Source organism: Mixophyes fleayi, chromosome 7 (genome assembly GCF_038048845.1).
Source record: "Mixophyes fleayi isolate aMixFle1 chromosome 7, aMixFle1.hap1, whole genome shotgun sequence".
NCBI classification, from domain to species: Eukaryota; Metazoa; Chordata; class Amphibia; order Anura; family Limnodynastidae; genus Mixophyes; species Mixophyes fleayi.
The window spans coordinates 72,509,923-72,654,101 of record NC_134408.1 but is presented as its reverse complement, the minus strand read 5'-3'; the positions used below and the strand labels follow the sequence as shown (position 1 = coordinate 72,654,101).

The window sequence follows — 144,179 nt, the reverse complement described above, 5'->3', positions numbered from 1 at the left end:
TGCTTGTCTCATTGTTCAGGGAGACCAATGCTGGGGAAGCTGGCTGATCTTTAGAGAGCTGGTCTTTGTCTAGCTAGCATTTAGGGTCTCCAGAATTGGTGTGAAAATCGTATGTGTCAAATACATTTACCATCCTGACAATAAAACTGCATAACAAGGAAGAAGTTGTTCGCGTGTGCTTCAGTAGTAGCGGGCTCTTGCCACAAGTGGTGTCAGGAGTGGGATGCTCCGGGAAGCAAGTTTCCATTACCCAACCCACGCAGACTTAACATGGAGGAAGTACTGAGAACCCTCGTGAATGTGGCTGCCGCGCAGCAAGAGCAGCAAGCCCAGATGCCACTAGTCGCCGAGGCACAGGTGGAAAACACCAGGCTCTTAAGGGAGGAGTTAGGCCAGATGAGGTATGACAGAAATGAACCACCTGGTCCAGCTCTGCAGAAAATGTTGCCAGCTGATGACGTAGAGGCATATCTGGTGTCCTTTGAGAGACTTGCAAAAAGGACAAAATGGCCTTCTAAAGATTGGGCTGAGAGGCTGGCGCCATATCTGACTGGTGAAGCTCAGTGAGCTTTTATGGATCTAGATGAGAACCAGGCCTCTGATTATTTGCATCTAAAGTCTGAGATATTGGCTCAAATTGGGGTTTCAGGGCCAGGTCAAGCCCAGCACTATCACCAATGGCGCTATGATAAAGAAAAGCCGGTCAGAGCACAATTGGCTGAGCTTTCTAAAATTTTAAAGAAATGTCTGCAGCCTGAGGAGAATTCGCCTTCTCGAATTATTGAAGTACTGGCGATAGATCACTGCATCTGGGGGCTGAACCGCAATTTGCAAAGGTGGGTGCTACAATCAGACCCACAAACTTATGGAGAGCTTGCCACAGTGGTATAGAGGTTTTGTGCGCTACAGTAAATGATTAAATAACCTGCATTTGTGCCGAAGCCGATGCCACGCCAAAAGCCAGATTTGACAATCCTTACTACAGGGCCCAATGGCAAAACTGCTACGGACAGAGCGCCGGGTACAAAGGTGTTTAATCTGAAGTGTTTCAAATGTGGTGAGCCAGGCCACTTTGAGACAGAGTGTCCTAAACTACCGGATCCCATGGACTGTTCCGTGGCACATATTGGGCTTGCTTTCCCAAGCTGTTTTACCATGAGTCCCTCATCAGGAAGTCCTTTTTTGTTTTGGGTGACGGTGATAATCAACCAAAACCTTGTTCTGGCCTTGGTTGACTCAGGGAGTGAACTTTCATTGGTTTCCAGCTCTGCCCTACCCGAAACCATAACTTCTAAGTTGCCCAGGGTGAAAGTTCTTTGCGTACATGGGATGACAGAGGAGTATGAAAGAACACTACTACCAGTCACACTCAAAGACAAAACAGTTATGGTGGTAGCTGCCATAGCACCTAAACTCCAATATCCACTTATTTTGGGGTGAGACTTCCCACTGTTTAATGAGGTCCTAGGTGAGCGGACCCGGACGGACATCCCGGCAACTGATGCAATGGTCGGAAGCCCGGTCTTAAAGGAGCCGCCTAAGAATCCACAACATCTGGACCTCGATCTTTGGGAACCGCCGAAACGGAATGCCATCCTGGGAGTCACAGCAGGAGTTTCACAAAAGCATCCACCTGCGGGGAAACATGAACAGTCCAAACTAGCAATGGCTGGTGATGTCAGGGATGAGCCCACCCCACCTGTCAGTGAGGATACGGACTAGCCCGCAATACCAATTTTGTTTCCTCTGCAGGACTTTGCTCGGGACCAACTTAATGATGCCACTTTGGAACATGCCTTTAAAAGTGTGACTGAGGTGAATGGGGTAGCAAAAGCCGCCCAACCCGCAGAAGGTATACCATATTTTATTGTCAAAAATAATTTTCTGTTCTGTATAGAGTTGCTATTGTACAGGGTGAAAAAGTAGAACAACTAATGGTTCCTCAGGTCCATGTACCCCTAGTGTTAAAAGCAGCACACACACACGTCTGTGGGGGACATCTGGGGGAGGATAAAACACGGGAACGAGTTCTGCTTAGGTTTTACTGGCCCGGTGTACACATGGCAGTGAAAAAGTACTGCCGGTGCTGTCCCATTTGTCAGAGAACCTGTCCCAAACCCATGTATAGGGCACCTCTCATTCCTATACCAATAGTACAAGTTCCCATTGAACGGATAGCCATGGACCTTGTGGGGCCACTGGAAAAATTTGCATGTGGGCACCAATATATATTAGTAGTGCTTGACTATGCAACCAGGTATCCATTGGCAATTCCCCTACGGAACACATAGTCCAGCACCAAAGCAGGAGAACTTGTATTGATGTTTACACGCTTTGGAATACCAAAGGAAATTCTCACAGACCATAGCACCCCGTTCATGTCCAAACTGATGAAGAACATGTGCCAGTTGTTAGGGGTGATGTCGCTTCACACCTCCTTGTACCATCCACAAACAGACAGATTGGGGGAACGCTTTAACCGCACATTAAAGCACATGCTCAGGAAAGTCGTGGCTCAAAAGAAAAAAGACTGGGACACTCTTATTCCCTATTTGATGTTTGCCATCCATGAGGTACCTCAAGCTTCAACAGGGTTTAGTCCCTTTGAGTTATTGTTTGGGAGACAGCCCAGGGGTATCTTGGATATGTTAAAAGAAGGGTGGGAGCAGCATGGTTCCGGGGAGCCAAATCTGGTCCAATTTGTGTCCCAAATGTATGAGTGGCTAGGAAAGATAGGGCCCATTGTGCAACAACATGTAAAAGAAGCTCAGGAACGACAGAAGAAAAGTTATGACACAAGTGCTGTTGTTCGATCTTTCAAGCCTAGGGACAAGGTTCTAGTCCTGGTTCCTACCCAGGATAGCAAACTTTTCGCCCATTGGCAGGGTCCATATGAAGTTCTAGAGGCTGTCGGTCCTGTTAATTACAGGGTCCGCTAGTTAGGTAGGAAAAGGGAGGAGCAAATATACCATGTTAACCTTCTTAAACCTTGGCATGATGAGGAAACCTCTCCTCAGGTAGTGAGTACTGCCATTGAAAAGTCTGAAGTGCCCATAGAGCCAGCTTTGTCTATTAAGCAGAGACAACAGACTGAAGAAATGATTCACCGGAACAGGGATATCTTCTCTTCCATTCCTGGGTGCACTACCTTAATCGAACACGACATTGTCACTCCACCAGGAGTCATTGTAAAACAGAAGCCATATTGTATTCCCGATGCCAGACGGGTGGACGTGACAAAGGAGATTGAGAAAATGCTCCAGTTAGACGTGATTGAAGAGTCCACTATTGAGTGGAATAGTCCCATTGTGCTTGCCCCAAAACCCAATGGGAGAATTAGGTTTTGCAATGACTTTAGGCGCCTAAACAGTGTGTCCCGCTTCGATGCCTATCCGATGCCATGCGTGGATGATCTGGTAGAAAATTTTGCTGGTTGTAACTATTTGATCTAACAAAGGGTTATTGGCAAGTTCCCCTGACTTCAACGGCCAAGCCAAAGACTGCATTTTTCACCATTGATGGTCTCTTTCAATATAAAGTTCTACCCTTTGGGTTGCATGGGGCCCCTGCCACCTTCCAAAGGGCCATGAATAAATTGCTATGACCTCACACAGCTTATGCAGCCGCTTATTTGTACGATATAGTGATTTATACCCCAGACTGGGGATCACATCTAGCCAAAGTTGAGGCGGTCCTAGCTTCATTAAGGTCTGCAGCTAACCCAGAGAAATGTGCCATAGCCATGAGAGAAGCCAAATATTTGGGGTACGTTGTTGGGCGAGGGCGTGTAAAACACCAGCTAGACAAAGTTGAGGCAGTCAAAAATTGTTCAAGACCAGAAAAAAAATTGCAGTTAAGAACATTTCTAGGCTTAGTAGGTTACTACAGGCAGTTTGTAAGCCACTTCGCCACTAGAGCTGCTCCACTTACGGACATGTTAAAAAAAAGTTGTCCGGATAGATTAACCTGGTCTGACTCTGCAGAAGCCGCCTGGTCTGATCTTCGGTTAGCACTTTGTTGCTCTCCAGTTCTACAAGTACCTGACTTTACCCGAAAGGTTCTTCCTTGAAACCGATGCTTCTGGTATTGGCTTAGGTGCAGTCTTGTCACAGAAGTAGAATGGAGTAGAAAATACTGTCCTGTACCTAAGTCGTAAGTTACTTCCGAGGGAACAAAAATATGCCATCGTGGAGAAAGAATGTCTCACCATAAAATGGGCTACAGAACCTCTGCGCTATTATCTCCTAGGCAGAGAGTTCACCTTAATAACAGATCATACACCATTGCGATGGATGCAGAACAACCGGGAGGTAAATGCCAAGGTAACCCGCTGGTTCTTGGCACTGCAACCTTTCAAGTTCTCAGTAGAACATTGACCTATATTCACGAAAATATGCGTTCCTCGCGAAGTCCGCACCCCCCTACTTGGAGATGCTAGGGGGAGGGATATGTAACAATAAGAGGCATTTAGCTGACAATAGGCAGAGAAAGCATGCAAGCAGAGTAAAGCATTTGTGCAGTAATGCACCTAAATTGTCGATAAAACATTGTCACGGTCTCTAGCGATAGCGAATCCTAGGGTCTGCACAGTTTAGCGCTACACCAACAGGGTGCGGAGTCTAACGAGCAGACGGTTTTCACCAGGAACTGCCGCAAAGCAGTATGGTCTGAGCTGCATCTTGCTCGCAGGTCGCGACCCCTGCCAGAGTACTGAGCGAGACCCTCTTGGAAAGTCAGGAGACCAGCAGGTATTTGAATAGAGTGTCAGCTTTGCAGACGAGTAGAGTCAGAGTAGCCACGTCTTAGGCACCCAAAGCCAACTGAGGAACAGGCACTGAGTGAATGGAGGAAGTGCCTTTTGTATTTGGAGCCAAAATTGCCTGGCCAATGAAGAGACAGCCATAGGATTTATAAATCGCATGCGCAGACCCGAATGCAAGATGGCGGCGCCCGGGACCGAGCGGAGCGCCGGAGAAAGGTAAGATTGCCGGGGGTCGGGTGGGCTGGCCGATACCACGAGTGACAGTACCCCGCCCCTTTAAAGACGGGCACTGCACGTCTACTGCGGGGTTTTGTAGGAAACTTTTTATGAAATTTCTCCAACAGGCGAGGGGCGTGAGCATCGGAAGCACGAACCCAGGAGCGTTCCTCAGGGCCAAAGTCCTTGCAGTCTACCAGGTATTTCAGGCCGCCTTTACAATACTTGGAATCTAGAATTTGTTTAAGTTCAAACTCCTCCTCTTGATGTCCTGTAGGGACGATAGAAGAGGACTTTGAAGAGAATCGATTGATCTTCAGTGGTTTCAACAGAGAGACGTAGAAAGAAATGACAATACGGAGAGAAGTTGGTAAACGTAACCTGAAGCAAACTGTATTGATGATTTGAGAGATGGTATATGGACCAATAAACCGCGGAGCCAGCTTCATACAAGGGACTTTGAGGCGTATATTTTTGGTGGAGAGTCACACCCGATCTCCAACTTTAAAGATGGGAAGTAGCCGACGTCTCATATCAGCAGCCAATTTATATCGTCTAGAGGACTTTTCGAGACAAGATCTTACTTGAGTCCATATAGAGAGAAATTTGCGGTATAGTAGGTTTGCAGCAGGCACCTGGGTGGGTGGGAGAGGTGTGAATTTAGGGAGAGAAGGGTGGTGCCCATAGACCACCAGAAAATGAGACTTAGAGGTGGATTCATGGAAGGCATTGTTGTGAGAGAATTCCGCCCACGGTAGGTGATCTACCCAATATTCTGAGATAAGTCTCTAGATCCTGGTTCACCCGTTCAGTCTGCCCGTTGGATTGTGGGTGATAGGCCGAAGATGGGAATCAAGTTGAACCTAATAGTTTGCAGAGGGACCTCCAGAATCTGGAAACAAATTGAACGCCCCGGTCCGAAACTATTTTGAGAGGGCAGCCGTGCAGACGGAATATCTCCTTAACAAAGTGAGATGCTAAGATGGGAGAGGAGGGAAGACCAGGAAGTGGGATAAAGTGCGCCATTTTAGAAAAGCGATCGACCACGACCCATATGACTGTACAATTCTTGCTAGGTGGAAGATCGGTTATGAAGTCCATACTGATATGGGTCCAGGGTTCCTGAGGAAGCGGCAGATTGAGCAGTTGGCTGGCAGGAAGTTGATGTGAAGACTTGCTTTGTGTACAGGTACTACAGGAAGAGAAGAAGTCCTTGATATCAGAGTGTAGGCTGGGCCACCAATAATTTCTGGACACTAATTCTGTGGTTTTGCGGATGCCTGAGTGACCAGAGAAAATTGTGGAATGGAAGTGTTTCAAGAGCTTATGGCGGAGTTTAGGAGATACAAAGGTTTTACCAGCAGGAGGAACAGGAGACTTGAGCTGCGTAGCAGACAGAAAACATTTAGGGTCCAGGATAGGATAAGACGGTTCGTCCTCAGAAAGCACGTGCGCAGGAAACGCACGGAAGAGAGTGTCAGCCCTTTTATTCCTATTCCCAGGCTTGAAGGTAATCCGGAGCTCAAATCGGGAAAAGAACAAGGACCAGCGTGCCTGTCTGGGGTTTAAGCATTGTGCGGTTTGGAGGTATAGAAGATTTTTATGGTCGGTGAAGATTGTAACCGGGTCTCTTGCCCCTTCAAGAAGATACCGCCATTCTGGCAGGGCCACTTTGATTGCCAGCAACTCCTTGTCCCCTATGGCGTAATTCTTCTCCGCTGGAAGGAACTTCCTTGAATAGAAGGCACAAGGGTGGAATTTACCTTGGGGAGATTTTTGCGAGAGCACTGCTCCAATGCCCACGTTAGAAGCATTAACCTCTAGAAAGAATGGGGAGGAGGAGTCAGGTTGCCTGAGAATAGGTGCTAAGGCAAAGGCTTTTTTGAGGAAGTCGAAGGCCTCTACAGTAGTTGATGGCCAGGATTTAGGGTTGGAACCCTTCCGTGTAAGAGCCACAATGGATGCTACAATGGTGGAATAGCCCAGGATGAAGCGCCTATAATAATTAGCGAAGCCAAGGAATCGCTGGGTAGGTTTCAAGCCCAATGGAAGGGGCCATTCCAAGATTACCTTCACCTTGTCTGGGTCCATTTGTAGTTTAGATCCGGATTTGATGTAACCTAAGAATGGTATTTGGTCGAGTTCGAAGGAGCACTTCTCCAGTTTACAGAACAAGTGGTTTTGGTGTAGCCTGGAGAGGACTTCTGCCACGTGGAGACGATGGGATGTGAGGTTAGGAGAGATTAGAATATCGCCTAAGTACACAACGACACACACATAGAGCAGATCTCTGAATATTTCATTAACAAAACTTTGGAATACAGCAGGTGCGTTGCATAGACCAAATGGCATTCCTAAATATTCGTAATGACCATCACGTGTATTAAATGCCGTCTTCCACTCGTCTCCAGCTCCGATCCGAATAAGATTATAGGCGCCTCATAGGTCTAGTTTGGTGAAGGCACTAGCCCCCTTGATCTGATCGAAGAACTCAGTGATGAGTGGGATGGGATAACATTTTTTTATTGTTATAGCATTCAATCCACGATAGTCAATGCATGGCCTCAAAGATCCATTTTTTTTTTCACAAAGAAAAAGCCTGCTCTGGCAGGGGATGAAGAAGGTCTGATAAAACCACGTAGAAGGAATGATAGTGCTCGGGAAGAGTTGTGGATTGAGGTGAAGCAGAAATGGCTCGGAGAGGTCGCACTCGAGTAAGACACTTCTGGAAGCACACAGGATCCCAAGAGAGAAGTTGAGAAGTGGACCAATTTATCTGGGGGGAGTGCTGCTGGAGCCAGGGTACGCCCAAGATGATGGGAGTCGTGGTAGAGGGAAGTACATGGAAAGTTATTTCTTCACGATGAAGTGCTCCAACTTGCAAGATGATTGGTTTGGTACGAAGTTCCACAGTACCATTAGCAATTCGGGAGCCGTCTATGGCTGTGATGGAAACAGGAATCTCCAAAGGCACGGTTGGTATGGAAGCCTGTAAAACCAAAGAAAAGGAAATAAAATTCACAGTTGCTCCTGAGTCCAGGAGGGCAGAGGTAAGAATGGGACCCGAGGGCCCATAGAGGGTAACAAGAAAGGAACAGATATTGGGGGTTTTACTTTATCTGACCTCTCTCCGGAGCAGGTTAGGGTCTGCAATTTCCTGGCCCCTTGGAGCAGGAGTTCAAGAGATGTCCTGGATCAGCGCAGTATAGGCACAGCTTGTTCTTGAGCCTCCTGTCACGTTCCTCTGGGGTCAGGCGGGAGTGCCCAATTTGCATGGGCTCATCCACCGGCACCGGATGGGAAAAGTGAGGTGCAAGTCTAGTCGCAGTACGCCGGGAAGCATCCTTCTCAGAGGACCTCTCGCAGAAATGAAGATCCACCCTGTTGCAAAGCGAAATCATAGCCTCAAGTGTGGAGGGTAATTCTTGTGAAGCTAAGACATCTTTGATTTTATTGGATAGACCCTGCCAGAAGGTAGCCACTAAAGCATCATTGTTCCAGCGCAGTTCAGACGACAGTGTTTGAAATTGGATGACGTATTGAGCCACCGAGCGGGAACCTTGACGAAGGCGGAGGATGCTAGCTGCTGCTGAGGTGACTCTCCCTGGTTCGTCGAATATTCTACGAAACGCTGTTATGAAAGCAGCACTATCTGCCAGGAGAGGATCATCCCGTTCCCAAAGAGGTGAAGCCCAGGCTCAAGCTTGGCCTGATAGGAGTGATATGAGATATCTGTGGCTGGAGTTCAAACTGTATTGAACATTGATTCAGGAAACCCCGGCATAATCTGGGGTCCCCATCAAACTTAGAGGGAGTTGGAAGACGCAAAGTAGAATTGAAGGGAAGAGGAGCGACAGGTTCCGGAGGACTTGCCGCCTGGACAACTGGAGATACTTGGAAAGAATCAAGGCGAGCAGCAAGCCTTTGGAATCCTTGTAGAAGCTGCCGCTGAATCGAATCCTGTTGCTCCACTCGGCTAAGCAAACGCTGTAACATGTCTTTCGCCGAGGGTACCACGTTGGGATCTGTCATGGTAAAGAAAAGTTTGGCCTGTTCCTACTGTCATGGTCTCAAGCGATAGCAGGTCTTTACGATGCGAATCCTAGGGTCTGCACAGTTTAGTGCTACACCAACAGGGCGCGGAGTCTAACGAGCAGACGGTGTTCACCAGGAACTGCCGCAAAGCAGTATGGTCTTAGCTGCGTCTTGCTCGCAGGTCGCGGCTCCTGCCAGAGTAGTGAGCGAGACCCTCTTAGGAAGTAAGGAGACCAGCAGGTATTTGAATAGAGTGTCAGCTTTGCAGACGAGTATAGTAGCAGGTACTTGAATAGAGTGTCAGCTTTGCAGACGAGTAGAGTAGATAGTCGGTACCTGAGTGGAGTGTCAGCTTTGCAGACGAGTATAGTAGCAGGTACTTGACTAGAGTGTCAGCTTTGCAGACGAGTAGAGTCAGAGTGTCACACTTCTGGTATCACAAACGGAACCCAATAGCCAGGTATTTCTGAATTCAACAGGATTTATTTTGGTATACAAATAAATACTCCAGTGTCCAACAAATAAAGTCTAAAGTCACAAGAGTATAAAGGTCTGGTGGAAGTATCAAGTACTTGTAGTCCAAATCACAAGGAGGCAAGGTTCTGTGGAAGCATCTGGTTCAGATACAAACACAATACTCGTGCAAAGGCTTCATAACAGGAAGTGCCTTTTCTAGGCCCAAACAGGAAATGGGATCCAAGATGGAATCTTCATGAGACAGTCCCGGCCAACTTGGATAAGGGCAAGTTCATAACAGAGATCCAAGATGGAAACTTCATGAGGCAGGATGCCCCCTTCTCAACGACGTCCTCTGGACGACTTAGGACCAGGCTTCCCAGGATGCTGTCGATGAAATGCTTTTACCAAAAGTGGGGCATGAACATCCTTTGCAGATTGCCAAGAGTCATCTTCTGGCCCATATCCCTGCCAACGTAGCAGATACTGTAATTGGTTTCGAAACATACGAGAGTCCAGGATCTTTTCGACTATAAATTCCTCATGCTCATCAACTTGAATTGGCTCAGGAGGAGGCAAAGAGCGACCAGGAAATGGATTCTTAACTGAAGGTTTTAGTAATGATACATGAAAAACAGGATGTACCTTCATGGAATCAGGAAGATCCAATCGAAAAGCCACTGAACTAATCGGTGCAATGATCTTATATGGACCAATAAACTTACTTCCCAACTTAGCAGATGGTACCTTCATTCTTAAATGTCTAGTTGAAAACCATACTTCATCACCAATACTAAAAGTTGGAGCAGCCCTTCGTGATCTGTCAGCATCACGTTTATATCTTTCTTGAGCAGTTTTCAAAGTCTCTTTTAATAATTCAAGATTATTTTGCATAAGAATCAGTCTATCTTCCACAGCAGGAATTGGAGAGTCACAAGGTAGATTGGGACAAATATTTGGATAATATCCTAGATTAGCATAGAAAGGGCTAAATCTTGTAGATGAATGTTGAGAATTATTGTATGCAAACTCAGCCATGGGGAGGATATCAACCCAATCATCCTGTAGGTGACAAATATAACATCTGAGGTATTGCTCAAGTGTTTGGTTTGTTCGCTCCGTTTGTCCATTTGACTGTGGATGAAATGCAGTGGACAAGTTCACCACAATGCCAAGGGATTTGCAAAACTGTTTCCAAAATCGTGATGTGAATTGAACGCCTCGGTCTGACACCACATCATTAGGAACGCCATGCAAACTAAAAACTTCTTTTATAAGAAAGTCGGCTGTTTCTTTTGCTATAGGAATACCCTGGCAGGGTATAAAGTGAGCCATCTTTGTCAGTCTGTCAATTACCACGAAGATAGTGGTCATATTCTTAGATCTCGGAAGTTCTACAATAAAGTCCATGGAAATGGAATCCCATGGACGTGTAGGTATTGGCAAAGGTTGTAGTAGTCCAAAAGGAGAAGCACAAGGAGTCTTAAATCTGGCACACGTTGTACAAGAGAATACATATTTTGCTACATCTTCCTTATAGTTGGGCCACCAAAATGAACGTCTTAACAGTTCTTGAGTTTTCTGAAGTCCTTTATGGCCTGCTAATTTAGAGTCATGGAATAGCTGCATGACCTTTAACCGTGCTTTTTCTGGAACGTATAGTTGATGTGCCATATGCCAGACTCTGTTGTCATAAGATAATTTAACATTTTTTGGAGGATTTATAAGGGTAGAATCCATATCATATCCATTCTTGATCTCTGTTAATAACTCCGTTGTACAAATAACCCCCAAAAAATTTGAATCAGGAATTATTGTTTGAACAGGCTTTACCGCATAGGCTCTTGAGAGGGCATCAGCTTTTCCATTCTTCGATCCAGGTCTATAGGAAATTAGGTAATCAAAACGGCTTAATAAGAGAGCCCATCGAGCTTGTCGGGTAGATAATCTTTTTACTGATTTAAGGAATTCCAAATTCCGATGATCGGTGAGGACTATCACTTGATGCTTTGCACCTTCTAAAATATGTCTCCATTCTGAAAAAGCAGCTATAATGTCAAGAAGTTTTTTATTTCCCACATCATAGTTTCTTTCAGGAGCAGTCATTTGCCTTGAATAAAAAGCACAGGGGTGAAGTAACATTTTTTCTCCTACTCTTTGTGAAATTACTGCTCCTATAGCTGAATCCGATGCATCAGTTTCCAAAACAAATGGGAGTGTAGGATCAGGATGAATTAATATAGGAGCTGACGTGAACTTCGTTTTCGAAATGGAAAAAGCTTTATCAGCTGCTGGTGACCACTGAAAGGAGGAAACCTTTTTTGTGAGCTGAGTAATGGGGGCAGCAATTCCAGAAAAGTTCTTTATAAAACGTTGATAGAAATTAGCAAATCCCATAAATCGTTGCACATCTTTGACGTTTTTAGGTATGGGCCAATCTACCACAGCATGCACTTTACAGGGATCCATACACAGTCCTTGAGGGGATATAATGTAACCCAAAAATTTTATTTGAGTACGATGGAATTCGCATTTCTCCAACTTGATGTATAATTGGTTTATACGTAGCCGTTGTAAAATAATTTGAACATGTTCTTGATGTTCTGGTAAAGAATTAGAAAAGATAAGGATATCATCAAGATATACAATAATGAACAGATCAAGCAAATCTCGAAAGACATCATTTATAAAATGTTGGAAAGTAGCAGGGGCATTACATAACCCGAACGGCATCACGAGGTACTCATAATGTCCATATTTTGTTCGAAAAGCCGTTTTCCATTCCTCACCTGGTCGAATGCGTATTAGGTTGTACGCTCCTCTTAAATCGAGCTTTGTGAAAATACTTGCCGTCTGCAGTCTTTCCAATAATTCTGGGATGAGAGGAAGTTGATGTCTGTTCTTTATAGTAACTTTATTTAATTCTCTATAATCAATGCATGGCTGCAAAGATCTATCTTTATTTTTTACTAAAAAAATAGGAGCCCCTGCTGGAGATTTTGAAGGACGTATAAAACCTTAAGTTTCATTTTCCTCCAGGTAAGTCTTTAGTATCTTTAATTCAGGATCAGCTAATGAATAAATCCGACCAAAAGGAATAGCAGCCCCAGGTAATAGATCAATGGGACAATCATATGGTCGATGGGGTGGTAATTTGTCAGCATTTTGTTTGTTACAGATATCTGCAAAATCCTGATATTGAACAGGCAATTGTTCCTCCACAGAAGAGGGGGACACTGAGATCTGATTCTCTTCTTGTGCAAGCGGGACCACACTGATAGGATCTTGAAACGTTAGGGTTTGAGACTCCTAGTTAATGGCTGGGTTATTGTTAGTGAAAAAACACAGACAAATTCCCCCAACACACTGCTATAGCCAGCAACAGATCTGCTATTTCTACTGTAGATAAAAATGCAAAAGTCTCAGTTGCACACATTTGCAAATGTATGTTGAAGCCACCTACCACTACAAGGTGCTTTTGCTAATAGGGTGGTCCTACTCTAAACAATGAGAGTCCCATATATTTGGGCCATACATATGTGTTTTTAAATTGAGAGCTAACTTACAAAAGAGGTACCCCAGAGACCTCCAAATAGCAATCCAATGTCAGTACTCCCCCTCAGCTACTGACACCAACATGCCTCTCAGACAAATAAAGAACTGGAAGTTGCTCAAATCAATTTATAGGCTATAACAGGTGCATGAAAGGGTGGGGTTATCCTGAAAGGAAAAAACACAGACAAATTCCCCCAGCACACTGCTATAGCCAGCAACAGATCTGCTATTTCTACTGTAGATAAAAATGCAAAAGTCTCAGTTGCACACATTTGCAAATGTATGTTGAAGCCACCCACCACTCCAAGGTGCTTTTGCTAATAGGGTGGTCCTACTCTAAACAATGAGAGTCCCATATATTTGGGCCATACATTTTTTTCCTTTCAGGATAACCCCACCCTTTCATGCACCTGTTATAGCCTATAAATTGATTTGAGCAACTACCAGTTCTTTTTTTATTGTTAGTGAACCAAGGGAGACCCAAAATTATGGTAAAATTTGGAGAAGAGATGAGAAAAAAAGTGAGTTCCTCCTTATGATTGGGTTCTATCATCAGGGACATAAGTTCTGTCTCATGTGTGATGGGACCAGAATTCAGAGGGGACCCATCAACTGCCTCCATCAATACAGGGGTCTTTCTTTCTTGAAATACTATATGGTTTTGTTTAGCAAAATCTATATCCATGAAATTACCATTGGCTCCTGAATCCAGCATTGCCATGGTTGAAATAAGTTGAGAGTTTATCCCAAGTTGTATTGGTATTGAAAAATGATTCTTTATTCTTCTGTTCTCTGTCTCAAATGTAGACAGTGAAGAGATTTGAGGAATAATAGCATTCAATTGATGTGAGCAGCATGAAATAATAGATTCCTGGTCAGAGTCTTTAGGTTCCATCAATGTAGCAACTGTCTTGCGAGGTCGTTGAGAACAATTAGAAACATAATGTCCAGATTTACCACAATACAGAGATTTTCTTGTCGTCGTTGATCTCTTCTTTCAATAGAAATCTGTTTGCGAATGGTATCTATTTGCATTGGCTCAGACTCCTCAATTTGTTGTGTTGCAGGAGTTCCAGAGTAATTTGATATTGCTGGTTCTGGATAATTAGGACGAGTCCACATGGAACCCCATCTATCTTGTTTCCTCTCCATTTGACGAGCATCAATACGAATACAATGTTTAGCAAAGGCTTCAAATTCAGTGGGTGCATCAGCTCTAGATAATTCATCTTTAATGAACTCAGATAACCCCTTTCGATAAACAGACAGCTTAGCTGCCGAATTCCAATCAGTGTCCAAAATCCATCTTCAGAAATCAGAGGTGTATTCAGCCACTGAACATCTTCCCTGACGCATTTTTAACAAAACTGACTCAGCAGTAGCACTTCGATTTGGATCATCAAATATCTGGTTCATTGCATCCATAAAATTAGAAAGATGTTGTAATATGGGACTTTTTGCTTCTATCAAAGGAGAAGCCCATGCCAAGGCATCATCTTTCAACAATAAAAGAATACAACGTACTTTCTTTACATCAGTCAAAAAATAAGTAGGGTGTAAATCAAAATGCATATTACATTTATTAATAAAACCTCTGTATTTTTTACGATCACCTGAGAATCGAGCCGGAGGTAGTGGGACTGTGGGCTGATGTACTACAGCTGAAGGTGCTACAGCATTAACTTCTTGAAGCTGCACCTGTAGTTCTGTAATAACTCCATTTTGTAGCGCTATTTGATCTTTGAGTTCATGAACATTTATTTGCAACTCAGTTACGTGTTGATTTTGCAGTTAAAAATTATTTGTACACTGGGTCTCCAGTTCTTGAAATTTTGCATGAAATTCCTGTAGTTGTCTTGAAGCAGAATGCATGTGGAAATTCAGATCTGAAAGTCGCTGTAAAGCAGATGGTTCTGACCCGGCGGGCTCCGTCATTTTGGGCACGAGTATCCTGTCACACTTCTGGTATCACAAACGGAACCCAATAGTCAGGTATTTCTGAATTCAACAGGATTTATTTTGGTATACAAATAAATCTCCAGTGTCCAACAAATAAAGTCCAAAGTCACAAGAGTATAAAGGTCTGGTGGAAGTATCAAGTACTTGTAGTCCAAATCACAAGGAGGCAAGGTTCTGTGGAAGCATCTGGTTCAGATACAAACACAATACTCATGCAAAGGCTTCATAACAGGAAGTGCCTTTTCTAGGCCCAAACAGGAAATGGGATCCAAGATGGAATCTTCATGAGACAGTCCCGGCCATCTTGGATAAGGGCTATTGTAAGGGCAAGTTCATAACAGAGATCCAAGATGGAAACTTCATGAGGCAATCACGGCCATCTTGAATGAGGGCAAAACTAAGGGCAAGTACATAACACAGAGTAGCCACGTCTTAGGCACCCAAAGGCAACTGAGGAACAGGCACTGAGTGAATGGAGGAAGTGCCTTTTGTATTTGGAGGCAAAATTACCTGGCCAATGAGGAGACAGCCATAGGTTTTATAAATCGCGGGTCCGAATCCAAGATGGCGGCGCCAGGGACCGAGCTGGCTGGTCTTTAGAGTGCTGGGGGTAAATGTATAGTCCGGTTTTTTCATCTCGCGGGAGTCTTTGCAGCTAAAATTTAAAAGGGGCGATGGCTTGTAAAGGCAAACTACTCAACCACTCTTGCCCACTTCTGCCCCCCACTGCTGCCTTCACCTCAGCGCTATTTGCCCTTACCATCTTCTTGCCCCTTCTCTCATTCCCAGTTCACCCGTCTCTCACCATGCCGCCTCGCTCCTTTCCTATACCCATCCTCTCCCCTAGCCCCTTTCTCTCACCCAACTCTCACTGCCCCACCCCTCACCATCCATCTCGCACCATCAACCCTGATAATCTCATCCGCATCTCCCCTCTTCCCTCCCTCCCTTTCTCTTGTGCCCTCTGGAACTCCAGGTCCATTTGCAACAAACTTTCCTCCATCCATGACCTCTTCATCTCCAACTCTCTTAATCTTCTTGCCATCACTGAAACCTGGCTTACTTCTTCTGATACCGTTTCTCCCGCCGCACTCTCCTACGGGGGCCTCTCCTTCACCCACTCCACCAGACCAGACGAGCATCCAGGAGGCGGAGTGGGCCTCCTCCTATCCCCTAACTGCACTTTTCGTGTCATTCCTACTTTACCTTCCCTCTCCTTCTCCTCCTTTGAAGTACACTCCATCCGTCTCTTCTCCCCCATCCACCTCCGTGTCTCCGTCATCTACCGTCCCACAGGCCCCTCCTCCCTTTTCCTTGACAACTTCGCTGCCTGGCTCCCCCACTACCTTTTCTCTGAAATTCCCTCCATCATACTTGGTGACTTTAATATCCCTATTGACAACTGTTCTGACCCCGCCACCATTAAACTTCTCGCCCTTTCCTCCTCCCTAGGCCTTACTCAGTGGACCTCTTCTCCCACCCACTGTCTTGGTCACTCCCTTGACCTTGTCTTCTCTCATCTCTGTGATCTCTCTCACTTCTCCAACTCTCCCTTCCCACTATCTAACCACCACCTCCTCTCCTTCACTCTGTCTTCCTCCCCTGCTCCTGCCTCGCCCAAAGCCACCCTCACTAGACGTAACCTGGATGCTATTGACCCCACCTCCTTCTCCTCCTCTCTCGAAACTCTCCTTTCACCCCTTCCCTCCCTGGCCTGTCCCAACCAGGCCTCCTCTCTCTACAATCACTCCCTCACCACTGCCCTGGACGCTGTTGCCCCGGCCTCTTCTATCCGCCGACGCCGCATTATTCCCCAACCCTGGCACTCAAAACTCACCCGCTTCCTCCAAAGATGCTCTTGCACTGCTGAAGGCCTCTGGAGAAAATCTCGCTCCCTGGCTGACTACCTTCACTTTAAATTCATACTCTCTTCTTTCTCCTCTGCCCTCTCCCTCGCTAAACAATCCTTCTTTAAGTCCCTCATTTCTTCTCAGTCCTCCAATCCCCGCCGCCTCTTTGCCACCTTCAGCTCCCTCCTCTCCCCACCTCCCCCGCCTTCCTTCTCCGCTTCTGCCTTCGCCACCTTCTTCTCCTCCAAAATTGAGGCCATCAGACTGAACATCTCCTCCTTCCCTTCTCCCGCCACCCTCATCGCTTCACCTGCCCCCATCAACCAACTCTGGTGCTCCTTCAGCCCTACAACCGGAGAAGTTCGCTCCCTTATTCTTTCCTCTCCACCCTCTACCTGCCCTCTCGATCCCATCCCCTCTCACCTCGTTCGCTCTCTTTCTCCTACTGCCTGCTCTTACCTAGCACACCTTTTCAACCTATCACTCTCCTCTGGTGTAGTACCCTCCTCTTTTAAACACACTCTTATCTCTCCTATCTTCAAAAAACCCAATCTTGACCCCACCTCTCTTAATTATCGCCCTATCTCTCTTCTCCCGTATGCCTCCAAATTACTTGAGCGAATTGTCTGCAGCTACCTAACCAGGCACCTCACGGACAATTCCCTCCTTGACCCTCTCCAATCTGGCTACCGCCCCCTCCATTCTACCGAAACTGCCTTGGCCAAGGTTACTAATGATCTCCTATTAGCCAAATCCAAGGGTCACTTCTCCGTTCTCATCCTTCTTGACCTCTCTGCAGCCTTTGACACCATGGACCACCCCCTCCTGCTGCAAACTCTTCTCTCTCTCGGCCACTCTGGTTCTGTCCATGCCTGGTTCGCCTCATACCTCGCTAATCGCTCCTTCTCTGTATCCACGTCTGGTTCTTCCTCCCCCCCCTACCCTCTTCCCGTCGGAGTCCTGCAGGGCTCTGTTCTTGGCCCTCTACTCTTTTCGCTCTACACTTCCTCCCTTGGTGCTCTCATCTCCTCCTTCGGTCTTCAGTATCACCTTTATGCTGATGACATTCAACTCTATATCTCCTCTCCTGATCTTTCCTCCACCCTCCTCGCTCGGGTTTCCGACTGCCTCTCCGCCATCTCCTCCTGGATGTCCGAGCGCTTTCTCAAAATAAATATCTCTAAAACTGAACTCATTGTCTTTCCTCCGCCCAGACTCCCATCCCACCATGACCTCTCTATTGTCGTCAATAACACCACCATCTCCTCTGTCACCCAACTTCGCTGCCTGGGTGTCACCCTCAACTCCTCTCTCTCTTTCGCCCCCCACATTCATTCCCTTGCCCAAGCCTGTCGCTTCCAACTACGCAACATCGCCCGCATCCGTCCTTTTCTCTCTCAGGATGCCGCCAAAACTATCATCCATGCACTCATCATCTCCCGCCTCGATTATTGTAACCTCCTCCTCACTGGCCTCCCCCACTCTAGTCTCTCCCCCTCTGTCCATACTCATCTTTCTCTCACGCCACTCCTCCTCTGCCTCCCCTCTCTGCCTTGCCTTACACTGGCTCCCCTTCCCCTACAGAATTCTTTTCAAACTCCTCATCACCACTTACAAGGCTCTCTCCAACTCTAATGCTCCTTATATCTCTAACCTCCTCTCCATTCACACTCCTGCCCGCTCCCTGCGCTCGGCCAATGACCGCCACCTCTCCTCCACTCTTATCACCTCTTCCCACTCCAGAATCCAAGACTTTTCCCGCGCAGCCCCCCTTCTTTGGAACGACCTCCCTCGTTCCATCGGTCTCTCTCCTACTCTGTGCTCCTTCAAACGTACACTCAAAACTCACCTCTTCCTCAAAGCCTACCAACCATCTACTTAACCCCTATCTCCTCAACTGGCTCCTCTTGTGCCTGGTCTGTTTACTCTCCCTTAGGATGTAAGCTCGTATGAGCAGGGCCCCCTTCCCTCCTGTCTCCATACCAGTTCTTCCGCTCCGTCTTTACTGCATATGACTGGCCGGAGTTTCTGAAGTATTGGTACTTTTTGTTCATTGTTCTGTATGGTTTCACCCTGTATAGTCTACTGTTAGTACTGTGTGCGGCGCTGCGGATACCTTGTGGTGCCTAATAAATAAATGATAATAATAATAATAATAATATATATTAATAAAACTGATGATGTGGCTTATTAACAAGTGTACTAAAGCTAAGTGTTTCTCTTCCAGAAAAATAACGTTACCACACTTGCCTTAACTGCTGTACTGTACACCCCATCTGATGAGTGTGACCTTTGTGGAACTATCTGTACTACTGCTATCTGTGCAGAAACCAAGAACCTTTTTCTTGGAATCCACATGCTCGTTACTGACGCCTATCCTTATGAAGATATACAGCAAAATGGACAATCCCTCCTATTGTGAAATAGGTGACATATAACACTTGCTGAGCGCACTGTGTATTTTCTCCCTCCCATTCCTTTTTCCTTCCCCATGAAATCCATAGTTAGGGTGAGATTCCATTTGGTACGGCCAATAGGCATGAATGAATCTATCAGATTTCATTGTATAAAACCTTTAAGGAATTATATTGTGAAGTAAGGTCTATACAGGAGACAAATAGGACTATAGGCAGGGTTTAGTTCAGAGGTTGTAGATTAAAATTTGAATAAAAAGAGGGGACTGAGAAATTAGAATATAGTAGTCATCTAAAGTGTTTTGTGCATTTATGATTGCTTCAAATATAATAATCATCTGATAATGTGTATTATACCTTTGAAAGTGCTTCACATTTTTATTGTAGTTTAATTCAAAGAAATACTGTATGTGTTGAAAAACAGTAGGCTTTAGTTTTATTAGCAGGTTTCAAGGACATACAAGAACTGTAACTATGATTTGTAACCGTTATGCCCAGTTTCCCAGGACATGTATATCTTTCTTTGTTCTTTGCAATAACTGTTGATGCTATATTTTGTAATTCACACTTGTGCAGTGCTAAAATGTCTACATGACTGAAACATTATATGTAGAGGATGATTTGTCTTGATAAACTCAGAGCATATACTACACCCCACCTGTGTGTGTATTTATGATCTCTCCAGCCGTAAATGAAGTAAAGAAAGTTTACTCTGTTTGTGTTCCGCTGGTAATATATTTTGGATTTAACAGGTGCAATCTTACTAGCAGCAATATCCTTGCCTGTGAAACCCTTTTTTGTGCAAAGCAATGATGACTGCACGTGTTTTGGGGTTCTTAACATCGCTCTGTCCTCGTGGAAAACCAGATATGGTTCCCGGCAAGACAGAGCTCCAAATTCAGAAACCCTACGTGCAGATGTAATAGCCAAAAGAAAGACGACCTTCCAGGTCAACCACTTAAAATCTGCCACAAGTAATGGCTCAAAAGGAGGCCCTTTAAGCATATCCAGTACCAGGTTAAGATCCCATGGTGCTGTAGGCGGAACATAGGGAGGCTGAATATGCAAGACTCCCTGAAGGAAAGTCCTAATATCTGGCAAATCCGCTAATTTCAGGTGAAAAAAGACTGAAAGTGCCGATACCTGAACTTTTAGGGAACCTAACCAAAGCCCTGCTTCCAGGCCATCCTGAAGGAAAGCCAATAAGCGAGGGAGACGAAAGGAGGACGTGTGACATGTCCTATTTTCGCACCATCTGATATAGGCTCGCCAATTCCGGTGATAGATGCGAGCTGAAACTGGCTTTCTGGCTCGCATCATTGTGTTCAGTACACTGAAGGAAAAACCCCTAGCCCTCCAGAGGCTGGCTTCAACAGCCATGCCATTAAACTGAGCTGAGGTAAACTCAGATGACGGAAGGGACCTTGCAGAAGAAGGTCGTCTCATGACAGAAGACGAAATCCTTGTCCTTCCGCCATAGAGATTATGTCCGCGTACCAGACTCGGCGCGGCCATGAGAAAGCTATTAGAATTACTGGCAGATCGCCTTGCCTTACTCGTCTGAGCACGCGAGGAGGCTTGGGAATCGGAGGAAACAGGTATCCCAACCTGAACTCCCATGACATCGTCATTACGTCCACTGCCACCGCTAAGGGGTCTCTTGCCCTTGTGCAAAACTTGTGAACCTTTCTGTTGTGTCTGGAGGCCATGAGATCTATGTCCGGAAGACCCCACCTCTGAACCAGAGACTGAAAAACTTCTGGATGGAGTGACCATTCCCCCGGCATCATCTGATTTCAACTTAGGTAGTCGGCCTCCCAATTCTTTATTCCTGGAATGAATACTGCCGATATAGCTGGAACATATTGTTCTGGCCAAACCAAAATCTGAGCTGCAATTTTCATTGCAGCTGCACTCCTGGTTCCTCCCTGCCTGTTGACGTATGCCACAGCCGTGGCATTGTCGGACTGAACTCTGACAGGGTGGCCCTGGAGGAGGGACTGGGCCCCCCGGAGGGCTAAAAGAATAGCCTTCAACTCCAGCACGTTTATTGATAAGGCTGATTCCTGAACCGACCAAAGTCCCTGGAGCCGGAGGTGCAGGATTACCGCCCCCCAACCTTTCAGGCTGGCGTCTGTCGTGGCTATGATCCATGACCATGGAGCGAAGGACCTGCCCACCGACAGGTGATCCTGATTCAACCACCACTGGAGCGACTCTCTCGCCACCGGAGACAGCAAAATCTTCTGGAGATCCAACTGTATGTGGGATCCTGACCATTTCCGTAATAGATTCCACTGGAAGCATCGAGAATGAGCCTGGCCGAAGGGGATTGTCTCAAAGGAGGCCACCATCTTCCAAAGCAGCCGCATGCACAAATGAATTGAGGGATTGGGAGAGGACAAGACCTGAGTTGTTATAGTCCGGATTGAATTGATTTTCTCCGTAGGCAGGAACACCTTCTGCCGACTGGTATCCATGATAAGCCCCAGCACCATGCGTTGACATGGAACCATCTGGGATTTCTTTAAGTTTATCAGCCATCCATGGCTCTCGAGAACTGCCAAGGTGAGGGATAAGTGCTGACGTAAGCAAATCTCTGAGGAGGATTTGATTTGATGAGCAGATCGTCCAAATAAGGCACGACCTGAACTCCCTTTAAGTGAAGACACGCCACCATGACCGACATGATCTTCGTGAAGACCCTCGGAGCTGTGGAGAGGCCGAAAGGAAGGGCCCAAAACTGATAGTGGGAGGACCCCACTGTGAATCTTAGGAGGGACTGATGGTTGCTCCAAATGGGAACGTGGAGGTATGCGTCCTTTATGTCTATAGAGGCCATAAACTGATCCTTCACTAAGCCGTTTATTACCGACCTCAGGGATTCCATCCGAAATCTGTCCACTCGTAAAGTACACATTGAGGCTCTTTAGGTTTAAAATGGGCCGAAATGACCCGTCCGGCTTCTTGACCAGAAACAGATTTGAATAAAACCCCAGACCCTTCTGGTTGTCTGGGACCTTGCAGATGACTCTTTGCGAAAGAAGAGAGGCGATACAAGCCTGTATTGCCTATCTTCTTGTTGGATCTCGGGGTAGAGGGGTTACAAAGAAACGATGTGGTACAGGGCCCAGCAGGTCTATCATGTACCCCTTTGATATAATTCCCCGAATCCAAGGGTCTTGGGAAGACACTGCCCATTGTTCCCGAAACAGAGACAGACGTCCCCCCACTGGCGCTACCTCCGGCAGAGTAGAGTGGTCGTCAGGACCCAGGCTTCTCCTGGGTCTTGGAGGCCTGGCGCCTAGCTGCAAACGAGGATCTGCCCCTGACAGAGGAGCCTTGAGCATTTGGTTGTCTACCTCTAAAGGACTGTCCTCTAGGCAAGGAGGTCCCACTAAAGGGCTTACGAAAGGAACTGACACGAGAAGTCCGGCCCCTACTTGAAAATACCGGCAAAGAAGTGCTTTTGCCCCCTGTTGCCTAGGAAATCATAGTATCCAGTTCCGGGCCAAACAAACCTGCTGCTGAAAAGGGAATGGTTTCAACTGACTTTTTTGATTCCGCATCTCCTTCCCAGGATTTCAGCCATAACGTTCTTCTTGCTGAAATAGATGCAGCCTGAATAGAGGAGGACTCAGACGCTGTGTTCTTGGCCGCCTCATGAAGGTTCCCTGAAGCTTCTTTCAAATGCAAAGCCAGGGGAAGTAAATCAGAGTCCTGTAAGGCCTCTGCCAGTTGGTCTGCCCATGCTTCCATGGCTCTAGCAACCCAAGCTGAAGCAAATGTGGGTCTAAAAGAAGAACCCGCAGCCACAAATATAGATTTCAGCTGGGATTCTACTCTGCGATCATTGGCATCTTGCAGAGTTGCTGAACCTGGGACTGGTAGTAAAGTGTGCCTGGCCAAACGGGCTACTGGAATATCCACCTTAGGGATACTCTCCCAGCGAGCCACGTCTTCCTCCTGCAATGGATACAGGGAAAAGAACCTTTTGGGAACAGAAAACCTTTTATCAGGCTGTTTCCAGGCTCCCTCTGCAATATCTCTGAGTTCTACCGAAGGGGGAAAACGGGAAGACTTTCTTTTGGCCTTCTTAAAGAGACTTCTGTCTCTGGGAGTAGGATCCTCCGGTTCTGGGAGGTCCAACGCTTGTCTCACCGCTAAAACTAAATCATTAATAAATTGGCTTTTAGAGTTTTCTTCCTGTTCCAAAGGTTGAACCTGGTCAGGATCAGAATTAATTTCCCCCATCTCCTCTGAAAACCCCTCAGAGTCTGAATGGACCATAAGGGTATTATCAGCTCTAGGCCGCTTTCTTTTAGCAGGCGGGATGTTTGGGGATTCAAGTAACTGGTTCAGTTTATCCAAACGCTTTATAAATGCTGCGGACCATGCCGGTTCTGTGGGAACAGGGGCTTGGTCCGTATGTAATGAGGAAGGTCCTGGTATAGACGTTCCAATAGAACCTGTGGTAGCAGGGAGGCCCAAAGGTGTACTAGTATTATTAGCCACCGAGGTTGCCACAGTAGATAGCAATTGATTGGATTGAAAAACCATCTGTGCTAAAGAGGAAACCGACTATGTCAGGGAGGCCACCCAGACCGGTTCCTCCGTCAGTGGGGCTGAAATATGCTGGGTTTGCGCAGGGGTGACCCTTGCTTCGCAGACAGAACAGAGCGCCAACGGGTCCTTCTGCCCACATGGTAATTTTTCATCACATTTTGAACATGTGAAATATAGGGCCCTTTCCCTTATCTGTCATTTTTTATAAATGAAGGCACACCAAACACACAGACTTAAATTGTTAAATTTAGCTGAGTAGAGAGAGAGAGAGAGAGAGAGAGAGTGGAGAGAATAGTGGGAAAAAACAAGTAATCAACTAATCTTGTCATAAAAGTTGTACTTGTAATTATTTTAAACACAATATAATACTTAGGCAAGTAGGAGAACTACAATATAACCCCTACTAGCCCACTTTGTACACAGCAATACAGAATATGGGCTAGATTTACTAAGCTGCGGGTTTGAAAAAGTGGGGATGTTGCCTATAGCAACCAATCAGATTCTAGCTTTCATTTATTTAGTACCTTCTAGAAAATGAAAGCTAGAATATGATTGGTTGCTATAGGCAACATCCCCACTTTTTCAAACCCGCAGCTTAGTAAATCTAGCCCTATGTGTTTAAATAAGTCAGATACTTAGCCCATAGGCCAAACGGGGGAGAAGTCCAACAGCAGTGTCCTGATGCCTGCTCCCTCAGATCTGTGTTCTCTTCCCGGGTTTCTCCTTGGCGCCAGAAGACCGGGTTAAACCATTTCTCTCTGGAAGGTGGAGGAGCTCTATGTCTTAGCTCCCCCCCTTCTGATAATGCTGTCTCTGCAGCTGTTTCTTTTCCTGTATAAAAAATAAAATAGGTATGTGGCAGAGTAATGGAGACCTCAAGGGTTGAGGTCTCCGCAGCGGTTAGCACCCGATGCCCCCTCCTATGTATGAGGGGGGATCCTGGTATGGCCCCCTGCAGTTCTCCTCGCTCCTCCGTGGATCCAAGATGGCCACCGTCATTTGAAATCTCTCTGATAACTGGCGCTCTATGCCTGCAGTGGCAGCGCCGGTTATCGGGGAGGCTCCAGGAGTGACAGCGGTCCGTGAGACCGCTTGTCACTCACAATTCAGGCACCCCATTCTTCTGTCCCTGTCAGTGAGAGCCTGTGGCTCTCATCTGACAGGGTAGTGCCTGCGCTGCTCTGCTGTGAGTGTGTTCTCTATAGTAGAACACACTCCCAGGTCTGCCACCTATAAAAAGTTAAAAGAATAAATAAAATGACAGAAAATATAAAGAATACATGCAGTAAGCTAAAACTCAGCCCAACTCCATGGGCACCTAAAAAAAACTGAACAGGAAGAGGCAGGGGGATTGTAGAGGGCAGGGGTCTGTCAGCAGTGCTAAAGTTAACTAGCTAGGTGCCAACTCCCGAGCTCCCCTCCACAACCCATGGTAAGCAGTGTACCCCAGACTGGATGAAAGAGAAATGTTGTTTTTGGATAAAGTTCATTGTCATGGAAAAGAGGGACTTTGAAATTAATTGCAATTCATCTGATCATTCTTCATGACATTCTGAAGTATATGCAAATTGCCATCATAAAAACTGAGGCAGCAGACTTTGTGAAAAATAACATTTGTGTGATTCTCAAAACTTTTGGCTATGACTGTAGGTTAAGCTAGGTGACCTGTGGCAGGTCAGGTTGCCGATACGGTCGGGTCCCTGGGAGCTGTGAGGCAGTAAAGTTAGGTGCAGTGAATAAATCATCATGCCATCTCTCTCTCTCATTTATTTATATAGCGCCATTAATTCCGCAGCGCTGTACAGAGAACTCACTCACATCAGTCCCTGCCCCATTGGGGCTTACAATCTAAACTCCCTAACACACACACACAGACAGACAGACTAGGATTTATTTGTTAGAAGCCAATTAACCTACCAGTATGTTTTTGGAGTGTGGGAGGAAACCGGAGCACCCGGAGGAAACCCACGCAAACACGGGGAGTACATAGAAACTCCTCACAGATAATGCCATGGTCAGGAATCAAATTCATGACCCCAGTGCTGTAAGGCAAAAGTGCTAACCACCGTGCTGCCCACACCGTTCTCACCAGGGGATGCCTGGCAGAAGGGAGTAGCAATGCATAGGTGGGGCTAGTGAAAGCATAGGGTGACTGTCAGAGACAAGGGGGAGTGTGGCAGAGAGGGCGTTTAGTAGCAGAAACGGGGAGTGTGTCAGTTGGGGTGACTTGCAGCAAGGAAAGAGAGTATGGCAGATGGGATGTATGGAAGCAGGGAGGAGTGCGACAGTTGAGGTTGTCTGAAAGCAGGGATGGTGGCGGGAGTGGCAGATAGAGGGGTTCCATACACTTAACAAGTTGTTAGATTTGTACCAAAATGCCTTTTCAGTATCTATTCACATTCTATGTGCTCAGTTATAAAACATTTATTGAAAAATAGCATGTAAAATATTCTAATCATGTTTACTCAACACATGATGCTGCAGTTTGTACCTTACCAACAAACAGTAATGCGTCTCTATGCATAGTCAAAGAATGCTCAAATAAATAATCTGTTGTAATCATTCACCATGCAAGAAGCAACATATTTGCATCCCTCCCACTTCTGCTCTTGATTACTGTACCCATTGATCCGTGTCCCAACAGCCCTGCTATAGAATCACGTCACAGGGTAGGCGGGAAAATAACTACCCACAAGGCAGGACGGAGCATGCGCAGTTTGGCTGATATTGTGTAGCGGAAGCAGCGGGATACTCTGTTTCCGTCGCAGAGCTCTCCAACAACATGGCGAAGATCGCTAAAACCCACGAAGGTAAGAATAATAAACACGTGTACAATGCTGTATTACGGATTAAATGAAGTTGGTTAATTGTTGGTGGACCTATGTAAGGCAGATTGGTGCAGACGGGTCGGTTTTAGTTATAATGGCGCCCAGGCTATGTCGTTTATCTGGAAGAGGGTGGAGGACATTTTGGAGCAAGGTGGCAGAGAATGGTAGTTGGTAGATACACTACTGTTGTCCATAGTGCAGGCTTGTAGCTGCTGTATGTATGCAAATAATGTAAGTTTGTAATCGGTGGATGCTAGTTTGTTGAAAATCGTAGTTGAGTGACGCTTTTGTGTTTTGTTACTGGCCTGACAAAATGGATATCCCGTATATTGCTCTGTTAGGAGTTTATAGTGGACTGTAGTTGTTCGTCCATATTTATAACTTCTTTGTATCTGGAAAATGCTTAATAACCTGCATTGTGAAATACTTTAATAGAAGCTACAAATTTATTAAAAAAATCGTTTTTTTTTTTTTTTTTTAATTCAATTAAGTTTGTAATTGTGTAAATTTGTGAACATAGCTAACAACATTTATCGCAGATTTAGCCAGCGAGGATCACTTTAACTGTTGACCCACAACTACCTTCTATCAGAATGTGCTTAAAATATGATTTTCCTAGGATTTTATTTTATTATTCTGAAATTGGGAACAATGACCAAGTTATGGGCATCATTGCACATACCTAACAAAATGCTCCTTGGTAACTGGACCTAAAGTTTGCTTTCATTTAGACCAGTGATGGGCAACCTGAAACAATTAAGGGCCTGCCCTCTAACTCTAGCAAAGGCAACACATTGTCCTTTATCTTGGTAGTAATTTAAAACCATGCATTAAATCAAAGAAAGATGCCTATATCATACTTTCCAACATTTAAAATTACAAATTAAGCCCATACTTTACTCTGCCTGCAAATATGTAAATGTTGGTTAAGCCTCTCCACTTTTGCTTGGTTGGTATGTGCTCAGCAAATTTGGTAGATACTTCTGGTATATGCAGGCCCTGTTGGTGTATGTGTTGGGCACATCTTTATTAACACATCTTTTGGCTCCAAATTTTCAAATTTTTGGTCTGAGCACTGCCTTTAGAGAGATTTTTGCTTAATTGTAAGATGAATTAGCTTTGGGTCGTATTAGGAACTTTTAAATAGAACAATCCACTTCCACTGATTTGCAACAAACAGTGTTGTTGTCTGGAAGGAGTAGTTATAACAATCCTGCTGTTATTTTGACAAAAATGTGCCTGAGCAAGAGAGGGGATCTTTATCCATATTTTTTTATGTAATAACCTAAAACAAGCTCTTAAGATCTATATTTTTTTTATAGAGCTTGCTTAACTTTGATTTTGAGTGGTACAGTGGTTAGCATTGCTGTCTCATAGTCTTTATTCCAACTCATGGTCTTTATTCCAACCAGCATGCTATGTGGTTTTTGCATGTTCTATCCACATTTGTATGTGTTTGTTTCTAAGTTACAAGCATACCAGTTGGATGATGTTTGTGTGGTAGAGAATTTAGACTGCAATCTCCACTGGGATAGGGACAGCTGTGACTATTTTGCAGTCCATTTTGGATTGAACTCACCCATCAATATAGTTCAGCAAAAACATACTTTGTAATTTATTGCTGTAAGATGTTCATAAATACAGCAGAGATCTAATTTCTTGGAAATTCAATTGCATATAATTTTTTTTGCTATAAAGTGTACCTCAAAATTGGTACACTTTGAAAGCTTTTCAGTTTTTATATCCAGAGCACATTTATAAATAGAACCTGTTATCTGTAATGGTTTTCAAGTTGATGTCTCTTCCCCCCAGCATCTGGATAGCTGCTAGATTATAGCATCTAAGGGCGTTTGTATCATATTCGAGTCCTGATGGGCAGTATAGTCTTCAGTAGCTATTATTTTTAAAGCTGGCTTGACTGGCCATATAGCTAAACATATTAAACTTCATGTTACCATTGTACATGTCTTAGAGCCATCTTGTGGGCAGGTGTAAATGAAAATGTCAAATATCCACATCCCAATAGTGATAGTACAGAAGCTTTATATTGTATAAAATATCCATTAGATACTGTATTTCAAAAACATTGAAATTTCATAAATGTAATATTAACATTGAGCTAGATATACTGGTTATAGTGACAAAAAATGAAATACTGGTTATGTATGTTAAAACTTGCTTACTATTCTATGTTTAGCTACACTATTGGAGTGAACTGCGTGGTGGTGATTATGTTGGATCCGCTGAAATCCATGTAATTGTAACACCCGTGACTTATGCAGAATGAGTGCCCAGTGTGGTTCACCTTTCATTCAGTCCATGGCCCTGAATCTGTTCTTTCTACCAGCTAGTAATCTGCATGTGAAGTAGGATATATTTGAAATTGGCTTAGCAGTTAAAAAAATAAAATACTGTATATATGTGTGTGTGTGTGTGTGTCAATCAACAGCTGGCTTTCATTGACACGGTGTTGCATCTCCACTGATGGATGCAGACCATAAGACATGCTGTTGGTGAACGGAAGAGAAGTGTAGGGAGTCAATCCAGTAACGGTATTGGTCCCAACAGAAAATCCTCTAGCAAAGCTGAGTAGCTAAAAATATATTTAAAAATGGAAATCTTTAAGGTGTGTATGTATGTGTGTATATGTGTATATATATATATATATATATATATATATATATATATATATATATATATAATTATATTTTGTGTAAATCATTAAATTTATTAATTACTTTAGCTGCTGCAAAAACAGCAGTCCAGCGTGACTGGAACTACAGCCCTCATAGGTTATAGGATCTGTCATGTTTCAGCTAATTTCTGTTTCACAAAATACAGAGCTACAGATCTGTGCTATATGCAAATTTCAAATGTTGGCTGCAAGAGCCTAAATCTGTATTCGCAAGGCATAGAATTCCTAACTTTTCTTTGTTTATTTAGTGCTAAATTTGTAATTGCAGATATTGAAGCGCAGATACGTGAAATTCAAGGGAAGAAGGCTACACTAGATGAGACACAAGGAGTTGGACTAGATTCAACTGGTTATTTTGATCAAGAAATTTATGGTGGAAGTGACAGTAGATTTACTGGATATGTGACCTCTATAGCAGCAAATGAACAAGAAGATGTAAGTAATTTTCTTTTCAAATTTTTTTTTTCTTTTATATAAAATGTAAAGATGATACATAAAATTGAAGATTGATTCCCTTCTAGTATCGTTTTATTTACAAACAGTGCCTTAAACCTTTCACTTAAGAATAGTGTCAGACGGTATCATGACTCACTGAAGTGAATGGGGTATTCACCGACCCTGTCATGTAAGAGTAATTCCTTTCAAAAATGTTTAATGCAGCATCTTCAGAGTTTAATTTCTCCTGTGTTACTGGTGTAGTAACCCATTTACCTAGGTGTCAGCATGTAATGGTTTGGGTGCTAAACTAAAGTTGGAATAGTGCTAGTGTTTTGTGTCCGTCTGCCAACACTGAAAATGTTCATCAAAATACTTTGTTTTTCACCCCTTTAAGCACTCAATGACTTCAGTGCTCCAAATTCAACAACTAATTTTGAATTGATTCTGCATTCATATGAATAATACCTAAATATAAAGAAACCAGCAATTTGGTTAGATTTCAGAATTACTGTGCTTTGCAGACAGTTGTGAGATGTTTGTATACAATATTAGAAATAGTACTCAGTAACCAGAAAGGAGGAAGAGTTAAATGCAGCAATCACTTGGGGGTGTATTCAATTGTTTGCCGTGACCGCCGAAAAAACGAGCGCTCGAAAACTATTACCGTTTATACGGTAATTACTCGCTCAATTTCAGCTCGCAGCTCCCTGAGCAGCGAGCTGAAATTGAGCGAGTAAATTACCGTATGAACGGTAATTACGCGCAATATTACCGTATAAACGGTAATAGTTTTTGAGCGCTCGTTTTTCGGCGATCACGGCAAACAATTGAATACGCCCCTTAATGTTTCAGTTGAATTTAGTGTGACAGTTGTTGCAGTTCCACAATATGTGCTATGGTATACACGCTATGGCTTAAACACACTGCAGTATCTTAGTTTGGTTGAGTATAGTTAACTTCTAATCCACAGAGTTTAAGTATAAGTTTGAATGCAATGCGAGTACTGTTTAATCATGAGCCAAAAGGAATACCTCAAGATGGCTAGTTTTTTTTTCTATGGGTAAACACATAAATAAGGACTGATGCCAGAATAACACATGCATAATCCTAAAATGTGTGGTAATTGCATGTATTTTCACAATGTCTCTGGCTTTAGTTCTAATTTATTATTATTATTATTATTATTATTATTATTATTATTATTAATTTTTATTTATAGGGCGCCACTAGGTGTCTGTAGCGCCGTACAGGGACAAACGAAATTACAATACGAGGCGAGACAGTACAGTAAACAATAAGCACAGTAACTCAGTGAGCTCAAAGCACAGCTAGGGGGGAGAGGAGAGGGGAAGATCCTCCTAAGACAGTCCAATTGTGGTCTTAATCAGTATTCTTAGTTTGTCAATCAATTTAGCAGAATGATGTAACCTTACAGTTCTTAGTAAATGGTTATAACCATGTCTACCAATAACTTAGACATATCATGGAATTTCAGCAATTGTTAAACCTGATACACTTGGGATGAAATCAGACACAATAGAGTAGTATTTGCGGCATAAGCAGTGCCAGACCATGTTCTATAAGGGTCATTCCATGTCAGTTCAACCAGGGTTGTCCACCACCCATCTCAGATTTCTACGAATTTTTTTTTAGTGGAGAGGATGTCTAAACAACTATTTCTGCCAAATATCTCGACTGTCTGACAATTAGTTGATTAAATAATGATTTTTCAATTTATTAAACTTACTAATCGCGGCTACTTTATCTAGTTTATTTGAAGTACCGCAGATGTTTATTAAGGAATCGCCACAAAATTTGGACCCCTAAGGTAACTCTTCCTCCCAAATTACTTTCTTTCTCATGTTTTGCGTTTTCACGCGCGTTTTCTAATAGAATTAAACACACTAAGTTCAATTGACATTAGGGATCCCATTTTTTGGGGGGGGGTGTTTAAAAAAGTAATACATTACTACCACACAAAAAAAATCAGCTGGGTACTTTCATAGTGGAGAAAAAAAATAATGAAGTTGATGTTCGATTACTGTTGTACCGCATACATAATTTACACATTGTTAAAAACCATGCCAAAAAAGTGAACTAAACTGAGGCAATGGGATAAAACTCCCATACAGGAAATGAAAGAAACGGATGGGAAGGGGATTCCCTTTAGAGAGACCAAAACTGAAGCTTTCCAGAGAAGGAGAGAGGGAGACACAGAAAGTCTCATGGCAGCTGCTCATTTGGTAGTCTTTTAAATACAGACTGCCATATTACTATCTACTCAAAAACCATTGAAGTACATTGCTGGGACCACTTTACAGATGAAGAAAAATAATTGTTGATTTTGAGAGCTGAAGTTTCAAATGCAGTAACCAATTATCCTGAAACTTCAGTCTGCTACCATCATGAAAAGCTTCTGCTGCTATAAGATATGAAGAATTTCAGAACACATGCTGTAATCCTTTCTTGTCTCACAAAAAGGAGCCAGAAAAAGCTTAAAAGTTATGTCACTGAAGTGGACCAAAGAACATGGTGACTGTCAGCTTGTTGTATATTTTACGCAAGGTGATTGTGACACTTCAAACTGTGTGAGCCTGTGCGTTATTAGCGATACCCATGACCATGTAGCTATAACTGCATGCCTTCATTACGGTAGTTATGAAACACTTAGGGAAACTATTGGAGAGTATTTACTAATTTAGTGATGGTGCTAGTGCACAATACAGGAACTGCAAAAACTTTTTTAACTTATGCTTCCATAAGTATGACTTCAGCATTCAAGCAGAATGACATTTTTTGCCACATCTCATGGTAAGAGTCCATGTGATGGCATTGGTGGGACAGTTCAACTTCTAGCCATACGCACCAGTCTGCAAGCAGTGGAAACCCATCACATCTTGACACCTTTGGACCTGAGCAAATTAAAAACGTACATGGCATGAAGTTTTTTTACGTGTCACAAAACGAAATACAAGACTGCAAAACCAAGCTGCATAGCTGCCTAGAAACCACAAACACTGTGGCAGGAACACGTTCTCATCACAGTTTTCGGCCTATTTGTAATGATGAGCTACATATATATCGATTGTCATCTGACTACATAAAGATAGGAGGAAGCAGTTAGTGTCACTATGACCACAGTCACAAAAAATGTGGACAAAAGTGATCTGCAACCTGGCACATACATAGCAGCAGTGTATGATAACGTCTGGTACATTGGGTATATCATTCAATGTAATGAGGAGGAACAACATGTGCTGATACACTTCATGAAACGAAACCAATCAACAAATGTGCTGTCCTGTCCTTCAAGAGATGTTTTATTCCTTTTATTCACGTCCTCTGTGTAACTGAAGTCCATACTATCCAAGGAAGTACTGGAAGACAGTATACACTTTCTGCTGACACTTTAAGGAAAATTACAGACCGTTACAACAAGTTCCAAACAAGGGAAAAATAATGAGATTGTTGACTCAACTTCAGTTAAGGACTTAAGGTATGTTAAAGGTTTTAAATTTCATGGTTTCTTGTGTTAATTATGTATGCATTACAACAGTAATCGAACATCAACTTCATTATTTTTTTTTCTCCACTATGAAAGAGTGCCCAGCTGATTTTTTTTTCGTGGTAGTAATGTATAACTTTTTTAAACGGCCCCCCAAAAATGGGATCCCTAATGTCTATTGAACCTAGCGTTTTTAATTCTATTCGAAAAAATGAGCGTTTTTGCCGTAACGCAAAACATGAAGCAGATAGTCATTTTGTTTGGATTTGGGAGAAAGTTACCTTAAGGGTACAAATTTTGTGGTGAGTCCTTAATAAACACCCGCGGTACTTCAAATAAACTGGATAAAGAAGCTGTGATTAGTAAATTATTTAATTGAAAAATCAATATTTAATCAACTAATTGATACAGTCGAGATATTTGGCAGAAATAGTTGTTTTGACCTCCTCTTAACTAATTTTTTAAAAAAAAATCTGGGGGGGGGGGGGGGGGGTTGGACATTTCATTATTTTTTGGGTTATCTGATGTGTAATACCCATAACATTAGTTAGGGGTAATCTATTTTTAATTTTTTTTGTACTGGAATTTTTTTTTATTGTAATTTTGCAAAATTGTATGCAAAGGGGTACAAAAATAAATGGGGGAAGGGCATAGTACAAGGGGAAGGGAAAAAAAGGTTCATAGTAGGAAAGGTACACAGGCAGTAGATCACATCAACAAAATCTCATCCCTCGAAATACAGTAGCTTGTTATCTATTTGTCAGCATTATAGCTTAGTCCAATGGTTCCCAAACTGTGTGCCTAGGCTCCCTGGGGTGCCATGGAGATCTCACGGGTGCCTCAGCCAGGGCCAGTGGTAAGCAAGGCGGGGGACTACTTGGTAATTATTTTGGCTTAGGGGTGCCTTGAAAAAAATTTGAGACCCTAAGGGTGCCTTGAATTTAAAAAGTTTGGAATTCACTGGCTTAGCCGATACAAATATTGCCAGAAAAGAACATACTCCATTCTAGATTACTTCCAAATCTCTACATTCCATTACTCGGTTTGATAAATATCAAATTACAGTAGATGGCTCCCTTATAAGAAAATATTTAAACTGACTGCAAGCCTTGTCTACCCTCACTTTACCCTTTACTAGTTTGCTCTTGGCTCCAACATGAACCTCTGAATATTGGACTTCCAAAATAATTAAAATGTTTGCCAGCTCCAGAGATGCCACTTGTTTGGTTAAGTGGATTGTTATGTGTATTCAGTTTCTCTATATTTTGTTACACAGGATGATGATGACTGTTCAGCAGCAACATTTGAACAGAAGAAACCAGGATATCATGCGCCAGTTGCCTTACTTAATGATATCCCTCAATCAACTGAACAAGTATGTATAATTATTTATAAATTATTTGATAATGGGTTTGCTGTACCCTTAGGACATGGACCAGTATATTAATACTTTTATTACATATGTCAATGAAGTGTGGGTTCCTGTCTTCTATCTTAACCGTTAATTCAATTCCAGACCAAGAAAAATATTACATTTGTAATTCTGTGTAAGTACCTCTTACAAGTGTACATTAGTGTGTGCTGGGGTGAGCTGCGCAGATTCCTATGACTAATTACTGCAGTATATGGGGCACATGTACAAGATGGCAAACTAACTCATACTACAACAAACCATGAGCACCTTTAAAAGCCATGAGACCACTCATCAGCTTCCTTTCCAATCAAAAATTTCTTGAAAACAAGAAATAAAATTGTGAGACTGTCGCTAGGTTGTTTTTAATAAGGCCAACATTCCACAGAGAACGCACTGACTAAGGTGGTCATTGATTTGACCATTAAGTCTAAAGGCACTTTTCCTGGACTTCCCTGCTGCATTTGACACTGTTGACCACTCTCTTCTCATCCTATTTATCTCAAATCATTCTTTCAGTGTTGGTGTCTCTGGATCCACGTCCTCTCTGCTTCCTTTGAGTACTGTGAGGCCCAGTCTTGGGTCTGTCTATACCACTTTTGTTGGAAAATACTCAAGCTCCTTTTGATCTCAGTATAGTCTCTGTGTGGATGATACTCAGATTACCTATCCTCTCCGGATCTGACTGTTAGCTTGTGTGACCAATCCCTCTTTCCTCCATGTCTTTAACTCCTCCAGTGCTGCGACAAACATCTTAATCTCCAGCGCAATGGCGGCAGATTGGTTACCAGGTGCGGTGTAGGACCTTTTCTTACTAGCAAAATGAAAACATGAGGTGTTCATATTTTAATCAAAACATTTAAGCATGCATCCCAGTGTCATGCACACAAGTACGTACATCCCAGTTAATATCCATCAGGCAGCGCTGAGAGGGCTAAGTTTTAATATTTTAAGTGTGCATGTTTTTGAGTGGTTAAAGGCATATAACAGAATGATAATGCTCTCCCCTCTCTTGGTGTTAAAGTGGATTTGGCTTTTGACGGTATTATGCCTGTCTCTCAGGTTCTCTTCACAGGGACTGAAACTCTGTTATTCCAGGGAGGGATCCCTCCATCCCTGATGGTGGCTTTTTTCCACTGCACAGACTCCTCTGCCCAGTGGCTTCTGGAGGGTCAGAAAATGGTTCCTCCTGGTTTCATATGAAGTCCCAGCCTGCAAAGAATATTAGAGCTCAGATAGCTACTCTAGCTGCAGCCTCTGGCTACCCCTGAATCTATCTGCCCAATCTGTGGAGTGGCCCGTGGAGCAAGGTCTCTGCGAGAGTTTAAAATCTCCCACCCTAGACTTGGTGGCACCAAGAGTGCAGAGGAGGCTAAGTCTTTTTCTGGCAGCTTGTGGTCAGTGGGAAGCACAATACCCCACCTCCCACCTTCCCACTAGCAAAAATGTTAGAGGCATGATTCACACGCTGATAGACAACCAGGGTAAGGAGGTCCTTCTGGTTTGGTTGGGTAAAAAGACCAGCTGCCAAATCTTTTGACAACCCATTGATCTTGGTGAGAGGAATCCTAGATCGGGGCTACATAACAGACCCTAAGATGGTTTTTCACAACAGGTCTTCCCATAGACAAGCCAAAGATAGGCGTTTCTGGAAGTCATCAAATCTTTAGTCTCATTGGGGGTGGTCATTCGTTCCCAGAACAGAAAAAAGTTGGGATTCCATTTAAATATTTCCTTAGTCCAGAAACTGATTCTTTTCGACTAATTTTGAACGTGAATGGTCTGAACCTCAATCTTCAAGTCGTCAGGTTCAAGACGGAGCCTCTGAGATAATCAACAGCATGGAGGAATCTCTTGATTTATATGGTGTCTATCGTCATCAGTTATTTTATATAGCGCCACTAATTCTGCAGTGCTGTACAGAGAACTTGCTCACCTCATCAGTGACACATACTTCTATATCCCAATCTACGAAGTTCACCTGTGCTTTCTTAGACTCGTAGTCCGATTTTTGCCATTATCTATTTCAGGCCTTTTCTTTCAGGCTAGCGACCGCGTCTAGGGTCTCTACAAAGATGATGGCGACAGTGGCCAGAGATGCTGGTTATCACTTATCTAGATGACCTGTTTATTGAATCAGAATCTCATAGTTGCCCTATTCTTGAAGATTCAGCCTTAACCCATTTATGAGGAAGATCTTCTTAGGTCCTCTCTTCGACACCATTCAAGAGCGCTTTCTTACCCAAATATCAGATTCTCTCATTAGACACTAGTAAAATCTCTGTTTGCTCTTGGACCGATCTGTTTGTCTAGGCATGAAAGCTTTAGGAAAGATGGTGCCAACCTTTGAGATTACATGGTGTGCAGATCTTTCTAGTCTGTGTAGTGTACAATTTAACTGATGAAGCGGTGCAAGGTGTAGTTGTGATCTTTGGTGTGATGATTTCACAATCATGCCTGGCTTTTAATAAACACTTTCTGATGTTTACTTTGTATAGTCTCTTGTTCAAGATGCCAAGAAACGGTTGTGTGTGTGTGTTGCAAACGCAGATCCCTCTGTCGTTGGCTGGGTCTTTAAGATGTTTTGGAAGACCTTATTTACATTGTTGAAAGAAGCAGCCAGGATTAAGTACAGTGGCATTTGTATAGAGCTGTGTTTAATCATCTTTGATAAAATTTCACTGTACTGTTGACCTCTTTAAGAAAATAAATTCCTGAAATGTAAAGATAATATATTTTTTTAAATCATACTCTGACAATTCATTTTGAATATTGTTATGGGTTTTCCTTAAATACTCATAGGAGTAGTGATGCCTAGTAATAAAGTACATAAAAATGTAAGATCTAAAGATAAAATAGTTTATTAAAAAATGATGGCAATCATTCCCCTAACCCCAACATCAGATAAAATATCAATATGTTTATAAATTTAGTTTGGAATAAATCAAAATCCAGTGGCTTCCATAAAGTCGTTAATAGCATCCTGTTTATTTCGAAATCTGATAAGGATCCAGAGAGCATACAAGCTACTATAGGTTTAACATGAAATCCACAAAACACACTTTATTACATGTACTTTTATTTATAACTGAAAATAATGAAGGAAAACAACTTTTTGTAACCTTTTGTAGTTGAGCAATACACATTCATTGAGAGAACCCTTATAAGTAAACATTCCTTTTCTTCTTGGTAATTATGCGAACTTCCTAGTGTAATCTGTAATATACCTGTTCTCTAGTCTCCATACATAAAATATTGTATCTGATTGCAGCACGGTGGCCAAGTGGTATCACAGCGCTGTGTTCAGGAGTTCAATATGAGTTTATCTAGCGCCACTAATTCCGCAGCGCTGTACATAGAACTCGCTCACATCAGTCCCTGCCCTAATAGAGGTTACAGTCTAAATTCCCTAACACAAACACACTTAAACAGACTAGGGTCAATTTGATAGCAGCCAATTAACCTACTAATGTTTTTGAATAGTAGGAGGAAACCCATGCAAACATGAAGGACATACAAACTCCACACAGATGAGGCCATGGTTGGGAATTGAACTCGTGACCCCAGTGCTGTATGGCAGAAGTGCTAACCACTAAGCCACTGTGCTGCCACGTGTTTTTTCAAATTCCACTCCAACCAAAAAAGAGTACATTTGCTAGTTTCTTTTAAAAGTGCAAAGCTTTACCAAACCACAGCTGGCACACACTGTAACATGCTGGGATTGTAACCCTGCAGAAGAGTCTAAGTAACTTTTTTCTAAATACTGGGAATTTGCATCAATATCTTGTCATTCCATGCCAAATCATCACAGCTTCCAACCCGACCATCTCAGATTTTGTTGAAACTTGGTAGAATGGTAGACGACATTCATATGTAAAATTTTAGCCCTCACTGATGGGGTTCATGTAACAGGGTTGCAAACATGACAAAAAAAAAATGTAAATTTACGCTTGCAAGGTCAACTAATACGAACCATAACTTTGCTTCTAATTGTGATAGAACTTTTATGTTAGTCTTGTTTTGAAGCTGAGAGCTTAGTTTTCATAAACGTTTTATATTTAAATATTGACTTCTATGTTTCAAGGTCACATTATGTTACTTTTGACCTTGAATATCTAAGTGTGCAAATTTTTTTGTACATAAAGGGCCGTTATTACGGTAATAGTGCGCGTAAATACCGTTACGGTAGTTTTCTCACTGGATTTTAGCTCGTAGCTGCGAGCTGAAATCCAGCTTACTATTACCGTAATAACGGTAATCGTTTTGACGCTGCGGGGATTCTAAAGAATTGAATGTGCCCCAACGTATGTTATGCAGTAGTGGTTGTTTGATCAAGAGCATAACAAATGGATTAGAAGAAGTACATTAAGTCTCAGTGCTGCAACCCATTTGATATTAAAATCCACAGCATCAGTAGAAAACCATTAAGGAAGGTGCTACCATGGATTGAAATACTGCCACATGTCAATAGTGATCAAATGATTTAGATAACTGTAGGAAGCAAAAGTGTTTCTTTAACTGCTGAGGAAGGACCAAGCACATCAGTGACACAGAAGTAGCAACATGTGGTACTGAATCAGCTTTGCAGTTATTAAACAACATGGGAGCACCGCCTATCAAGAGGATAAGACTGAAAGAAGAAACTGTTGCTAAAGGAAAGCTAAAAATAGCATAAGTTGTAAAAATTGATATATTCCAGATGAGGAACCTGTGTCTGATAGTCAATGTTGTGATAGTGTTCTACTGCAACAACTGAAAAAATTTGAAGAGACCACAAAAAGTTGTTAGAAACTTACTATTTTGACACTTCTTCCAAAAGACTGGTGTATTAGAAAAATAGAACAATTTCCTCAGGCAAGTAACTTCATGTTGAGAAAAGCAAAGCAATTGGTACGAGAGTCCGGCATTTTGTCATCACCAAATTCTAAACCATGTAGAAGCTTGGACCCAGATGTTGCTGAGACTGTGAAGAACTTTTGCTGTGATGTCAGCAGGATTGTCTGGTAAGAGAGACTTTGGGCTAGATTTACTAAGCTGCTGGTTTAAAAAAGTGGGGATGTTGCCTATAGCAACCAATCAGATTCTAGCTGTCATTTTGTAGAAGGTACTAAATAAATGAGTGCTAGAATCTGATTGATTGCTATAGGCAACATCCCCACTTTTTCAAACCCGCAGCTTAGTAAATCTAGCCCTTTGTGACAGTAAGAAGTGTGTTTTAAATAACCTTTCAGCCGTGTATGCCCACTTCAAACAATCACAAAATATAAAAGTGTGGTTTTTAAAATTTGCCTCTGTCCCAAACACTGTTCTTGTGGGAGCAAATGGTACACACTCTGTATGTTTGTGCTTTACATCAGAATGTGAAACTGTTAATGGAAGGGTTAAAATTAAATTAATGGAGGACCAGGATTTTCATCCAGCCACTCACCAACACTAATAACAAAATGCAAATAGGATATGCAATCCCCCCAAAATAGTTTCTTCCAGGAATGTCGTGAATGCCCAGGATGTGGTCAGTTGAGGACCATATTGGAAAATATACTAGAAGAGAGTGCCATTGAAAGTTACCTTCAAGCAGTGGATTGCATCACATACATGAACACCTGAGACACTTGTCAAGTCCTCCGAAGATTTCATTGCATAATTCAGCTACACATCCATTCTTTTCATGCTGTTCAGTGATCGTCCTATCTGAAAAGTCTTAAGGATGGTATAGATAATGGTGAAATCATTGTGATATGTGACTTTGATGAAAATTATTCTTTCTTTCTACAAGATGAGGTGCAAGGTTTTCACTGGACTAATGCCCAAGCCACAATTCACCAATTTGCCATTTAAAACAGAGAAATGAAAGCAAGGAAATTATCATGTACAAACTTACAAAGACAAACCAAAACTCCCCAAAAGAGGGAATTAATAGTGTGTGGCCAATTAATTGATGTCAACCGGTATAGTAATTAAAAAGTATAAAAATTGTTAACATGTCAGTATTCAATAATATAAATTGATTGCTGCTTCTTTAAAAGGTTGTTGTGTAACAACCAAAAATACTCTAACAAAACAAACTACATAATAAATAAGAAGCGCATCCGATCCATTTAGACTCTAGGGTGCCACCATATATTAATACTCATGATTTTAAATTAAAACATTTTAATGAACATTAAAAACATAATGTATACCTAAAAGAAAACACTTGCCAATATAAAAAATAATGAGAACCAGGACACTTGTTTGTTTGCTCCAAAACTCTTAAGTCCACATAGGGGGAAGTCTTACGCTCAATATCAAAACCACAGTTATCGATGGCTATTATCAGCAAGAAAAAATATAGATCCTTAATCTTCACCAGTCAATTTCAAAGGTGTCAAAAGTACATTGAATTGTAAAATATTACCACCATCCAGTTCACTTCATAGTCAGCCAGTTCAAATCGAGGTATATGTAGCGTGTTAGCGGTATCTTCACCTGCTGTTGAACACCAATTCCTGCTACCTCTCTTTTAGAACTCCCGGCTTTTGTGATCAAACTCCAGTAGACTTGAAAATGTATATGAAATGTGTGACTGGATGGACCGCCTATGCCACCCTGTCTGTTGCTACTGGGAACCGGCTGGGCTTACTTTGCCACCGTTGCCTTTCGATATCCCAAATGCGCCCTCTAACCGCAGTAGGAGGGGCTTACAAATGCTGTCACCACTGAACTCACTGGCTTCCAATACCGGGTTCCTTCTGGGTAACTGTCCTTGCTAGTAGTGTACCGCGTTGCTGATGTGCCTGGGCTGATGCCCTTAACCTCTTACTATGGATCAGGGTTGCTGTGGATGGATCCCTCCTGGCCTATTACACTGGTCAGAGCTGCTGGATAGTGGGAAAAATGGTGGTATTGTAAAGCTGGGTCCAAACCTCGGAACAGCCGGGAACAAATTAGAGTTGGGTTGAATCTGTAGGTCATAGAACTTCAGCATAGAGGTTTCCGAGCAGGTCTTTGAAGCAAGTGATGTTTATTTGCTCTCGCACTGGTTGAAGGTACCAGTGATCAGGTCAGATGGAACAAGAAGGACTTTTAATACAAAACAATGCCTTTTTATCCACATCTAGAGACTAGTCTTAGCAGGAGATAAACCGTCCTCCTTTCCCTTTAACCAATCTGGGTTGATTCATGCGGTCTGCACGTGAATCAACCCAGAGAGTTTAACACCTATTTTTTTTTTTTTTTCATGTTTAAAAGCACTTCCCTGCCAGTATTCCCCAGCAGCAGCCGGAACCCTCGGGTCAGCTCCTTTCGTCAGCACTTTCGGGGGACCTCCTTGTCTAGAGGACAGTCATTTAGAGGTAGACAGCCTAATGCTCGAGGCTCCTCTTCTAGGGGGAGATCCGCGTTTGCGGCTAAGCGCCAGGCCTCCAAGAACCAGGAGAAGCCTGCGTCCTGACGACCACTCGGTTCTCCTGGCGACCACTCGGTTCTCCTGGAAGGGGCGCCAGTGGGGGGTCGTCTGTCTTTGTTTCAAAAACAGTGCGCCGCGTCCTCCCAAGACTCTTGGATTCGGGGCATTATATCAAGGGGGTACAAAATAGACCTGCTGGGCCCCATACCTCATCGTTTCTTTGTAACCCCTCTACCCCGAGATCCATCAAGAAGACAGGCAATACAGGATTGTGTCGCCTCTCTTCTTTCGCAGAAAGTTATCTGCAGGGTCCCAGACTACCAGAAGGGACAAGGGTTTTATTCAAACCTGTTCCTTGTCAAGAAGCCGGACGGCTCCTTCCGACCCATCTTAAACCTAAAGGGCCTCAATGTTCACTTAAAGGTCGACAGATTTCGAATGGAATCTCTGAGGTCGGTAATAAACGGTTTGGAGAAAGATCAATTTATGGCTTCCATAGACATAAGATGCATACCTCCACGTTCCCTTTTGGAGCGACCATCAGTCCCCCCTCAGATTCACAGTGGGATCCTTCCATTATCAGTTTCGGGCCCTCCCCTTCGGCCTCTCCACTGCGCTGAGGGTTTTCACGAAGATCATGTCGGTTATGGCAGCGCGTCTTCACCTTCTTGGAGTTCAGATCGTGCCTTATCTGGACGACCTGCTCATCAAATCCTCCTCAGAGAATTGCTTACGTTATCACTTGTCCCTCACCGTGGCGGTTCTCAAGGGCCACGGATGGCTCATCAAATTGAAGAAATCTCAGATGGTTCCGTGTCAACGCATGGTTTTCCTAGGCCTCATCATGGACACCAGCCAGCAAAAGGTGTTCCTGCCTGTCGACAAGATCGCTTCAATTCAGAACAGCCCAGGTCTTGTCCTCTCCCAGCCCCTCAATCCACTTGTGCATGCGGCATGCTGGGAAAGATGGTGGCCTCCTTCGAGGCCATTCCCTTTGGTCGAGCTCACTCTAGTTGTTTTCAGTGGGATCTGTTGACGAAATGGTCAGGATCCCACTTACGCCTAGATCTCCAGAGGATCTCTCTATCCCCGAGGACAAGAGAATCACTCCAGTGGTGGCTGATTCAGGATCACATGACAGTAGGCAGATCCTTCTCTCCATGGTCATGGATCATAGCCATGACAGACGCCAGCCTGAAGGGTTGGGGGGGCGGTAATCCTACACCTCCGGCTCCAGGGCCTTTGGTCGGTTCAGGAATTGGCCCTATCAATAAACATGCTGGAACTGAAGGCTATTCTTTTGGCCCTAAGGGGAGGCCAGGCCCTCCTCCAGGGCCACCCTGTCAGGGTTCAGTCCGACAATGCCACGGCTGTGGCATACATCAACAGACAGGGAGGAACCAGGAGTGCAGCGGCAATGAAAATTGCAGCTCAGATCTTGATTTGGGCAGAACAATATGTTCCAGCAATATCGGCAGTATTCATTCCAGGAATAAACAATTGGGAAGCCGACTATCTAAGTCGCAACCAGATGCTGCCGGAGAATTGTCCCTCCATCCGGAAGTCTTTCAGTCTCTGGTTCAGAGGTGGGGTTTTCCGGACATAGATCTCATGGCCCTCCAGACACAACAAGAAGGTCCTCAGGTTTTGCGCAAGGGCAAGAGACCCCTTAGCGGTGGCAGTGAACGTCATGACGATGTCATGGGAGTTCAGGATGGGATACCTGTTTCCTCCGATTCCCATGTTTCCTCGCGTCCTCAGACGAGTAAGGCAGGGCGGTCTGCCAGTAATTCTAGTTGCTCCCTCATGGCCGCGCCGAGTCTGGTTCGCAGACATAATCTCTATGGTGGAAGGACCGGGGTTCCGTCTTCCGTCTCGAGGCGACCTTCTTCTGCAGGGTCCCTTCCGTCACCAGAATTTACCTCAGCTCAGTTTAACGGCATGGCTGTTGAAGCCAGCCTCTGGAGGGCTAGAGCTGTTTCCTCCAGCGTGGTGAACACTATGATGCGAGCTAGGAAGCCAGTTTCAGCTCGTATCTATCACCGGATTTGGAGAGCCTACATTAGATGGTGCGAGAATAGGACATGCCACTCATCCTCCTTTCGCCTCCCCCGCTTGTTAGCTTTCTTTCAGGATGGCCTGGAAGCAGGTCTTAGGTTCCCTAAAAGTCCAGGTATCTGCACTTTCAGTATTTTTTCATATGAAATTAGCAGATTTACCAGGACTTTTCTCCAGCGAGTCTTGCATATTCAGCCTCCCTATGTTCCGCCTACAGCACCATGGGATCTCAACCTGGTACTGGATATGCTTAAGGGGCCCCCCTTTGAGCCTTTACGTGTGGCAGAATTAAAGTGGTTGACCTGGAAGGTCCTTTTCCTTTTGGCTATCGCATCTGCTCGAAGATTTTCGGAATTAGGGGCTTTGTCTTGTCGGGAACCATATTTGGTTTTCCACGAGGACAGAGCGGTGTTGAGAACCCTCCCTTCTTTCGTTCCAAAAGTAGTTTCGGCTTTCCATCTTAACCAGGAAATTGTAGTTCCGGTTTTTTCATCTACTTCCCAGTCGGATCATTAGTCTATGGAAAAGTTAGATGTGGTTAGGGCTCTCCACATTTATGTCAAAAGAACTTCTCAGATTAGACGTACTGATTCCCTGTTTGTTCTTTATGATGCTAATAAGTGAGGCTGGCCAGTCTCAAAACAGTCCATCGCAAGATGGATTACGGCAACCATTAAGCAAGCTTACATTAAGGCTAACCGTCCTCTGCCGGAGAGACTTACGGCCCATTCCAGATCGGTAGGGGCGTCGTGGGCAGCGATAAATGGGGCTTCTGCAGACCAGCTTTGCAGGGCAGCCACCTGGTCCTCTGTCCACACCTTTACAAAATTCTACCAATTTAATGTATTTGCATCTGCGGATGCAAATTTCGCTCGTAATGCTTTGCGAGCGGGATTTTCAGAGTAGTCCAACCCTTAGGGGGCTGCTTTAGAACGTTCCCATGGTAAGCAGTGTCCCCCAGACTGGATGAAAGAGAAAAGAGGATTTATGTACTTACGTTAAATCCGTTTCTCTGATTCCGTCTGGGGGACACTGCGATCCCTCCCTTCTGCTGCTCTTCTGTGTGCTCTTGTTTGACTGCCCTTTTTTCCTTGGGCTTTTTGATTAACTGAACGAGAGGGGAGGGGTCTGTCGGCAGTACTAAAAGCTAACTAGTTAGGTGCCAACTCTCCAAGCTCCCTCCACAACCCATGGTAAGCAGTGTCCCCCAGACGGAATCAGAGAAACGGATTTAACATAAGTACATAAATCCTCTTTATTGTGGTGATTTGGCATGGAAAAAACCTATATGCAATTGCAGGACCCTCAGTGTTTGTCTACGCTGCAATGTGTTTGTATTGTGCTGTGGAATGTTCTAGTGCTTTTCTTTTTTTTTATAAATATTGCATAATGAGGCATGTGTTTTTAACCTTTTTTTTTTTTTTTTTTTTTTTTTTACCCCCCAGTATGATCCTTTTGCTGAACACAGACCACAGAAGATTGCAGATCGGGAAGATGAATATAAAAAGCATAGGCGAATGATGATTATTTCTCCTGAGCGGCTTGACCCTTTTGCAGATGGTAATTGACACACACTTTTGTGTTTTTTTTCTTTTTTAATTATTTGGTTTTTTTTGTGTGTGATGGATATATATATAATATATATTTTTTTTTATTCCTTTGTTTAACCACTCAAATAATTTGTGCTCATGTTTATACTTTTTATTATTCTTCTTACTCTATATATGTATATTTACCAGTAAATGTATTTGTTCAAAAACTTCAAAGCCTCTTAATCATAAAATATAAGCGTGTTGGAAGAGTAGAAAAATGACCCATTATAAACTGGTTGATACATTTCAAGCTGGAGAATTTCCTGTTATCTATTGAAACAAACCTGACTTCTAGCACTGCCCACACTTGCACCTATTTTATACATTTTAGTCCCAAAATCTTTTTAGAAATTCATTGAATGATTTGTACTTACACAGAACAATGTAAATATGATAAACTTTGAATGTTCAGTTTGCTCACAGATGGCAATACAATTATTTAAAGAGATGGACAATCAAAATTATCAGACTTCTAAGATCTTTTCAAATTGCATTGATTAAGATCAGTTGTTTTATTGAATATGATCGTATTGTGAGTAGAGAATAAAGTGTGGTGTGGGCAACTTTTAGTGGTCTCTAAAATATGCAAGCTCTTACAATTCACTGCAGTAATAAAAGATAACCCATGACTTTCTCCTGTTTGAGTTACATGCCCATTCTAATGCTTTGTACTTAAGCCATAGCTGGTGAACTACAAGTTGCCCAACCTGCCTTAATACTATTATGACTGCAGGAATTCTTTTGCTTTCCAACCTGCATGTAACAGGGATTGGTTTTTGGTGTTTTTGTAGAACTGTAAATGATAAACAATGCTTGTCAGACTTCACAAGCCCATACTAACTGTCCTTAATTTCTTTCCTACAGCAGTACTGCTAAATGCCAGTCCTGTCTGCATTCTTAAGGGTACAGTGCAACACATCCTGTGTAGCTAATGGTGAAAAAGTAATCCAAAGGAAGTCCTATCTTATCTAGTGTCCGCTTGACACTGCAAATTGGGCATGGTCTCCAACATAGAAAATGTTTGTTTTTGTTCAGTATGTGATTTAGTGAAAATTACCACCCTCCCCCCCCCCCCCCCCCCCCCCAAATTAGAATGCTTAAATTTCACAAGTATCTTAAGTATTTGTTTATTTTGACGGTAAATAATAAAAGTAAACCTGGTTGGGGTTTTTTTTTTGTTTTTTTTTTTTAACGCCCACCCGGTTTTCATCCAATTTATATATTGCAATAGCTTTAGTTTTGAGATTAATTCAAATGTTAACCACATATAAAGTTGGTTTGCTATTAAAGGAGAACTAAAGGCCAAACATTTTATATAGTAGCTATTCATAGTTATTAGTGCCTGTTGCTTCCATACTAGAAGTGAAACCCTGAACACTGCAAGTGAAAACATTTTTCAGCGTGTCTGACACAGGGTGGTCTGTTTTATATGCTGCACTGTTTTTTTCTTTTGAACAGCTTCCGTGTGTGATAATTTTGCAAGTCTCATTTTTACAGTTCAGTGCAGTGTTAAATTGTCTTGGAAATGGACACCAGATATTTCACCTTAAGCTGGGTCACACTACAATAATTTCATACAATTATCGTGCAGATCACAGGATAAATGACCGTTTGGTCACCTATTGCATCAGTGTGTACTCCCACGATCATGTTTTATCACACCAAAGCATATTGTATCGATTGGTTTTATAAACTTCCTAAGATCAAAGATGGAATAATATCGTGCAAATGTGGTAGTTTATACATTCACGACCAGCAGTGTCGGCAGATCTCCATAAAGTGTGCAGTGTCACAATCTTTTCAGCAGATGGTTATGTGAGATGAAGAGCACAGATTTGAAGGTAAATCATGTAGGTGTATGCATATAAATCTGCACGCCCATTGGGACTGTCGTTTGTAAATTACAGAAATCGCATCTGCAGTAATTCTCTGCAGTGTGTACCCAGCTTTGTTGTGTAGGTCCATGCTCTGTGCAGAACAAGCTACATTTCTGCGTAATCTTTTATGATGGTTTTCACTTAGTATGAGACTATTGCAGGGCTTTAAATCTGTTAATGTATTTAGAAAAATTTTTGGCTTTAGTTTTCTTTTAAAATATTTGTCTAGCCTCGTCTTCATTTTACTGCATATGTTGTTGAAGATTACCACATTTATCGCCAATTTTTTGGGGGGTTGGATATTTTCTGCAGTGTAATTCATTGCATTAATCCTATTTAACTATCACTTTATAGTTACTTTGCAAAGATTAGAAACAATTTCAAGCCTGAAAAAATATATAAGCCCTGAATAGGTATAGTATGTATTGGTATTTGACAACCGTACCCAGGTAATGTTTGAGTATACGTTTTCCAAAGTGTTACTAATGGTAAAGAGATGATTTTCTAGGCTTCTATTCTGCTGCTTGAAGTCAGAACTGCTGATGGAGACAAAGGAGCTAAAGTGTACGTATTATGGAATAGAGACCACGGAATCCGTCACTTCTGAAGACTCTACACTGCTTTGTCATTTTTACTTTTATCTGCCTTTTAAAATCGGCTTCATATTGTAGTTTGTGTTCAAACAGGTTACATTATCAAAATGTAAGAGTGTAAAATTTTAGTTTAAATATACTTTAAATTAACTGTTTAGTATTTGGCTAGAGAGGGCTTAATTTGATGCTTTTAAAATACACTTTAATTACTTTCTATTTTTCTTACTGTTTGTTTTCGTAGGAGGCAAGACTCCAGATCCCAAAACGAATGCTCGCACATATACGGATGTTATGCGAGAGAAGCATTTAATAAAAGAACACGTGAGTTTATTTATTATGACTTTTCTTCTTTTTTTTAAACATAAAAACCCCAAACAAACATTTTATTATTAGAAATTATTTATGCTGTACTGAAAGACTTAACAGCTGTTTTTTGCTTGAATAGCGTGAAATCCATCAGCAGCTAGCAGAGAAAGCAAAATCAGGGGATTTAAAAGTGGTCAATGGATCTTCTGCTGCAGCGGCTTCCCAACCACCTTCAAAACGCAAACGACGATGGGATCAGACTGCGGACCAAACACCGGGATCCACACCGAAAAAAATGTCAAGCTGGGATCAAGCCGAGGTCGTTGTACTTTATCCATTATCTAATTTTGTACACTAATAGCCTTAGATTACAATTATTATTATTATTGTCAAAATATTGCACATTTTTTTTTCTTTACAAATCTGATAAGTTTAATACTTGCCTTTTTGTGTCTTGTATCAGAGCTGATTAAGTACTGGGAATTTGTGTAGAAATATAGTTCTTTTCGCATACATCAAATTGTGGGACATTGGAACCATGGGGTATAGAGGTGCAACAGGAGCTTGTGCACTTAAAGAAAGGAAAAACCCAGAAGTCTGCGCTTCTTCTCTGCTGTCTCATAGCCTAACACTAGTTTTTTTCTTTTTCATCCTATATGGGGACACTGCTACCATGGAATTTGTGAGTGGAGGTGGAGTTGGCACTTAACAGGTTAAGTTTGTTAATGTATTAAAGCTGGCAACTCCCCTACCCAACCCCCTGTTAACTAAGACTGGAGAGGCTAAGTGCCCAAGGGAGTTGAGCTTGCTTTTGTGACAGGAAAAAAAATAAAATTCCGTTTTCTGCAAAGATTTTAACTTTTGCAGCAGTGTGCTCTGTTAGCTGGCAGAGCACAATTGGTCAGACAGTGAATGCAGCCTCCATTTCATCTGTTTCTGCAACTGCAGTAGCGGCCAGAAGAACCTTATTGCTCAGGTCATGGGATGCAGACACTAAATCAAAAAGGTCTTTGGGGTCACTTCCTTATTCAGGGGGAGTGCTATTCGGACCCGTACTGGACCGCATAATTTGCTAAGCCAAAGGAGGCAAAAGCAGCTTCCTCCCTGTAAATGTTCCAAAGCCTAGAGCACCAAGATTTGGTTCATTTCGGCAGTCCTTTTGGTGGCGGGCTCAGCTTGCATGGGCCAGACACATAGACCGAGAACTTCGACCTCCAGGGGACAATAGTATAGAGGTAGGTCCTCCTCCACAAAACGTCCATCTCCTAAGTTTTCAGAAAAGCAGTCAGTTTGACGGTTTCCCTCCCCTCCTCGTGGCTGCAGGAGTGGATGGACCTCTGCTATTATTCAGAGATCAGTGGGCTGCATCCTCGGAAAACCGTTTGATTCGGGGGATCATGTCGAGAGGATACATGATGGATTTTATCAGGTCTGGGTCCTCTTTTGTTCTTAGCAACCAGCGTACCCCGCGACCTTTAAAGAAAGAAGAAATGCTTACATGTGTGGCCTCTCTACTTTCTGCAGGGGTCCTCTGCCAGGTTCCGGATCACCAAAGGAGTCTGGTTCTTCTCCAATCTCTTTTTTTTTTTGTCCCAAAGCCGAACAGTTCGTTCTGGCCTGTGTTAAATCTAAAGCAGTTAAACTGGGACCTACGGGATGGTCAGGTTTTGAATGGAATCCCTCGGGTCAGTCATCAATGGACTGGAACCAGATCAGTACATGGCATCTATAGACATCAAAGATGCCTAACTTCACATCCCTATCTGGAAGGCTCATCGGGCCCTTCTCAGATTTTACAGTGGGACCGTATCGCTACCAATTCAGAGTTCTCCCATTTGGTCTTTCGACAGCACCAAGAGTGTTTACAAAAACATCTGCTGCCTGACTTCATTCCAGAGGGGTACAAATAGTGCCATATCTAGATGATTTGCTCATAAAAGCCTCTCCAGCTCTCCTGCTGAATCAGCACCTAGTTCTCACCATCGGGACCCTGTAGACGCACGGATGGCTCATAAATCACAATTGATTCTGTGCTAGAAAATGACCTTTCTGGGACTGATCATGGACACCAACAAACAAAAGGTTTTCCTTCCAGAGGAGAAATATCGATCCCCGAGGAACCTGACTGCTCGGGTTATAACCTGCCGCAGACTGTCTGTTCACTTGTGCATGCGCCTATTGAGGAAGATGCTGTCAACCTTCGAGACCATTGTTTGTGCTCGGCTGCACTCATGCTGCTTCCAATGGGACCTGTTGAGGAAGTGGTCACGATCCCATCTGAAATTGAAAAGACAGCTGATACAATTATCCTAGGAGTCGAAGACTTCCCTCAGATGGTGGACAGTCCAGGACAATCTGACAGTGGTGAGGTACTTTGCCCCATGATCCTGGATCTTAGTAACCACAGACACCAGCCTGACTGGATGGGGGGCTCTGGTACTTCAGTTACGGCTCCAGGGAATCTGGACTGTTCGGGACACTTTGCTCCCCATCAACATTCTGGAGCTAAAAGCCATGTTAATGGCTTTACAGAGCGGCCAGACGATACTTCATGGACAACTGAGTCAGTCTGCAGTCAGACAATGCGACGGCAGTGGTTTATGTCCACAGACGGGACACCAGGAGCGCAGGACAATTGGGGTGGCTGCTCAGATCTTGACCTGGGCAGAGAACCAAGGCCCCGCTATATCGACATCTTTATCCCAGGAATCCAAAACTGGGAAGCAGACTTTCTCAGCCGACATGCAATATTGCTGCAAGAATGGTTGCTCCATCCGGAGGTCTTCCTGTCTCTGGTTCTACGAGGAGGGACTTCGGACCTGAACTTAATGGCATTGCGTCACAACAGGAAGGTGCCACAGTTTTGCTCTCAAGCAAGAGACCCCTTGGTGATACCTATTTCCTCCCATCCAAATGATTCCCAGAGTCCTTCGGCGAGTGAAGCAAGAGGGACATCCAGTCATTCTAGTGGCTACTGCTTGACCAAGGCGAGTTTGATACGCAGAAATTCTGGGGCTAGCGGTAGGTCAGGGTGTGAAATTACCTCTTCGAGAAGACCTTCAGCAAGTACCATTCACACATCAGAAATTGCCTCTGCTCAATTTAACGGCATGGCTGTTGAGGCAAGCCTGTGGAGTTCCAGAGGGTTCTCTCCACGAGGTGTGAACACCCTCCCGCGGGCTAGAAAACCAGGTTCGGCACATAGGTTTTCCAGATTTGGTGGAAAACACATCAGTTGGTGTGAAAACGGAACATGTGACACGGCTGACTTTTGCCTTCCTGGCTTTTCTGCAGGATGGCTTGGATGCAGGCATTCATCTAGGCTCTCTGAAAGTGCAAATATCGGCCCTTTTTGTATATTTTTCACCTGCGTCTGGCAGACCTGTCGGAACCTTCTTGCAAGGAGTCTTGCATATCCAGCCTCCATATGTTCCTCCAGCGGCTCTTAATCAGGTGCTAGATATGCTTCAAGGACATCCTTTCGAACCATTACGTACCGCAGATTTAAGATTCTTGACTATGAAAGTGGTATTTCTACTAGCTATTGCATGCGTGCGCCGTATACTGCATCTTCTCTCACCTCCTAAGGAGTGTGAGCGATGCTTTCAGTCCCCCCGTTCTGCTCGTTGTCGAGGGGATTGAGCGGGGACCTGCCTGCATGAAAAGCGGTCAGGGAGGAGAGGCTGATGCAGCTTCACTCCCTTGTCCGCTAGCGGGGCTGTGGGACAGAGTGATCCCTATTACTGGGCTGCAGATTCGATCTCCACAATGTGTCCAACTGTGCCCCTGAATTAAATTGTGTTCCCCCAAATTGCCCCCTGTAAGCTCGTTTCTAAGGGGATGCCGACAGAGGTGCCAGTAAGTGAGCTTCAGCTGCTTCTTACCTTATGCGGGACCCGGAGTGAGCAGAGCAAAGTCTTGTTCACTCACCTGGGTCTTGAGATCGAGCCCCGCAATGCACCTATAGGGAAATAAAAATAAAACGTGAAAAAGCTAAAGCTAACTCTGTATAGGCAGGAGCCCATATCCTAGTGACCTTTGCTCCTAGTCACTTTAAAGAAACTGAGGAATTCACAGGAGAGGAGGGGCATAGTAGGGGAGGAGAGCAAAGATCTACTAGTAGATAAAGTGACAAAGACTCCTGGACCCACTACTATACCCCAATGTCTCGCAGTGTCCCCCCAATGGAGTCAGAGAAACGGATTTTATGGTAAATAAAAATCTTATTTCTCTTTCATCCAGTCTGGGGGACACTGCTTACCATGGGTTGTGGAGGGGAGCACGGGAGTTGGCACCTAGCTAGTTAATCTTTAGCACTGCTGACAGACCCCTCCCTTCTACAACCCCCCCGCCTCTTCCTCCCCAGTTTTTTCTAGGTGCCCAAAGGAATTGGGCTAATTAAAAACAGCTAGCATTTTATTTCATTTATTTTATATATAACTTAATTTTTTTCTTTATTTTTACAGTTTAATTAGTATTAGGGCAGAGCTGGGAGTGTGTTCTACATATAGAGAACACACTCACAGAACTCTGTCAGAGAGAGCAGACTGCTCTCAATGGCAGATCATTAACGGTCACAGGATAGAGTGACAAGCGGTCTCACCAGACCGTTGTCACTCTAGGAGGTTCCACGATAACCAGCGCTGCCATTAGGCATAGAGCGCCGCCTATCGCATCACCTCACCGGCGGCCATGATTTTTTTCAACGGACCGCGGAGGTACAGAAAGGAGAAAACGGGGCCATACCCAGATCAGGTGAATAGGAGGGGGCAGCGGGGTACTAACGCTGCAGGAGGCCTCCATAACTCCATATGCCTGCCATATTCATCGGGGAAAAAAAAAAAAAAGACAGAAAAGCTGCAGAGGGCGAACTATCAAAGGAGCTCCCCTGCTCTCAGCACAAATGGTACAGTCCGCACTCTGGCACCAAACAGAAGCCCGGGAAGGAACTTCTCTCCAAGGGAGCAGACACCAGGACACTGCTGTTGGACTTCTCCCCTGAGTGGCCCTTTTGCTAAGTACTAAAACCCTTTCTTTAACCATTTACTGACTGTTTATGTGGTTACAGGAGGGAGGCTAGTAGGATTGTGAAAATCTTCTTCTTACTTGCACATATATATTTTCATTGTTACACACATACAAGTACAGCTTTTATTACACAATAGTCTGTTGTTGTATACCCTGTCTCTCTCAAAATATCTCTTATCTAAGTGTTTGGTGTGCTTTTCCTTTTTAAAATGACGGAAAAGGCCATATGGCAAAATATTTTACATGTTCTAGATGTAAAGTTAAATTACCTAATGGGCAGAAAGACCCGTTGGCGCTCTGCTCAGCCTGTGAAGGAGAGGTCCCCTCTGCGCAAACCCAGCGCCACTGAAGGGGGAACCGGCCTGGGTAGCTTCCCTGACAGTCTGTTTCCTCTTTGGCACAGATGGTCTCCCAATCTAATCAATTGTGGTCTAGTGTGGCAGAGTCTGTGACTAATAATGCTAATACCCCTGTGGGGCACCCTCCTGCCACGGTTTCTACAGAAACTGCTATAGCAGGACCTTCCTCGTTTCTTACGGACCATCCGCCTGTACCTACAAAACCGGCATGGTCCTCTGCATTTATTAAGGGTTTGGATAAACTGAACCAGTTACTTGAATCTCCAAACCTGCCCCCAGCTAAAAGAAAGCGGCTCAGATCTGCTGATCCTCTCATGGTCCTTTCTGATTCAGAGGGACTTTCAGAAGAGGAAACAGAATCAAATTTGGATTCTCACCAGGTTCCATCCTCGGAACAGGAAGAAGTCACTAAATATCAATTTATTGACGATTTGGTTTTAGTGGTGAGGCAAGCGTTGGACCTCCCAGAAATGGAGGATCCTAGTCCTAGAGACAGTCTCTTTAAAAAGGCCAAAAGAAAGGTTATTTGTTTTCCCCCTTCTACAGAACTCAGAGATATTGCTGAGGGAGCCTGGAAACAGCCTGATAAAAAAAATTCTGTTCCAAAGAGGTTCTCTTCCCTGTATCCGTTACAGGAAGAGGACGTGGCTCGCTGGGAGGAAATTCCGAAAGTAGATACTCCTGTAGCCCGTTTGGCCCGTCACACTCTCCTTCCGGCCCCAGGATCAGCAACTCTGCAGGATACCACTGACCGCAGAGTGGAATCCCAGTTAAAATCTATATTTGTAGCAGCGGGTTCTTCCTTTAGACCCACATTTGCTTCAGCTTGGGTTGCCAAAGCCATGGAAGCATGGGCAGAGCAACTGGCACAGACCTTACAGGACCCAGAATTGATTACCCTAGCCTTACATTTAAAGGAGGCGTCGGGGTATATTTATGAGGCGGCTCAGAGCTCAGCTTCTGTGTCCTCCTCTATTCAGGCTGCATCTGTTTCAGCTAGAAGAACATTATGGCTGAAATCCTGGGAAGGGGATTCTGAGTCAAAGAAATCTATGGAACCCATCCCTATTTCGGCAGCAGGTCTGTTTGGCCCGGAATTAGATGGCATGATTTCCCAGGCAACGGGGGCCAAGAGCACCTCTTTGCCGGTTTTCTCAGGTAGAAGCTGGAATCCACGGTTTAGTTCCTTTTGTCAGTCCTTTAGGGGTACATCCTTGCCCAGAGGGCAGTCGTTTAAAGGTAGACAACCGAATTCCCGAGGCTCGTCTGTCAGAGGCAGGTCCTCGTTTGCAGCTAGGCACCAGGCCTCCAAGACTCGGGAGAAGCCTGCGTCCTGACTGCCACTCTATTCTCCAAGAGGTGGCGCTGGTGGGGGGACGTCTGTCTCTTTTTCAGGAACAGTGGGCAGCGTCCTCCCAAGACCCTTGGATCCGGGGCATTATTTCAAGAGGGTACATGATAGATCTGATGGGACCAATACCGCAGCGTTTCTTTGTAACCTCGCAACCCCAAGATCCCCAAAGAAGACAGGCAATGCAGGCCTGTGTCGCCTCTCTTCTTTCGCAAAAAGTCATCTGCAGGGTCCCAGACAACCAGAAAAGAAAAGGTTTCTATTCAATACTTTTTCTGGTCAAGAAGCCGGACGGGTCATTTCGACCCATTCTAAACCTAAAGAGCCTCAATGTGCACTTACGAGTGGACAAATTTCGAATGGAGTCCCTAAGGTCGGTGATAAACGGCCTAGAGAAGAATCCGTTTATGGCATCCATAGACATAAAAGATGCATACCTCCACATTCCTATTTGGAGGAATCATCCGTCCCTCCTGAGGTTCACAGTAGGGAACTCCCACTATCCGTTCCGGGCTCTTCCTTTCGGCCTCTCCACAGCTCCAAGGGTCTTCACGAAGATCATGTCAGTGATGGCAGCGTGTCTTCACCTACAGAGAGTTCAGGTCGTCTTATTTAGACGATCTACTCATCAAATCCTCCTCAGAGATTTGTTTACGTCAACACTTATCACTCACCATAGCAATCCTCGAGAGCCATGGGTGGGTGATAAACTTAAAGAAATCTCAGATGGTACCGTAACAACGCATGGTCTTCCTGGGGCTTATCATGGGTACCAGTTGGCAGAAGGTGTTCCTGCCTACGGAGAAGATCAGTTCAATCTGGGCTACAACAACTCGGGTCTTGTCCTCTCTCAATTCATTTGTGCATGCGGCTGCTTGGGAAGATGGTGGCCTCCTTCGAAACGATCCCCTTCGGTCGGGCTCATTCCCGATGCTTCCAGTGGGATCTGTTACAGAAATGGTCAGGATCCCACATACGCTTGGATCTCCAGAGGATCTTGCTGTCTCCAAGGGCGAGAGAATCGCTCCAGTGGTGGCTGAATCATGATCACATGTCGGTGGGCAGGTCCTTCGCTCCATGGTCATGGATCATAGCCACGACAGATGCCAGCCTGAGAGGTTGGGGGGCGGTAATCCTGCACCTCCGGCTCCAGGGACTTTGGTCGGTTCAGGAATCAGTCTTATCAATAAACGTGCTGGAGTTGAAGGCTATTCTTTTAGCCCTCCGGGGGGCCCAGTCCCTCCTCCAGGGCCACCCTGTCAGAGTTCAGTCCGACAATGCCACGGCTGTGGCATACGTCAACAGGCAGGGAGGAACCAGGAGTGCAGCGGCAATGAAAATTGCAGAACAGTATGTTCCAGCAATCTCGGCAGTATTCATTCCGGGAATAAAGAATTGGGAGGCCGACTACCTAAGTCGAAATCAAATGATGCTGGGGGAGTGGTCACTCCATCCGGAAGTATTTCAGTCTCTAGTTCAGAGGTGGGGTCTTCCGGATATAGATCTCATGGCCTCCAGACACAACAAAAAAGTTCCCAGGTTTTGCGCAAGGGCAAGAGACCCCTTAACGGTAGCGGTGGATGTTATGGAAATTCAGGTTGGGATACCTGTTTCCTCCGATTCCCATGCTTCTTCGCGTGCTCAGACGAGTAAGGCAAGGCGGTCTGCCGGTAATTCTAGTAGCTCCCTCATGGCCACGCCGAGTGTGGTACGCGGATATAATCTCAATGGCGGTAGGACAAGGATTTCGTCTTCCGTCGCGAGACCTTCTTCAGGGTCCCTTCCCTCACCAGAATTTACCTCCGCTCAATTTAACGGCATGGCTGTTGAAGCCAGACTTTGGAGGGCTAGGGGTTTTTCCTCCAGTGTAGTGAACACTGTGATGCGAGCTCGAAAGCCAGTTTCAGCTCGCATCTACCACCGGATTTGGCGAGCCTATATCAGATGGTGCGAAAATAGGACATGTCACACATCTTCCTTTCGTGTCCCTCGCTTATTGGCTTTTCTTCAGTATGGCCTGGAATCAGGGCTTCGTTTAGGTTCCCTAAAAGTTCAGGTATCGGCAATTTCAGTCTTTTTTTCAACTGAAAGCGGATTTGCCAGATATCAGGACTTTTCAGGGAGTCTTACATATTCAACCTCCCTATGTTCCACCTACAGCACCATGGGATATTAACCTGGTACTGGACATGCTTAAAGGGCCTCCTTTTGAGCCTTTACCTGAGGCAGATTTTAGGTGTTTGACCTGGAAGGTTGTTTTTCTTTTGGCAATTGCTTCGGCACGTAGGATGTCTGAATTGGGAGCTCTGTCTTGCCGGGAGCCATATTTGGTTTTTCATGAGGACAGAGCGGTTTTGAGAATGCTTCCCTCTTTTGTTCCAAAAGTGTTGTCTTCCTTCCATTTGAACCAGGAAATTGTAGTTCCGGTTTTTTCATCTACTTAGTCTGATCTGCAGTCTATGGAAAAGTTAGATCTGCTTAGGGCTCTCCGTATTTATGTCAAAAGAACATCTCAAATTAGACGAACATATTCCGTGTTTGTTCTCTATGAATCTAACAAAAGAGGCTGGCCAGCCTCTAAACAGTCCATTGCAAGATGGATTACGGCAACTATTAAGCAAGCTTACTTAAGAGCTAACCTTCCTGTGCCAGAGAGACTTACGGCCCATTCCACCAGATCGGTAGGGGCGTCATGGGCAGCAAGAAATGGGGCTTCTGCTGACCAGCTTTGCAGGGCAGCCACCTGGTCTTCTGCCCACACATTTTCCCAATTCTATCAATTTAATGTATTCGCTTCCGCGGATGCAAATTTCGCTCGTAGTGCTATACGAGCGGGGCTTTCAGAGCAGTCCCTTAGGGGACTGCTTTAGAATGTCCCCATGGTAAGCAGTGTCCCCCAGACTGGATGAAAGAGAAAAGAGGATTTATATACTTACGTTAAATCCGTTTCTCTGATTCTGTCTGGGGGACACTGCGATCCCTCCCTTCTGCCTTTCCTCTGTATGCTCTTGGTTGATTGACCTATCTCCTTGGGGCTTTTTAATTAACGGAGGAGGAAGAGGCGGGGGGATTGTAGAGGGGAGGGGTCTGTCAGCAGTGCTAAAGATTAACTAACTAGGTGCCAACTCCCGTGCTCCCCTCCACAACCCATGGTAAGCAGTGTCCCCCAGACGGAATCAGAGAAACGGATTTAACGCAAGTATATAAATCCTTTTTTTTTTTTTTTTTTTTTTTTTTTTTTTTTTACTAGCTATTGCATCAGCTCGTAGAGTTTCAGAATTGGGTGCTCTCATGACGTGAACCATATCTTATCTTTCACGATGATCGGGCGGTTCTCAGAGCGGTTCCTGCTTTCCTACCTAAGGTGGTGTACAGCTTTCATGTGAACCAAGAGATAGTGGTATTTAAAGTGACCCACAGTCCTTCACGGACAGGTTCCATGGAGTCCTTGGATGTGGTCAGGGCTCTAAGAATTTGTCAGGAGGACTTCAAAGATTAGCCGCACAGATTCGTTATTTGTTTTGTTTGACTCAGAATGGATGGCCAGCCTCTAAGCAATCGATTGCTAGATGGCTTCCTTATACTATTAAGCAGGCTTATGTCAGTGCTCACAGACCAGTGCCAGATCGTATTGTAGCCCATTCTATCCATTCAGCGATGGCATCCTGGGCTGCACGAAATGGGGCTTCCGCTGACCAGTTGTGCAGAGCTGCCACGTTGCCTTCGGTCCATACTTTCTACTAATATGTTGGTATCAGCAGACACGGCTTTTGGCAGTAGTGCTCTACGTGTCGGGCGGTCAGAGCGGTTCCTCCCATAAGGGGGCTGTTTTAGAACATCCCCAAGAGGATAAGAGAATTTTTATACTTACGATAAATCTGTTTCTCTTTCATCCAGTCTAGGGGACACTGCTTACCACGGGTTGTGGAGGGAGCTGGTGGAGTTGGCACCTAACTAGTTAACTTTTAGTACTGCCGACAGACCCCTCCCCTCTACAATCCCCATGGACTCTTCAGTTTTTTTCACGTGCCTTGGAGTTGGGCAGTGTTTTTTATTGCTTAGCGTAATTTTAAATTTTTTTATTTCTTTTATTTGATTTTTATTTTCACTACAGGTGGCAGCGCTGGAGTGTGTTCTATAATAGAGAACACACTCACGGCTTAGCAGCGCAGGCAGTCCCCTGTCAGATGAGAGCCAGCGGCTCTCACTGACAGGGACTGGAGGAGTAAAAGAAGGATGCCTAAATCGAGGAGTGACAAGCGGTCTCGGGGACCGCTGCACTCCTCCAGCCTCCCCGATAACCGGCGCTGCCATTACAGGCATAGTGCTCTGTATTAGAGGTCTCCACTATCTGCCACGCTCCATTTTTATTTTTTATTCGTTTTTGGAGCTACAGCTGCACCGCAGCAATGACTGAAGGGGGGGGAGCTAATGCATAGAGTTCCCCCCTCCTTCCACAGAGAGATGGTCTATCCCAGTCTTCTGGCGCCAAAGGAAGCCCGGGAAGAGAGAGCAGAGCTGAGGGAGCAGACACAGGACAAACTGCCGTAGACTTCTCCCCTTTGTGACCCCTGGGCTAAGTATCTGCTTATTTAACACACATATTGTTTTTCTGTGTAAAATAGTAGGCTAGTAAGGTTTACATTATAGTCTCCTACTTGCCTACAAACATTGGTGTTAACTATTACAAGTTAAACTTTTATTATATAGATTAGTTGTTACTTGTTATGCAATCTGTTTTTTTTCTGCATACATACCTCTCTCTATTCTCTCTGTTAATTTAGCTGTGTAAACTTTTTAGTCTGTGTGCTTGGTGTGCCTTCCTTTATAAAAATGACAGATAAGGGAAAGGGCCCTATTGCAAAATATTTCACTTGTTCAAAGTGTCAAGTAAAATTACCGTGTGGGCTGGGGGACCCTTTGGCGCTCTGTTCTGCCTGTGAAGCAGGGGCTTCCACTGTGCAAACCCATCAGTCCTCAGCCCCACTGACGGAGGAGCCGGCCTGGGTGGCCTCCCTGACAGTCGGTTTCCTCCTTAGCTCAGATGGTTTTACAATCTAACCAATTGCTTTCTAATATGGCTATTTCGGTGGCTAGTAATAATAATAGCACTCAGCTGGGCCTCCCTGTTACCACAGGGTCCATTGGAACGTCTTTACCAGGACCTTCCTCTTCCTTTTCAGACCAAACCCCTATTCCCACAGAAGCGGCATGGCCTACAGCTTTCCTTAAGCAACAAGTTAAGCTTATTTAAACCTTTGAGTCCCCAAACATCCCGTCCACTAAAAGAAAGAGACCTAGATCGGATAATCTTATCACGGTCCTTTCAGATTCTGAGGAATCTTCTGAGGATGAAGGGGCAGATTATTCCGATTCTGACCAAGTTCAGTCTTCGGAACAGGAGGATAGTTCTAAAAGCCAATTTGTTAATGATTTGGTCTTCGCAGTGAGACAGGCGTTGGACCTCCCAGAACCGGAGGATCCTACGCCTAGAGACAGAATTCTTTTTAAGAAGGCCAAAAGAAAGGCTAGCAGTTTTCCCCCTTCTAAGGAACTCAAAGACATTGCAGAAGGAGCATGGAAACAACCTGAGAAGAGGTTCTCGGTTCCCAGAAGATTCTCCTCCTTGTATCCCTTACAGGAGGAGGAGGTAATTTTTTGGGAAAGTATTCCAAAAGTAGATGTTCCCATAGCCCGTTTGGCTAAACACACCTTACTTCCAGCTCCTGGTTCAGCGTCCCTTCCGGATGCCAATGACCGGAAAGTTGAGTCCCAGCTGAAATCTATTTTTGCGGCTGCAGGTTCTTCCTTTTAGACCCACATTTGCTTCAGCTTGGGTTGCTAGAGCCATGGAAGTATGGGCAGACCAGCTGGCAGAGGCCTTACATGGCTCTGAATTACTCCCCCTGGCCTTACATTTGAAGGAGGCATCGGGGTACATTTATGAGGCGGCCCAAAAGTCAGCGGCCGTCTCTTCCTCTATACAGGCTGCATCCATTTCAGCCAGAAGAACTCTATGGCTGAAATCCTGGGAAGGAGATGCGGAATCAAAAAAGTCTGTTGAAATCATTACTTTTTCAGCAGCAGGTTTGTTCGGTCCGGAATTAGATACCTTGATATCCCAGGCAACTGGGTAGAAGAGTACTTCCTTGCCGGTTTTCCCGGGTAGAAGCCGGAAACTTAGGTTCAGCTCCTTTCCTCAGCCCTTTTGAGGATCCTCCTTGTCCAGAGGACAGTCATTTAGGGGAAAACAGCCCAATGCCCGAGGCTCTTCTTCTAGAGGTAGATCCTCGTTTTCGGCCAGGCCTCCAAGACACAGGAGAAGCCTGCGTCCTGGCGACCACTCGTTTCCCCAGGGGGAAACCCCAGTGGGAGGTCGTCTGTCTTTTTTTCTTCAACAGTGGACAGCGTCCTCCCAAGACTCTTGGATTCAGGGCATTATATCAAGGGGATACAGGATAGACCTGCTGGGCTCCATGCCCCATCGTTTCTTCGTAACCCCTCTACCCCGAGATCCATCCAGAAGACAGGCAATTCAGGATTGTGTCGCCTCTCTTCTCTCTCAAAGTTATCTGCAGGGTTCCAGAATTCTAAAAGGGACAGTGGTTTTATTCAAACCTGTTCCTTGTGAAGAAGCCGGACGGCTCCTTTCGACCCATCTTAAACCTAAAGAGCCTCAATGTGAGTCGACAGATTTCGGATGGAATCTCTGAGGTCGGTCATAAACGGTTTGGAGAAAGATCAATTTATGGCTTCCATAGACATAAAAGACGCATACCTCCACATTCCCATTTGTAAGGGCCATCAGTCCCTCCTCAGATTCACTGTAGGACCCTCCCATTATCAGTTTCGAGCCCTCCCCTTCGGCCTCTCCACGGCGCAGAGGGTTTTCACAAAAGTCATGTCTGTTATGGCAGCTCGTCTTCACCTTCTGGGCATTCAGGTCGTGCCTTATCTGGACGTCCTGCTCTTCAAATCCTCCTCAGAGAGTTGTTTGCGTTACCACTTGTCCCTTGCCTTGGCGGTTCTCAAGGGCCACGGATGGCTCATCAAATTGAAGAAATCTCAGATGGTTCCGTGTCAACGCATGGTTTTCCTGGGCCTCATCATGGACACCAGCCAGCAAAAGGTGTTCCTGCCTGTCGAAAAGGCCGCTTCAATTCAGAGCATAACATCCCAGGTCTTGTCCTCTCCCAGCCCCTCAATCCACTTGTGCATGCGGCTGCTGGGAAAGATGGTGGCCTCCTTCGAGACCATTCCCTTTGGTCGAGCCCACTCTCGCTGTTTTCAGTGGGACCTGTTGACGAAATGGTCAGGATCCCATCTACGCCTTGACCTCCAGAAGATCTCTCTATCCCCGAGGTCCAGAGAATCGCTCCAGTGGTGGCTGATTCAGGACCACATGACAGTGGGCAGATCCTTCTCCCCGTGGGCATGGGTCATAGCCACGACAGACGCCAGCCTGAAAGGTTGGGGGGCGGTAATCCTACACCTCCGGCTTCAGGGCCTTTGGTTGGTTCAGGAATCATCCCTATCCATAAATGTGTTGGAACTGAAGGCTATTCTTTTGGCCCTCAAAGGAGGACAATCCCTCCTCCGGGGCCACCCTGTCAGAATTCAGTCCGACAATGCCACGGCTGTGGCATATGTCAACAGACAGGGAGGAACCGAGAGTGCAGCGGCAATGAAAATTGCAGCCCAGATTTTGTCTTGGGCAGAACTTCATGTTCCGGCAATATCGGCAGTATTCATCCCAGGAATACACAATTGGGAAGCCGACTATCTCAGTCGCAACCAGATGATGCCGGGGGAATGGTCTCTCCATCCGGAAGTCTTTCAGTCCCTAGTACAGAGGTGGGATCTTCCGGACATAGATCTCATGGCCTCCAGACACAATAGGAAGGTCTTCACGTTTTGCGCAAGGTCAAGAGACCCCTTAGCGGTGGGAGTAGACGTCATGACCATGCCATGGGAGTTCAGGATGGGATACCGATTTCCTCTTATCTCCATGCTTCCTCGCGTTGTCAGACAGGGAGGCCTGCCAGTAATTCTAGTAGCTCCCTCATGGCCGCGCCGAGTCTGGTACGCGGACATAATCTCTATGGCGGAAGGACCAGGGTTTCGTCTACCATCTCAAGGAGACCTTCTCCTTAAGGGTCCATTCCGTCACCTGAATTTACCTCAGCTCAGTTTAACGGCATGGCTGTTGAAGCCAGGGCTAGAGGTTTTTCCCCCAGCGTGGTGAACACCATGATGCGAGCTAGGAAGCCAGTTTCAGCTCGCATCTTTCACTGGATTTGGAGAGCTTACATTAGATGGTGCGAAGGTAGGACTTGCCACTCATCCTCCTTTCGCCTCACTCGCTTGTTAGCTTTCCTTCAGGATGGCCTGGAGGCAGGTCTCAGGTTAGGTTCCCTAAAAGTCCAGGTATCGGCACTTTCAGTATTTTTTCATATGAAATTAGCAGATTTACCAGATATCAGGACTTTTCTCCAAGGAGTGCTGCATATTCAGCCTCCCTATGTTCCACCGACAGCACCATGGGACCTCAACCTGGTACTGGAAATGCTTAAAGTGCCCCCCTTTGAGCCCTTGCGTATGGCAGAATTAAAGTTGTTGAACTGGAAGGTCCTCTTTCTTTTAGCTCTCGCATCTGCTCGAAGAGTTTCGGAATTAGGAGCATTGTCTTGTCGGGAACCATATTTGGTTTTCCACGAGGACAGAGGGGTGTTAAGAACTTTTCCTTCCTTCATTCCGAAGGTAGTTTCGGCTTTTCACCTTAACCAGGAAATTGTAGTTCCGGCTTTTTCATCTACCTCCCAGTCTGATCACCAGTCTATGGCAAAGTTAGATGTGGTTAGGGCTCTCCGCATCTATGTCAAAAGAACTTCTCAAATTAGACGTACGGATTCTTTGTTTGTTCTTTATGACGCTAATAAGAGAGGCTGGCCAGCCTCAAAACAGTCCATCGCTAGATGGATTAGGGCAACCATTAGACATGCTTACATAAAGGCTAACCGTCCTGTGCCGGAGAGACTTACGGCCCATTCTGCCAGATCGGTAGGGGCGTCGTGGGCAGCGAGAAATGGGGTTTCTGCGGACCAGCTTTGCAGGGCAGCCACCTGGTCCTCTGTCCACACGTCTACAAAGTTTTACCAATTTAATATATTTGCATCTGCGGATGCAAATTTCGCTCGTAATGCTTTGCGAGCTGGATTTTCAGAGTAGTCCCACCCTTAGGGGGCTGCTTTAGAACGTCCCCATGGTAAGCAGTGTCCCCCAGACTGGATGAAAGAGAAAAGAGGATTTATGTACTTACGTTAAATCTGTTTCTCTGATTCCGTCTGGGGGACACTGCAATCCCACCCTCCTTCTGTTCTTCTGTGTGCTCTTGTTTGACTGACCTTACTCCTAGGGCTTTTTAATAAACTGACGAGTCCAGGGGGATTGTAGAGGGGAGGGGACTGTCGGCAGTACTAAAGTTAACTAGTTAGGTGCCAACTCCACCAGCTCCCTCCACAACCCATGGTAAGCAGTGTCCCCCAGACAGAATCAGAGAAACGGATTTAAACGTTAGTACATAAATCCTCTTTTCTTTGATTCTATCTGGGGGACACTTTGTTCCCTCCCTTCTGCTGTGTGATCTCTGTTTGGTTGTTATCCCTTCCTTGGGGCTGTATAACTTGTACTGGAAAGGCTAAACGGGGGATTTCAGAGGGGAGGGGTTTGTCAGCTTTCATACATTAACAAAGTTAGCCTGTTAAGTGTCAACTCCACCTCCACTCTCACAAACCCCATGGTAGCAGTGTCCCCCAGATGGAATCAGAAAAACTGATTTATCGTAAGTACAAAAATCTTTTTTTTTTTTTTTCCCAGCGTATAGGGGTTGTAGGTTTTTGTCTACTGTGCTGTCTATGGCAGCATTAACACTATCATTAATTGTATTCATTGTTTGTTAAATTAAAAGGTTTCTATCAACTGCTGCATAGTATGTGCTAGGAACTGGGAGGAGGTGTCAGGCAGCATATGTTGTTGCTCCCTGTTCTCCTCCGTATCTAACCCTCCAGATGGTGTGGGGATGCTTTCACTATCAAAACATTGTTACCATGGACTCATGTGGCTGCATTCATGCCGACAAATGGCAGTGCTGCCAAAACCACACTCTGGACGCCCAGCTGTTAATATTCCACCCATATATACAGAATAAGCCAGTCCTATGTACTTTACAGAATGCCTTTTCAAAACCTAGGGCCTCTTTTCAAAACCTAGGGCCTGATTCATTAAGGAAAGGAAAGCAAGAAAATTAGTAACTTTGAACCTGGGCAAAACCATGTTGCAATGCAAAGGGGTGCAAATTGGTTCCTTTTGCACATAACGAAACTACTGTGTCTTTTTATGTAGGAGGCAAATACTTTATAGCTTTATTTTTACACTGACATTAAAAGTTGATCTAGGACATGCTCTACCCCAATTATAAATCTCATGTTTTAAATTTGCCTCATCCTCCAATACAGCATGGTTTTGCCAAGGTCCAAAGTTAATCATTTCTTTTGTTTTAATTTCCTTAATGAATCAGGCCCATAGTGTTAATACATTTGGGTAATTTAAAGGACACCTAGATAAAATATGGGATTAACTGTAGAAGCTGCAATCTGAGTTTAAATGACTTGACAGTGTGAATTTTAAAAAACAAACTTAGTATCCAGTTGATGTTGCAGTAGCTGGTCTTTCTGCAAAAAACTGCTATTTGTTACAAAATTGAAGTCCATTAAGAGACTACATGAATATGGAGACGAGTTTTAAACAGCTTCAGGTCTCCTTAGGGATGGGAATTAAATCTGGAGTAGCCATGGCTTCGTTCTCCTGGGCGCTCAAAATCTGGATGGATAATCTGTTTAGAACAAATGCCGGCTACTTTTTCTTTAAATGTCTTTAGAGTGTGGAAATCATGATTGGAATTTTCTTTGTAAGGCATTTTGGATATAATTACACATTCTGCTAAAAGTGTAGTTTCAACAGCTGTGGCCAAGAAAGCCCTTTGGCTGTGTTCCGAGTGGCAGATCAGTCAAAACTTTTCAAGGTGGTTATCTGTTTGTGGACAATCTGACTACAATGATACAGAAAGTCAAAGAAGATAAATTAACATTTTCCACTGGATTGTAGAAGACCATTTTGTGCTTCAAGACCTTTTAAAGAGGCTCAAAACTATCGTCCTGGCAAACGGTATGCAGCAAATAAATCCAGACAGCTCAGAACACAGCATAGAACAAAACACTCAAAGTAATTTTCTACAGAAACATGGTTGCATCATAAGTACACTGAAGTCTTACCTTGTGTCAGCTCAACAATTGCAATTTCTGGGAATACAAATAGATGCAGCTGAAGACAAAGCATCATTGTTAGAGGAAAAACTTGTGAAGATTCAGTGTCTGCAACAATCTTAATGAGGGATTTTCTCATGCTAGAGATGGCATATGAGTTTTCTTCAAGTATAGAGGTATTCGATCAGTGGGAATGCAGTCGAGAATATCTGGATCAACCTATAAGATTTACACAGAGCACCAGGTAGTAGCTTGATGGGTGGATGGATAAAACTTTAGGAAAGGGGAAGAGGACAAGGAAAGATTATGCCTCTCTGAACCGGTCATTAACGGTGTCCGTTCCGGTTCTAAGCTTGTGGTGCTCATCTGTATACAGAAGTAGTACAATGGCTAAAAAAGCAAAAGAAACTTCATGCAAACATTCTGAAAGCAAGAGTAGTGTGGCATGCAATATAACATTTTCTACCTTAGTTGAAGCATGCGCTTCTCACAATGTTCTGAGATAACTGGATGGTGGTGCCTGTTCAGAAATCGGCAAGGAGGCACCAAAAGCAAAGAAAGGATCCCACTTAAGGGTTAAACCGGTGTTAACAGAAGGGAGGGGCAAAGAATATCCAATAAATACTTGTTCAATGGTCAAAATAAAATATTAATAAGAAATTAGTAACCAGTGAAATGATATGCAGCAAACAGCACTAGCCACTGCAGCTAGTCAGGAGCCTATCGTAAAGCCCAGAAAGATTGATACCCAAAAAACCCAGAAAAGACTGCACTGTGGAAAGCTGCTAAATGAGATAAATATTTAAATATTGAGTGACTCCCATACATAATCAAATTGATAGGTTCTTAAATAAAAAAATTTATTTTAATTTTAAACACACAAAAAAATGTACAAAATGCCTTCATACAAAACAAGTAACTACTTGGTCAGTTTTGCTTGACCCTTAATAATGTCCCGGCTCCATAAAACACAGTGACCATTAATTTGTGGAGTAGCGAGAATGATTTTATGGTGATCAACCACTCATGTTTTTGTCTAATAATTCCAAGGAATCCTATTTATATAGGAGTGAATGTTTCACAAAAGTTCCAGTGCAACAGAGGCTTAAATTCCTGGTAATAGTAATACTCTAGGCGTTTTACATATCCTCCCCTTATGCCTCTAAAAATGTTGCTAAGTAGTTATTTCTGTTCCAGAATCCATTCCAGATAGAATACAAATTAATTCCTCTTACTAGTACCAGCCATAAATTCACCACCCTCCAGAGGGAATTTGGAAACCTCCAGCATCCAGTGCACAGTCAGACTCCTCTGTCCGTCAGTTGAGTTGCCCTGTATTACTGATGGTTTGTTTCCACAAATGCTGTCTGGCTGGAAACCGTTTACCATAGAAAAGTTCCTCCCAATAGGCGAAGGGAATACATCAACAGGTCATAACTTCATGTCTGCATCTGAATACACAGCTGACGTGTTTCGTGCTGGGCTCAGCACTTTCTCAAAGCCTTTTGAGAAAGTGCTGAACCCAGTACGAAACTATAAGAAAGCAAGATTTGTTCTTGGTGCTCTTGCCCAAGGTAGTTTTCACATTCCATATCAAGCAAAAAATTATATTGCCATCTTTGTCCTAAGCAAACTACTAAAAATGAGAAGTTTACGTACTCTAGACCTGGTCAGAACAGGTTTTCTCTTGATAATAAAGGAATTCAGAAAGGTGGATCAGCTCTTTTTACTTCCTGAGTGTCCATAACAAGGGTATGCTCTATCCAAATATACTCTTGTAAGGTGGGTTAGAGAAATAATTTCATGGGCCTATACTTCCGCCTGGCTACTGCATCAAGGGTATTCACAAATGTTCTCGACGTTACTCAAGGCCCATATGGACACGGTTGCTCAGATCATGGAGGCTCACAGTTGGCTTATAAATTAACAGAAATCCAACCTGGTACCAATCCAGAGAATTATTTTTCTCTGGTTGTCAACACCAAACAGAGGGTGTTCTTGCCATCTAGGTCAAAATTGTTTCCTTACAAAGATTAATCCTCTCTCTTGGCTCTCAAGCAAGACCTCTGTGCTATTTTGCATGATGGTCCTAGGTAAGTAAAGTGGTCTCTACTAACAAGCCCATAAAAATTGCCACTTGAGGGAGGATTTTTATTTGTTTTTTTCCCCCCTATATATCTCACCTTCTCTTTCCCTCCCTGAGTTTTTTTTATCTTGGTTGGCTGTTGAAGACCAAGAGGTTCTCTAATCGGATTAACAAGGCTAGCAAGCATATTTGCCCACAATTACCACAGAGACTGGAAGATTTACATTGCTTGTTGTGAATTAAAGGGGTTTCCTACCTTGTCTTTCATGCTGGACCAATTTGCTGCAGTTCCTGCAGGACAGGTCTCTGCCCTTTCGCAGTCTCTACACCCCTTCAGTCTTGCTGTTGGTCATCTCTTCTGCCAAGAGATTTTCAGAGCTAGGAGCTTTGTCTTGTAGATCAACGTTTCTTATTTTTCTGAGAACAGGGTGGTGTTTAGGACCAAGCTTTGAATTTCAACTTAATGTGGTCTCTAAGTTCCAGATTTGCACAGGATGGAAAACCTTTTAGTCATTTGACATTCATAAGAGAAGCTGGCAAGCCTCTAAACAGACCATTGCCCTGTGGATTACTTTGGTAATTTGCCAGGCCTACATTGGAGTGGGATAGCCTGTACCTGAATATGTGAGAGCACTTTCCACAAGGTCGAGTGGCGCTTCGCAGGGCCTCCACTGAACAGTTGTGCCGGGTGGCCACCTGGTATTCCTTGCACATCTTAACCTTTCTGCAGGTTTTATACTTTGGAGACAAAATGTTTTGTACCCTCCCTTATGGACAGCTTTGGGATGTCCCTATAGTCTCCAGTGCCCCCATGGATGGTAAAGAAAATAGGATTTTTGTACTTGCCGTTATATCCGTTTGTCTAAATCCATCATGGGAACACTGTGTTTCACACAGAGTGCAAAGGGTGGGAACGCAGTGTAAACACACACACCCCACCCCAATCAAGGGAGCAGTATCCACCGGATAGATTTGAAGTAATGGATTTAACGATAAGCACACAAATCTGTCTATGTACGCATGTGTGTTCTGAGACTTGCTGCTTTAAAGTTCAAGGATTCAGCCCTGTAGGTCTCCTTTCAGAAGAGACTTCCACCAATACCTGAAGTACAGGATTGTTTGCAGGGGGAGCTCTATGTGAAACCCCTTAATAGTGTTCATTGGGGCCTATACTTTGTATTGACAGAGTTGCAACGGTCTTCCATTGTATCATTGGAGTCTGTAGAGTTTAAGTTTTAGTATCTTATATGGAATGTCAACAGCGAGTTTCACAGCTGGGAGCTGTCTTGCAGATGACCATACTTCATTTTTCATGATTATAGGGCCTCCCTTTGGAGAAGGCCTTCTCTTCAGTTTTTTTGGCAGTTCCCACCACAATTGGGATAACCATTACATAGTTGGTTTTTCCGATGAAGGGGATTCACTTCTCTTGGATATTGTCAGGTGCCTGGGGACATATATTGATAGAACTTCAGAGTTTAGAAAACTGATCACCTTTTTGGTCTACTATGATGCACATACGAGAGGTTGGCCTGCATCCAAGCAAACTATTGTTAGATGGCTCTTCAACTGTTAGACAGGTTTGCATTACAGCAAGGAAGCATGTTCCTGAAAATGTGAAGCCAGTCTACCAGATCGGTGATTGCCTTCTGGGCAGCGCGGCATGGGGTCGCGGCTGAGCAGTCTATCCAATCATCTGTCCATACTTTAACAAAGTTTTACTGATTCAATAATTTTGCATCCAGAGATGTGCTAGTTTTGGGCGTACAGTTTTGCACACGGTACCTTTCAGAGTATACCTTTTTGTATGGACATCTTCGGGAAGTTCCCATGGTACCAGTATCTCCCAATTGGATGTATGAGATGAGGATTTTTGTAATTGAAAGAATTCTCAGAATTCCCCCCCATATGTTGTAATTTGTCTGTTATGGGAGCATATTGTCCCTCAATTGTCTGTGTGTTGGTCTCTCCACCGCATGGTTCCAGTGTTCTACACTGGATTTCAATACAAGGATTTAATGTAATGAAAATATACTATTTTATACAAATGTTCTAATTGTTATCTACGTGTGACCAAATGTCTGAACATGCAATGTAACTTTAAATTCAAGCTTTTATGATTACTCTGCAAAATGTACTCCTATTTATCCTTTTCTTTCTTGACAGACTCCTGGGCACACTCCTTCATTAAGATGGGATGAGACCCCTGGCCGTGCAAAAGGAAATGATACTCCTGGAGCCACTCCAGGCTCAAAGATTTGGGATCCTACTCCTAGCCATACACCTGCTGGAGCTGCAACTCCTGGACGTGGCGATACTCCTGGGCATGCAACTCCAGGTCACGGAGGTGCAACCTCCAGTGCACGTAAAAATAGATGGGATGAAACACCTAAAACAGAACGTGGTAAGCCTGCAGACTTGCAGTGAAATTCTAGGTGCCTCTTATTAAGGGAGGCACAGTGGTGACAGTGTACTGGCCACACACTGTTTATTACAAGAACATCTGTAAGTTAGTCTCCAGATTGCAGATTTTATTATAAGTGTTTACCATTTAAATTGTTTCTGCATTTGCAGACATGCACAATATCATATACAGATATTTTCTTTTAGAGTTAGTTTTTATACTATTCCACTGTTTGTGTTTTTTTTTGTATTTATATTGGTTATAATAAAATACTATTTGCATTTTAGACAGAGCCCGTCTTTTTTTTTTTTGTTTTTTATTTTACTTCTTTACCATGGTTGGTTTCCTTGGCGCACCTGGTTTTCTATTTAATTTCTTTTTTGCAAGGAGTGGCACCCTTGATTGGGTATGTGACAAGGAACAGACATTTTGATTTATTTTTTCAGTTGTTTGATGGCATATATTTACTTTTGGGTTTTGAGTGCTCAAGATAAGTTATTTAATTTTTCACAGTGGTGACAAAAGCTGCCTTGCACCACTGGGAATTTGAGTTAGATTGTGAAAAATGTGTATCTGTTCTCTTGTGGGTTTCCTAACGGCTTGTTTACACCATTTGTAATTCTGTTTTGTAAAGTTTAAACAAATTGCATTTAAAATACATTATACTTAATGGAACTTGTTCACACCTACGTGTTAAGTACAGAAGCCCTTTTGTGTGTTTTTAAAAGAAAAGTGATCAGTTAACACTACCTTAATCCTAGGTGAGAAGGGACACCAGACAGAAGCTAATTTCCACTATCTTAGGATAGTTTCATTTACTTAAAGAAAATTAACATCATTATTTTTATTTTTTAAATCTCAGATACTCCGGGTCATGGAAGTGGTTGGGCCGAGACTCCACGTACAGACCGTGGTGGCGAATCGATTGGTGAAACCCCTACACCTGGAGCAAGCAAAAGGAAGTCTCGTTGGGATGAAACTCCAGCTAGCCAGATGGGAGGCAGCACTCCTGTTTTGACACCAGGGAAAACACCAATTGGGACACCAGCAATGAATATGGCGACTCCTACGCCAGGTATGTATAATTAACTTGGAAATTTCTTTGCCTAATATCTGCCATATGGTAGGATGAAACTGTGATGTAGGGTGGAAATCGCAGGTGTAATGATTGCTTCAGTTGCTTGAGGTGTCATGTTTGTGCTGTGGTACATTCATGGTTACCCTATTACTATTGATGCTGTTTACGAGTAGCAGCATTGTCAGTGCCAATAATAAAGCAGTACTTGGTGGATAGCATTTCTGTGAAGCTACCAGTGCATCAAGGGTGAAACGAGAAGAGACCGTGTAAGATGAAAACGCAGAAACAAGTCACTGTAGGAACTTTGCTTAGCCACAACTGTCCTTTCCCAAGTATTATAACTGAACCTCCAGCCTCTTCTGGCAGTAGAAAAGGTCGCTGCTTTCATGCTGCACAGGTAATGTGATTTAACTACCAACTTCAAGTAGATGTGAGTAGACTAGTGTCTGTACTTGATATCCTGTTGTAAACAGGGCTACGACTTAAGTACTCCATGTGCAGTGGCAGCTACTGTCACCAAGGAGGCAGTTCAGATCACCAAATGAACTGTTTGGCAGTAGCAATGACTGTTGATCACAATGCCAGTTGAACTCCTTTGGTCTTGCAACTGTATTGAGATGGTATTAGATCTTCTAAACAAGCCAGTCTTTGATATGACACCACTTTGTAATGTCCCACTGCTCTCACAAACTTTAACTGATTTAAAGTTTGTTATAAAGTGTTGGATGCAGGGCACATAGCTGATCTAAACAGCATCCATCTCTGTCGTCCGCATACTGCAATGTCATTATCGGGTTGTTCATCAAAAACTAGTACACTATTTCTTTGTACACAATTTTGATCTGCTAGAGAAGAAAGATATTTGCAGTATGACAGTTGTAGGATTTTCACTTAAATGGCTTACAATACACACACTTTGCTCCAATTCAATCTGGTCATTTTTGGCAGAAAATGCTTTACCAAAAACTGTTTAATTATTATTAAATCTGGTCATCTACATGTAATTGTAATCATCTCCCACACAAATGTCTTCTCTTTGTGCAAGTCGTCCCATATGAAGTTCCACTTGGAAAGTGGCATTCATACTGTTTAGGCTCATGGGCAAGCTATGATCTATGACTGTCACTGATCGTTCAATGTGTTGGGAGACCTGCATAAAAAGGATGAAAATATTTGTTAGGGTGTACAAAGAATCAGCAGAATTGTACATAGATGTTTATTCATAATATGCACAAAACCAAAAATGTTGCAACAATTTATTTCTAGGACACATAATGAGTATGACTCCTGAACAGCTACAAGCATGGAGATGGGAGCGTGAAATTGATGAAAGAAACCGTCCACTATCTGATGAAGAGTTGGATGCAATGTTCCCAGAGGGTTACAAGGTAATTTAAACTCTTTCAAACATAGAAATTGAGAAATTCAGAAATCGGAACCTGATAGTGTAGACCTTGAGCCATAGATTCCTTCCAGCTCTGGGTACCAAAATTAATGTGTACTATTAAGATAATGTCTTGGTGCTTTAATTTCAATTGTTTAATCTTTTATGAATTCTAGGCAATAAAATGTGAAATGACATAGATACAAAAATTAAGAACACAAAAATAATGCGGCGAGCTGCATATCACAATCCGTTAAATAAAATTGTACCAAGTAAGGATGATAAAGTATTTCTAGAATTCATATTTAGAAGAAAGTGTACATAAAATCAGCTTTACATAATTAAAAGGAAGAACATCCCTTTGAAAATCCCCTCCACATAATCAAATCCTTTCTATATTCACTTCACTACTTATTTAGATCAATAAATATTTTATACTTGTGCAATATGCAATTTCTTGAAGCTTAATGTTCACTACATACTCTGGTGGAGCAGTGATTGCAAACCTTCATGAAGAACAGGTTTTGGGGTTGTTGTTGTTGTTTTTGTTTGTTTTTTCCTTTATACCAAAAATAGTAATTCTAGGTATTTGGGGGGAAAAAGTGTATAATTACTTTGTGATATATTTTTTCATATGCCTTTTCGTTGTTTGCAGGTTCTTGCCCCTCCTGCTGGATACGTTCCCATACGTACACCTGCCCGTAAGTTGACTGCAACACCAACACCTTTAGGTGGCTTGACTGGGTTTCATATGCCTACTGAAGACAGAACCATGAAAAGTGTCAGTGATCAACCATCTGGAAATCTTCCATTCCTTAAACCTGATGATATTCAATACTTTGATAAACTGCTGGTAAGTAATTTTTTGTTTTTCACTGGGGTGTAGATAAGATTGTACATAAGTTAACCAATTATGTAATTTTGGAAGTTGGGCAGTAAATTTGAATAAGGTTTCAGTGTTTTTAAAACAAAATGCACTTTAACTTGCATTGAATAACTGATTTCAATGTTAGATGTTTTGCAGTTTTAGAGAAAAGTGCAGCACATTCTGGTATATCTGGTTATGTTATATAGTAACTGTAAGGTGAAGGATGTTTGTTGTTTATTTTATTCTGTCATCATTCCAGGTAGATGTTGATGAATCCACACTTAGTCCAGAAGAACAAAAAGAGAGAAAAATTATGAAGTTGCTGCTTAAAATAAAGAATGGTACACCTCCAATGAGAAAAGTATGTATTGTCATAAAGTATTTTAGAAGAGCTGTGTGATGTGTAACTTTTTGTGGGTAGACTTGTTTTGTTTCTCCTCTAACCTTATTCCCACTTATTTTCCTTAACTTTTTTTTTTATTTTTTAGGCAGCTTTGCGGCAAATTACAGACAAAGCCCGTGAGTTTGGAGCTGGGCCGCTATTCAATCAAATTCTGCCCTTGCTAATGTCGCCAACGCTTGAAGACCAAGAAAGACATTTACTTGTTAAAGTTATTGACCGAATCTTGTACAAGCTTGATGACTTAGTCCGACCTTATGTACACAAGGTATACAAAATGGCGCTTACTGCGTTAACAGCAATGTATATTGTCTCATAGTTTGTAATATGTAATTTACTTTAAAGAAAGTACCATGATCTAGATTTCAAGGATCCCTAACTGAAATTAAAGAATGAAGGTGACATACTTTGTCTGCAAAGTGCACAGAATTGCAGGAGCATGATAGCCCTATTTAACGAATTACTAACTGTAATTGTCTGGACTTTATTGCATTACATTATTGTGATAAGGAAAGCGGAGTGTACTCGGGCAGAGGATTTCACATGTTTGGATGCAAGAATCATGAAATTGCTTCACATCCAACTGCTTCTTTAGCCATGTACACACACTGCTGCTGGGCCTTGTAACCAACTGCAAGAAATTATTTCTCTTGCACATACAGTTGGGGGACAATGCTCACCATGGTGTATAGAGGGCACTGTGTGGAGTTAGGCACTGAAAAGACCAGTTTGGCCTGCTGCCTTCTATGCCCCCTCTGGCCAGAGATATTCTGTTTTATTTCACTGCCTCTGGAGTAGGCACGTAGTTTAATTTAGATTTTATTTATTTTATAAAAAAAAATTCTAACAGCAGTGTTCACAGCCTGATCACTGCAGCAGGCAGGGAGAGCGCCTATAGCGCTTAAAGCCGCACTTTCTCCTACTTTGGATAAACACTGAAATGGGCTCCCTGACAGAAGTGGTCACACGGCAAGTGACTGGGGACCCAGTGCTGGACCAGCATAGCAGGCGGACTGCTCCTGGAGCCGCGGCAAGAGGTAAGAAGCGTTTCTCACAGCGGGAAGCAGTCGGCAAGAAACTCTCCCCGCTGATGCAGGACGGGCGCTGCCATTAGGCAGAGATCGCCTTTACTGCTGAGGTTCCCCGCAAGCCAGCTGGAGTATACCAAGTTCCTCCTCCCATGGGAATGGCAGTGAATTCTTGAGGATGGCGCGCTTTGAGTAGCGCTAGCGGACAACACATTCTAACAGGTTTTCCCCTAATATAAGAGAGAGGGCAAAACGCTGTTAAAGTAAACAAAACAGAAGGAGAGCCAGTGAAAGGAGAATGTGTTTGAGGAACACCGCTTCCCCCCCCTGCTGAGTGAGCACATGAAAGATCCCTTTTTTGGCGCCAAGCTTAGAAAGGAGGACAGTTGTAGCAATCATTTGAAGAGAAGTGCACTGTTGACACATCTTCCACGCTAAGTATCACTTTGTTTCTTCTGTATATGCATGTGTACTATAAGACCTATGAGGTGTTGAAAGAACTGTGTTTAAGGAAAACTATAAAGTTCTCCAAACCTGTCTTATTTAATCAGAAATACTATATGTTAAATAACCTAGTCTGTATTTTCTGATAAAGGTTGTGGAAGTGTTTGGGCGTGCCAAACATATTGTCTGTTCCAAATGTAATGCTAAATGGGCCCAGGTGTTCTGTGCTAATTGCAGTCATTACTGAAAAACCTGCTGCAGCCTTTCAGCTTGACTAATTATACCTTATAATCTCTATATAGAGGAAAAGGAACAGAAATACTATCTTTTGACTGGTTCATAGATAAATATGTACCTGTATTTTGCGGTGTGGTAGCAAAATGTGAGAAAGATATAGCAACAGGATTTCACCTAAGTAGATTGGGGAAATCACTGTTAGCAGAGACACAGAAGGAGATTCCAGTGGAAGGGGAATGTGTTGAGAAACACCTCTTCCCCCCCCCTCCCCCGCTGAGTGAGCACGTGGAAGATCCCTTTTTGGCACCAAGCTTCAAAACGAGGACAGTTGCAGCAGTCATTTGAAGAGAAGTGCACTGTTGACACATATCTTCCCCGCTGAGTATCCCTTTTATTTTCTTCTGTGTGTATGTGTGTGCATGTGTAGACATGTATATTATAAGACAATGATGTGTTGAGAGAACTGTTTATGAGAAAACTAAAAAGTTCTCCAAGCCTGTCTTATTTAAATCAGAAATACTATATGTTAATATAACCTAATCTGTATTTTCTGATAAATTGGAGAAGTGTTTGTAAATTTTGAAACGTGATTTAGTTTTTCTTATCTTGTGATGGCAGATAAAAGCAAAACACGTACCAAACATAATGTCTGTTCAAAATGTAATGTTAAACTAACAAGTGAACGGCTGGATCAGGAGGGGGCTCTGTGCAGCCTGCACTGTGGCTCCTGTGAAACAGCCTATAGACACCTCCACCATAACTGTAGATCCTCCTGAGTGGGCGGCTGCCTTAACGCAGGGAGTTAATACCCATGTAAATCTGTTATCTAAATCAGTTGAGATCCCAGCTACATCTGTGGTTTCTCAGGGTATAACAGTAGGAATGACAGATGAGTCATTTTCCCCAGGGGTCGGTGTATTTCCCTCCCCAGCCCTCCCGGGGGTTTCCCAGATGGGAGAGGTGGGTTGGTCAACGGTGGCTAAAAGCCTGGATCGGCTTACCCATCTACTGGAGAACCCCAGACACAAGCGTAGTGTTAAAAGACGTAGACAAACAGCTAAAGCGCTGTGGTCAGTGTCAGACTCTGAGAGTTCCTCAGAGGAGGAGGGGGAATTGTTGGACGATTCAGATGTGTCCATTATAGAGTCAGAAGGAAACTCTAGGCACCAGGGTATGGACAATCTGGTAAGAACAGTTCGTCAGACCCTGGGGTTTGCTGAAGTAGAGGAGACAAAGTGTTTGGACCGCTCCCTCTTTAAGAAGGCTTCTAAGCAGGTGGTCAGGTTCCCTCCCTCAGCTGAGTTGAGGGATATTGTAGAGGCCTCTTGGAAATATCCAGATAAAAGGTTCTCTATGCCAAGGAAGTTTGGCGTATTGTATCCCCTTCAGGAGGAGGATATGACCCGTTCGGAACAGGTAGCAAAGGTAGATACACCTGTGGCGAGATTGGTTCGTCAGACTACACTACCTGTACCCGGGTCAGCGACCTTACAGGACGCGACTGCCAAGAAATTAGAATCCCTGCTGAAGTCAATCTTCTTGGCCGCCGGTATTCGCTTCAGGCCAGCATTGTCCTCTACCTGGGTAGCTAGGGCCATTGAAGTCTGGGCAGGGCAGTTAGAGTCTGCCTTGCAGGATTCAGATTTATTGCCTCTGGCCATGCAGCTAAGGGAGGCAGCAGGCTATGTATATGAAGCGGCCCATAATTCGGCCTCCATAGCTTCGTCTATTTCAGCTACAGCTGTAGTAGCTAGAACGGCGTTATGGTTAAGGGCTTGGAATGCGGATTCAGAGTCTAAACGATCATTAGAATCCATCCCGTATACGGGTGGGATGTTATTTGGTCCAGAATTAGACTCTTGGATTTTACAGGCTTCAGGGGGCAAGAAGACGCCCTTGCCTGAAAATACTCCAAGACCTAAGGCTAGGCCTAGGTTTAGTTCTTTCAGACAGCCTCCTTACGGGGGCGGGTTTGGCAGAGGCCAGACTACCAATCTAGGGGCCGTGGAATCCAGGAGACAGTCCCGTAGGGGAAGGTCATCCTTTGCCCCTGTGGCGCGGAGAGCTTCTTCCGCCAAGCTGCCGGATAGACCAGCAGCATGACTACCACCCACCTCTGGTTCCAGAGGGCGGGGTGGGAGGACAGCTGCTTGGGTTTGCCCGGCAGCAGACAGGGTCCTCGGTAGACGAGTAGGTCCAGAATATCGTGATAGAATTCATGGGACCAGCTCACCTCAGGTTTTGGAAAAAATTACCTCGCTTGCTTCTGTCAAATCAGAAAGAGCTCAGGGCTGTCGATTTGCTTCGTTCAGACGAAGCTATACAGGCTTAGAATTTCCAGTAGGGGAAAAGGTTTTAGTCACACCCATTCAGGGTGCTAAGGCTAGACGAGTTGTTCAGTCTATGACCGAACTTCTAGAGTCTGAAAGGGTCACAGAGAATCCTTTGTCTAAGAATGAGTTTCTTGAGACTAGTGAGGGACTTGGTACGCAGCAGAAGGTTGTCTCCACAGGACAAGTTGAGGTCCTAGATGGAGTTGACAGGCAGGATCCTGTCAGACAAGAGGCTGTCAGTAGGCAGGTCTTTGAAGCTGCTGGGAAAGATGGTGACATCTTTCGCAACCTTACCCTGGGCAGGGTCCCATCCCAGAGGAGCATTCCCGTGCTCGAGGTACCAGTGGAGGAGGTAGGTCCTCAGCTGGTGGTTGCTGGACAAGAACCAAACAGTAGAACAAAGACAAATATTTGGACGTAGTGAGGGCATTACGTATATATGTTAAGAGATCTGCAAAGATACGTAAAACAGAGTCTCTATTTGTGTTGGTTGACTTTTCCAAACGGGGATGGCCAGCAATCTAAGCAAACTATTGCCAGATGGCTAACCTTGACTATCAGGGAGGCTTATGTCCAAAGTATTAATCTCCCTGTGCCGAAACGTATTGTTGCCCATTCTACCCGGTCGGTTGGGGCGTCTTGGGCGGCTCGTAATGGAGCCACGGCGGACCAGCTGTGCAGAGCAGCCACCTGGTCCTCGGTCCATACCTTTAAGAAATTCTACCAATTTAATATATTTGCGTCTGGGGACGCCTCCTTTGGCCGTAGTGTTCTGCGTGCAAGGAGATCAGAGCGGTCCCACCCGTCGGAGGGATTGCTTTTGTGAGTCCCCATGGTTAAGGAGTGTCCCCCAGATGAATGAAAGAGAAAACGGGATTTATACTTACGATAAATCTTTTTCTCTGAGTCCATCTGGGGGACACTCCGATCCCCCCGTCTTTTCGTTGTTTTGTCTCCACTCCCCCCTCTGTTGAGTGTTGTGTCTTGGTTGATTGGCCTATCTTCCTAATGGCTTTTGTAATCAAACTGAGGTATGTGGGAATTGGCGGGGGTGATATGCTGTCAGCTGAAAAAAGTTAACTCTTTGGGTGCCAGACTCCTCCCCCCGACCCAACCCCATGCTTAAGGAGTGTCCCCCAGATGGACTCGGAGAAAAAGATTTATCGTAAGTATAAATCCCGTTTTCACACTGCTTACAGCCTCTTCGGTGCCTGTCACGATTGTTCTGAGGGAAAAACTTTTCAATTCTCTGGCAGAGCAAATGTTTTACTTCGTGCTCTTTGTCTGTGATTGATTGTATGTTATATTTGTTCTTATATAGGTATAGTTCTCCTTTTTATAAAGCAGGCACTACTTCCCAAACGCGCTCAATCGCATATAGTATTTCTATACATATACAGATATTGGTATATGTACTAATATTTCTTGTAAATATGATATATAATAATCTTTGTTCCTGATTCTTCTGACGCAATCAGTGTGTGTGTGAGAAATACTGTTAGACTGTTTTATACAAAGGGTTTTGTATTTTCTCTCCTTTCTGCGGTGTCACCATGTCAGAAAGACGGACTAGTTCCAAGTCAAAGGCTGCCGGTACCAGTTTGGTATTTTTTTTTATTCAAGATGCCAAATAAAATTACCTTCTAGATGGTCAGATCCTGATGCCCTATGCGGCTTGCGAGGCTGAGGACCTTAGTCAGAGCTCATCTGATGAGACCTCTGGCGTGCTGGAACCATCCTGGGCCAGGTAGCTGGCAATCTCTGGTGTCTCTTTAGCTCTGCAATACAGTCTGGAACGTTAGGTGTTGGTAATGCTAACTTTCTTGTCCTAGGGACTCACTTTCCTCGGGACAGGCGTCGCAGAGTCCAGGAGGTGTTAGCGATGGCTATTGCTCCTTCCTGGATGCAAAACCTTGGAGAAATCTGTACAAGTTCTGGTCAGTTTCCAGACTTTGAAGTGGTGTCATGGGAAAATCACCCCAGCGTGGACGCTCCCATTGCACATTTAGCAAAATCCACCATTATGCCCCAACCTAGTGCTGCTAGCTTAAAAGATGTCATGAGGCATCCTAAAATCCATATATTTGGCTTCAGGGGCTTCCCTCCGTCCTGTGACGGCAGCAGTATGGGTGATTAAAACGGTGGAAAAGTGGGCCTCTTCAGTGATGGCCTTCAGTCGTGAGTTTCTAGAGCTGAACTGTCATTCTTGGCCGACCACATTAAGGAGGCGGCCGAATATTTGGTAGATGCAGCACTTAACGCAGGTCAGGGATTATCCCGGACCTCCTTCCTGGCAGTGGTTGCCAGACGCACACTGTGGTTGAGATCATGGGAGGCGGATGCCGAATCCAAGAAGGCTTTGGAGGCATTACCATATGATGGCCCAGCATTATTCCGACAACCCTTAGAAAAATTCATCTTTCAGGTCACTGGGGGACATTTCTGCCAGTAGCTGCTCCTAAAACAAAAGGTAGGTGTTTTCGCTCCTTTCATTTTGCAGTCTGGTCCAGATGAAACTCCACCAGAGGTCACTCCTCAGTACCTTGGGGCGGGGTGCAGCAAGGTAAGCAGGTTTGGACAGAGCGGCAACCAAATCCAAAGTCAAGCAACCTGCATGACTCCGCCCCCCACCCCCTTTCAGGAAGTACAGTGGTGGTGACCCATCGACTGAAGTTCTGGGACAAGTGGTACAGTTCTACCACAGATTCCATTCCCAAAGCGTGTATCCATTTTTCAGTGCATGAAGATGATTGGACACATGCTGTCCTGCATCGAGGCAGTGCAGTGTGTGAGATTCCATTCCCACCTCTTCCAGCACGAGTTCCTCTTTCAAATGGAACAGCTCAAATTCCCGTTTGGAAGCCCAGATCCTTCAGCTTTCACAAAGAACACGCGGGGGGGGGGACGGTAGCATGGTGTTGAATCTGAATTCAATACCGGGATAACATCAGTATGGGGGGGGGAGGTAAGTATAAACCAACCGGAACCTTCGTGGCATCCACTATGGACCACTCTCCACTCTTTTTCCTCAGCAGAACGCGTTTCAGAGTTGGCATTACTCTCCTGCAGAGCTCCATTCTTGGTCTTTCTTGGCGACAGCGCTGTCTTGAGGACTCTTCCTTTCAACCAAAAGTTGTGTCCAAATTTCATATAGACCAGGATATAGTTATATCGATGTTGTCTGGAGATCTTTCATCCAACAGTCAGGGCTCTGGCGGAATTGGATGTGGTCAGAGCCTTACAGATCTATGTGGATCGCTCATCTTCGGTTTGCAAGACAGTCTCTTGTTTCTGTATGATGATTGAAAATGTGGTTGACCAGCCACGAAGCAAACTATAGCCAGATGGATAACTGCTACTATTGGGCAGGCCTATGTTTCTCAGGGGGTCTCCGGTTCTTGGGGGGGGCTCACTCCACTAGGTCAGGTTGGTGGTACTTTGGCGGCAGGACACAGAATTTCAGTCGGGCAGCCACATGGTTGTCTGTCCACACGTTGGCTAAATTTTTTTGGGTTTTCATGTCTTTTTTTACCTCCAGTCATTAGTTTTGGTCAATAAGTTCTGCACACAGATTAGCCAGTGTGTTCCCACCCATGAGGGGCAACTTTGGAACTTTCCCATGGTGAGCAGTGTCCCCCATCTGTATGTGCAAGAGAAAACAACATTTTTGTACTTGCCGTAAAAAATGTCTTTCTCAACCCAGTTGGGGGGCACTGCTATCCCACCCTTGTTCCAAACAGGTCTTTTTAGTGCCTAACTCCACACAGCGCCCTCTATACTCCATAGTCATTCTCATGGCATGTTGGCTCCAATTCATAATATGGTGGTGTGAATTGATTTAAAAACAATATTTCTCTGCTATCCATTGGTAGGCCATTGGAACAATGGGTCATAGAGGTATGTGCATGAGCTTGGGCAACTGTATACGAAGTCATCCACCCCGCCCCTTCCATCCAAAAGTTAATTTCTCCCAGTTTGTTTCTAAACCTAAAGGTCCAGCTGTCAGTCCTTTCATCTTGCTGGAAGAGGTACTTTACTTTAGGGTACAGCTTTCCTTTCCTTTCAATAACCTCCAACATGGCCAATCTTCTCTTTCGTGACCATCACTCCTTAATTGGACAACCACATACTCAAAGCGGGTACTTCTGAACGTCTACATGCCCACACACGGATGATGACTCCGATTTTAGAATCTCAAGGATGGCTCATAAATTACCAAAATTTCAACCTGGTAAGCGCTCAGCAGATGATCTTCGTGGAGCTTCTTTACAACACAATTTAACAGTTTTTTGCTAGAGGACAAGATCTTCTCAATGGGGAGACTAACAATGTCTCTGTTAGCTGTCAGACGGACCCGTTTGTCTAGGATTGAAAGGCCTAGGGAAAATGGTGTTTACTATCAAAGTGGTTCGGTTTGCTTGGTTCTTAAGTGAGTTCCAGAAAGAAATACAATCAAAGTGAATAAATTACACCATTTCACCATTCATTGCAGTCAGTTCATTAAGTTGTCCCCCAAGACGCAGCTGTTGCTCCTTTGGTTGGCTGACCAGAGACAACCTCACCAGGGGTCATCCATTCACAGTTTGGGACTGGACAATTGTAACAGGTGGCCCCATCAGGAGTCAAGGTTAAAAATCAATGTTCTGGAACGGAGATCCCAGTCTCAACCTTTTCTAAGAGGAAAGCCATCTCTAAAACTCACCAGGGGGCGGGGAGACAAAAAGCTCCCTGGCGATGAGTTGTTAGGAGCTCATGCATTGCATGCAGCTTGATGTTCTGGCAATCTCTGCTATATTCATTCCTATGGTAAAGAACAGGGAACCCACATTTTCTAGCATGCATACTTGGAGAATGGCCCTTCCATCCAAAGTTTTGTTTGTGGGGTTTTTTTTTTGTCGATAAGTGGGGTTAGCCAGATTTTGACATGACATCTCTGGTCTACAATGTAGACCAGGGAGAAGGTTCAAGCAATCTGTGTAGCCAAGATGATCTTGGTACACGAATATTCTACAATTGACAATAGGCTGATCGTGGCATCTTCAACTCTGACAGGACCTGTTATTCAAGGATCATTCCTTCACCAGGTTTCTGTTGGCATTAATGGTGTTTAAAGCCATGGTTCTTAAAGTTAAGGGCTTTTCTGACTCTGTAATGGAAGCAATGCTAGAAGGTAGAAAAACAACTCTTGCTAAGAAACACTATAGAGTATGGAAAATCTGTCTTGGCGTGAACAGTGAGGATTTTCTACTACTTCCTTTAAATTATCCAGATTACTTTTCTTTTTAGGAGTCATTTGGACAGCAGTTTAATGCTTAGATCTTTAAAAGTTCAAGTTTCAGTTCTGCTGCTCCCTGAACTACAGACATTTATGTAGGGAGTACTACATGTTCAGCCTCCATATATTCCTCCAGCTGCTCTGTGGGATCTTGGGGAAAACCCGCTCCCTCTGCCCATTTTCTGCCCATTTCCATAACGAGAGAGTCTGAGTTAGGGGCTCTAACCTTTTGTATATTGTTTTTCACAAAGACAGGTCTGTGTTAAGTACAGAGCTTTTCTTTCATCGATGTGCTATATGTATCAAAATCTACTGATTCCTAAATTAGGTCTGGGTTGCTCCTCCTAGACAATTAGTTTCTTTCTAGACGTTGTTAGGGCTCTGAAAATCCGCTCAATTTCTTCCCACTACCCTCTGACACCCTTTCTTCATTTGACCCCACAAATGAAGAGGAAATTTCTACTCTTATCTTCCTACTCTACCTCCTGTCCTCTTGATCCTTTTCTCTCACAAATTGGTATATCCGTGTCTCCTGTGCTCATTTCACCTCTAACAAAAATCTGTAATCTCTCACTCTGTACTGGCATCTTTCCATCACTATACAAGAACGCAGTGATTGCTCCTATTCTAAAAAACAAGATTCCGACCCAAACTCTCAAATTACTGTCCCCATCTCTCAGCTCCCATGCCCCTCCAAGCTTCTAGAGACTTGCCTACACTCGCCTCACATGCTTTCTTTCCGCAAACAACCTGTTGGATCCGCTTCAGTCTTGCTTTCGTTCTCAACACTCCACAGAGGCTGCGTTGACTAAGGTTGTCTGATCTGATCACTGCTAAAACAAAACGCCATTACTCTATATAATTCTCCTGGATCTCTTGGCTGCAGTTGATACCGTTGACCACTCTTCTCATACAAACGTGCTGCAATCCCTAGGTCTTCAAGAGACTGTTCTATCCTGGTTCTCATCCTACCTCTCATCACTCTTTCACTGTTAATTTCTCTGAGGCCACCTCTGCTCCGCTTCCGTTATCATTTGGAGTACCGCAAGGCTCAGTGCTAGGTCCTCTGCTGTTCTCTATCTATACTGCTTCTCTTGGAAATCTAATAAGTTCCTTTTGGATTTCAGTATCATCTCTATGCGGATGATGCCCAAATTTATCTATCCTCCCCTGATATCTCGACATCTGTGGTGTCCCGTGTAACTTACTGTGTTTCTGCTATATCATCTTGGATGTCCGCTCGCCAACTCAAACTTAATCTTTCTAAAACAGAGTTAATAATATTCCCACCCACCAACAAGAGCATACCTGACATTTCTATTTCTGTTGATAACATGACCATAAATCCCACCCCACAAGCTCGCTGCCTAGGTGTAATCCTTTACTCACACCTATCCTTTGTTCCCCACATTGACTCTATATCTAAATCATGTTATATACATCTAAAGAACATTTCCAGAATTCGCACATATCTCAGGCAAGACAGTGCAAAAACCTTAATTCATGCACTTATCTCCCGCATTGACTATTGCAATTCCCTTCTTACTGGCCTTCCCAAAAACAGACTCCAAACCCTACAATCTATATTGCACGCTGCGACAAGACTGATTTTCCTTGCAAATCATTATTCCTCTGTTGAATCACTCTGTATGTCTCTACACTGGCTGCCAGTTTTCTACCGAATCCAATATAAAATACTTTTACTAACCTACAAGGCCATCAACAAAGCTACACCAACATACATCTCCTCTCTTGTCTCAATATATCTCCCAACTCGGCAACTCCGTTCTACACAAGATCTGCGTCTCTCATCCACCCTCATTACATCCTTCCATTCCCAGTTACAGGACTTTTTTTGGGCTGCACCCACTCTATGGAATTCTCTCCCTCGCACAATAAGACTCTCCTCTGGTCTACAAATTTTCAAGCGTTCTCTGAAAACCTTCCTCTTCAGACAAGCTTATAATATTCCTCAACCACCCTCTTAACCTCACTACCTTAGCATATTACCACCCGTTACACAATTTCACACAAGACAACTGCCCCCCTGACCAACATTGTTGTGTGACAGGATCATTTAGCCTATAAGTCACTTACCTTTGCAGCTTGGTTGGGCCAAAACTCAAAATGTAGACTTGGCCTTAGCCTCATGTGTCAAACTCCCATTGTCCCATAGATTGTAAGCTTGCGAGCAGGGCCTTCTCACCTCTTTGTCTGTTTTACCCAGTTTGTTAGTTTACTAGGTTTGTCCCCAATTGTAAAGCGCTACGGAATATGTTGGCGCTATATAAATAGATGATGATGAAAATGTTCCTGGATAGGACTTTCCAGAAGACAAGTGACCTGGTCGTATGTGATGCCCATATCAGAGGTTGGCCTGCAACCAAACTATTTTTGGGTAGATTACAATGATAATTAGCCAGACATATATTAAGACAGGTAAACAGTTTCCAGAAAATGTCAGAGCACACTCCCATCTGATCAGTGAAGGCGATGCGACCTCTGCAGAACATCTGTCGGTCGGCCACCTTGTCTTCTATTCACAAAGTTCTACAAGTTCACTGTCTTTACGCCTCCTCCCATACTTGCAGCTTTGGCAAGTCTATATGGTTCCTTCGTGGGCCAATGAATGCTATAGAAAAATGGATTTTTGTACTTGCATTAAATCCATTTGTCCAAGTCCATTCGGGGACACTGGATGCTCAACAAATTAAGTTTTGAATTGTCCTTTCACTTAAGTTGTTTGGAGGACAGTGTCTTTTATTTTTGTTTCCCTTCACCTCTCCCCTGGACAGAGAAGGCGCTAAGACTTTAGAATATCTCGCATAGCCCAAGCTCCTCCACAAACTCATGGTTCTAGTGTCCCCAATGGACATTTAATGCAAGTACCTAAATTATTCATAATAGGTTCATAAGGGAATAATTGCATTTTATTCATTATGTCCCTGTAATTCTTTCCAGCCCTAATAAATTGTTATACTTCATAGATTGTGTTTTGGTTTTTTTTAGAGTTGCTCATAATGTATGGTATAATACAAATGTAAATTTCTGCTTTTATTGATGGATTGAGACCCAACACAAATAGAGCTAAAAGCTAACAAAATAAAAATGCAAGTATGAAACTAGGAACCTTAATTCACAAAATTAAATAAGTGTAAACATATTATGTGCTGTAACAGAACTGAAAGAATTTAACGCTTTTAAAATGTTTTAAAACTTCTTTTAAGATCCTTGTGGTAATTGAGCCCTTGCTGATTGATGAAGACTACTATGCCAGAGTAGAAGGAAGAGAAATTATATCTAACTTGGCCAAGGTAATTTATATAGCAACACCCATGCCTTTTTTTTTTTTTTTTTGTTGGAATAATGTTACATGCCTCATGGTTTATCATTTATTTTTGAAGGAGTAGGAATATGATGGGTTGTTTGGTAACTTACAGAACCTGCCCCCTCATTGTATGTTTTTTTTTTTTTTTTGTTTTTTTTTTTTAAATATAAATACTGATGCTGTTTCTTTACTTGGCATCCACCCTATGGTACATCTTTCTGGCACACTGCCTCCTGGAATTTGTACAGTCTTCATTTTAACACTAGCTCCCCATTTTGCAGTATTAAATTATTTGCGCTCATGTCTTTTAAGAATTTTTTACTTTTTTCGTGATTGTGTAATCTTTTTTATAATGTCATTTTCTTTTCAAATGAAAAAGGGTATGGCCTAGATAGTATCAAATGAACATATAATGCTCTGACCGCATTGAAAATACTGAGCTGCTGGTTTTGCAGAGCTTTGGTATGTTCATGGTGGTTGCCTGAAGCTGAGGATAGTTCACTTGTCACAAGTAAAACAAACGGGAATATTTAACCTGAAGGGAGAGGTGTCTGATTCGAAGTACACTTGTACGTGTGTCTTCCTTTAAATATTATGTTTTAACTTTTGGGACATTTATCAATGTAATTATCTAAAATTGCATTCGATACAAAATGAGCAATATTCAAAGTCCATCAATCAATATTGTTAAATATTTTACATCTTTTATCGTTTTCTTTTTTCAGGCTGCTGGTTTAGCCACAATGATTTCAACTATGAGACCAGATATTGACAACATGGATGAATACGTTCGTAACACAACAGCAAGAGCTTTTGCAGTTGTTGCATCTGCTCTTGGCATTCCTTCTTTACTTCCTTTCTTGAAAGCTGTATGCAAAAGTAAAAAATCATGGCAAGCTCGTCACACTGGTATTAAGATTGTACAGCAAATTGCTATCCTGATGGGATGCGCTATTTTACCACATCTAAGGAGTTTGGTGGAAATAATTGAACATGGTAAGCTTTGTTAATTGTCTGAATGAAGAGAAATGCTAAACAGGTGGTCCAATCCCCACTGTTGGTATTTATTTACCCAATCCCCAGACTTGCTTGGAGCTAGTGGTTCTGAGAATAGTTATGTTTTTGTGGAGCGAGTGCAGTTTCCCTATTACATCCATTGGGAGGGTGCACTAAAACCATGGAGGTATAGATTTGCAGTCATGAGCTAGGGTACTCAAAAAAAAAAGAGGTTGAAGCCTTCCATTTCCCCTAGCTATTGATTCATGATAGAGAAAAACATTATCTGAAGACAGTAGGGTATATAGTGGTCGCTGGTGCCTTGGAACTTTCAAATCTGACATTGAAATGTTGGCTCCTCCCTCTCTATTCCCCATTGGCTTACATACTATCTTGGGCGCATGTTAATTGCTGCCTATGGCAGAAAAGCATTTCTTTCCTACCATTGGAGGACACTGCTACACATTGGAGTTTCATTCATTTTTTTCCAAGAATTAATGAAACTCCAATCTATCGCAGTGTCCTCCAATGGAGTAAGAGAAATGGATTTTACGGTGAGTAAAAATCTTTTCTCTGAGCAATTTCACTTGGAACCATCAGGTTTAACCTATTGTAGAAGAGGGGGTATACGCACTCAATACCGTATGGCTCGGGCAGGTGTAATAGTAAGAGCAGCCATAGATGAGAGCTATCCAGACCATTACAAAAGATTAAACAATAGTAGTTGACATACAGAATCGCAGGTGCTGCAATCATTAAAAATTAGTTATCAGTATTGTAATTTAAAGTTGATGGTATCAGTGATGTAAATGTCTTCAGTGTCTTGAGATTCACAATGACACTTGTGTCAGTATTGGTCTGTAACATGGTCTTGCTGGTTATGGATGTGTATCCCAGGCTGTGTGCTCGAGTTGTCCTTCCTGGAGGTTTATTAGATGGTGGTGTGTATATGTGGAACCAGAACATAAAGAAAAAGCACATGGTGATGTACAGTCTGGCGTAAATGGAAAACAAAATAGGTGCAAAATTTGGGGGTCCTGGTGTTCACTGTTAGTGATCCTAGTGTATGCTCCTGTGTTGAAACGTTGAGAGTCTCTCGATTAGGCGTAAGTGAGATGTATCGCAGACGGCGTGTGGTAAGAAAAGGTGGAAAAATACAGCAATGGAGAAGTATGTTGCAAGATGGCAGTCATGCAAAACCCAAAAAATATGCACTCACAATGATCGTGGTTGACAGCATAGTTGTGGGTAATGGTGATCTGGGTTGTGTTGCAGGGGCGTGGTGTGCATAACAAGAGGCAGGCAGGCTTCTTAATCATTCATTATTGTTATAATAGCATAGAGAGGAAATTAATTGCAGCAATGGTGAAATAAATCACACTAGCAAATTTAATGGTTAAAACAACAAATATTGCACTCGCAAAATTACAAACTGATTGCAGCAGGATCAATAACTGGTAGAGGTCTGAGCAAAGGTGAGCAGGTAGATGTCCACGTTGTCAGGTTGTCTCCATAGATGGTGGTAGAAGGAACAAGAAATAATGCACAAAAGTGAAGAACGTCTGCATGTTCAATATTAAGTGTGTGTGTACATACGCATGTCTCTAGATTAGACAGAGCATTGTTGGTGTCAGAATGGTTACAGCACTTGTGTGGCAGTCACGCTCTAAGGATTCTGATTTTTATCTGCGTTCAGTGCTTCCTGGACGAAGGTTCTTTCAGGACAGCTTGGTCCGATGCAGTGTAGTCGGGGTGTGTTGGGCGTGACCCAACGCATTTTGTCATGTTTGCGTGACTTCCTCAGGGGGTTTGTTTTTTTTGTATTTAAACCAGTTAATATTCCTAGACACAGGACTCCTAGGTTTAGTTCTTTTAGACAGCCTTTTCGTGGGGGCATGTCTGGCCTCAGAGGCCAGACAGTCAGGTCAAGAGCTTCTGGAGGTAGGAGACAGTCGCTTAGGGGAAGGTCATCCTTTTCCTCCGCAGCAGGTATGCCTTCTAACGCCAAGCTTCCGGATAAAACGGCAGCATGACTACCATCCTCCTCTGTTAGCAGAGGGAGGAGTGATGTTTGCTTCTGTTCAGTCAACAGTGGACGGTGTCCTCAGGGGACAGATGGATTCAGGGAATCATGGGAAGAGGTTACATAATAGACTTGGTAGGGCCAGCTCCTCACAGGTGTTTTTGTAACCAGTTTACCCTGCTGTCCTCGGAAAAGACAGGCACTGCTCACCTGTGTCACAAGAAGTTATTGTGGGGGTTCCGGAGCTCCAGAGAAGGAAAGGGTTTTGCTTAAACCTCTTCCTGGTCCAAAAGCCGGATGGTTCATTCAGGCCAGTGCTGAATCTCAAGCAACTAAATCGTTACCTAAGGGTAGTTTCCTTTCGGATGGAATCCCTGAGATCAGTCATAAACGGCCTGGAGGAAGGTCAGTTCATGGCATCAATAGACATCAAGGATGCGTACCTTCATGTTCCAACCTGGGAGGGGCACCAGCCGCTTCTCAGATTTACGGTGGGTTCAGCTCACTATCAGTTCAGGGCTCTTCCGTTCTGGCTTGCAACAGCCCCAAGGGTGTTTACAAAGATTATGGCGGTAATGGTGACACCATTCCAGAGGGGTGCAGATTTTACCTTATTTGGACGATTTACTAATCAAGGCAGCAACAGCACAGTTGTTGAACAGCATCTTCAGCTTACGGTGAAGGTGCTGGAAAGGCATGGTTGGCTCCTAAACGAAGCAAAGTTCCAGATACCTTGCCAAAGGATGTCATTTTTGGGATTGATAATGGACACTGCAGACAAGAGGTTTTTTTCTTCCGGAGGACAAGGTAAAGTCTTTACAGGAGTTGACGAACAAGGTTCGGTCTCACAGGAGGCCATCAGTGCTTCTGTGTATGAAACTGTTAGGAAAGATGGTTGCATCTTTCGAGACGCTTCCTTACAGAAGGATTCACTCCAGATGTTTCCAATGGGACATGCTGAGGAAATGGACAGGGTCCCACCTCAGGTTGGATCGTCGGTGGATGAGATTGTCACCAGAGGCGAGAGAGTCCCTCAGATGGTGGTTGGTGAGGGACAATCTGAGGGAGGGCAGGTCTTTTGCTCCATGGTCCTGGATCTTAGTATCCACGGACGCCAGTCTGAATGGTTTGGGGGCAGTGGTCCTTCCCCTGAGAATGCAAGGGCTGTGGTCAGAGCAGGAGTCAGTTCTTCCCATAAATGTGCTGGAACTGATGGGCATCTTAAAAGCAGTGCAGAGAGCTCAGAGTATTTTGCAAGGAAGGCCGGTTCGCATTCAATCCGACAATGCCACGGCAGTGTCGTACATAAATGGACAAGGGGGCGTTTCAGATATTGGCTTGGGCCGAAAGATACATGCCCGTGCTGTCAGCAGTTTTCATCCCAGGAATACAGAACTGGCAAGCAGACTAAGTCGGCACAAAGTTCTGCCGGGGGAGTGGGCTCTTCATCCGGAAGTGTTCCAGTCGCAGGTAAAGAGGTGGGGACTTCCGGATCGAGATCTGATGGCGTTGCGCAAAACTCTGGAACTTTCCTGTTGACGCGTAAGAGCAAGAGATCCGCTGGCAGTGGCAGTGGATGTGTTGATGACAATGCCTGGGGACTTCAGGTTATGTTACCTGTTTCCCCCCATATCAATGATTCCCAGGGTCCTTCGAAGAGTCAAGCAGGGAGATCGACCAGTCATTCTGGTGGCTCCAGCTTGGCCACGAAGAGTCTGGTATCCAGAGATTTTTCTTATGGCAGTAGGTCCGGGTGTGCGGTTTCCGCTTCGAAGAGATCTGCTGACTCGGGGACCATTCTTGCATCAGAGTCTAGACCGGCTGAATTTAATGGCATGGCTGTTGAATCCTGTCTGTGGAGATCGAGAGGGTTTTCTTTGAGTGTAGTGAACACTCTCCTCAAAGCTAGGAAGCTAGTTTTGGCTAGGATTTATCACCGCATCTGGCATGCTTATATAAAGTGGTGTAAGAAGTCTTACAATTCAAAGTCTTTTCATCTGACTAGGTTTCGTGCTTTTCTACAAGATGGCTTGGATGGAGGTCTCCGTTTGGGAACTCTAAAAGTTCAGGTGTCAGCACTGTCAGTGTACTTTCACAGATGTTTGGCGGAGATACCGGATGTTAAAACTTTCTTGCAGGGGGTGCTTCACATCCAGCCGCCCTATGTTCACCCAACGGCGCCTTGGGATCTTAATTTGGTCCTTAATATGCTGCAGGAGCCTCCATTCGAACCGTTATACTCAGTGGAGTTGCGGTTTTTAACTTGAAAGGTGGTCTTCCTGCTGGCTATTGCCTCCGCTCGGAGCGTCTCAGAGCTGGGGGCTTTATCTTGTCTTTGAACCTTATTTGGTCTTTCATGATAGAGCAGTTTTAAGAACTGTTCCATCTTTTCTTCCTAAGGTGGTGTGTGGTTTCCATGTAAATCAGGAAATGGTAGTTCCGGTGTTCAAAGAGGAACCTCAGGCTTCTGGAACAGGAAACCTGAGAAACATGAGAGTTTTGGATGTGGTTAGGGCTTTACGTATTAATGTTAAGAGAACTTAAGAGAGATTCGTAAGACAGATTCTCTATTTGTTTTATTTGATTTTTCTAGACGTGGATGGCCAGCGTCTAAGCAGTCGATTGCTAGATGGCTTACCCTGACAATTAAGCAAGCTTATGTCGGTACTAACCGTCCTGTGCCGGAGCGTATTGTTGCCCATTCTACCTGCTCGGTTGGGGTGTCTTGGGCTGCGTGGGATGGGGCCTCAGCGGATCAGCTATGCAGAGCAGCCACCTGGTCCTCAGTCCATACTTTCACAAAATGTTACCAATTTAATGTCTTTGCGTCTGAGGACGCCTCATTTGGCTGTAGTGCTCTACGTGCTGGGCTATCAGAGCGATCCCACCCTTCGAGGGGCTGCTTTAGTAAGTCCCCATGGTTATAAACAGAGAGGGTGGGTTGCGCTATCTATAAATATGTAAAGCGGCCAAAAATGAACCTGTAAATGTGCGGGAGGAATCCCTAACCTCCCAAGAAAGGGCTAGTAATGTTGTATATCAGGTTCTGGGCGCTGGTAGATATGACATGTGTGGCAGAGTAGGTGGTTGATGTTATTTATTACAACATGGTGTACACAAAGTAATTTCCGGCCGGAAAAAGAATAAACTGACGTGCACTGAATAGACAATATATAAACAAACAACGGCTAAAAACCAATGGTGAAAGGTGACCATATTAGTCCATACATGTTAATTGTCGACTGGGTTATGTAACCCGTGTTGTGGATTGTCTGATATGGCAATATAAACAACTGCCCTTCAACTATGTTGTTTGATAGCAAAACAAATCAAATGTCCCATATGAGTACTGACACATCAGCTGGTTCACTGAGTGGACCTAAGAGCCATGCACAATGTGGCGATGATTAAGTATTGTCCGATGAACCAATGTAGAAAAAAATGTCCCAAATAGTCTGTAAAAGATCCGGAGTGACTTACATGGCGGCGCTCGACAGTAGATGTCCGCAGAGTGGGGATCCCTCCTATAGTGCGGCAGCGTCTCTTGCCCCTTGTTTGTGTGATGGTACAGGACGCAGACACGCAGCCTGTGTGTGGCGGAGGTAGCGTATGCACGCTCTTGGTATCCCTCGCGGACAGCGAATCCCTAGTCAGTATGCTGAATATGACAATCTAGCATGCTAGAAATAGGTTTCAATCTTTTCACAGTGCTGAATCAGTATAGTAGTGGTGCTTCCTCAGGGATTGTTATAATGGAACTGGTCTTCCTTCCAGTTTGTATAGAGCCCGGATATTTTCAATTAGGTGGCAACAGTTTCACTTAATTGGCCGGAGGCTCAGCTGGTAACAATGAAGCGTGAACATCTGGTATATAGATTATGTATAAACGATGAATAGCAGTCTGTTTACAAAAATAAAGTACATCTCAACTTAAATGTTGACTGATATTAACATCATATCTGGTGCCATGCACACAATTATCTTTTATAAGTATAATTCCAAAGTCAACGGATATGTTCATAGACCACTTGAAGCCACTAAACCAATATGAATCTCTGGGTAATTCTAAGTGGTACCAGAGATAAACAATGTAGTGCATGACAAGTTGCAGTGATGAATATATACATGAAAAATATATACTTATTTATGCTGAAGTTACAGTAATGAATATACTCGTGAACAAATTATATGCTGATCTTAGGACAATGAGCCCTGGATAAATGTATGAATGCTGTACAGACCCAGTTATGGGAGTAGGTGGAAAAGCGGGATAAGCGAGAGATGGGAAAAAGTCTTATGATTGCAAAAAATATCCCAAATCGAAATCTATCTTTAGTTCCTTCGGAGTCAGGGTTTTTAGATAAAAAATCCACCTGGCTTCTTCTTTCGAAATGAGTGATACATAATCTCCACCTCTTTTTGTAACTTTGCAAATCCCTGTGTATTGGAGGGCGGTATGGTCATGATTATGGTATTTGAGAAAATGGGCAGATATGGTGTGATTCTCTGACTTGTTCCTAATATTCCGTAAGTGCTCAGAGATGCGGACATGTAATTTCCGAATGGTACATCCAACATACTGGAGGCCACAGGGGCACTCCAGTAAGTAGACCACACCTATGGTATAACAGGTTATTTTGGTTTTGATTTTAAACGACTCCCCTGTGGTGTGGGATCTGAAGGTGGTGATGGGTTTCGTTCACCTATGATTGATCATAGTACAAGCCTGACATCTGTGGCAGAAATAGAAACGCCCACTATTCTCTTTGAGCCAGCTTTGTTGTTGTTCTCTCTTTGTAGTGGGGATACAGCATTTCACTAGCTTTGTATTGAGGGAGTCAGATTTTCTATAAATGATCTTGGGGTGTTCTGGAAGGATGCCCTTCAAATGGTCATCCATCTGCAATATGTGCCAATGTCTCCGTACAATCTTTTCGAGTTCCCTATTATTGGAACTGTACTTGGTAATGAATGCTGGTGGTAATGAGTCATCTGCGTCTGTGATGGACGTTTTGGATAGAAGGAGGGTCTCCCTATCTATCCCTTTGACTTCCTCAAATGCCACATTGATGGTGTCCCTGTCATAATTTCGTTCAAGGAATCTCTCTTTTAGAATTTTGGATTGATCCTCATATAGTGCTAAGTTAGAACAGTTCCGTCTGCGGGTGAACTGGCCTTTCGGTATGTTGGTAAGCCATCTTTTCAGGTGGCCACTTGTTGCAGGAATGTAAGAGTTACAGTCCACCGGTTTTAGGAAAGTCTTGGTCTGAATATGATTGTCTAAGATGGCTATGTCTAGATCTAAGAACTCCACCCTAGTATTGCTGATCTGAGCAGTAAACCGGAGGTTGATGTCATTGTTGTTGAGGTAACCAAGGAACTCTTGGAGCATATCCATAGTTCCCGTCCATATGCACAGGATGTCGTCTATGTATCTGTGCCATCTCAAGATGTATGGACTATATGGGTTATTGCCAAATGGTGGTGTTTTCCCAATGAGCCATGAACAGGTTCGCGTAACTGGGCGCGAATAGCAGTTCCGCAAACCTGTTCATAGTAGTCTCCACCGAACCAAAACTGGAAGGAAGACCAGTTCAATTATAACAATCCCTGAGGAAGCTCATTGGCATTCTGGCCACGAGCGAAACGCGTTGGTAAAACACCACTACTATACTGATTCAGCACTGTGAAAAGATTGAAACCTGTTTCTAGCATGCTAGATTGTCATATTCAGCATACTGACTAGACATTCGCTGTCCGCGAGGGATACCAAGAGCGTGCATACGCTACCTCCGCCACACACAGGCTGCGTGTCTGCGTCCTGTACCATCACCCAAACAAGGGGCAAGAGACGATGCCGCACTATAGGAGGGATCCCCGCTCTGCGGACATCTACTGTCGAGCGCCGCCAAGTAAGTCACTCCGGATCTTTTACAGACTATTTGGGACATTTTTTTCTACATTGGTTCATCGGACAATACTTAATCATCGCCACATTGTGCATGGCTCTTAGGTCCACTCAGTGAACCAGCTGATGTGTCAGTACTCATATGGGACATTTGATTTGTTTTGCTGTCAAACAACATAGTTGAAGGGCAGTTGTTTATATTGCCATATCAGACAATCCACAACACGGGTTACATAACCCAGTGGGCAATTGATGTGTATGGACTAATATGGTCACCCTTCACCATTGGTTTTTAGCCGTTGTTTGTTTATATACTGTCTATTCAGTGCACATGTCAGTTTATTCTTTTTCCGGCCGGAAATTACTTTGTGTACACCATGTTGTAATAACATCAACCACCTACTCTGCCACACATGTCATATCTACCAGCGCCCAGAACCTGATATACAACATTACTAGTCCCCATGGTTAGCAGTGTCCCCCAGATGGATGAAAGAGAAAAGCGGATTTATACTTACGATAAATCGGTTTCTCTGATTCCATCTAGGGGACACTGCGTTCCCTCCCTTCTGCTTTCTTCTATGTGTCTTGGTTGATTGGCCTATCTACTTGTTGCTTTTTTAATCAAACTGAGTTCCGTTGGGGGTTGGCAGGGGGAGAGCCTGTCAGCAGTTAAAAGAATTAACTATTTAGGTGCCAAACTCCTCCCTACCCTCCTCAATCCCATGGTTAGCAGTGTCCCCCAGATGGAATCAGAGAAACCGATTTATCGTAAGTATAAATCTTCTTCTCCTTCCAGGGGACAAGATCTTCTCACTTGCATAATTTCATTCATAAGTGTCCCTGCTCGAGTTAATCCCAAAATGGAATAAGTCCCACCAGCTTCTGCCTAAATAGACGTTCTGTCTGTCACCTAAAGGCGAGTGTTTTACTTCATTGGTGGTTGATAAAGGGCAATTTCAACAGATGTCCGTTTGTCGTCTGGGACTGGATTTGGGGACTATTGATGCCAGTCTTCCGGGCTGGATAGCTGTGGTTTTTTAGCACCGGTTTCAGGGGGTTTGGATTAGAAGAGGCCAAACGTCCCATAAATGTCTTTAAGCTCAGAGAGGTTCTCAACGCCCTGTACGCAGGTCAGCGATTTCTGCAAGAAAGATCCAAAAAAAGTGCAGTCCAACTTTGTCATGGCAGTGGCATTCATAAATCACTGTGGGAACCCAGAGTGCACTGGCCATGAAGGAGACTGGAAAGATTTTGCGAATCGGCATATCCCAGCTATTTCGGTGGTCTACTCCCAGGCGTAGAGAACTGGGAGGCAGACCTTCTCAGCAGGCGCTTCATCCAGGGGAATGGTCTCATCAACCGGAGAGATTCAAGCAGCTGTTGTGAAGGATAGGTCAGCCAGACATCGACATGTTGCCAGTTTCCATCGTCTGCTCCAGGACATGGGATCCGCAGACATATCTAGTGGACACCGTCGGTTCAGTCAGCCTTCAATCTCTGTTACCTTTTCCCATTGGTAGCCATGTTTCTTCAGGTACAAAAACTAAGAGGTGGTGTTCCTGTTATTCTTGTGGTACCGCCCTGGCCCAGGAAGTTGTTGTACACTGACATCTTCAGCATGGGAAAGGATCCAACGTGGTGTGTTCCTTTTGAAGACCAGACCTCCTAAATCAGAGTTCCTTCCTCCACCAGAGTTTGTCTTGACTGGCTTTAATGACATGGCTGCTGAAGCTGTGATTCTTAATGCAAAGAGATTTTTGAATAGGGTGATTTAGACAAGTATAGCCATCCAGCCTGTGTCTTCTCATTAATATAGTCTGGAAGATTTACCTCTCATCAGGATTTCCTGAAAGGAGGCTTAAAATTTAGTTGTTTGCAAGAAAACTGATAGAGCCGAGAACTGGATCTTCAAAGAAAACTGGCGCTCCTGCCTGATCAAGCCTACTTGTATACATATGCATGTGCTGCCTCCCTACAATGGCTCTGTGGGAGCTGAATTTGGTGCTGCCTGCTTTGCATCACCCTCCCTTTGAACCAGTTGGTTCAGTGGAATTAAAATTTCTCATCTAGAAGACAGTCTTCCTGTTGGCCATCTTTGCTGCTAGGAGAGTTTCGGAGCACAGATTGACTATTCCCCTGTGGTTTGCACACTTAAAGTAGAGTCTCTGGTGCTGGAATATGGTCAGGTGAGAGGGTCAGTATATTAAAACTGTCCACCCTCTAGGCACTATGAAGCAGTGGGACTCGTTTTAATTTGAGTGCATGCGTGTTAGTGTCCTGCTTAAGGAGAGGAGGAGCTTATTACTGTTTAATTTTTTTTTCTTGGTGGCTTTTACCTCTGACAGAAAAATAGCCTAAAGCTGACAAGTGGCGGATCCAGGGGGGGGTGATCGCCCCCCCCCCCCTAGCAGGGGCTTTCTGCCCGGCGGCTGCACACCGTGCAGGTCCGTTCAGCAGTGACAGTGTGCAGCCCGGCTGCTTTGATTGTGTTTTAAACACAATCAGAGCAGCGGGGCAGCACACTGTCACTGCCGAGCGGACCTGCACATACTGTGCAGCCTCCGGCAGCCTTAGAAATTAGGGGGCAGGGCCTAAATCGCCCCCCCTAAAATCACCCGGGGTATAGTAATAGTCTGGATCCGCCCCTGAAGCTGACAGACAGTAAGTGTCCTCGGGGTTTGGATTCTTCTGCACAGGGCTGCCCGTGGCAACTACTTTCATTTTGTTTTATCTTATTTTTTATTTTTACTAGTTTATTGTGCTCCCTGATTGAGGTTTGCAGTGACCATGGATGGTGGTGGAGTTGCATCTGGCACCTCATACCTTCCTCTGTTCTATCTATAGGCCTTTTGCAAAGATGCAGTTCTAATCTTCTGATCCTTTATAATGTGCAGAAAAGAGATTGACTACTGACCAAGAAACTCATTGTCAGATTGATTAGGCTTCAGCAAGCATATATCGGTGCAGGGAAACTTGTTCTAGATAATATCAGGGCCCACTCTACCAGATTGAGTACTTCCTTGCACCGCGGCATGGAGCTACGGCTGAGTAGCTGTATCGGGCAGCCACCAGGTACTCTGTCCATGCTTCTACAAAATTTTAAAATTTCAATGTGTGGTATGTAAGGTTTTGCACATAGCTGTGTCTGTGTACACTCCTCTAGGGACAGTTTTGAATTGTCCCCAAAGTAAGGTGTCCCCCAATAGGAAGAAAGAGAAAAGATAGATTTTGTATGTTAAATCAATTTCTCTGATTTCTTTTGAGGTATACTGCTCTACCACCCTTTATGCTTTTGCTCTGTTTAAAGTTTTTATGTTGGTGTTCCCAAAATGGATATGTTGTTTGTATGTTTTGAGTCCTCTATCCAATCCTAACTTTGTCAATAATTGAGTTTCTGTTGGAGAGGTGATATATACAGAGAGAGGAGCTTCTGAAACTGTGCTGATTTCAATTAAGTGCCCAGCTCTCAAACCAACCTCTATACTACGAGGCAGCAGTGTCCTTCAAAAGGAGTAAGTGTATTTAACAAAAATCTTGGTAATCTGTGCTACAGTCTGCATGGTAATGAAGAATTTTACCAAATTCATATTTTTTCTTGTCTGCTGCAGTGGTGGGGGGTACACATGTGTAGGTAAAACCATAGAGTAATTTATTTTAAAGTAAGCCCTGCATGTTTCCTCTTATGTTATCCTTTTGGGGAAGAAAAGCATGTTCTAGATGTTAGGGACCATATATATTGTAGAAGCTATTCCATTTTTGCTTCTGCCCACATTTCTAGAAAGATTGGATAGAATTCCTGGCTTTGTAGTGAAGTGGATACTTAACAATCCGCTTATTTAACTTCTGGTACAATTGAATCTGTGTGTTTGTAAATCTACAATTTTAGGTATTTGTCTGCTACTATTGATTGTATTTTTTGTGTTGCAGTTTATTTTATTATGATTAGTATTTTATTCCTGTCTGGTTAATAAATATTAAATGTTTTAAAGGGGATGAAAATCCCCATGGGCATTGCAATAATCATGATTGGTGGGGAGGCTTAGCTTGATTGATGTACTTGGAGAGAGACATCCTGAGGTACGTGGAGCCAATTGTATGTTTACATTCAATCCTAGGATGACCAGGTCAGACAGGTATTCTTATTATATTAAATGCAGCGCAGCTGGCGATTTTGAACACCATTGTAAAAAAAAGATGTCCACTTATGGAGGTATTTATTTATTTTCAAATGTATGTAATTGATTCAAGGTAATTTTAGCTAACTAGTTCCTGTCAGGTGTTTTTTGAATTTTTTTTTATTTTTTTTAATACTTTATTAGAGAATTAAGATGACATTATAAAAATTTTGTTATAAAATACTAGTCTTTTGAAAATTTTTAATGTGTTTTTCTCATATTTTTAGGATTGGTTGATGAGCAGCAAAAAGTTCGTACCATCAGTGCTTTGGCAATTGCTGCGTTAGCTGAAGCAGCCACTCCTTATGGTATAGAATCCTTTGATTCTGTGCTGAAACCACTGTGGAAAGGTATTCGGCAGCACAGAGGAAAGGTATGTATGATACGTGTTTAAATTATTTTTATTTTCATCAAATGGTATGGAACCTGTATAATTTTGTTTGTGCACTCAACAGGGTCTTGCAGCATTTTTAAAAGCAATTGGTTACCTTATTCCTCTGATGGATGCTGAATATGCAAACTATTATACCAGAGAAGTGATGTTGATTTTAATCCGAGAATTTCAGTCTCCTGATGAAGAAATGAAAAAAATTGTCTTGAAGGTAAATTATTTTTCTTTTTTTTTTTCTTTTGCCATGTGGGTGACTTGTGCAGTTACTGCATCATATATCACAAACAGTTCTTGTTTTATCATAAGAAAGTAATATACATTTATTTTGCAGGTGGTGAAACAGTGTTGTGGTACTGATGGAGTGGAAGCAAATTACATCAAGACAGAAATTCTACCGCCTTTTTTCAAGCACTTTTGGCAACACAGAATGGCTTTGGACAGAAGAAACTACAGACAGGTACACATCAGTAAATATTGTGAAATTAGTTTGGGCATTGTTTGTGTAAATACTGCATATTTTCTGGACATGTGGTTGTGTTTCTCCTGCACTTTTTAATAGTTTTCTGCTTGTAGTTGGTGGACACCACTGTTGAACTTGCCAACAAAGTGGGAGCTGCAGAAATAATTTCTAGAATTGTGGATGACTTAAAAGATGAAGCTGAGCAATACAGAAAAATGGTCATGGAAACTATTGAAAAAATCATGGGTAACCTTGGAGCTGCAGATATTGACCATAAATTGGAAGAACAGTTGATTGATGGAATCCTTTATGCTTTTCAAGAGCAAACCACAGAGGTGTGTGTAAATGAATGTAACCTGGAAAATTAGATTATGGCCTCACTCATTAAAGAACAATTTATTTTCTAAACTTAATGTTACCATGTTTCAGTTGCTAAAATATTTTAGAAATCCTCATTTGTCATTGGGACTGGCCCTGTGCTGGTACAGACAACTGAGATCTGTTTTTGCACTGCTTTGAGGCAGAACAACATGTAAAGCTCATGTTTTACTCCATACTATATCAAAGATGATATACATTCCATGTCAACAGTTTTAAGCTGCTTTGTAAAAGTGTATTGTCTTGGAAACCGTTTGGTTCATAGTGCTCACCCACATTGTTAATTTATAGGCATTGAAAATGCAGTTATTGAATGTCTGTAAATATTCCAAATATCCCTACACTCTTACAGCATTGTATCTTCAGAAATGTAGACAAATGTTTGCAGAGGATATTTTAGATGAGCCGATTTGGAGATTTGTTGATGCAACGTTTTCCAAGTGGTCATTTTGAATTTCACATAAAGATGAGACAATTCCTAATTGACTGTTTTTGTCATATATATATATATATATATTATATATTATATTTCCCGATGCTCAGTCTGGTTGAGTGACCAGAAGTGGGACTGACAATGTGAGACTAAAAAATATTCACTCTTTTAACGGTCCTATAATATAAGCTTGAGTGCATACTGGTGTGTGTGTATACCCACAGTTGAATTTATGATTTTATTCTACTTTCTATAGGACTCTGTAATGTTGAATGGCTTTGGTACTGTTGTCAATGCGCTTGGGAAAAGAGTGAAGCCATATCTGCCGCAGATATGTGGTACAGTCTTGTGGCGTTTAAACAACAAATCTGCTAAAGTGAGGCAGCAGGCTGCTGATTTAATATCTCGTACTGCAGTTGTAATGAAAACATGTCAAGAGGTAAGTTGCTCTGGGTATGTCTTTACTCGTGTTTTTACTTAAATAGTTAATGTTGATATTCTAATTTCTTGTATCTTTGGAATTTAGGAAAAATTAATGGGCCACTTGGGTGTTGTGTTGTATGAATATCTCGGAGAGGAGTATCCTGAAGTACTAGGAAGCATTTTAGGAGCACTGAAGGCAATTGTTAATGTTATAGGCAAGTATGATTTTACAAGCTATTTATCTGTTTGTGTAAAAAAATTACACTGAGTGGCTACTTTATTATGTACACCTGCTTGTTGATGGAAATATCTATTCAGCATATCATGTGGCAGTAACTCAATGCATAAAAGTATGCAGACATGGTCAGAAGTTGTTTTCTCTTCCTCCTCCATGGCAGCACACACCAATGGGTTAATCCCTCCTTCTCTAGAGTTGGGACAAGAAAATAATAAAAACCTGGAAGTTATATAAGGGTCTCTCCTTGAATTAACGTTCCCTGTCCTTTTGTAGAGTCAGACAGATGGTGTTTGTTTTCTTAGGTTTGGGGTTTTTTGTTTTGTTTTATTCTACATTTTTTTTATTTTTGGAGCCTCTAACAGACAGATTTGTATATGGTGTTTGAAGAGTTTGCATGAAACAATTATTCCAGTTTGCTCCATTTTGTCTTGATTTTATGATCTGCACTTAAAATGATCCTTTTCATGTCAGGAGCCCTGTTTTTTTTTTTTAATGAAGGGCTTTCTGAGTCATGATGCTGTGTTCATGGAGCCCAGGGAATGTTAGTCGTGATGCAGAGAATGCAGGCTAGATGCCATTCCTTTTAAACTCCCTGCAGAACTAAGTGCCACTTGTATACTGCGGACACCGTGGAAATCGGGCACCTATACATAAGAAACGATCCCAGACAGACTTTCACAGTAAGCCCAGGAAAAGTTATTTTTATGTGTATTCCTTGTTTAGAAAGGTTTCTTCCTGCTTCCTTCAGATAATATAGGCTTGTTTAGGTCTGCTGTTTCTTCAAGGTTTGTCCAAAGTTTTTACTTGTGCAGTCTGTGTAGAAGATCCCCATAGGGATTCATTGGAAGCATATCTTTGCATTTAATGTGGTCAGCTGCAGCCTTCCTCACATGGCAGAGTTGTCTGGGGGAGCATCAAGGCCAGTTGTAGCTACAGCAGTGACATCCACAGGTTTGTGTGTATCCGGAAGTTAAAAGGAGCAAGTTGCTGAAGATTGTTCAGGACATAGACAGCAGCATAGTTAATATGGGAAGCTTCTATGGATAGTCAGTTTTGCTGCTAGAATTATGGCTTCTGCAGCATGTTAGAAGAGCTTCAGGGTTGCAGCCTTGGTTGGCAAAGACAATCAAATTTGCTTCTGTATATATGACCTATGTGATAACAGGTATTTGGCGTTTTATGGTTGTGGCATTGGATGGCAGAGGCAGTCGGATTTGCTGCTAGAATTGGGTCTTCAGTAGTAACAGTTTATGGTTGCTGCCTTGTATGGAAGATGCACAATCTGAAGAAAAAGTTAATGTCTCCTGTGTTGAGGGAGAATATATTTTTGGGAATAATTGGATGCCTTGATTCAATAGATGTTAGGAGGAAAATCAAACGGCTTCCGTTGTACAGGTCTAGCAGAAGGCCATACACTAGAAAGTCTAATAAAGGAAGTTCATAAGCGAACTTGGAAGAGACAAGATTGTAAAGTTGGTGGAGCTACATAGAGCTAATTAACAGGGACATTGACTGTCTACAAAAGGTTAGTTAGGGGGGCCCTTAGGTCCTTTTTGCCAATCATGTAAAGGAGGTCTGTTTCCCAAGAGACAACACTGACAAGGAAATAGAAGTGGTAGTTAGCAGAAACAAGCTCTACTTCTAGAGTATCCGCCAAAAGTTTTCTTTCAGAAATCGCGTAACGGAAGTTGTTGGACAGAACTCGGTCAAGAAAGAAATTGTGTGCTTCTAGACAAAAGAATTATCTGTAAGATGCCAAGGGCACAAAAGAGAAGAGGCCTCAAATTTATCAATATTTCCATGCAAGAAAATTCAAGATGGCCTCCATAAGATCATTCAATGAACATAGGGTACTTCTTAACCGCCTTCGCTTTCTGTGGATTTGAATGGTGCATTTTCTCACGTACCAATAAGTACGGTGCATCAACAGTTACCGAGATTTGCAAGCTTCAACCAACACTCTTAGTTCAGATGTCTCCTATTTAATTATTGGACGTGCATCAATGAAGGACATTTACAAAGGTTCTTGTAGTAGTCTTGGCAATATTCAGAAAAGTAGTGTTCCATTCGCCCTATTTAGAATACATACTTATAGCAACAGTATCCAAGATTGACGCAATACAAGTTACAATAAGAGGGTTACACATGCTAAGAGAACATGAATGAATGATAAAGCCATAAAATTGTATATTGGGAATTAAAGTTCTTAGGTACAGAAAACCTCTACAGGAAGGTTTTTTGACAAGCTGAAACAAGCTGGATTGAAATCAACAAATAAGATAATCAGGAGAAGTCAGGCAGGACTTCGTAGTGGTCCACAGACCACACCTTAGGAAGAGGTGGGTATTCTACAGTGTCTAGTAAGTTTTTGACTAATAGATAGGTGGTAAATAGAAATAGCCACCATCAGAAAGATGAGTACAGTAAGAGAAGCATGTTTGCAAAGGAAAAAAAAAACATTGTCGGGACATTGTCATAATGCAGTCGGACAATCAGACAGTGATATCTTGCATCAACCGCCAAGGGAGCACAAATATACTTGATGATGCAGGAAGTAAGGTCCCTCTTAAGGAGCTGAAGGCAATTTAGAATGGCTGTCGGCAATGCACATGTCTTGAACCAACAATATTACAGTAGATTTCTTTAGTCGCCATTTTCTACATCCTGGAGAGTGGCAGTTGAACAATTGTGTATTCCACAAGATAACCGGGAAACTGGGGGTCACCAAAAATTGTGACGGGAGAACACGATATGAAGTTTCTTTTCCAGATATTTAGACCAAAGAGAGTAGACGGGATCTACTGTATGTAACCCACCAATACCCAGGATCCCTCTGGTGCCATTAAAACAATTTAACAAAAATAATAATAAAAAGGGGCAGAGTAAGGGTTAATAATAGTCCTGCTCTGTTTGGCTCGGCAGAGCTTGGTTTACACAAGTACTGCATCTAGCAGTGAATCAGCTAATGGCATTCCTTATGCCCCGAAACCAAGGTTCAGAAAGGGGCAGGAATTTCAGTTTACCCTTGGAGCCATAAAAATCTACTTTGATAAAAGCGGGTGGTGGGTTCAGGATGTCCACGGTTCAGCGGATGCAAAATGTGGAGGAATAGTCAGTCATATAAAGAAGAAAGTGAAGAAAGATCTCATACTGGACTAAGTTACTTTATTATGACTCTAAAGAAGGAGAAAATCAACCCATTGGGGTGTGTTGTCCTGGAGGAGTCAAGGAAACTCTATTATCGGATAAATAATCAGGTGTTTTTCAGACCAAACACCAGAATGAGGAGGAAATGTGATCAAACTGATTTTGATTGTGAAATGATTGGTGATTTGAGTATCTTAAAAACTGCTGATCTCCTTGTCATGAAAAACATCTTGTAGAGTTTACAGAGAATGGTACTCAATGCAGAAAAAAAAAAGTTAGCTTAGAAGTTAGCTGCAGTTCTGTGGGTGAAAATGCAGTTTTAATGAGCTGTCATAGGAGAGTGGCCGGACTGGTTCAAACTGACAGAAATGCGTCAATAATTCAAATAACTGCATTTCAAAATTGGTATGCAGAAGAGCATCTCTTGAGTGTACTGCATGTTGAAAATTGAAGAGGATAGGCTACAGTGGCAGAAAACCACTACAGGTTCCGCTCCTGTCGGCTAAGAATAGGAAACTGAAGTTATATTGGTCACAGGCTCAAAAAACTGGTTGAAGATTGGAAAAACATTGTCTAGTGATGGTGTGGGGAATGTTGTCTTATATATTGCTTTCACTAATTATTTTATTAATGGATTGTATTAACACAATATTATCACGCTTATTTTCTAAATTATATTTTTAGAAGTCACATCACATGTACCTTATTGTATTTTATTTGGTCCCTATTTTCTCTGTGTTCCTTTGGGGGACACTGGGGACATTGGGGTATAGAGTAGGGACAGGGCGAACTGGCACTTTAGACTTCTGTTTTAACTAAGCCCTAGCTCCTCCCCCTCTATACCCCACCTCCTGTTCAGCCTCAGTTTAGTTTAAGTGCCTGGCGAAAGGGCTGTGCCTGGGCTACTCAGCAGCCCTCTTCTGTTACTTTTATTATTTTATGGCAGGAATCTGCAGTATGCGGCGCACGTCAAGCGCTGTATGGAAAAGGGGTGATCGGAGGTGCTGTGAGAGGTGCCTCTGTTGCCAGCCTCCCTCTCCCAACGTTTTCATGCCCTCCTAGGAGCTGGGCACAGTCGCCGCAGGCTGTGTCCGTCCTCCTGATCTGACAGACTGCAGACACTGCGTGAGGAGGGGTGGCAGAAGGTAAGTGAAACCCTTTCCCAGCACAATGCTGAGAGGGGGGTAGAAAATCGCAGTTTGTCCCTGAGCAGGCTGCTTCTTACTAGAAGCAGTCATTTTATGGGAAAAAAAACAAACAACAAAAAGATTCTATTTTTAGCTCAGGAGACAGGGTCAGGCAAGGGTCACTAACATAGTGAGCCCTGCTAGGCACTGGATTGGTTGAGGGTGTTGTCCTGTTGAATGTTACCAATTCAGTGCTGGGCCCTGGGGGAGTGGTGTTTCTTCTATTAAACTTCCTCCATGGTGGTCTCTCACTATTTTGTGTGCAGACACCAGAATAAGCAGCCATTTTATAGCTCCAGCTTCTCCCCAATTCTGTCCTGAGTCCTGATTGAAAGATTTGGGGGTGATTTTCAAAAGTTTATTATTTTTTACTCTGTGGGGCTTTATTGGCTGTATTGCAGGCTCACTTTCTGTTCAGTTTTGTGGACTGCTTTTTATTTATATTGTGTTTTGTTACACTGTTTATTACACTGTTTTGTTTGTGTTTTGTCCCATCTATTAACATGTCAGAAGGGGAAAAACCATGTGTGCTAAAGCTGGTGTTACATCAATGGTGAGTTTCACCTGGGCTGTTTCACGTAAAGCTACCATCAGGACAGTAAGGCGCGCAGGCTCTGTGCGCAGCCTGCCGGCTTTCAAAGAGCATACCGTGTAATACAGCAGCTGCTGCTTACGGCAACACATGCTTGGGTTCGGTCTCTCTCCAATACAGTGGCTGAACTTGCTCAGTTGGTGCTGTCACAGGCTATGGTCGCTCCATCTTCTGATTCTGCTTGCACTATAGCAACTGACGTGGGTTCTAGTTTGCTAGGTCAAGGTTTGACTGTTTCTCCCTGGCGGAGTCTGTGCAGCCTGCTTGGGTACAGGGAATTGCATCCTCTGTACAGGGTTTGGTTTAGGTTACCTCCTCTTAGAGAGGACGTTACAATCTGCGGCACAGTCTTCCTCACATAAGCGTAGGAGGATGGCGCCACAACTTCAGGAAAATAAGCCAGATTTGACTGCAGTTCCCAGAATGAAGGTAATTTAGCAGTGAATTCTGACCTGGATGCTCCTTCGGTTGTGGAGGAGATTCATTCAGTTCGCCAGAGTGTGGAGGAATTAATACAAGCTGTGTACTTTCCTAAGTAAGAGGTTCCTCATGATGCACATGCTCCTCTTTTTGCACATATTGGAAGATTTGTTGTCAGAGCCTTGGACTTCCCCAGATAGCAAGTTCCAAGTATTTCGGTGACTGCAGTCGGTTTATCCTTTTCCTCCTGAAGTTTTTGCTAAATGGTAGACTCTTCCACGTGTGGATGCAGCAGTTTCAAGGTTAGCCAAGGTAACTACTATTCCTTTTCCTAACATAGCCACTCTTAAGGATGGTACAGACCGTCCTCAAGTTCATTTTCGTGGCAACATGTGCCTCTTTCAGGCCTGCCTTGGCATCTGCGTGGGTTAACAAAGCAGTAGAACGCTAGTCAAAACACCGTTTTCAAGGTTTGTTGGCAGGCAGGCCTTCCTCTGAACTGCTTCCATTAGTGGAGCAGATTCAGAGGGCGATAGATTATTTACGAGAGGCAGCTACATACACGGGACTGGTGCACGTATTTCTGCCTCTGCAGTTTCAGCTCGTCGTATTCTCTGCCTTAAGTCCTGGAAGGCTGATGGGGGTCTGAAAAGGTTCTTGAGACCATGAAGTTTTCTGGGGGTCTTTTGTTTGGCTCTCAACTTGACTCCATTATCAGTCAAGCTACAGGTGGAAAGGGCACTTTTTTCTCAGTTAATGCTCCCAAACAAAGATTATCCAAATTTCAGTCCTCAGGAAGGTTTCGGGGGTTAATATTCCTCAGGCCAATCTTCTACAGGCCAGTCATCCGCCCCTAGGGGTGGTTTGCTGCGTGGGCGCCAGGCCTAGTTGGCTTGACGTCCAGCAGCGAAACCTGCAAACAAGCAGTCCACATGACGGACATTTTGCTCCTCCGCTGTCACCAGTGGTGTGAGCTCGTCTTTTCTTGTTCAGGGATCAGTGGTTGCAGTCTACTACAGATGTCTGGGCTTGGGTGTAATGTATTGAGGATACAAGATCGATCTGTTCGGTCTTTCTCCCAGACAGTTTTTGCCTAGGGCTTCCCACTTGTCCACGAAAGCGACTGGTTTTACAAGAAACTATTCTATCCCTCCTTTATTCCGGAGTGATGAATCCGGTGCCAGATTCTCAGAGGTTTGGGTTTTTATTACCTTTTTCTCGTAAAGCCAAGGGCTTATGCAGACCAATTCTGACTCTGAAAATGTTTCAACACCCATGGCACAGTGCCCAGGTTCAAAATCGAGTCTTTGAGCTCGGTCATTCACGGCATGGAACAAGGAAAATTCATGGTGGTTTTAGACATCAAAAATGCCTATATTCATGTACCGATCTAGAGGGGTCATCAGTCCCTTTTGAGATTTGCGGTTCGGTCACAGCACTAAAAATTTCAGGCTCTTCCTTTTGGTCTGGCCACGACCCCACGTATCTTCAGAGATCATGCCGGTCGTGGCTGCTCTGCTAAAGTCCAAGAGGATTACAAACATCTCGTCTGGACGACCTTCTTTTAATGGCAGTCTCCAAAGGTGCTGTAGACGACATATCCAACTAGTAATCCAGACTCTACAGTTTCACGGTTGGATTCTCAACTTCAAAAAGTCCATGTTGCTCCCATCTCAGCAAATGATCTCTGAGTATTTTTATTTCACATCCGTCAAAATGGGTGTTCAACAAGGCTAGAATCCTGTCTTGGTTGGTAAGAATTAGGGTAAGATCTTGGTTGGCGGCAACGTAGCCTTCTGTACATTTCGCCATGAGCGTTTTTGGCAACATGGTATTGACTTTCTAGCCGGTCCAGGTTGCTCAGTTTCATGCACGGCAGTCCCAGTTCGATCTTCTGTTGCAATGCAACAAATACCATCTGAATCTAAAGCCAAGGTATTTCACCTGTCTCCGCAGACCAGTTAGTTGCTTCTTTGGTGGTTACATAAACAGATTCTCGCCAGGGGACGCAATTTATCAATTTAAAATTGGACTTTAATCAAAAAGGATGCCAGCCTTCAAGATTAGAAGCCTTCTGTCTTCATGCTCAGTTTCAGGGTTTTTGTACTCAAAAGGAATCCAAGCTTCCAATCAATCAATGTCTTTGAGCTGTGAGCAGTCTTCATGCTCTTATAAGCGCACAACACTTGCTGCAGGGAAGGCCACTGAAGATTCAGTCTCGGTATGCCACAGCAGTGGCATACCTCAATCATCAGAGCGGTACCAAAAGTCCCTTGGCCATGCGGAAATTGTCCCTTCATCCTAAGGTGTTTCGTCAGTTGGTGGAATGGTGGGGTCACCCGAATGTCGACATGGTGGCATCTCGGATGAAGCACAAGGTTCTCCTCTTCTGCTACCGTGCAAGAGATCCTATGGCTGTCGCAGTAGACGCCATGTCTGTCCCTTGGAGGTATTGCTTAGTGTACCTTTTTCCACCGGTAGCCATGCTTCCAAGGGTGTTAAGAAAGGTAAAGAGACTGTGTTCCAGTTCTTCTGATGGCGCTGGATTGGCCACAGAGGGAGGGCCTGGTACACCGACGAGCTCGGACCTGGCGGTTGCCACAACGCCCAGATCTATTAACTCAAGATCCCTTTTGTCATCTATGTTTACAACGGCTGGCTTTAATGGTGTGACTGTTGAAGCTATGATCCTAAGCGCTAAGGTGTTTCCGAACTAGTGGTGCAAACCATGCTTTGTGCACGGAAACCAGCCTCTGCAAAGATTTCTCATAGTCTGGAAAACTTTTATTGACTGGTGTAAAAAGAAGGGTTATCCTACTTTTTTTTGCTTGGCCAGGTTACTTAGGTTCTAGCAGGACGGGTTGGATGCAGGTTTGCTCCTTAGTTCTTTTTAAGGTCAGGTGTCAGCTTTTTCGGTCTTCTTTCAAAGAATATGTGCACACTTTCATTCAGGGCGTTCTCCATGTACAACCTTCATATGTTCTTTCGGTACCACCATGGAATTTGAATTTGGTGTTGAATGTTTTACAGCATCCACCTTTTGAACCTTTGAATACAGTGGAATTCAAATTTCTATCCTAGAAAATGATTTTGCCCATTTCTACGGCACACACTGTTTTTAGAGCTTGCTGCTTTATCTTACAAGTCTCCTCTTCTTGTTTTTCATAAAAACAGGCCAGTTCTTCGAAACAGGACATCTTTCCTTCCTACGGTTGTCTGTTTTTTTTTATCTAAATTAACACATTGTCATTCCGGTCCTGAATGATTTTATGTATTCAGTTTAATGATATTTCTATTGGTTTTCTCAATGTTGTCCGAGTCTTCCGAATTTATGCGCAGAGGTCTCAGAAGATGCGCAAGACTGGCGATCTTTTGAGTCTCTATGATGCTCACAAAAGAGGCTGGCTAGCTTCTAAAGTAATTATTGCTAGGTGGATTACGGCTGTTATTTGTCAAGCTTCTAGTAAGGCTAGGGAGCCTGTCCCAGATAATCTATACAAGGACTCTACAGGGTCTGTAAGTGCTTCCTGGGCGGCCCACTATGGTGCTTCCAGAGAACAGCTGTGTAAAGCGACCACGTGGTAGTCTGTACACACATTCAATAACTTTTACAAGTTTAATGTGTTTGCATCCAAGAATGCAAGTATTAGAAGAAAGGTGTTTCGTGCCATTTCTTCTGAGCGTTCCCTCCCGTAGGGCAGCTTTGGAATGTCCCCGGTGTCCCCCAAAGAAAGACGTAGAAAATGGGATTTTCATACTTAAGTCAAATCCGTTTCTCTTAGTCCATTTGGGGGACACCGGGCGCCCACCCTTGTCTTGTTGGTAAGAGAATGTTGTTGGTTGTTAATTTTATTCTCTTCCGGTTTCTCTCTATCTCCGCTTTCTGTGGGCTTGGTTAAACATAAACTGAGGCTGGACAGGAGGAGGGGCTAGGGCTTAGTTAAACAGAAGTCTAAAGTGCCAGTTCGCCCTGTCCCTACTCTATACCCCGGTGTCCCCCAATGGACTAAGAAACGGATTTGACGTAAGTATAAAAATCCCATTTGTTAAAAAATTTATAATACTCTTCTCGTTTGTTTTTTGTTTCTAAAGTTACACTTTAGTGATATTCTCGCCTCCTAATAGTTATTAAATAGGTTATGTCTCCATAAATCGCTATATATAATTTCATTCTGTTATAATCTATATTTATAGATCTAAGGATCTATAGTAGATGATGGAGTGTACCTGCAATCCATCTCCACAAATGATTGTTGGCACCGAACATTGCACTTTTGTAGTTAATTTGGTATGTTTCTCACTTAGATTTTTTTTCTCCATTCATACTTCTCAACCAATCCCATTACTTTAGGGGCGGGATTTATTTCAGACTCTTGTTTTCTGTTTGTACCATCTAGACGTCAATCACTGTCACCTTAGAGTAGATGGTTGAAAAGGCTAATTAAGCGAAATGCATGTTGGCTCAGTGTGTCTTTGAAATCTCACTGTCCTTGTCTTGTTTTTTATATTTCGCATAGCTTTTCTGTTTGTTAGGAATATTTATTTTTAATATATACCAATAAAATTCATATATTAGATCTCCTTTCTCTTTATTGCCAATTATCCTGGAGTGCCCCGTGTTATTACCTCTTACCTTTTTTTTTTTTTTTTTTTTTGTTCTCTATTATATCCTAGGTTATAGAGTGCACCACCCAGCTATTTTGCTTATATTCTGAATATACTGAATCATATATGATATATTATAAACAGTGTCAGGATATTTGGTTTTAAGACCTAGTGCGGTTACATTCCCTTTTCTACATTTTAATACCCTCACCTACAAGGACCACTCCACTGGCCCATACATCTCCAATCTTCTCCATTCACACTCCCTCCCGTTCCCTGCGATCGGCTAATAACCGCCTCTCCTCTACCCTGATCACCTCATCCCACTTCACAATTCAAGATTTTTCTTGGGCTGCCCCCTCCACTGGAACAACATCCCACGCTCTGTCCGACTGTCCCCTAATTTGTACACCTTTTAAAACGGGCACACAAAACTCATCTTTTCCTGAAAGCCTACCAGCCATCCACCTAACATCCCTCTCCATGCTTGATCTCCTCACACCTCTCTTCCCCTGTTCTGCTACTCACTCCTCTTGCGCTTGATCCCGTCCTCTGACTCCCTTCATGCCTCCTGTCTGTTTGCCATCCCTTTAGAATGTAAGCTCTTATGAGCAGGGACCTCTTCTCTCCTGTCTCTCTACCTATTCTTCTGCTCCAATTTAACTTTATTAGCTATGTTTGGAGCTTTTGGAGTCCTAGTATTTGTTTATTGTCCTGTACTGTTTTCCCTGTATGGTCCATGGCTTCTGTACAGCGCTACGGAAATCTTCTGGCGCCCTATAAATAAAGGATAATGATCATTGTTTAAATGTCACAGCCTACCTGAGTACTGTTGTTGACCTTGTGCACCCTTTTATGGCCACAGTCAACCCATCTTCTAATGGCTATTTCCAGCAGGATAACATGCCATGTCACAAGCACACGTCCTCTCAAGCTAGTTCCGCAAACCTGAAAATGAGTTCAGTGTACACCAGTGTCATCAGATCTCAATCCAATAGTGCACCTTTGGTACATGGCAGGAGATTGCTGCCTCAATGTGCAGCCAACAAATCTGCAACAGTCATGTCAACATGGACCAGAATCTCTAAGGAATAGTTCAAGCTCCTTGTTTGAATGCATGTCACAAAGACCTCAAGTCCTTCTGGGGGCATAGTGGGAGTCCTACCCACTTCTAGAAAGGTGTACCTAGTAAAGTGTCCTCTGAGTGAGTGTGTGTTTGTTGGAATATGTTTCTTTGTATATTTAGCAGCTTCATTCATGCAAATTTCGTTGATAGGTATGCACAAAATGACTCCTCCAATAAAAGATTTGCTGCCAAGACTTACACCTATTTTGAAAAACAGGCATGAGAAGGTGCAAGAGAACTGCATTGACTTGGTTGGACGTATTGCTGATAGGTATGTTTGTTTATTTGCAAATTGTTCCTTAAATAAATATATAATTATAAATATGGTCGACAAATTTATTTTTGCATAAATTTTAAAGAGAATGATCTCTTGACTTGGTCAACTGTTGCATTGGTCATTCTTTAAAAATACCCATTTTGCAAACTCCCATTTTGTTATTGATATCTTATTTACAACTGGGATAGTGGTTTGTTTTTATTCTCAATGATTTGTTGTATACCCTAGACTCATTATTACAAAACAACTTGCTTTAAACCAGGGCTGTCCAACCTTTTAGCTTCCCTGGGCCACATTGGAAAACGACGAGTTGGTTTGGGCTGCACATAAAATACACTAACACTAACGATAGCGGATCATCCAAAAAAACATAGAAAACATAGTTAACATATTAAACTTACTTGGAAATGAAGTTAGTAAGAGTTAGGAAACCTGTTGCAGAATCATGATTAAAGCAGTAGTCCCATTACCAGCTACAATTTAACTTACCTGCATTTGTCCCTTAGTGGGGTTCGGGGAATTAAATGCCAAAAACTTTTTTTCCCTCTCTTTCAGCACCCATGAATCATTTTTTTTATTGACCAGTTTGAAATGGTCACCGATATAGGTAGCATCAGGAGGACTAATAGAAATCTACAGTGATTTAAAGATAGGGTGGCGGGAAAAATGGCTCATGGAGCAGCCTCCGATGAGGGGAACAGTGGGTGATAATTTCACCCTACTCAGCACTGCACATTTAAAATGGTTTAAAATATTAAAAATACAATCATCTTAATATTTATATTGGATATATACAGAGAACACAGCTAGTTCATAATTGCATGGTGCAGAAAGTCCAAATTCAGAGTAACAACAATAAGATACTGGATAATCTTTCACTGCTGCTGATTGCGCGGGTGACTCCTCTGTGCTGCAATGGATGTCGGGTGTGATGACGTCACCCCCGACATTCACTGCGAGCACCGCACGGAGGAGGAGACCAGGGAGTAAGTCAGAGCGCCAGCTGACGTGACCGCAAGGTAAGTAGTCTCTCTTTTTTTTTTTTTTTTTCTTCTTTTTTTTTTCCGGATATTTTTTTCATTAACAGCGCGGCCCCCTTGCCACAACCGCTGGGCCACATTTACAGGCGGGCTGGGCAACCCTGCTTTAAACCATCTAAAGTGCTTTTTAAATTTAGAACTTAAACTTAATCAAATTGTCGGTGGGTCTAACAGTAGGAGGGACAAATGGAGTAAATGGTTGGTACACTGGGAGATACAGTAGTGTATGGCTCTGAAATTGATCAGATTACTCAGAAGGTTCCCTTTGATATCTTTCTATAAATGTCCATTTTCTAACTAAACTGACAGGCCACAGTTACAATAGTAGGTAGCTTATGCGTGTTCAAATAGGTAATTAAACCTGATGTTCAAGCCAAACAGTACTACTTGCAAGTGTGTGGCCTCCTTAAACTCATTCCACACACCAGCCAATCACTGAGGAAAGGGTACAAAGAGAGGGCCCATTGTTCTGTAAACTGTTTACTCTTCCTTTTGCTTTGTTCTTGCATAAAGTAAGTTATACTTTCACTAAATTCCTAAGTAAGAATTACCATGTCTGTCAAATGATCGCAAGAAATCTGTAACAATTTCTCACCCAAAACTTATTTCTCTTTCCTACCATTGGGGGACACTGCAAGACATTGGGGTATAGTATGTGGGACTAGGAGTCTAGGCACTTATCAAACTTGTTTGTTCCCCACACTCTTCCCATACTATGCCCCTCCTCTCCAGCTCAGACCTCCGCTTTTTTCTAAGTGCCTAGGAGATAGGTCACGCAGGTATAGGCTCCCGCCTATACTTGTGTGTTTTTAAGTTTTTCACGTTTTTATTTTCATTTACAGGTGCAGCACGGGGATCGTTCTCAAGACCGAGGAGTGTATAGCCTGTCTGTCTCCTTCACTCTGGGTCCCTGCGGAGGAGGGAGCAGCAGCCTTTACAGCTCTCGCCTCTCGCACCATTGCTGCCAGCCTGTCCTTCCCCTAGAAACAAGCAATAGAGGCACATAATATAATTGACTTTGCACATAAGACGGTCATATAGACGGCCGAGGACACAATCTCTAGTTTGGCGGAAGTGAAGCTGAAACAGCCTCATTTCCCAGCCAGACGGTCCTTCTGGCATGTCGTCGTCCGTCCCCCCCCCCCCCCCCCCCACATTTTTTATTTTATCCGTGAGGGCTTATCTGGAGGTTTTTCTGGCTTTCCTCTGAGCTGGCTGTTGGTATGCCAGTACCAGCGGGACAAGTGCCGGGATGGGTCTGCCTCTTGAGTTCAGCTAAGACCACCAGCAGGCATGCACACTTGGAAGTTGCGAGCAACTGAAGCCCATTATATGAGGCTCATTGTTCTGCTGAAGGTGATTGTGTGCTGCAGGATCTGGTAGTTGTTTCCCACAGTGCACTATGGACCAGGAGCCCCCCCCTACCCCACCCCCCCCCCCCCCCCCCCAAAAAAAAAAAGCTAAAGGACACCCCAAGGTAAGCCCTTAGTAAGGGTTTTTTTTGTCTACTTTTAGGATAGGCTAGTTAGTCCCTCTTTTTTCTATTGTTTACATATCCTTTTTCCCTGCACAAGTTCCACAGAGGTACTGTAAAGTCAAAAATCGTGTGTTCCGCTTGTGATGGCCGATTACCCGAAGGATTGTACTGATCCATTATGTGTCTTGCACCCCTGTAACAGTTGAATAGCCTGGCCCCCCTGAATAATTCAAACCGTTCTTTTCATGGATGGTTAAAGCGATGCAGGACTTTCAGGCCCCAGACCAGGGAGGGACAGGTTTCATATAGCTGAAGATATGGAGGAAATAAGGCCAGGGCCGTCGTCTGAAAAATGCAGTTCTCCTCAGGAATGGGATTCGGAGTCAGATTGTGAGGCTGAGGTGAAAGAGGATCCCAGGATGTTTAATTTGGATACTGTAAACGTTATACTAAAGCATATTAACAAATCATTAGGTATTGAGGAGCCTTCAGTCCCGATCAAACCTTAGGATGCATTGTTTTCGGAGCACCAAATAAAGTCTAGAGTGTTCCATACACATAATGTGGTTAAAAACTTGATCACTAAAGAATGTCAAGCCTTGGACAGAAGTCATCCTAACATGGGGAGACTGAATCGCATGTACCCTTTTCAGGATGAGGATATGCTGAAATGGTGGTCAGTGCCTAAGGTGGATTCAGCCATAGCAGGCTTATCCTCAAGGACCACTCTACCGTGGCATGATGGGGGTCCATTGAAAGATGCCATGGATAGGAGAATGGAAACTTCCATCAGGAAATAACACATCTCCTCGGTCATAATGCTAAAATCTGGGGTAGCCATGTCTTCGGTAGCTAGAGCCCTGAGGTTGTGGGCCAGTACTCTACATACAATCTATTTATCTTATCCTCAATATCTGTATCTTCTTAAATCCTTAGAGATTATGCAAAAGAGCATTGATTTCTTGTGTGAAGCCTCGTTGGATACAGTTGTATTCTCCTCCAGGAGCATGACCTCGGCAGTTGTAGCAAGAAGGGCGCTTTGGCTACGTCCGTGGGCGGCAGATCAATCTAAAAGCCGTCTCAACGCTTCCATATGAAGGCAATTTCTTGTTTGGTGAAAAACTGGACAACCTACTGCAGAGGCTAGCAAGTGGCAATGCTAACAGAAAGGTGAGATGTTTCCTTTCTTATTCTCCAAAGCAACAGTTTAAGGGAGCCCGTGCCTATGGGCCAGGGAGACAATATTCTAGACAACAGGATAATATGGCAAGACAGTCCTTTCGGCCCTTCACACCAAAAGGGGGAAACAAGGACTATCTGCAGATCCAGTCTCCACTAACTCCAGTGGGCGGCAGGATATCACGCTTTGCAAAAGTTTGGGTTCAGACAACACAAGACAAATGGGTCCAGGAGATGGTCACCAAGGGATATGCTATAGAATTCCATACCTACCCAGTAGGGAACAAATTTATTCAGTCAAGATGTCTCATCTTCCCTTTAATGGCAAGCATTGGAGGAAAGACTAAGAGGCCTGATGAAAACAAAAGCTATTGTACCATTACCATCAGGTCAGGAAAATGTGGGTTTCTATTCCAGACTGTTCCTCGTCTGGAAACAATCAGGTGCCTTCAGGACAGTTCTAGATTTACTGGCTCTCAACTGCTAAGTGCGAGCAAAACCTTTCTGGATGAAATCTTTCAACTCTATATTCAAAGCAGTAGAAACAGGAGATTTTCTGACGACAATAGACTTAAAGGATGCATATTTTCATATCCCAATCACTTCCCATCACGAGCAATTCCTGAGATTTTGCATTAAAAAAACGACACTTCCCGTTTACTTGCCTTCCGTTTGGCCTTTCCACGTCTTCAAGAACATTCACCAAAGTCCTTATAACCACACTAATGGCATGGTCAGAAACAAACCTGAAGTCTCTCTCAGCCCTCCACGTGGCAGGCAAAGACAACATAGTGGCGGACTATTTGAGCAGACACCAAGTCCACCCAGGAGAATGGGAGTTGCACGAAGAGGTCTTTCAACTCGTACGACACAGGTTTGGAACACCAAAAATAGACCTGATGGCCACAGGAAACAATGCCAAGGTACCCCTCTTCTACTCCCATCACAGAGACAGCAGGGCTCTAGGAATAGATGCCCTGTCAATGCAGTGGAACTTCAAACTGGGGTACATGTTTCTTCCCTTTCCAGTTATATCTCAGGTATTCTGGAAAATACCTGAGGGATGACTTGGTTCGCAGTGACGCGGAGGATGTTGCTGGAACATCCATGGCTGCTGCCTGTCAGACCAGACCTCATACATCAGGGTCTGGTTCTGCATCCAAATCCAGACTCCCTCGGTTTCATGGCGTGGAGACTGAGCAGCAATTACTGAAATCCAAAAGTGTTTCAGATGAGGTAAGACATACTAATTCAGGCCAGGAAAAATTCCTCTAATTTATTACAGAATTTGGAAAAGATTAATTTGTTGGGCAGGGGACACGGCAAAGGATCCCATGTGTGCCGGATGTGTTAGTTTCTCAAAGATGGTTTTGTTAAAGGACTAGCACCCGCTACATTAAAGGTGCAAGTATCCTGCTCTCTTAGCATTCTTCTTGATATCAAGCTGTCATCTCAAGGTCTCGTCTTCCAGTTTTTTCAAGCACTGAAGAGGTTACAACCGAGACTGAAACCATTCTTTGCTCCTTGGGACCTTAATGTTGTCTTGGACGCCTTAACAGCGTATCCCTTTGAACCTTTGCAAGACATATCTCTCAGGTGGCTCACTCTGAAGGTGCTCTTTCTGGTGGAAATCACTTCGGCTCGTCGAATAGGGGACAAACATGCGTTATGGTGTGAAGAACCCTTCCTGAATATCTATGAAGATGAAGTAATTTTGAGGTTGAATCGGGATTATCTACCCAAGGTTGTATCTTCCTTCCACATCAATCAAGAATTGATTCTGCCATCTCTCTACCCTCATCCCACTAATAGTGATGAAACACGTCTCCATACTCTAGATGTGGTGAGAGCTATATCTACTTACATTATCAAGACAAAAAAATCTTAGGAAGACAAAGCAACTATTTGTACTTCCTGAAGGTCCTTGCAAAGGACATGCCCCATCCAAACCCACATTGTCAAGGTGGATCAGAGAAGTGATTGCACAGACCTACAGGGGAAAAGGGCGTGAAGTACCTAGGATAGTGAAGGCGCATTCAACTAGGACGGTAGCAACCTCCTGGACACATAGAACCCATGCATCGGCAACCAACATCTGTAAGGCAGCCGGATGGTCGTCGATGCACACTTTTTCTAAGCATTATCTTCTTGACGTTTCATTATCTAAAGATTCTCCAGCAAGCGCTGTGAATAAATTTTCTGTTTCACCATATTAGGGTGTTTGGTTTTATTGCCCTCACGATTATTGTACTGCTTTGGTATATCCCATTTGTAAGGGATGCCATGGAGTAGGGAAAGGAAAATTGAGAATTATACTATTAAAGTAATTCTATCGTTTTAAAATAAGCATTGCCCAATCAATTGTATGTGTTTCCAAAGCACAAAGTTATTTATTTTTAGTAGATGTAAATAGTCAACAATTCAATACATTATTATATTATAATACAGTACAGTACAGCACAGCCAAAGTTACATACCAATGCAATCGCTTGCGCACGCTGCACACCCACGGGACCCAGTGGACAGTATATCTGTTAGAATACTGTGTTAGCGTTGACTGAGGTCCAGGGTGTGTGCAGCAATGATTTATATACAGTACAGTGTTACACTTGAACAATAGAGATGACGTAGATTGTTTCTATAGGTCCAGACGTTGGGTGGGTCCAGGCCAGACAGGTAATAGGTTGATTCAATCTAAGGAATCCAAAGGTGGGGGTCCTCTCTCCAGGGGGGTCTGCTCCTTTCATAGCCAGCATCATACAAAGGTTTACTCTCTAATATCAATAACTAAAGTATGCCATGTGCGATCTCTTCACCGACTGCACCGGACAGCTGCTGATGACTAGCGCTTCAATATGATATCAGGCATGACACCTTTCCTATAACCTAAACCTTTAATAACACTACAATGTACATATAATCACTATATATATATATATATATATATATATATATATATATATATATATATATATATATATATATATATATATATTCTAATAATAAACCAAATACTATCTGCTCCTGAATTACAGTGTAACAGAACCAATATGAAATTATATAAATAACTAACTGTTGTAATGCGAGTGTGTGCATGCGTATTTTACCGTGCGAACACACCATGTCACGTAACACGTGGCGTACGCTTCGCAATACGCACGGCAAACCAATATTAAACCAAATATACTTTCGTTCATCCAATTATACGACTTCAACAATACTCACCGTTAATTTCCATTCCTTGACATACTCCATGGCAGCCCTATATTTTCCCACCCTTGTTCTGAAACTTATGTTAAAGGACGGCTTGGGAAGTTACAAAAAACACTGAGGAAGAGGAGGAGGGGCTGCCTTAAATAGGGCCCAGGTGAGGCAAAATCTTTCCTGTCTACACTAGCTGATTAGGGGATTAACCCACTGTAAGGGCTGCCATGGAGTATGTCAAGGAAAGGAAATTAACGGTGAGTATGATTCTCAATTTTCAGATTTTATATATATTTATTTTATATCAAATTTATTATATTCTTTGATATTGTGATTTGTTGATTTGCAATTCCAACGATGTCTAGAAATGGATGTCCAAAAATAAGGGACCCTCTGCTACGTCTGTGCTGTATTACACATGTGCCAAATGTAATTCTAAACGAAGTTTGGGACAGCTTTCCTAATATGCATTATGTCTGAAAAGTGGACTTCCAGGGGTAAGAGACTGAAGGTCTCTTACCCCTGGAAGAACGGAGGTGTCCAGTTGGGAGATATCGCAGCACTCTATATCCGAAGGTAGCGCCGATGACTGGCGCTACCTTCAGGTATAGAGTGCCGCAATTCAAAGCAATGGCGGCCACCATCTTATGGCCACTACCAAGTTTTAGGTAATTATTTGATTAAGTTTTTAATGTATGGCAGCAAGACCCGATGGCGCACTTGTATTATAGAAGTGGCGCACATTTGGGGGTTAAGAGAGACGACTGAAGTACTGAGGAGTGGAGCTGGATGTTAGAGCCATTCCCACAGAAGAGAGTGGGATGGTATCTCCTAAGGTGCCAAAATCTGCCCGGGAAAAGTACACGGTATACTCCCCAGTTTTTGCTTCACTGCTGACCGAGACTCCTTTCCTGCTGCAGATTTCTACTAGTCTAGAAAGGCTAAGTACCACTATATGCTTACGAATATACATTCTGTTATACAGTATTGATATGATATTGCCTTGTTTGGAAAGCAGCACATTCAAGAGGGAATCACTGCATCTCAGTTTGACTGGGGCACAATACCACAGCATACAACATATAGTAAGATACATCTTTTGACAGTCAGAGATAAGAGTATCTTTTCCAATTTTTTTTCTTTTTTTTCTTTTGCGTGAGGACACCGGGATTGGAACCAGAGCTCACTAGATACCCCAGTCCTCTAGGTTCACAGGTCACGCAGGTAAGGAGACAGGAAAGAGATAATCCTTTTATTAAAGAAAGTACACACACTTAGTAAAATACAACATTGCTCCCCAAGGAGAAACTTGTTCCCCCACCAAATATAGCAAGTGTCAGAAAATCACCAGTGCAAGTAAAAACTCCCCAACAAAGTCTGCAGCAGGTTATCTCCCAGCACAGAGTCCTAGCAGGCCCAACTTCTGGTAATAATATCCACAGCTGACAATCCAAGTGGGGCAGGGGTTCTGATCCACAAGGTGGTTCTGTATCTTGCTGATCCTAGCCGCTCTGCCAATTCTCCACCAGCTTGGTGGGGCCCTGGGTATCAACCCCCTGCTCATTGTCATCTTGTGATTGGTGGTGTGAACAGTTTGGGTGGTAACAGGGGTGGAAGTAGAGCATGATATCAGTGGTCTCCCACCTGCGGTGATGTTGCCAATCAGATTGTGTTGAAGAGTTGCTGGAACAATAGTTAACAAACGGGTAGAGTCCACCTCCTTATTTTAGATAAGGTACTGAACCTCTTTTTAACCCCTTCCACTTTTTTTTTTTTTTTTGTCAGTGTCCACAGCTGTTTCACACGTCCTGCCTCCCCCCTCCCTCTCCGGACACCACAGCAGTAACAGATCTGGCCACTGGGCGCATTTAATTAGTGGTCCACGGTTGTTCATTTGGCCCACTGATGACCGACTGGGTAGGCACAATATTCCCAATAAAAGGCCCGGGTCTGTCACATATTGTATAATTGCTAAACTCTGTGTCCCTGATTGCTGTTCCCTTTATAATGTCTGGTAAAGGAAAAGCCCCAAAAGCAAAATACTTTGCTTTATTAAAATGAAAGGTAAAATTGCCAAATGTACAGCAGGACCCGGGGGCGCTCTGCGTAGATTGTGAGGCAGTACCCGGGGGCGCAGGTCTAGAGTAGTATTTTGCTGTTAACGGAAGAACCGGTGTGGGCTTTATCGCTGGCACAGTCAATGGGCACCCTGGTGCAGCTTCTCCGTCTGGCAGAGACTACAGTGCTACAAATTCAGCTGTACTCCCACCAACCGGTCAATGACTGTGCAGACTTAGAATCCGCTGGCCCTTCATCTTCTATTGCTTCCCAAAGGGCCCCCGTTGGGGAAGCCTACTTGGTCAACTTCCTTGGTTAGGGGAATTGATAGACTGAACAGGTTTTTAGACTCCGAGATCTTCAGTCCAGAGTCAAATGTAAGATGATCATCCTCTTCTTTTGATATCAGATTCAGAGATATCTGAAGAAGATGGAAAAATCCCTTACGAGACAGACGGTCCTCACGTGATGCATCTTGATTCTCACGGAAATCAGGGCATTGAGGATCTGGTCCTAGCAGTTAGAAGAACCTTAGACCTCTTATACCTAGATGAGCCTACCGCTACGGATCAGGGCCTTTTAAAAAAAATAAATTAAAAGGCGTAGTCTGTTTTCCCCCTTCTGAGTTATGGGAAATTGCGGAAGTCTGTTCGTCGCAGCCGGTACCTGTTCCCAACGGTTAACGTCTTCTAAGGGTGGACACTCCAGTGGCACGATTGGCGCATCACACCACTTTCCCAGTCCCGGGCTTCGCTTCCCATCAGGACGCTACTGACAGAAAAGTGGAAGGATTTTTAAAATCCATCTATGTAGCTACAGGAGCTTCTTTTAGACCTATGTTATCTTTGGAATGGGTTGCCAGGACCATGGAGTCATGTGCTGACCAGCTAGCGACAGGACTTCAGGATTCTGACCTTCCTCTTGCTCTGCACCTTCAAAGAACCATCAGGCTATTTATAGGCGGCTCAGAATGCAGCCTCAATGTCTTCCGCTGCGTCTGGTAGTGAGACGGACCCTCTGGCTTAGATCCTGGGAAGCTGATGCAGAGTCTAAACGTTCCCTTGAGGCCCTTCCATATTCAGGAACGGTACTCTTTGGGCCTGAGCTGGATAATATTCTTTCATAGGCGACTGGGGGGAAAAGCACGTTCCTTCCAGTAAATGTAACAAAATCTCGGGTACCCAGGTTCATTTCGTTTTGCCAGCCCTTTCGGGGGAGCTCATCCTGTGTCATCCAGAATCCAATTCAAATTACTCACTTACCCACAAAGCCTTCAACACTTCATACATCTGAAATCTCATATCAAAATACTCTCCCTCCTGCTCTTAGATCGTCTCTGTCCCAATGTCCACTCTAAGCCACACTTGCTCTTCTTTCAGCTGTGCCCTCTTCCACTTAGAATGTACGCTCTAATGAGCAGGGTCCTCCATACCCTTTGTTCTCATGTCTGCATTTATTTTGTCTGCCTTTTTATGTCCTTGTTTTATGTATATCCTATTTTCCCTACTGTACATCCTTGCAGAGCACAGTGTGGCGCCCTACTAATCTACGATAATATATCATAGGAAGTGAAAATAGAATCTAGTTGCTGCAAAGATATACTTTTTATATATTTTGTAAACATTGTTAAATAGTGCAATTTCTTATTGTGCTTGAAAGTTAACCTTTCAATCTTTCATTCTTTAGGGGTGCAGAATATGTTTCCGCAAGAGAATGGATGCGAATTTGTTTTGAATTGTTAGAGCTGCTAAAAGCTCACAAGAAGGCTATCCGAAGAGCCACAGTGAACACTTTTGGATACATTGCAAAAGCTATTGGGTAAGTGTTTGTTTGCTTGAATGTGCTTTTCTAAACTTGCATAGATCATGACCGTACATTCTAAAACTTTATTAAATACCCTGGAACAAAATCACTAGATGGAAAAGACTAATGTATGCATAAATACAATTCTAGGATCTTATGTCCAGTCTCTTCCCCGTGAATATTTTTGTTGTGTATGAGTGATGCAAAGGAATGATTACTTTTTCCCTGTGAAATAATAACCCATTCTATTTCTCTTTCCTAAAATTGGGGGAAACTGCGACATATTGGGGTTATAGTAGGTGGACTAGGAGTAAAGTCACTTGAACTAAAATGGAGAATGGCATTTTAATTTAGTGTTTAGGAAGTTTTGCATTTTATGTTGGGCTCCTACTCTTTTTTTTTTTTTTTTTTGTTTTTTTATTTTTTAATTAATACTTTTTTATTTTTGCTGTTTACAGTGCTTGGACCATTTCTCAGAGATTGAATAGCCTAAGGGATGAATTTACTCTGGATCCCTGTTTGGGGGAGTCCATCCTGTCTACTTCCCTTACCCCTGATTCTGTAGCAGCCACTGTCTTCTCTACAAGGGAGGACATTCTCTGTAATTTTTCCCTGTTAGGGCTTAAGGGAGAGATTCTTATTCGGCTGCCTTTCCCAGCCTGACTGGCTTGCCGACATTTCCCTAGCGACGAGCAGTTTTTCTATAGAAAAATAAAAAAAAAAGATAAAAAATTAAAAATCAGCAGGGAGAAAGCCATGCAATAGGACTGTTAGGAGGGAACAGCGCTGCTGGATTTATTAGGCATCCACTTGGGTAGAGTGGAATCTGTCTCCAGTGGGGACAAAAGGAGACTAACAGAACCTGACAGCAGCAATCTGTGAGTACGCTGTCAGTGAGGGGGAGAACTGAGAAGGCTGTTACTGGTGGGCAGTAATAGGGGCTGGCCTCCTCGGCACTTTTGACATGCCCTCACAGAAGCAGCCATTACCCTGCGCTAAAGACACGCCGTCTGGCTACAGCACTATCCTTGTCAGTTATTACTATGTCTGAGAAAGGGATTTTAAAGACTAAAGGGTCAGCTGGAAAGTCTTTGACATTACATTTGCTACAGGTATAATGTTGCAAATTATCTTGTAGACAGTCTGACCCAGATGCCCTCTGTGCAATACGTGAGGAAATCCGTGATCAGTGTGCGCCCGTGACTGCATCAGCATCCCTGAAGGAACTGACTTGGGCTAAGTCACTGTGACATCCGTCGCAGAACTAGCTCAGCTAATGTCTCTTCATTCTCTAAACGCTCCTCTCATTCCACCTTCACTGCCGGTACCACCTGTTAGCCTTGGAAGCCCCTCTGAGGCAGGTTTGGTAGTATCTCTACCGGAGTCCGCTCAGGGTCTGACAAGGATTTCTTTCTCATTTTAATGCCTCCTTAGCGCACCCCTAGCCCCCCCCCTCCCCCATAGGACAAACGGAAAATCTTTTTCCTATTTTGATCTTGAAGATGGGGGGTGTCTCTTAGGGGGAAGACACCTATAGTGCCGAGAACACTTCTACCTCAGAGTGCAAAACATAACGCCCAGGATTAAATTATCCACAGAGCTTGATGTAGCGGAATCATCTGATTTTTCTTCCTTTTTAAAAGGCAAAAGAAACAAGCTGTTTTCTGCCTTCTCCAACTCTTGGGGGGGGGGGGGGGGGGGTTAATGTATTAAATGCCGATTTCAGCAAATCGGCCTGTTTGCAGTGAAAATTTAAATCTGCAATGGCTTTAAATGCATTGTTTTGCCTTTAAAGCCATTGCCGGTTTAAATTTTCACTGCAAACTCACTCATATCCGGTGATTTGCAGAAATTGACACTAAAATATTAGTTTCAGGGGGTAAATGTATTGAGTCCAGTCAGAAGCCTAACAAGTTCTAGATGCTGGGTAAATTTATATTCCTCTACCCCATGCCATTCTAGGAGTCAGTTAAATGAGATCGTTAACCCAAAGTGCATCCTCCTATAGCCCATCTCCCCAGAACCACTTCTATTACAGTGCAGTTTTGCTTAGATTATGCTATGGATAAAAAGTGACTTCATTCTATATATGTGGCGGTGGAAAGTTTTAGACCCAACATGTCTGCAGCCTGGGTTACCAAGGCCTAGAGCTGAATTTTTTTTATTTTTTTTTTTTGCTTTTGGCTGAGAATATTCAGGATGCCTCCGATTTGTAGGTCAGGTATCTTTTTAGATTGTCTGTTAACTCCAAACTTTCCACGCCGTTCTTTGTGGTTGCACTCTTGGTCGGCTGATGCAGATTCAAAGCATACCTCAGAGTCTTTGCCGTTTGACAGTATTACTCTGGTTCAAATCATACTGGTGGCAAGAGCACTTTTCTGTCCTTGCTTCCCTTTGAACAGCTTCTTCCAGGGCAGTTGTCGTACTCAAGGGGGGGGGGGGGGGGGCTTCTGTAGGTGCCGGGGCTCTGGTAGACGTGGTGTTCCCAAGCCAGCAAACAAAACTGCTGCATGACTGGTCATCCCACCACGGGCTGTCTGGGTTCGGGGGATTTTGACTCATAGCAGTTTTCCCTGGTCAAATTACCTCTACATAGATTCTTCACCACAGGTTTTTCTTCCTGCGGACTCAGGAGACTAGTGCTCCAGGAGGCTTTTCGGGAACTTCTGGTCCAGCCACAAGAACGAGTTTAAGTGGTTTGCTCCAACCTCTTTCTGGTCCCAAAATGTTTGTTTTGTTCGAACTTAAATCTCAAAACTCATCAAGAGTTCGGTTACTGGGATTCCGGATGGAGTTGTTGCATTCAATGATTGCAGACATGGAACACAGGGAATTTCCGGCATTGCTGGACATAAAGGTTGCCTACCTACATGTCATATGGGAGAGTCATCAATGTCAATTCAGGGCTTTGCCCTTTGGTTTCTTCCATACTGCGGTTGTTCACCAAAATAATGGCCGTCATGGCAGCTCTCCTGCTTTTTTTAGGGCATCACTATCTTGCCTAATTTTTAATGACCTGCTAAAGGTGCTGTCTAATTCCTTCTGCGAACGATTCAGTTGATGGAAACACACTGCTGGATTCTTACTCTCGGTCGTCTTTGTTTCTGGCACATCTGATGATGTGGTTTCTGGGCCTCAAATACCACACAGTTAGAAGGTGGTTTCTCCTGAAAGACCAGATTCTTTTCATTCTGCACAAGACCAGGTCGCTTATGGCAAAACAGCAGTTTCATGCAGCCAGAGTAGTGACACTTCCTGAGGACCATGGTATCCATGTTTGAGGCTGTGCCCTTTGCACTGTTTCATTCCAGGCTTGTCCAGAGAGCTTCTACAGAAATTTTTCAAATCCACCCTTCATCTGGTCAAGCATATCGTCACGCGGCCAGCTACGTGTCTTTCCCACGTGGTGGTTAACCAGAGCAAATCTGGTCAAGGGTTAGTCCTTCCAGTCAAGGGAATGGTTACCCATGGAGTCATCCTTGCCCATCAGTGTGCTACAACTCTGCACAATTTGCAGGACGCTAGTTAAAGGTAAAGGAGTTCTGGCCGGAAGGCCCCTAAATTTTCAATCCGACAATGCTGTGACTGAGCAGCAGAGAGGGACTCTGAAGGTCATGTAAGCAACAAAGTCCAGGGATCCAACAGCTGGGTACTTGGATGCCATGGTGATCTTGTGGCGGTTTAATTTGGAATACCTGTGTCCACTGTTTTCCATTCTCCAGCAGTTGCTCATGTCCCTCAAAATAGAACAGATTCCTGCCATTTTGGTGGCTCCAGATTAGCTGTGCAGAATGTGATACTTGGACTTTCTAGGGATGGGGATAGGTCCATCTTACCAGTTGCATGTTTGTCCAGATGTTTTGGTTCATTGCTTTCTTTACTGCCACTCTTTTTAAATCATCTGGCTTTAGAGTAGCTACTGAAACCCTGATTCTTCTAGCCTGGGTTTTCTCATGCAAGGTTTTGAGGACCATGATTAAGGCAAGGAAACCATTTTTCCTCTGCAAATTATCTGGTATGTGAGGCTTTCACAGCCTTTGGTGAGTCACTGTTTTCACACTTTCTGTTTTAAATTTTCCCGTCTGCTATATTTCCTGAAGGACGGTTTGGATAAAGGCCTGTGTCCTTTCTGAAACTGCAGGTTTCGGCACACTCTACCAGATTTACAAAGAAAGAAAATGGAGTCTTTGGTGCTCAGGGCTCTTACAAAGGGAGCTCTTTGAGCCTTTCAATTTCTGTTGCTCTCCCTTGTGGTGGTTCTACTTTCTATTTCCTCTGCTTGACGGGTGCCTGAGTTGGGTGTGCTGTAATACCCTCCTTTCTGGTATTTCAACCTTTCTTTGTGTTAAAGGTGGTCTTCCGGTCTCGCTTAAACCAGGAGACTGTTGTTCCGGCGTCTTGTCCTGCGTCTACAACTTCTGATGTGACCTTGTGTTTTCTGGATGTGGTACAGGCCTTCCGGTGCTATGTCGACCATACGGTGTTTGTTTGCAAGACTAGTTTGCTTAGATAAGATAAAGATATCTGTTGCTAGCTGATATGTCTACCTTTTGCTTGGCATATGTTCAGGCGGCTAGACCAGTACTGGTGGATTTAAACACTCAATCCACCACTGCTGTTAGTGCTTCGCGGGTGCTGCAGCGTGGTCGTCTGTCCACACTTATTTTAAATTCTACAAGTTACATGGCTTTGCATCTCAGGATGTTCGCTTTGACTGCAAGGTGTTGCGCACAGCTGTTCCAGAGCATTCCCTTCCTTAAGGACAGCTTTATGTCCCCAGTGTCTTGCAGTGTTTCTCAATGGTAGTAAAGAGAAACTGTTTTTTGTTTTTTTTTACTCACTATAAAATCCATTTATTTGACTCCATTGTGGGACACTGCGCTGCTGTTTGTGTTTACCATTATGTTTGTTCTTATGCCTCATTGGCCCTCTAGTGGGCTTTGTTATATGGAACTGTGTGGATCCAGATGGGAGGGGCATAGTAGGGAAGGTGTATTAACTCAGTTTGTATTTTAAAGTGCCTTTTCAGGATGTTCTAATGCTTGCTGTAGTGCTGTGAGGATCAAATTTAGATCCCTTGGCGCTACTAGCAGAACATAGGACAATTGTAAATGAAGTGCTCTATAGGATATTTGCCAATTTTTTATAAAAAAAAATTGAGTCCAGCTCAATTAAAGAAAGTGTGTAGTCCCTTGTGCACTAGGCAGTGTGCAGGTTTTGCAGTCTCTTGCTTTCTGGCCATGATCATAGTCTGGATGACCTTCTCAAATAGACCATTGGCTCTAAGTATCATAGCTTCTCAATAGCCGAGTTGTTAAAGGCAGCTGAGCTAAGTCTTTGTTTCTTGGAGGAAGTCTCCAGCCACCATGCTTAAAATGTTAGTGCAACAAGGATTAATGGAACATCTTCTCTCAACTTTCTTTAGTACCCAAGAAAGCATGGTTATCATGGGGAGGGGAGGTATTATAACCAATTGATTTTTCCACCAGAAAGGTCATCTGATCCTTACCCAATGTAGCACTGTCCCCCCATATATAATCCGTGAAATGGATTTAACCCAAGTGTAAAAATTCTCTTTTCCGTTTGATTAGCAAATCCAAAGTGATATAGCAACAGCTTTGAGAAAATTACTTTTCTCTTTCATCCAGTCTGGGGGACACTGCTTACCATGGGTTGTGGAGGGGAGCTTGGGGAGTTGGCACCTAACTAGTTAACTTTAGTACTGCCTACAGACCCCTCCCCTCTAAAATTCCCTCGCCTCTTCCTCCTCAGTTTTTTTTAGGTGCCCAGGAGTTGGGCAGCGTTTTTTAGTACTTAGTGTAAATTTTAAAACTTTTATTTTTTATTTGATTTTCTTTTTTATTTCAGGTGGCAACGCTGGAGTGTGTTCTACTATAGAGAACACACTCACAGCTGTGCAGCGCAGGCATTCCCCTGTCAGATGAGAGCCAGTGGCTCTCACTGACAGGGACAGGAAAAGGAAGAATGGGTGCCTGATTTAGGAGTGACAAGCGGTCTCACAGACCGCTGTCACTCCTCCAGCCTCCCCGATAACCGGCGCTGCCATTACAGGCATAGAGCGCCGGTTATCGGATACTTAAGATGTCCGGCGGCCATCTTGGATTTCATCAGTCTGTGCTACGGAGGGAGGAGGAAGGGGGCTATACCAAGATCCCCCCCTCATACATAGGAGGGGGGCATCGGGTATCTTTCGCTGCGGAGACCTCAGTCTTAGAGGTCTCCACTACTCTGCCACCATCACAAGGAAGAATTTTGTTTTTTACAAGCCATCTTCTGCTGCAGAGACAGCATTACTGAAGGGGGGGGAGCTAAAGCATAGAGTTCCCCCCTCCTTCCAGAGAGAGATGGTCTATCCCAGCCTTCTGGCGCCAAGAGAAGCCCGGAAAGAGTGAACAGAGCTGAGGGAGCAGGCACAGGACACTGCTGTTTGACTTCTCCCCTTTGTGGCCTATGGGCTAAGTATCTGATTTATTTAAACGCATAATCTGTTTTGCTGTGCACAAACTGGGCTAGTAAGGGTTTACATTATAGTCTCCCTACTTGTACATTTTTTTAAACACTATATATATATATATATATATATATATATATATATATATATATATATATATATATATATATATATATATATATATATATGCAAGTACAACTTTTATGACAAGATTAGTTGGTTACTTGTTGTTCACTCTGTTCTCTCCGTGCATTACTCTCTATCTCTCTACTCAGCTAAATTTAACAATTAAGTCTGTGTGTTTGGTGTGCCTTCCTTTATAAAGATGACAGTTAAGGGAAAGGGCCATATAGCAAAATATTTCACATGTTCAAAATGTCATGTAAAATTACCTTGTGGCCAGAAGGACCCTTTGGCGCTCTGCTCTGCATGCGAAGCAGGGGTCCTCTCTGCGCAAACCCAGCAGATTTCAGTCCCACTGACGGAGGAGCCGGCCTGGGTGGCCTCCCTGACACAGTCGGTTTCCTCCCTAGCACAGATGGTTTTTCAATCTAATCAGTTGCTATCTACTGTGGCTACTTCGGTGGCTAATAATTCTAGTACTCAGTTGGGCCTCCCTGTTACCACAGGTTCTATTGGAACTTCTATACCAGGACCTTCCTCTTCTCATACAGACCTAGCCCCTGTTCCCACAGAACCGGCATGGTCTACAGCATTTATAAAGGGCTTGAATCCCCAAACATTCCGCCTGCTGAAAGGAGGCCTAGATCTGATAATACCCTTATGGTCCTTTCAGACTCTGAGGAGTTTTCAGAGGAAGAGGGGGAAATTATTTCTGATCCTGACCAGGTTCAACCTTTGGGACAGGATGAAAGCTCTAAAAGCCAATTTATTAATAATTTGGTTTTAGCAGTGAGACAGGAGTTGGACCTCCCAGAACCGGAGGATACTACTCCTAGAGACAGAAGTTTATTTAAGAAGGCCAAAAGAAAGGCTATCCGTTTTTCCCCTTCCGTGGAACTTAAGGATATTGCAGAAGGAGCCTGGAAACAGCCTGATAAGAGGTTCTCTGTTCCCAAAAGGTTCTCTTCCCTGTAACCATTGCAGGAGGAAGATGTCGTTCGCTGGGAGAGTATTCCAAAAGTGGATATTCCAATAACCCGATTGGCCAAGCACACTTTACTCCCAGCTTCAGGTTCTGCATCTCTGCAGGATGTCAATGACCGCAGAGTGGAATCCCAGCTGAAATCTATATTTACGGCTGTGGGTTCTTCCTTTAGGCCCACATTTGTTTCAGCTTGGGTGACTAGAGCCATGGAAGCATGGGCAGACCAGCTGGCAGAGTCCTTACAGGAGTCTGATTTACTTCCCCTGACTTTGCATTGAAGGAGGCATCGGGGTACCTTTATGAGGTGGCCCAGAACACAGAGGCTGTATCCTCTTCTATTCAGGCTGCATCTATTTCAGCAGGAAGAACGTTATGGCTGAAATACTGGGAAGGAGATGCGGAATCGAAAAAGTCAGTGGAAACCATTCCTTTTTCTGCAGCAGGTTTGTTCGGTCCGGAATTGGATACCCTAATCTCCCAGGCAACGGGGGGCAAAAGTACTTCCTTGCCGTTATTCCCTAGCAGGAGCAGAAACACTCAAGTCAGCTCCTTTCGTCAGCCTTTTCGGGGGACCTCCTTGCCTAGAGGACAGTCCTTTAGACGCAGACAGCCCAATTCTCGATGCTCCTCTGCCAGGGGGAGATCCTCGTTTGCAGCTAGACGTCAGGCCTCCAAGACCCAGGAAAAGCCTGTGTCCTGACGACCCCTCTGTTCTCCTGGAAGGGGCGCCAGTGGGGGGACGTCTGTCTTTGTTTCAGGAACAATGGGCAGCGTCCTCCCAAGATTCTTGGATTCGGGGCATTATATCAGAGGGTTACAGGATAGACCTGCTGGGCCCGGTTCCACATCGCTTCATGACCCCGCTCCCCCGAGATCCATCAAGAAGGCAGGCGATACAGGATTGTGTCGCCTCTCTTCTTTCTCAAAGAGTTATCTGCAGGGTCCTAGATTACCAGAAGGGACAGGGGTTTTATTCAAACCTGTTTCTGGTCAAGAAGCCGGACGGCTCCTTTCGTCCCATCCTAAACTTTAAAGGGCCTCAATGTGCACTTACGGGTGGACAAATTTCGGATGGAATCCCTAAAGTCAGTGATAAACGGATTAGAGAAGAATCCGTTTATGGCGTCCATAGACATAAAAGATGCATACCTCCATATTCCCATTTGGATCCAACATCAGTCTCTTCTAAGATTCTCGGTGGGATCCTTCCACTATCTGTTTCGGGCCTTTCCCTTCGGCCTCTCAACGGCACCGAGGGTTTTCGCGAAGATCAGGTCAGTTATGGCAGCATGTCTTCACCTTCAAGGAGTTCTGGTCGTGCCCTATTCAGACGACCTGCTCATCAAATCCTCCACGGAAAATTGCTTACGTCATCACTTATCCCTCACCTTGGCGGTTCTCGAGGGCCATAGATGGCTAATAAACTTAAGGAAATCCAAGATGGTTTCATGTCAACGCATGGTTTCCTAGGGCTCATTATGGACACAAGCCAGCAAAGGATGTTCCTGCCTGTCGAGAAGATCAGTTCTATTCAGAGTATTACTACTCAGGTCTTGTCCTCTCCCAGCCCCTCAATGCACTTGTGCATGCGGCTGCTGGGAAAGATGGTGGCCTCCTTCGAGACCATCCCCTTCGGTCGAGCCCGTTCTTGATGTCTTCAGTGGGATCTGTGGACAAATGGTCAGGATCCCACCTAAGTTTGGATCTCCAGAGAATCTCTCCATCTCCAGGATGAGATTCACTTCAGTGGTGGCTGATTCAGGATCACAAGACAGTGGGCAGGTGTTTCGCTCCATGGTCTTGGATCATAGCCACGACGGACGCCAGCCTAAGAGGTTGGGGGGCAGTAATCCTGCACCTCAGGCTCCAGGGACTTTGGTCGGTTCAGGAATCAGCCCTATCCATAAACGTGTTTGAGTTGAAGGCAATTCTACTGGCCCTCCGGTGGGCCCAGTCCCTCCTCCAGGGCCACCCTGTCGGAGTTCAGTCAGACAATGCCACAGCCGTGGCATATGTCAACAGGCAGGGAGGAACCAGGAGTGCAGTTGCAATGAATATTGCAGCTCAAATTTTGTTTTGGGCAGAACAGGGGGAGTGGTCACTCCATCCAGAGGTTTTCCAGTCCCTGGTTCAGAGATGGGGTCTTCCGGACATAGATCTCAGGGCCTCCAGACACAGAAAAAAGGTTCACAGGTTCTGCGCAAGGGCAAGAGACCCTTTAGTGGTGGCAGTGGACGTCATGACGATGTCATGGGAGTTAAGGTTGGGATACCCGTTTCCTCCGATCCCCATGCTTCCTCGCGTAGTCAGATGAGTAAGGCAGGGAGGTCTGCCAGTAATTCTAATAACTCCCTCATGGCAGAGCCGAGTCTGGTACGCGGACATAATAATCTCTGGTGGAAGGACAGGGTTTTCGTCTTCCGTCTCGAGGCGACCTTCTTCTGCAGGGTCCCTTCCGTTACCAGAATTGACCTCAGCTCAGTTTAACTGCATGGCTGTTTAAGCTAGCCTCTGGATGGCTAGAAGTTTTTTTTGCCTCCAGCGTGACGAACACTATGATGCGAGCCAGAAAGCTGGTCTCTGCTCGCACCTATCTCCGGATTTGGAAGGCCTATATCAGATGGTGCGAAAATAGGACATGTCACACGTCCTCCTTTCGTCTTCCTCGTTTATTGGCTTTTCTTCAAGATGGCCTGGAAGCAGGCCTTCGTTTAGGTTCCCTAGAAGTTCTGGTATCGGCACTTTCAGTCTTTTTTTCACCTGAAATTAGCAGATTTGCCAGATATTAGGAGTTTCCTTCAGGGAGTCTTGCATATTCAGTCTCCCTATGTTCCGCCTACAGCACCGGGAGATCTCAACCTGGTGCTGGACATGCTTAAAGGGCCTCCCTTTGAGCCATTATTTGTGGTAGATTGAAGTGGTTGACCTGGAAGGTCCTCTTTCTTTTGCCTATTGCATCTGCGCGTAGGGTTTCAGAATTAGAAGCTCTGTCTTGCCGGGAACCATATTTGGTTTTTCACAAAGGACAGAGCGGTTGAAAACCCTCCCTTCCTTCGTTCCTAGAGCGTTTCGGCTTTCCATCTGAAACAGGAAATTGTAATTCCGGTCTTTTCTCCAACTTCCCATTCGGATTCAGAGTCTATGGAAAAGTTAGATGTGGTTAGGGCTCTCCGCGTTTATGTCAAAGGAACTTCTCTAATGAGGCGTACTGTTTCCCTGTTTGTTCTTTATGATGCTAATAAGAGAGGCTAGCCAGCCTCAAAACAGTCCATTGCAAAATGGATTACGGCTACCATTAGGCAAGCTTACATAAGGCTAACCGCCCGGTGCCAGAGAGACTTACGGCCCATTCTACCAGATCGGTAGGGGTGTCTTGGGCAGTGATATATGGGGCTTCTGCAGACTAGCTTTGCAGGGCAGCCACCTGGTCCTCTGTCCACACCTTTACAAAGGTTTTTCAGTTTAATATATTTGCTTCCGCGGATGCAGATTTCGCTCGTAATGCTTTACGAGCGGGGCTTTCAAAGTAGTCTCACCCTTAGGGAGCTGCTTTAGAACGTCCCCATGGTAAGCAGTGGGGGACACTGCGATCCCTCCCTTCTGCCATTCCTCTATATGCTCTTGGTTGATTGACCTATCTCCTTGGGGCTTTTTAAATAACTGAGGAGGAAGAGGCGGGGGGATTGTAGAGTGGAGGGGTCTGTAGGCAGTACTAAAGTTAACTAGTTAGGTGCCACCTCCCCAAGCTCCCCTCCACAACCCATGGTAAGCAGTGTCCCCCAGACGGAATCAGAGAAACGGATTTAACGTAAGTACATAAATCCTCTTTTTCACGGATTTGTTGAAAAATCCATTCTGTTTGATAAAGTGCAGCATGGGACTGTTAACTTGTTGCTGTCCTATGTCCATATATTTTTCTGTTGGTGAACATTACTCCAACTTTCAAAGATTAGTGCTATCCTGTCACACTAAAGCAGAAACATTGTGTCAAATGTAACTTCTATATGCAATTAAGTAGGATGTATGAACTTAATTTGTTTTTCTTGTCTTTTTTGTCTAGGCCACATGATGTGCTTGCTACACTTCTTAATAACCTGAAAGTACAAGAAAGGCAAAACAGAGTGTGTACCACAGTGGCAATTGCTATTGTGGCAGAAACATGTTCTCCCTTTACTGTCCTTCCAGCTCTCATGAATGAATACAGAGTACCAGAACTAAATGTCCAGAATGGTGTATTAAAGTCACTATCATTCCTTTTTGAGTACATTGGAGAAATGGGAAAGGATTACATATATGCTGTAACACCCCTGCTTGAGGATGCTTTGATGGATAGGTAATTACTCTCTTTATAGTAAACACTACATTTTTAGCTCTGTCAAAGTAAAATGCATTAAAGGGTTTCCGTGATGCAGTAGCAAGGTTTTTTATGAGTGTAATTGGCTTTTTTGTAACGATAAATCCCATTGACATTTCTTACAGAGATCTTGTACACAGACAAACAGCTAGTGCCGTCGTACAGCACATGTCTCTTGGAGTATATGGATTTGGATGTGAAGATTCATTAAATCATTTATTAAATTATGTATGGCCCAATGTATTTGAGACATCTCCTCATGTAATCCAAGCTGTTATGGGGGCACTTGAGGGCCTTAGGGTTGCTATTGGACCATGCCGAATGCTGCAGTATTGCTTACAGGTAACTTATAATGTACTTTTTTTGCTGTAATATGAACCTCTTAAGTATTTGTGAGTTTGTGATTGAACATTGAGTGTGTGGTGAAAACGCTTTTGAATTTTGCATATATTTATAGCCAATAGAAAAATTACACACCCCACAAAGTTTGAATGGAGCATGACTATTGAAGAATTTTAGGAACTCCGAACCAGATACTACTTTTGGAGTATTTTCAGATATCAAATTGATTCTAAACAAGGGTCAGTTATTTCATCAATGAAATGATCAAAGATAGAATGTTTGAATGATCTCGTACAGGATTTTAGAAGTTGATTTTTATGTAATTGATTTTATTTATTTATTTCGACCACAGTACCCCAATTTGTCTTCACTAAATTGTTGGTAGCATACCAGAGCAGTGGATTCTGCTATGATAGTATTATCTAGTCTAAGTGTGAATGATTGTTGCAATTGATCCTTGTTGGTTGGGAAATTTGTTGGTTTTGATTTAGATATGTATATTTTTGGCACATAATTTGTGGGTTTTAGTCTCAAGATAATTCAGTTTAAAGGCCCCCAAGAACCAACTCATTATTTTTATTCTAGGAGAAACCATGCAACCCAGAAAGTACATCCTTTCCACTAAGAACGCTAATGTGCGTTTAAAGGGTCGATATATGGCAGTAGTAATGAGATGAATAAGAGATCAAATTTCCTGCTAAATATTTAAATGTAGTTGGAACACATTAGTGGTCATCAGTCCAAAATGTGGGGAATCCTCTTTATAGAATTAGCTAATATAATAACATGATATAGCTCAACGAGGCACTGCTAATCCCTCATGCCTGCTAATGGCAGAGCAAGGGTTAAATTAGCTATAAATGAAAACACAGAGCACATGGGTGTCTGCTGCCATAGGTTTTACAGTGTACAATTGACACAATTCGGGTGCCATCAGAGTGCAGCCACCTAGTCTAGATCTGTTGCAAGTTTAATAACAATGTGATTGCTAATAAGACATTTGTGTGTTTATTTTTTAGGGCCTTTTCCACCCTGCCAGAAAAGTAAGAGATGTTTACTGGAAAATATACAACTCTATCTACATTGGATCACAAGATGCTCTCATTGCACATTATCCTCGTATCTACAATGATGAAAAGAACACTTATATTCGTTATGAACTTGATTACATCTTATAAAGATACTATTCTATATTGTCTTGTTTCTGCTCTCTACTGTCTTTGTAAAATTATTGCTGAGTAGTACAGATGGGCACCTGCAAAAATAATCTGCAGCATGTATTTTTAGGAGAATCCTGTTTTGATGTCAAACTAGAAGTGGCCAAGAAATTGAGTGATTTCATCATGTCTTACAGACTGCAATTTTTTTTTTTTAGTTCTCTGGTTCAGACATCATTCCCAATGTTTAAAAGGGATGTGTATTTAGGAAAATAAACATTTTATGTATAAAATGCTTATCGAAGCCTGTTTGTTTTTTTTGTTTTTTTAAAATTTCTTCCTTTTTAAGAGTATGAGGTGCATCATGAATTTATAAATACAGATGAACTCTGTTCAATTGTGTGTGCATGATTATGTGATATAGATATTTATGACAAACTACTAACCAGTTCAGTGTGCTACAAAATAAGTGCTTGCACTGGAAGGGGCTGACCTCCCAAATGTACCACAATATAAATACAAAACAAAATGGTGCTTCCTGCAAGAAATGTTTTGGTTTTTTTGGGGGGGTTTTTGAAGTAAATTTTAATAGTGGATTCATAAATTAAAACTAAGTTTTTGATCAGTGAAATTGCACACATTAAGATAAATTGCCCCCTCTAAACTGTATTTGATCTTTTGAGTTCTTGCTGGTGGTCCTCATGTCAAAGACAGGTTACTTAAAAGTTATGTTGCACGGCCATGTTTAGAATTCCTAATGGCATGGCAACTCTAGCATTCACTGTAGTGACCTTGTCCATACCTAGGCCCTTGGAATCCAGTCGTTAAGACTAAATGTAAGGTAATGTTTGCCATTTTTAGCCTGGATTGCTTTCTCTTTGGTTTGGTAATTCAACTGCATTGGCCCTCCCTTTAATCCATTCTAATTAACTTGCTCCCTCTGTTACTGACGTTCCATCTTTTAAATAGCTTTTCTTGATGCTTCTGAGTGATGGTCAGGGTTTTGTTGGCTATGCCATGCTGACTCCTAAGAACTATTCATTTCTCATTGAAGTCTAAATTTGATGGAAAGCATCAGTATAATCTGTAAAATCATACGTGTGCATGTACTACAAGTAGCTCCTAATGTCATTCCCATAGGATTATTTCTAAAAACTCAGTCTTTTTTGTGTATATATAAAATCTATAAATTGGACATTGTTTTTCATATAGATGTAAGTGGAATGTCCAAGGAGGTAACATACCCAGTACTTTGTCGTTACAGTGTCACGGAGTAGGTTTAGGGTGTAATGATCTAGAGCATTCATAGTTAAGGGTACAATAATGTGCAGGTTCAATAGTAACAACATAGACAAATTCTTCTATTTGGCTATGCTTAATGTCCATATAATTATGTATGTATTGCTTATCATGCTATGGATAAGCAGATACAGTATCTACTGTTTTCCAACAATATGAATGATATTGTATCTGTTTATACATTTCATGACCCAGAGCCGTAACGACGGCGGTGCGGGCGGTGCGACCGCCCAGGGCGCGAGCCCAAGGGTGGCGCAGCCGCCCGTTACCTGCCTATGTGCCCAGAAGAAACCACGCTCTAATCCAAGCAACAATTCATTCAGGGCATCAGAAGCAGTTCAGTGGAACGCATGTGCGTTCCACCGAAAGCAGGAAGTTCGGCATTTGGAACGCATTTGCGTTCCAAATGCCGAACTTCCTGTTTTCGGTGGAACGCACATGCGTTCCACTGCTTCTGATGCCCTGAATGAATTGTAACCTCCCGGATACACAACTTACTGACAATTCCCAGATACACAACTTACCAAAGTGTCCCCTGTATATCCTGCACGGTAAGGTTGTGACTTTTGTAGATCTTTGTTACAGATCAGTGATAGGAAACGGAGGGTAGTGGAGGGGGCTGTATGTGCCTGGGATCTCCCCTCCAGACAGGATTTAGTGAGAATAATATGAAGTTGCACTGACTTTCTTATAGAGAATTTATCTCTAATGCTTGCTACTGATAGTAAATGTAGAATTTAGCAGATTATATACATCCAATATGATTCAGATTGTTTTGGTGAAAGGGAAAGTTGATTTCCACCTCTATAAAAATCATGTATTCTCCCCTATAAAATATCCTGTTTTTGCTTCTGTCAGTGCCTTTATGATTAAGATCTCTCATGAGACAATGTCCCTTTGATTTTCCGGCTGTCTTCTAATATCAATAATTTGGTTTGTACTTTAATATAGAACCAGTGCCATATATCTATATAGATATAAATATATATACAAGCATTTAGTTTTCATGCATTTGCAAATATGTGTAACAGAATTTTTTCAGTAAAGTGCTAACCACACCCCCACATTAGGCTGGCCACACCCACTCGGTAAATGTCACGCCCACTTAGATGGGGGCGCCGGTGCCCTGTCTCGCCCAGGGCACTAAAATGTCTAGTTACGGCACTGTCATGACCAGTAATATATAAATTGGAATGAACTTTATAACAAAGGAAAGCAGAAACGTGAACAATTTTCGAGTGAGAGCGAGTAGGTTAATAAGGGCAGGAAGAAAGGAGGGGGCAATGGGAATTTAGACATATATTGTGAAATAGAGACGAAGTGCTAGTATGGGGTTAGAGAACCGAGAGTTACATAGATTAGTCGAATTATAGGTGTACGAGAGAGCAGCCAATGCATTAGGGCAAGGGGAGTTAAGGATTGTGTGTGGAGGAGTCTGTAGGAGTGCAGTCACTGTCTTTTTAAATAGTAAAGGAGCAGCTGTAAATTCAGTGATTTTGACCTGAGGTGAAATAAAGTTTTAATTGTCCATATAGAAGTCAGTTCAAGTAAACCATTCTGATAGAGGTCTTCCAGATTTCCTATGAGCAGGTATCACTGCCTTGGCAATGTTATTTAAATGATTCAATAACAAATTCTAAGTGGAGTAAGGAATTGTAGTGTGTAAAAAGTAGCTAGAAGCCAGGGTCACATGGAACCTAGGTACCAAGTAATTATGAGAAGACCTTTAAGAACGTTTGCCAAAAAGGTGCAATACAGGCCTATTCCCACTATATGTGAAGCGGGATAACAATTGCAGAGTTACATCTACAACAAGTAGAAACGATCTGTGGGGATATTTTGTAGAGAATGCCAGGGCACCTATACCACCACCTCATGATCTTAAATTACATTTCGATAACAGGCTTGAGGAGCAAATATTTGCCATTGTAAAAATCTTTTGCCAGGGTCTGTCCTTTTTAGAGGGATATTTAGATCCTGATACAGAGCCTGAGTATAATTAGGTAAGGTTGTATAGGTGCTGTCCAACGTAAGTTGATAAAGCTGGGGCATGGCATGGATTCTGAAACGAAGAACAAAGCACTTCAAAGGGGGTTTATGTCCTATTAAGGATTTGCACCGAACCCAACTCCTGCAAGAAATGTTTAGGAATCTCTCACACTCAATGAACATATATACAAATTTAAACATTTGATTGCACCTTAAGTGTGTGAGAGATTCCTAAAGGAAAGGGACACACCCTATCAGAGGCTGTCAGCTGACTGACCCTAGGTGGACCTCGGGTGGACCAAACTTGCTTGAGGACGAACACCAAGGACCAACAGCGTGTTGTGTGTAAGAGGTCAGAGGACATGTACATTGATTTTGAGTGCGTCGTCTAAGTTTTTTTTTTTACAGTACTGCAAGATGGGTTCAATAGTTGTGTGTGGTGTGATGTCTTGTGGCTAGTGGGCTTTGGTTTATAGTGCTAGATACTAGAATCTGCTAAATGGGAACGGATACCGGATTAGTAGAGAAGCATATAGCTCTGGATATGAACGGATACACAATACCAAGATTAGCTGAGAAGCATATAGTGCTGTATACCAGCTTCTGCTGAATAGGAACGGATACAGGATTCACTAAGAATACACAGGAGCCAAACCAACAGTTTAGCAGGCTACAGGACAAAAAGATATGTCACCATATTACCAGAACAGGTGTCTTAAATAGTGTGGAAGGAGAAGGAGTGTGAAAAGCAATCGGCCAATAGATGAACAGAGAAAGGCATAAAAAATGGCAGCCACCATTGAAAGGGGAGCTGTTGTGGCCGAAAAGAGGGCTGATGGAGGAAACCCATCTTCAGTACCGGACCCGGGTAAGTGAGCCAGAAGGTCCGGCGTGTGATTCTCTCTATCATTAAGGACAATGGAAACTTCCTAGTACAACAGCACAGCTTAGTATAACTTCTCACTTCTTGTCAGTGCAACATCGCTGCTTTGTGAAACTTCTCGGACAAACTTTTGTGGTGCAAAGTTATTGCCAACTACAACTTCTTACAGATTTTTAGGACTCTGGTTCTAATTTGTATCTGGCCTACAGTAACTATGCTACAAGAGGTGCTGTAGGTTTGCCATTGGTCATTTCCACCTCGCATGCAGGAGCTAGCCTCCTTCCCTGATCATCACCTATACTTGTTCCACTGCCTTATATACCCACCCCAAATATTGCTCCTTGCAGTTCATCAATTGTTTGCTGCATCTGGTCCCTGCAGTACTCCTGTGTAATTGTGCAACTCTCAAAATATTAATATCGCCAAAACTGAACTCATTAGCTTTCCGCCTTCATCTTTTTCGCATCTTCATCTCTCTATCACTATTAACAATACCACCATCTCATCTGTTCCCCAACTCCACTGCCTGGGCATCACCCTTGACTCCTTCTCCTTTGCCCCCCACATTCAATCTCTCGCCCAATCCTGTCGCTTCCAACTCTGCAATATCGCCTGCATCTGGCCCTTCCTGTCTCAGGATGCCAATAAAACCATTATCCATGCACTCGTCATTTCCTGTCTTTATTACCTCCCTTATATTACGAAAATCCGTCCCTTCCTCTCTCGGGAAGCATTCAAAATCCTGGTCCATTCACTCATCATTTCTTGTCTCGACACACAAACAAAAGTTGGTCCACTCAGGGAGTGGAATTCCTCACATTAGTTGCATATAAAAGAAAAAGCTCTCATATCAAGAGAACTCTTCTTTAAATTTACAGAATCCCCTTATTGCGAGGGGGTACTCAATCAACTAATAATGCTAAATTACAAAGAGATTGGCTATCTATAAGGATATCCACAAATCAAGATTGATATAAACAAGCACTCCTGTTCCAATAAAAATATTTACTTTTTATTATTTATATACTATAGATTTCTGGAATTCTATTAAAACAACTTTGTTATCACCCTTTAAAAATATATAGATACTGGATATTTGATCATATTGGTTGTTAGGCAAAGTATTAAAATGAAATCGATGTGAAAAGTAAGAAGTGTTAAAGAAAAAATTAAAAACAAAATAACAAACCCACTGTGGGAGCGAGACCTGGCATACAGATCTGTGTGAAACACTATGGGGATATACCCTCTTATTGCCTCAGTTATTTGGTAGCATACACACATACATATAAAGGGCCCTTGGAAAAGGAGAAACGCTGGTGGAGGAATACTACATAAATTCCTCAATATATGTGGATCTAATAGTATCTTTTATAAGTATCTGGACCAATAATCTATATATCTAAATGTGTGACAGTACAAATTATATAATGTTCTTATGTGTATTGACCATATAAGAACATTATATAATTTGTACTGTATTGCAATGATTGCATTAGTTCCCATTGTTCACTTATTGTCTTTGGGATAAATAACTAGTATCCACCTTATTAGGGAAGTATTACAGTAATTGTTGATTATAGCATTCAACAAATCCACATTGGC

At 43.4% G+C, this 144,179-nt stretch overlaps 1 protein-coding gene across 2 annotated transcripts; it reads left to right on the top strand.

Moving 5' to 3' along the window:
- The first annotated feature begins 26,471 nt into the window (after positions 1 to 26,471).
- SF3B1 (splicing factor 3b subunit 1) lies at positions 26,472 to 138,700 on the top strand. 2 transcript variants are annotated; one of them, XM_075179974.1, is made up of 25 exons: positions 26,472 to 26,623; positions 29,605 to 29,771; positions 34,556 to 34,654; positions 45,581 to 45,695; positions 48,439 to 48,518; positions 48,643 to 48,825; positions 70,815 to 71,052; positions 71,915 to 72,127; positions 73,397 to 73,518; positions 74,170 to 74,367; positions 74,642 to 74,743; positions 74,871 to 75,050; positions 87,327 to 87,413; positions 88,153 to 88,423; positions 100,760 to 100,905; positions 100,988 to 101,134; positions 101,255 to 101,380; positions 101,497 to 101,718; positions 102,451 to 102,633; positions 102,721 to 102,832; positions 114,083 to 114,203; positions 124,854 to 124,985; positions 136,611 to 136,883; positions 137,030 to 137,246; positions 138,266 to 138,700. In XM_075179974.1, the coding sequence occupies exons 1-25, from the start codon at positions 26,596 to 26,598 to the stop codon at positions 138,422 to 138,424; spliced, it is 3,921 nt and encodes a 1,306-aa protein (XP_075036075.1). In that variant the 5' UTR covers positions 26,472 to 26,595; the 3' UTR covers positions 138,425 to 138,700. The 2 variants fall into 2 exon arrangements, with proteins under 2 accessions (XP_075036075.1, XP_075036076.1); XM_075179975.1 differs by lacking the exons at positions 26,472 to 26,623; positions 29,605 to 29,771; positions 34,556 to 34,654; positions 45,581 to 45,695 and adding an exon at positions 45,736 to 48,168.
- Positions 138,701 to 144,179: the final 5,479 nt, after the last annotated feature.

Excerpts from the sequence above, each read along its gene's own strand:
- SF3B1 (XM_075179974.1), top strand. The coding sequence starts at position 26,596 with ATGGCGAAGATCGCTAAAACCCACGAAG. Across the intron at positions 101,135-101,254 it reads TGAAAAAAATTGTCTTGAAG|GTGGTGAAACAGTGTTGTGG; the intron begins GTAAATTATTTT and ends TTTATTTTGCAG. Across the intron at positions 102,634-102,720 it reads TAATGAAAACATGTCAAGAG|GAAAAATTAATGGGCCACTT; the intron begins GTAAGTTGCTCT and ends TTTGGAATTTAG.